The sequence below is a fragment of the Thamnophis elegans genome, chromosome 4, assembly GCF_009769535.1.
Source record: "Thamnophis elegans isolate rThaEle1 chromosome 4, rThaEle1.pri, whole genome shotgun sequence".
Lineage (NCBI taxonomy): Eukaryota > Metazoa > Chordata > Lepidosauria > Squamata > Colubridae > Thamnophis > Thamnophis elegans.
In genome coordinates, this window is record NC_045544.1 from 8,191,065 (window position 1) to 8,335,243 (window position 144,179).

Genomic DNA, 144,179 nt, shown 5'->3' on the forward strand with positions numbered 1-144,179 from the left:
AGGTGATGAGCGTGGTCACCTCATGGCTGCTGCTGTGTTGCAATATTTTCAAAGGGCTTATTTTAGCACACATGCACTCAAAAGCCCAATTGGGCTTATAATTGGGGAGGTCTTATTTTCAGGGAAACAGGGTAGTAAGCAGGGAAGCCAATTTTGTCATTATGTAATTCATACCTCTTGAAGAGTAGACTTGCTTGTATTTAATGTATATATTTCTTAAATAGCAGGATTCATTTTATAATTTTTGGGGGCTTATTTATTAAATATTATGTACAGTGTGATTTTTGCAGCAATTCAAAGCCATATTTCCCAACTTGGGCAACTTTTAAGATGTGCAGACTTTTAACTATTAGAATTCTTAGCAATGGACATGCTGGGGGAAGGAGGGGGAATTCTGGTAGTTGACTTCCACACAGGTTCCCAGTTTGGGAAATATTGGCTTAATGGATATCACAAGATTTCATGCTTGTACATCCCATTCCCTTTGAATTACCATTATATCAAAAATCACCATTTGAGAGACACCATGACTGTAGCGCTTTATTAATCTTGTTGATATTCAATTTCTAAGGAGCCACTAGATTTTGCTATTTTTGTTGCAACAGCCAGAATAACTTGCTTCTGGGCATTGTTCCAATTGAATAAACTGTATGTAGCCTATAATGGTGTGATCCGTTATGTTAAAAATATCTCTTTCTACTCATTGAAAAGAATACATATTCTAACTTGGTTTTAGGGATTCTGAAGTTTGCATAATAAAACGTTACTTCTAATCATGTACAATCTTACACTTACAAAGTTCACCAAAACTGCATTTATCATGTTCAGTACTGTAATTCCTAGAGAGGTTTACCAAACTGGTTTTTTTTTTCTTTAGAGTTACTGACCAGCATTTTATACTGGTAAACTGTAAAAGGGTTTAAATAGCAAACAGGCTTTTTTTTTTTTTTAGCACCTGGATGGTCCTATTTGAATTTTGGAGCCAACTCAAGGCAGGCCAGATTAGCCTTTGAATAACAGACCACCAGAGGATCCCATGTCTTCAAGTTGAAGCGGGAAGCCAAACTGTAACAGCAATGAACTTAGCTACTGTTACCAAGAAAACTGATTTTGTCTATGTAATCACCAGGAATAAGGCTTGGCTTGAGGACAATTATTGTTTATACAGTGCCTTAGCAACAACTGTTCACATAAACAAGTAGACCTGTCACGGGAAAAATAGGGAATCTAGCTCAAATGGCAGAACATTCTTTTAAGACCAAGGTGGGCAATTATGGTCGTTTTCCAAGCTGTGGGCTTGAACTCTCAAAATTCCTTAGCCAGCCACTTCTCTGTTTGCAGTGGCTAAGTTTTGGAATATGGTAATGAAAATTGGACTTTTTATATTTTATTTAGCATTCTCTGTATTCAAATGCACCTGCTAAGTCATCTTGAAATCAATCTACTTTTTTTTTTGTCTGTGTATGCCTGTGTTTCTTAAAGTTTGGTCCACTGAATTCTTGGAGGGATCTTCCAAGATCTTCTCAGGGGTCTGTGAAATCAAAATTATTTGCCAGATGCTGAAGATGCATTTTTGAACGTCATACTTCCATCATTTTTATTTAAAAAAGGGTTTTTTTCATGTAAAAATATATTTAACGGTTAATATTATTACCTAATTCAATAAATATAACATTCTACAAGTGTAACTCTTAATTTTTAATTTTCTTAATTTTTAATAGGATAAAAATGGATGAATATAACCCATAGAAACAATCACTTTGGGGTTCTCCATAATATTTAGGGGTCCTGACAATGAAGTTTCGGAAACACTAGTTTATGCTTTCTTTGAGGACAGCCCACATATGGTTTATGTGTGGAAATATTTTTTGTTTTTTACCTTAAGCTGTACTCGAGGGATGCTATTAATGAGAATTCCTTAGGTTTAACGATTCAGGTAATTATGAATTCACCTAACTAATGCTTTACTCATTGATGACTAGCTGATGGTTCTATTGAGGTCCAAGTATAGTGTCTGTGGCCTTCATGTGAATTATTAGAAATTCTACTGAAGGGGATATTAGTCAGGCACTTGATTTTGATAAACTGTATTGACTCCTGTTTAAATGTAACATGCCAATTCAAGCTCTCACAAACAGCTTGCTTGATATCTGTTCAAGGACTTTGCTCAGAGTGGACATGAAGTTTTCAAAGGTTACTGAGAACAGTTCTTCGATCAATTCTGCTCAATTATTGAACTATCCCAGGATATGATCCATGTGGCTCAGGAGACACATCCATTTACATTAGGTGGTTCTTTATTATTCTCTCCTTCTATGTTCTGATAAAAGAAATGTCCTTCTGGGTTCGGCTCCAAGCGGGGAAAACGATACTGGAGACATGGAGGCTGCTTGGAAAGATGGTTTATTGGTGGACAGGACCACATGGCTTGAGCCCTGAACAGAAAAGGTGATCACATGCTTCAGTGTTGGTGGAGAAGAAGAGAAGGGCTGAGGGAGGGGCTTGCTAGGCTTTTGATAACCTCTTCAGTCCCATCTCTCTGTTTCCTGTTCCTGTGTAAGAAATGCATTCTGATTGGTTGTCAGACTCCCATGGGGCCATGCAGGGGCAGCTGTGTTTTGAATCCAGGTTTGGTTGAGTTCTCAGATGCCATGTGGCCAGTCGGGGCCAATATTATCATGCTTTAATCCCATCCCCCCCTGCAGCTGAAGTGGAGAAGTCTTTATTATGTAAAGGGACTAGCGTGACCCACTTAAATGGCCCACTGACAAAGTGGGGATGAGCAGGAAGCTATTCTGTCTTTTAAAACATGTTTTATTTCTTTTCACACCCAGAGAAACATTCTGCCTTTTCAATATTTCCTAGGGTATTTCATTTTTTTTTCTGGGAGAGGGCTGGGTGATAACTTCCTACAGTTCAAAGCTGTAGCTCCTTGTTCCCTCAGTAGCATTAAAGTTGCTACCTACAGCTCCATTTTCCTTCTCAAAAAGAAAAAAAAAGGCAGCTATAAAATGGGATTTGGGAAGTCCTGCTTCTCACCATCACACACACACACAAAAGCACACAACACATAAACGGATTTCCTTCAGGAAAAAAAAAACTTCCAAATTGAAACCGAGCACATTCGCCCAGGGACGCTGAGGGAAAACGTGACCCTGCTCGCCACAAACGGTTTCCATGAGGGGGAAAGAAAACGCTCAAGGGGACGCGCATGCGCGCAGGCCCTCCGCGAACCACACGCCGAGTAAACAGCCCCGTCATGTGAAAGCGGGCCCCGCCTGCCTCCTCGCTCTCCCTTCCTTCGACCCGCCCTCCCCCCCCCCGTCCCCCCCCCTCCCGCCAAGTGAGCTTAGAAGGCAAGCGCGGGCATGCGCCCGAAGGGCCAAGCCAGCGGCGCGTGCGAGAAACGGAACGAACCACTTCCTCGCTCCGGGGAGGGGTGGGGGGAGGAAAAAAACAAAATGGGCGGAGGAGAGAGAGGGTAGAAGAAACCCGGACGTGGTTCCTGGAGCCAGCCAAGCAGTAACAGCCACCACCACCCCCACACACACGCTCTGTCTCCGCCCCCTTCCAGCCCTCCCTCGTGCCCTTCCACTTCCGCACAGGCAGCTTTCCTCCCCCTCCCCTGGCCTGGGAGGGTTGCGGAGCCAGAAGAGACAGACGTAAGCGAGGGGGGGGGGCGGGGGAGAAAAAAACCCCAGTGCAACAATCACCTGGCCGAGCGAGGGAGCGCGAGTCCTCCTGGGCCAACGCAGGTAAATATGTCGTTATTTGGGCGGGGGGGGGGCGGGGGCTGAGATTCGCGGCCTACGAAGGCGAGTCGTATCGGGGGGGGGTGCCAGTTGACGAATTGGGGGCTGCGAACGCGGCCTCTAATCCCCTCCCCCCGTCGTCGTCGTCGACTCGGGGCAACGAGCCTCGGCTCGAACGTCCAACATCCGGGGCTTCTGCTCCCCTACTGTTCGCCTCGTACCGCTATGCTTCCAATTGGCCCTCCCTCCTTTCTCCGGCCTCCTCTTCCTTGGCCACGCCCCTTCGCTTGTGCGCTGCTTACTGCTGGGCGGGGGGGGGGGCGGCTCCCAGTGGCTGTTGGTTCCCCCCCCACAAGGTGATGGGACTGGAGTGGGATGGGCCAACTGGGGACTGTGGGGGGTGTTTCTGCATCTGAAGGATGGCGTGTTATTTTGAGCGCCCTGTGGGCACTCCAGGCGTAGCCGACCCCCTTACATACGACGGTCTGTGTGTGTGCCCTGCTTAACAACCTCAACCGCCAACTTGCCATTTCTCTAGTTTTCCGCTAATCCTTCGCAGGGTCATTTTTTAAAAATTATTTTGGCAGGTAACACTGGAGCAAAACATTTGTTCTGAACCGGGTGACATACGACGGTCTGTGTGTGTGCCCTGCTTAACAACCTCAACCGCCAACTTGCCATTTCTCTAGTTTTCCGCTAATCCTTCGCAGGGTCATTTTTTAAAATTATTTTGGCAGGTAACACTGGAGCAAAACATTTGTTCTGAACCGGGTGACATACGACGGTCTGTGTGTGTGCCCTGCTTAACAACCTCAACCGCCAACTTGCCATTTCTCTAGTTTTCCGCTAATCCTTCGCAGGGTCATTTTTTAAAATTATTTTGGCAGGTAACACTGGAGCAAAACATTTGTTCTGAACCGGGTGACATACGACGGTCTGTGTGTGCCCTGCTTAACAACCTCAACCGCCAACTTGCCATTTCTCTAGTTTTCCGCTAATCCTTCGCAGGGTCATTTTTTAAAATTATTTTGGCAGGTAACACTGGAGCAAAACATTTGTTCTGAACCGGGTGACATACGACGGTCTCTGTGTGCCCTGCTTAACAACCTCAACCGCCAACTTGTCATTTCTCTAGTTTTCCGCTAATCCTTCGCAGGGTCATTTTTTAAAAATTATTTTGGCAGGTAACACTGGAGCTAAACATTTGTTCTGAACCGGGTGACAGCGGTTGGCAGGATATATATATAGCAAGCTAGCCATTTGGTAAACTGAAGCCACGCGGGTAGTCCTCCACTTACGACCCCGATTGAGCCTGTCGCAAAGTGAGGAATGGGCTAAGTGAGTTTTGTCCCCGCTTTGAGTGGCTTCTCGTGCCGCGTTTCTTAAGTGAATCGCGGTTGTTAACGTGAATACCACCGCGGTTGTTAAGCGAATCTGGCTTCCCCGTTGACTTTGCTTGTCGGAAGGCGAGCGCGTGATACTGGGACTCTGCAAGGAGTCATAAATGTGCGTCGGTTGTCAAGCGTCCGAATGTAAATCATGGGGATGCTACAACGGGGTGTAAGTGTGAAAAATGGGCATAAGTCACTTGTTTCAGTGTTGTAACTTTGGTCACTAAATGAACTGTTGCAAGTCAAGGACTTACCTGGACTTTTGGCTTGAATAAATTTCCGGAATTAGTTGGCTTCGGTCCTCGAATTAACTTGTGTGGGTAGAACTCTTAAGCTCTCAATCATTAGACTGTTTATATTCAATTGATTGAATGGGTCTAGAAGAGAGAGCCCAAATTTGGTGCCTGGGAGATGTCTTAGAATTCTCCTGACCTTCCCTGCCGTAATTGTGCAAATCTGACACTGAATATTGGGAGTTGAAGTCGGTCGTATTTAGAGGATGCCAGATATCGGGAAGAGCAGCCTATATAATGCTTTACTTCATGGGAACTGCTCTGGCTCACTTCACTTTGTCCATGAACATGTGCTCTACAGATGAGATCCTTCTGCTGCGCTTTATAATGTTTCGCGTGAGTAACAGGGTACAGCTAGTCCTCAACTTATGACCACATTCGAGCCCAGAATTGCCGCTGCTAAGCAATACTGGTGAAATGAGTTTTGCCACAGTTTACAACCTTTCTTGGCACAGTTGTAAAGTGAATCATTGCAGTTAATTTAGTAACATGGTTGTCAAGGGAATCTGGTTCCCCTATTGACTTTAGTTGTCAGAAAGTGACAAAAGGTGTTCATATGTCCCCAGAACACGTCAACCATCATAAACACATGCCAGTTGCCAAGTATCCAAATTTTGACCATGGGGGGATGCTGCAACAGTCGGAAGTGTAAAAAAGTTAGCTTTTTCAGTGACATTGTAACTTTGAACAATCAACTAAATGGATAGTTGTAAGTTGAGGACTACCTGTATTCATTTTTTTAAAATACATGTATCCATTTTTAATGTGTATATGAATCTTTCATGTTTGGTGAAAAACATAACTATGAAATGACATTGAGGCTTTGTGAAATGGCTTCAGTTCAAATTTTCCATGGAAGGCTGGGTCAACCATGGGCCAATATCAACCCTCCCTCCCCCCCCAGCTGTTACTGAATTGTTTTCACATCTTGGCAGCATGTTAATGCCATTTCTTTTCTCCATCTCGAGGGATATTCTCAGATATTGCAAAAAGCAAAGACGTATGCTTTTTACACTTTCCCTGCAAGGAATATATGTTTACTTAAATTTTGAAAATTGCTCACCCTCATAAATGTATTACAGTATAAAACCACTATAATTTTCAGACTTATTTTATAGTTTCTTAATTCTTGCTCATTATATGTTTTCATGTTTTGTATTTTCATATTTTGAGTAATGGCTATAATCTTATGGACAGCTGGTCGGCATTATCTTTCAGCCATGGTGTTATCTTGGGCCAGCTTTTGTGATTTCTAAACTATTGCAAGAACATAGCTAGAGATGATAACTTGTGTATGTCACAATGTGGTTATCTTAGGTTACATTTCTTGTAGTCTTTTATTTATACCAATGTATTACTAAATTCACTGAAATTTATTCCAAATAAGCCCAGTTGAGTTTATAAACTTGTTGTGATTTGTCTGATCTGAATTAGAAGGCAATGTTTTTTAGAAACATTGAAATTTAAGCTTAGTGTATTGAATGTATTTCAATAATAATACTATAGATGTGAGAATTACTGCTGTAGCACATTTGAGTAATCATGTTGACGGCATTTGCTGATGTTTTTTTTTTAATTGTGCCCATGCTGTAGATATTAAGGATTTGTTTTTATTAAATAATGTATTCTATGTTACATTTAGGACTGTTTAGTTGACTGTACAATGTCAATGCTTTGCTTCAAGAGAGTGGAAGTTCTAAGTATTAGAAAGGTTTAATAATATATTACAAAAGGTAGAAACAGTTTTGAAATCAAATTAATTTAAGGTACTGATATATATTTTTTTTGCTGCTATTTTTAGGATATCTATAAAAGTACTATTTTCTCTAAGAATATTTCTGTTTTTAGCTGGCTCATCTTTGGTATTATTTCTCAGTTATCAGTTCCATCTTTCTACACAGTTTAGTAACAACTAACTTCTGTTTTTCTGCTCTGCTGCACTTTTGTGGCTTTAATAGCCTCTTTCATATTTTTGAACTTTTGTCCTTTTTGCCTTGTCAGTGGAGAAGTTGGAGAGTGCCTTTCATTGCATATTATGGTTTGATTTTAAAATAGAATGAGAATACCTGCTTGCACACATTATCTATGTGCCACATCTATGGCATAAGGACATAAGCACTCAATGCATTATGTAGTTAGAGAATCCCTTTTATCCTTAAGAATCACTAGAACTCAACTTTTGGGGTCTCCTCTAATAATTAATATTTAAGCAGGTGGACTTTCATACAGTACTCCTTAAATTATGTGTATTTCATTCTGGTTTATTATGATAAGTATCCTTTTTACTTGCCTGAGATCTACAGTCAAGTAAAAAAGTAAATTGATTTATTTTTTAAAACTTTTAAAATATAGTATAACATAGATATTTTAGCTTCATTCCAACAGTATTTATTAATTAAATTTTTATGCTGCCCATCTCATTGTTCAAGCAACTCTAGATGGTGTACTTTTTCCACAGAAACAAATGGCATACCGTATCTGTTAATTTTTTATTGAATAAATAATTGCAAGGTGATTTTTTTAGATCAGTTGCATCACTTTTAATGCTGTTTGAATGAACATTGATGCAGCCGCATAGCAAAAGAAAAGCAAATCTTACACAAGACTACTTGCTTTCACAACTGTAGATTAAACAGAATTGTTAGAAGAGGATGTTTTCGTCTTAGCAATTCTCTTCTTAAATAGTCTAAAAAATACATCCTCAGTGGAAAGTTTTGAGTGTAGGTGAAGTTGTTCTTTTCCTTCAGTAGAAACTGCCCCACGGACAGAAGCATATTGTTGGAGTCTACTCAGAGTGGAATATGAATTTGTGGAAATAAGTCTGTGCTGTAGATAAAATGCTTTGCTACGAGTTTTGAGAGATCTTCACTTGGGAGATCTGTACTATTTACATATGCAACATCTTCAGCTTGGCAATCATGATAAGTATTTAGGGTGGTATATTAGCTTCTAATATGCACTGTGTTTTATTATTGGACTTCTTGGTTCATGGTTACTGTTACAATGGGAACATTGCTGCATAAACCTTTTAAGGAAATTGTGTTAGATTTCCATTCTTGTGTTATGAAAGCTATGGATTGCATTTAGCAGTAGATTTGAGGAATCTATTGACCTCTGCAGCCTAAATAAAAGGTACACATTTTCTGGTAAGGAAATGTCTGAAAAATAATTATCTTAATATGGAGGATCACCCAAATTATTTAGAAATTCTAGTACAAACAATGCATAATTTTGCTGAGCATGAACACGGGCTAAGTTTCTGTTGCCTTCAAACTGAATAATTCCATTATGTGTATATCCCCAGGAGCTCTAACGGAACGCAGCACAGTTGAGTTTGTTGGCATTTTAACCTTTGTACAAATTATAGATAAAGAAGTAAGGAGTGCAGCACAGTTTTTTTTTAAATAACTCACCTTACAACAATGGAAATTCTGCTTCCAATTATGGTTGTAAGTCAAGGACTACCTGTACTATCCCTTAAAAGGTTTATTTTTGATTCATGGAAACTTTGTTATGGTGCAGTAAAAATGATGACATAATTGAAAACTAAATTACTTCAATATTAAACTACTAGTGTAGCTTATTGTAATGCCATGATTTGGTTATTCCCTGACTCTATTCTCCATAGTGAGGGGAGGAGTATCCAGGATGGATTGACCTTACCCTCTCAATGATTGGAATGAGTCGGATAAGCTCTTGAGATACGCCCCTGGTCCATCAGGCACCGCCCAGTTATCGACTTAGTCCCTCAACTGGACGGTTTGCCCTCCTGGATCTCCAATAAATTCGAAGAAATTTAAAGAAAGAGGAAAAAATTCATTTGTCTCCCTACCACAGCAGCCGCGTGTGAGCTGGAAGCTCCCTGAGCTGCGAAAGAATTGCCAAAAGCGCCCCCCCCCCTGGGGGCAGCATGCTGCTTAGGCCTCTGAGTGAGACAAGCATCACTCAGAAAAGAAATCTGCTGGGCAAGCAGGAGACAAAGGACACAAGCCTTCCAAAGGCAAGCACTGCCGCGAAGGTATCAGCGGCACCGGAATGCTCCGCCGCTCCCCACAGGGTTAAGCGGCAAGCTGCGGCTTCCCCAAGCACCACAGGGTGCAAATTGGATTACCAGCAAGCGAGGGTGGCGCTGGATCCCTGCCCAGAAGGTGAGCCTCGCTGCAGGAACTCTGCCGGGCGCTGGAGCGCTCCGCGGCTCCCCGCTGGGTTGAGCAACAAACCGCAGCTTCCCACAGAATGCCCGCGCCATTGTCCACATGGCCCACCTCATTGGAGGGGGGTCCACGGGCAGAGCTAAGGCTCTAGTGGTGCCAGGAAGCAGAAAAAACGGCGGCAGAGGCGTGCGGCAGCTCCTCGGAGCACAAGCCACCACACCAGGAGATTTAAAAGAGGCACCCTTTGTCTCCTGGCACGGGCGCCATCTTGAAGCCGGAAGGAGCCACATGTTCCAAGATGGCGGCACCCAGCAGCAACGAGTAGACTGGCAGGACTCAAGTACCTGCAGCAACAGCCAGCAGCCCCACCAGAGGGGCAGAGGAGCAACCAAGGTTTGTGACCACCCCAAAGGCGGCCCAGAAGGGGAGGGGGGAGCAAAGGCTAGAGATAAGAAGAAGCACCTTTCCCCCAGGGCAGAGCTGGAGGCAGAGGATGGTCACAAGCCTTCCAAGCCATCTAAGTATGAAAGGCGAAGGCACAGGAAGCTGGAGCAGCTCTACAAAAAGGCAAGTGGCCTTAAGTCCATTCCAGGCCTGGGACAGAAGAGGAAGGCCCCTGGAGTCCCTGCATCAGGAGGGGCTACAGGGGAGGCACCCACATTGCAAGCAAGGATCCCTATTGACACATCAGGTCTTTGGAGTCTTCCTCAGGGATGGCAATCCCCCCCACATATGGCTTCCCTGGGATCAGCTGTGCCCGCGGGGCTACCACCTCTGGTTTTCCCCACCACATAGGTGGGCATGGGTCCCAGCAACTGCCCACAGGGGTCCCCAATTTTCAAGACCTAATGATGCGGGCCTTCCAGCAATGCATGACAGCGGCATTTCAGCAGCCACAAATGCAACCTCAGGTGGCATCCTCTCCTAGGATACCAAAGGGGCTGGAAACCCAGGGGGAAGACAGCTCCAGTTCCTCAGCCTCATCACAAGAGGACAGCGACCTGGATTGCGAGGAGGGGGAAGTTAGGGAGGATAAACTATCCGAAGATGAAGGTATGCCCCCTCCTAAGCTGGCCTTCACCAGGTTGTTCCAGCTTTCATTGTATAAGTTGCTCCTGTTCAAGGCAAAAGCAGTCGCCAAGCTCGGAAACAGAGCAGCAGAAGCACCACCTCAGCACCAGGGGTTTTCTGCAGAAACCATCTTTGATGAGCAGGCCATTGAGACCGACACGGTGCCAACTCCCAAGGCCTTTCTTGAGTCGGTCAAGCGCCAATGGGCTGCCACCACAGTGGGACCCACATCCACAGACAAGACCTTCTTCAATGTGGATCAGGTCATGGCCGGAATGCTATCTCAATCCTCCATTGATACTCCAGTATTGGCACTACATACCCCCCTACTCTACCAGGGGAACCAGAGGAGGCTCTGAAGTTGGAAGACAGGAAGGCGGACCTCACCCTCCAAAGGGGGCATCAAGCAGCAGCCTGGGCGGTGAAGGCAGCCACCACCGCCTCCTTCTTCAACAGATCTTCCCTACTCTGGCTGCAGGAACTGCAGCAACACATCCCCATTACCGAGGTCAGAGCACACCAGGACATCAATAAACTAGTGGCGGCCATCCAATTCTGGTTTGCCTCCAGGGCAATTGCTTCAACCATTGCATCTTGTAGGTTGCTGTGGCTGAGACAGTGGCAGGCGGATGTTCGCCACATTGGCGACTGGCATCTGCTCCTTTCACAGGAGCTGCTCTTTTTGGGGCAGCTCTGGACCCCTACCTGGTCGAGAATAAGGACAAGAGGAAGGTGCTTCCCACAGCCCCAAAGCAGGGACAGTTCAGGACGGTGCCTTACCCCAGACAGTCCTACTTTCCAGCGAAGGCGCAGGAGCTGTTCCCAGACCAAGGTCCTTCTCCCAGCAGAAGTTTCCTGCTCAGTGATCTGGTGGACGTCCCCGACGGTAACCAAGGGCGTCTTCAGAACGCCAGACTGGGTGACGGTAACCACGGATGCCAGCCTCCTCTCCTCACTATAGAGAAAGGGCGTTAGTACTTACCTGATACATCTCTTCTCATAGTGGGGGAGTAGTATCCAGACCCTCTCTGTCATGGTAATGTAACATGAGTTATGATGGATGTTGTACTAATATGTTCAAGTTATAATTCAATAAAAAGTTTGAAACCTTAACAAAGGCCTGGAGTGGATGGCACAACGGGTCGGATAGAGTTCTTCGCCAATAACTGGGTGGTGCCTTGTGGACAAGGGGCATATCCCAAGAGCTTATAGGACTCAGTCCAATCAACAAGAGGATAAGGTCAATCCATCCTGGATATTCCTCCCCCACTATGAGAAGAGGCGTATCAGGTACCAACACCCTTTCTCAAATTGATCCTTTGGTTAATATTAGTGTTTATATAATGCTCTTTTTGGCAGCAACTTTAATATTCCCATTCATGTTTGAAAGAATAACTGAAAGTGATGTGCATTAAATCCTTGGTGTAGCAGACCTTATATACCATAGACATATGTTTGTTCATATTTATGTCTGTTTAATCAAGGATTTGGCTATTAAATGGAAATTTTGTTGCAGATATTGTTATTAAAGACAATTATATAATTCTGCAAATGTGATACCCAAAAGAGATTGATTTGGATATAACTCACTCAAATAGTTGGTTAAATAGAATTCTTATTGTGATATATTTAAACTTTAAGGAGAATTGGCATTGAGGATTTGAAATGGTATTTTTTGCAGCTTACTCTTTTGATTATGTAAAGCTGATCCTTGCTAATTTCACAAATACATTGTGTTCTCTCTCTGTCTCTCTCACCCACTGTTTCTGATATCATGGCATATTGTTTTAAAACGTTTGCTATGTTACATAATGCCAATCATTGGGTTAATTTGATGGTCAGATCTGTTTTGTCAGTTTCATAGAAATTAATTTGTATGTATAAAAATAAGCTAGCTGATAACATGCAATAACTCTTTTATATTAGTATACTTTATTTAATTTTAGCTTTACCTGTATACGGTTTGACTATACTTAAACTGTTCTTAGAGGCGCCATTGATGAAAAATGTTGCCTTTTAGCCTGCATGTATTCTTCAAGTATGTTTTAAGGAGCAGATTTTACACTATATAATTTTGGTTGAGATACACTTAATTCCTTCTTCTTTACTGATCTTTCTCAAACATTTGTCGTTTCTGTTGTTTTAAACTACTTAATTTAAATAAATGTGTGAGGATCTAAGCAAATTCTAATACAAATAGAACTAAGCTTGAAATAAATGGTTTTGTTGATGTTCCTATAAATGTCACTTCTTGGCAGATTAGTGTTTTAAATTAGTATTGCACTGGCTGCTAAATTAACATTGCTTTGTTGTTTCTTGCGATTTTTTTTTTAATGTCTATGGGCTTATATTGTGTACATAGCTTAATTCTGATTAGTAAAACCTCAGTATCAGGTTGCTGAATTATAAAAATTACAGTGGGATTTCTGACCTGTCGTCTACTTATCCGTTGATGGCTGACTTGTCTGAATCCCAGGCTTTTAGCAATTTTATTAAAAATGACAATTTATAACAATACAGTTAAATAAAAGAATAAAAAGGAAACAGACAAAGAAGAGAAAAGAAACAAAACAAGGGAAAGAAAAGAAAATATAGTAAAGAAAAAGAAAAGGAAAATATAAACAAGTGACTTGCACCTTCATAAGCTTAAGCTAATACTTTCAGTAATTTACCACCACCTCTTCAAATACAGCAAATGATCTCTTCTTCCCATCTCTATAAATTAATGCATAAAACCTTGTAATTGCAGACCTGATGTCCATTAAGGGTTACCAGAGATAACAACATGTATTTTAACAATGAACTAATAAACTAATGTTATATTCCTTCCTTCTACTTTTAATAATCTTGATCTTTAGTCTTTTCAAATACGTAGTATCTAGCACTTGATTTCTTTTCATTTTTTTCTTTGTCCCTGCTCACAAAATTATTCAAAACTTAAAAATAAGCCTCTATTATAAATCCAATATAGGGAAATTACCCGGTTCACTCTCTTGGTTTGTGATTTGTGTATCCTTTTTAATTATTCAGACATCAGCTGGTTTCTTTTCTAAGTGTAGTATGACTTTTTTCATTAATGCATAATGCATTTCATTCTTATAGCATGTCATTTTTAAACTTTTAAATCTGAGTCATGTAAGGTAATACATGTTCCTTCTTCCATGACATTGTTTAAATACTATCAGACACTCTTAAAATTATTTTCTTGGTTTATTAGCAATAGCACTTAGACTTATATACCAATTCAGAGTGCTTTAAAGCCCTCTCTAAGTGGTTTACGAGTCAGCATATTGCCCCCAACAATCCGGGTCCCCATTTTAGTGACTTCAGAAGGATGGAAGGCTGAGTTAACCTTGAGATGGTGAGGATCGAACTACCAAATTGCTGACAATCAGCAGAAATAGCCTGAAATACTGCATTCTCCAAATATTATCCATTCTTGTGAGATCTGCTGAAAGTCCTAACTTTCTACTTTAGTCCCAGCCCTGGAATTGCCTGAACTTCGATCACATGATTGTGGGGATGTTGCAATGGCCATAACATCTGGTGCCAATCAGAAGTTCATTTTTCATTTAACATTGCAATTTCCTGCCTCCCTTTTTATCTGCTTGATCCAATAGGGCAGGTCTTTTCTAAGTTTCCTTCTCTAACAACTGCAGCTCCTCCTTTTCTTGTCTGAGTGTTTCCTATGTCCCCCCTGTCCCCCCCCCCCCGTTATTCTTGCATTCCATTGCATCACTTTCCCCTTCAGGCTCAACCTTCCCTCCCAAGTTCCCAGAGAAATAAGTTGTGGACTGTGAGAATGAAAAATTGTTATGTCACTTTCCTCTTCTCCTGGCAACTTAGTGCATACACATGATATATCCCATAAATCATCTCCAATTAAGGTGGCAGTCACCCTTGGGAATCTAGTGGAAACACCCCTCCCCCCCCCAATGTCTTATATGCCTAACAAGGAAGGAACTGAATTATTTTCCTCTGCTTAGTCTTAGATATACTTGAAGCTTCCTCCATCTCACAGATCTCCCCAGAGTTTCTCCAGTTCATTGTGGTCAGCTCCTGGCTCCTGCAAGCCCATGAGTTTCTTAGGGTGGGATTTATTGGTGTATTGATTGTGAAAACAATATATCAATATTGGTGTTTAATTGCTACTTCTCATGTTCTTTTGGAGTCTAGGTTGTCTTTCCAATGAATTTAGTACTCAGCCAGTTTCCGCTGCATCCAGAGCCTAATTCTTGTTGTTGTAGTTGGGCGACCCATTGTAACCCCATGGACAACATTCCTCCAGGCCTTCCTGTCCTCTACATCCCCCCCCCCCCCCGAGTCCATTTAAGCTCACACTGACTGATTCAGTGACTCCATCCAGCCACCTCATTCTCTCTTCTGTTCTTTTGCCCAGCATTAGGCTCTTCCCCAGTGAGTCCTTCCTTCTCATTAGGTGGCCAAAGTATTTGAGTTTCATCTTCAGGATCTGGCCTTCCAAAGAGCAGTCAGGGTTGATCTCCTCTAGGACTGACCAGTTTGAATACCTTGCAGTCCAAGGGACTCGCAGGAGTCTTCTCCAGCACCATAGTTCAAAGGTCTCAATTCTTTGGCACTCAGCCTTCCTTACGGTTCAACTTTCACAGCCATACATTGCAACTGGGAAAACCATAGCATTGACTATATGTATTTTCATTGGCATTGTAATGTCTCTGCTTCTTAGTATGTTATCTAGATTTGCTATAGCTTTTGTCTCCAGAAGCAAGTGTCTTTTAATTTCTTGGCTGTAGTCCCCATCCGCGGTGATCTTGGAGCCCAGGAAAATAAAATCTGTCACTACCTCCATTTCTTCCCCATCTGTTTTCCAGGAATTGAGAGGGCTGGAAGCTATGACCTTAGTTTTCTTAATGTTGAATTTCAAGCCAACTTTTTCACTCTCCTCCTTCACCTGCGTCAAGAGGCTCTTTAGTTCCTCTTTACTTTCTGCCATTAGAGTGGTATCATCTGCATATCCGAGGTTGTTGATATTTCTCCCAGCAATCTTAATTCCAACTTGTGATTCATCTAGCCCTGCCTTTCTCATGATGTGCTCATATAAGATAAATAGTCAAGGTGACAGTATATAGACTTGCCGAACTCCTTTTTCAATTTTGAACCAATCAGTGGTTCCGTGTCCGGTTCTCACTGTTCCTTCTTGATCCGCATATAGGTTTCTCAAGAGACAAATAAGATGATCTGGTACTACCATCTCTTTAAAAGCCTGTCACAATTTGTTGTGATCCACACAATCAAAGACTTTAGCATAGTCAATGAAGCAGAAGTAGATGTTTTTCTGGAACTCCCTAGCTTTCTCCATGAGCCAGCATATGTTGGCAATTTGATCTCTATTTCCTCTGCCTCTTTGAAATCCTGCCTGTACTTCTGGTACTTCTCGGTCCACATACTGCTGGAGCCTAGCTTGTAGGATTTTGTGAAATTAGCGCAATGGTGCTGTGGTCTAATACCACTTCCACCTCATACTCTCCCCATCTACTAGAATGGAAGACCAGAAGTGTTATCTCTGTTGAGTTCAATGGTTGGACTCTTTCACAAACAACAATGATGATGGAATTTAGGGAAAACTTTCATTGATGATGGCAACTGCAAGTGAAATATACTGGATTGATTTGATTAGTTACTGGGGAAAGACCAATAACTCTTTTGAGCCAAATTTCTTTGTAAATCTTATGGAATTTAATAATTTTGTAGAAAGCTGCATTACTTGAATTCTAGCCCCTTCTTGTGTATTTGCTGCTTTTTTGTATGGATTTTTTTACAGTTTGAGTTGCTTTTTAAAGAGGTTTTTGGCTGCAGGAAATATGTGTCATGAGATAGGGCACTTTCTTGTCCGTTGGTAAGACCTGTGAGTGAATGTCATACATTATTTCAAGTGTAGACTACCAATAGAGGAGAGTCTGCAGCATTGTTCTAAGCAAACTCAGCAAGAGATATGAGATCAGTCCGGTTATCTTGCTGATAAGAAATGCAGCATTTTAAATACTATTGCAATAGCTGTTTAATCTCAGCTCCTCTATTGGAAATCAGATGTAGAAGGGATGACATGACTTTCAGTATTTAATCATTGCTAGGGGACCTTCCAAAATTTACTTCCTCTGACTTATCACATGATTGTCTGACTAATCCTCTATATCTAAAGGCATGTTCCAAAAGAACTTAAGCCATTAGGAATCTCTTGCAAGGAATTAAATTAGTCATTTTTGGTAAATAAATCCAGTTTGGTATACCCCACGTTAAAGGATGATTGGTAATGAAATTTAGTGAAAAAGATTTCCCAAGATTTTGGGGGAGGGCATGTTCATTGATTGCAACAATCCAGCTGCTCTATCGGTGATTGGTTTTGCTCTCCCAACAAACTGATAAGAGGACACATAATCTTATCTGTGGCTGCAGGGCCACCCAAATTCTCCTGCACACTGCTTAGAGAGTCCAAGCTGTGGGTTATTTCAGTCTGGTTGCCCTGGAACTGAGGAAAAGACTTTTCCTTGGCCATGCCTCCAGGCGTGCCTTATCCCCAGAAATTTTCCAGAGTTTGGCCCGTTTGGAAGCTGTTTTGGGAGCTCCAGCTGAAATAGTGGTTTGCTTGGACTCTCTTTAATTCTTCTGACTTTTCCTACTGAGTTTATCTTTCCCCTTAGGCATTCTTGCCTTCTCTCTTATTCTACTATCACTCTCAGTTGTCTTCAAGCCTCCAGGAGGCAGGAGGTAAGCGTTTTGGCTGGGGGAAGGGCCTCCCTCTTCGATCTCCTCAGGCCGATCTCGGAGGCTTGCCGCGCCTTTAAAACGGCGCGAGCGGCAGCAGGAAGGCTCCAGGAGCCTGTTTTCCCCTCGCGATTCCATTTTATTGTTTTCTTGCGAGTTTTCTTCGCTTTTTCAAGCCCCTCGCTCATAGGAACTGCCGCGGAGGCGTGCGCACGATCGCCCAAAGGCTAGGGTGATCACCGCATGGCCCTTTCAATTCCCTCATGGCGCGGCGGCCATTTTAGGCGTGAATTATGCCATCTAGGCCCAGCTGCAGGCCGCGCAGCCATGCTACAGCAGGGACCGCTAAGAGGCAGTAGGCCAGCAAGGGCTGGGGCCCTCTGGCCTTTGCTTCTCCTCTGTCAAAGTGCATTTTTCGCCATTCCTGGGCGCCTTGGTCTAATCAAAGGCCATCGCCCGACCTTGGGAGGCCTATTGTGATCCTAGCCTTTCTCAAAGGCCCAAACCTCCACTCGTCCCTGCTAGGCCAGTCTATCACTGACTGTAGGCCTGATGACAAGAAACCTCCAGTTCAGGCACCTTTGTGACTTCTGTGGAACGAACTCCCCATGGAGATTCGTACCCTCACCACCCTCCAGGCCTTCCGCATAGCCCTTAAAACCTGGCTGTTCCGACAGGCCTGGGGCTAAAGACTTACAGCCCCACTCCGAATGGTATGATTGTTGTGGTTTTTTTTAGCTGTGTATGATCTTTATGTTCTGTAACTTTGTTTGTTTTCCCCCCTCCCTTGAATTGTGAGCCGCTCTGAGTCCCTTCAGGGAAAAGGGCGGCATACAAATAAAGTAAATTGAAATTGAAATTGAATTGTTATCTATTATGTTATGTTTTGCATTTGCATGTGTCCTGATTAATGACAACTCTCTCTTGTCCTGAGGGCTCTTTGTTGAGTTCTGAACGTTCCCCCATATCCTGGGCACAGTTATCCTACTCCTTTTCCTCCTAGAGGACTAAATGTCCATTGTGTAACAGCTTCCCTCCCACCACTGTGAAAGGTGAAACATAGCTTGTTTGGCTTCCTTGAGTTCATGCCTGGATGCATGAACTCAAGGAAGCCCCAGCAAGATACCATTTAACCTTTCACGGTGGCATACATATCCTGCAGCTGCTATGCTTAATTGGATCAAAGAGATCACTGTTCCCTTCCTGCTCCCGGCCTTTAGAGTTGATCTGGATTACAGTATGACTCAAAATTGCTTGGCTGCAGTATTATTGCTGGGAGGGGGGGGGGGGCGTGCAATGATTGACAGTTCTTTCTCTTGAATTGCAGCTTGCTCTTGGGTTGACCAGGAGAATTGCTGACCCTTTCTCAGTAACTGCTATAGTGGTTTTACAAGTCCAGCAAAATTAGAGATTTTTCTGTGGAAGTAAGCAAAACCTAGGAAGCACTGCACATCTTTTCTATTGTGTGTGTGTATCTATGTGCATGTATAGGCCCTATGATAGAACAGACTGCGCCTTTGCTGGATCCATCTATACATATCTTATTTAGATATTCTGTATTGCAGGTAGTTCAGTTGAGTCAGATCAAATATACGTTTTTCTAATTTTACAAATTTTTATAATTTTTGCAGTACATTTCTGACTTGAGTTACATCTAAATAATTGACATATTTATCTAAAATGTCTGCAAAAGTATCATTCATGAATCTAGAAAAAATTAACCATTCCACAATTAACCAGGCCAAAAGGCATTACTGTATGTTCAGATTTTCCTTATCATGTATCAAAGGCTATTATAAATATCCATGTCCTCCTCTCATTCTGATTAGCTTGTAAGCATTTCTCAATTCTAGTTTTGTAAAGATGTGTGTGCTTTTTGTAGCTGGTCTGATTGATGTGAGATAAGCGGGCGTAGACAATGGTCTCTAATTTTAGCTTGTTCACATTTTTGTAGTCATGAACTGTACAGGTCTCCATCCTTTTCCTTCAGATTGGCTGCTGTTCTTCCTTGTCAGGTGTTTAGTGGTTAGCTGGGTTCCTTGAGTATCAGAGGTGAGTCTTGAAATTCTTCTTGGGAAAAGAGTAGGAGACAAGATTGATCTCAAACCTCCAAATAAGCCAAATAACAAACATGACTAGATGAGCTAAATTTACTTTATTGTAAGGCTATATTTAAAGAATCTTGCAAGTCTGAAGTACATTGCCATTACTACTTCTAATTGTTTGATCCATTAAAGTGGGTTCTTTCTAAGTTGCTTCCTCGGATGATTAGCTATGGCGTGCTCCTGCCTCTCTTGACTGATTGTTTCTCTTCCATCTTTCTCCCAGTCATTTTCACACATCATTTTAAAAAAAAAAAAGCTTAGAAGCATACAAAAAGACAAGAACACATCTTCTCCAGCAGCCAACACACAGATAAGCAAGGATTAACACCTGGCAAACAATCAAGCAGAAAACAATACCTTAATTGAGGTATTGAGCCATGGTGTTGCAGTGGTTAGAGTGCAGTACTGCAGACTACCTCTGCTGACTGCCAGCTGACTGCAATTTGGCAGTTCAACTCTCACCAGGCTCAAGGTTGACTCACCTTCCATCCTCCAGAGGTGGGTAAAATGAGGACCCAAACTGTTGGGGGAAATATGCTGACTCTGTAAACCACTCAAAGCGGGCTGTAAAGCACTGTGAAGTGGTATATAAGTCTAAGTGCTATTGCTAATTAAGGAATTATCATGGGATAAATCATACCCCTCAATACTGGCAGGGCAAGCTATTGTACATAAACAGTGAGCAAACCACATATTCACTAGCACTGTTGACGTTACAAAGATTCCACCAAAGATTCCACGGCTCAAGTCTGCCATAATTTAGGAGGGAAGAATGACTGACTGGCTGAACAAATGAATGAAAAAAAAACCAGTTTGATTTAATGACCTCAGACTGATTTGACAACTTATTTGTGGCTTAAATGACACTATAATTTGCAATAATAAAATATAGCGTAATGTTCATAATGTGTGAATTCAGTCAACATTTTTTTTTAAAAAAAAAATCATTGTGAAGTAACCCATAACTCAGTATGTTACGTTTCCAGTAATTGGTCATTATGTAGAATCCTTCAGTGTGAAAAACATGCTGGCTTCAAGGCAAGAACTGATAGAAGATATGTATGAAACTGTCAGTTAGAAAAATGTTTATTAAATATAAGTACAAGATTCCACATTTTCTGTCATGCATTGTTTCTTGTGGTAGATGGTTGTAGGCATAAGACTGCAGTGTCAATTATCTGCTACTGATTACAGAAGTCTGGTAGTATTCCGTTATGATCAATACACAGATTTTGCAGTTGTTTCCTGAGCATAAATCATCTTAACTAATAATTTATATGATTTATTGGCAGAGGCTTTAATGTAGCTGCCTTTCATTACCGTTTCATTGGATCCTTAGAGTTTCCAGATTTAGATAATCAAACTCTTGACAACAAAGTCAATTTTTACATACTTAAATTTAAAGTGAACTGTCAGTATCTAAATAAATTTATGTAGAAAGCAGTTTAGTTTTAAAGTGATCATTTTCAAAAACTTGATAGTTACGAAGCCAGTTAAATATTTACCCTTTAAATATTTGCAAAACTGGTATCTCAGAGATTCAAAAAATTAATCCAGCAGTGGAAAAATTGAAAAAATAAAGATTGGATTTCAAAGTTCAAGATTTTTTTTTTAATTTTAAAAAAGATTTTATTGGTAAAAAGAAAATACAACATCCATAACTTGTAAAAAACAATACAACTACATTTCAAGATATTCCCATACTATCAAATCATTATAAACATCAAAGGTTAGGTATCTTATTCCTTCCCTCCCTCTTCTCTTCCCTCATTTCTTCTTTTCCATACCCTTTTCTTCCCTCCCCCCTTACTTCCTTCTCCCCTGCCTTCCCTCCTTTCTTTTCTCCTTTCCTCCTTTCCTTCCCCCTCCTTTCCCTCCCTCGATCCCCCCCTCCTTCACACATACCTTCCCTCCTTCCCTTCCTCTTTCCCTCCTCCTTTCTTTTCTCTTAACCTCCCTCCTTTCCTCCCTCCTTCCTTCCTTCCTTCCTTTCAACACTCCTTCTCTCTTTCTTTCCCTCCCTCTTTCCCTCTTTACTACCCTCTCTTCTTCCCTCCCTCCTTCCTCCCCCAGTTTCTTCTCTTTCTTCTCTCCTTCTTTCTTCCCACCTTCTTTCCCTTCTCTTCTTTCTCTTCCTCCTCCTTATCCTTCCCCCCTTCTTCTGCCTTTCGTGTTCCTCTCCTTTCTCCTCTCCATCCTGACTTCCCTACTGTCCTCCTTCCCTCCCTTCTAACCTTTGTTACATTTGCATATTTTCCTCTGCTGAGGACAACCTGGTTCTCTTTTCCTTTCCTTGCTTGAAGAGGCAAGGATTATAAGTCCTCTCGCCTCATCTAAAATGAAGTTTAATCGCTAATTTCATGCAGGTAATTATAGCGGATTTCCTATCAGCTTTTTAAAGTTTTCCCAACATTGTAGTGTAACAAAATTGCTCGACGGTGGGTTCTCGCCCCTGATACATTTCTCCTTTCGCTTATCTCTCAGTTGTTATATATTGTTCATTTGAGTTATTGGTTTAATCGTATTAGGTTAGTCAGCTATCTCTTTTTGTGTCTAAGTCTTCACTGACTCATCAAGCCATTTGTACAGCTTCTCCCAGACTGTATAAAAGTCTGTATCTTCTTTGTCATTAATTCGCATCGTCAATCTGTTCATTTCTGCTAGTTCTAAAATTTTATTCATCACCATAGTGTTGGTGGGGGCAGATTTTTTTTTAATTAAACTCATCTATTCCCTATACATTTCATTAGCTTTTACTATTGTCTGTATTTTGCCTAAATTTGTTGCATTTCAATTTTCAGATAGATTGGTCTTCTCTGTTTTAACCCCAAAAGACATTATTTAAAAATAATGTCTGGAGATTTTTTTTAAAAAAGCTATTTTTTCTATTCCTGTTAGTGTAGCATACACTAATGTTGTTCTGCGTTGGATGGGGTCTGTCCTATATTATAAATTGTATTTATATCAATATAAATTATGTCTAACACTTTTATTTTTAATACGTTTTCATTAAATGTTTTAAGGAGTACATAAAATCTATCCCAAATCAATATAAAATAGAAGAAAGAGAAGAAAAAAAAAAGAAAACACAAAAGTGCAGTGAGAAAAAATAAAAAATAGAAGAAGGTTCCAATTTCTTCTGCAGAAAATATAAGTATGATTACAAAATTATCTCTTACTATATAATTACAAAAAGCTCATTTTTTCTATTATCCTTTTTTTCCCCTAAACAAAACCACAGGTTCATTTTTTTTCTTTTTCATGAAAAAAATCAATAAGGGATTTCCAATCAGTCATAAATGTAGATACTATCTTTTTTGGATGAAATAAAGTTAATATAACCGCCTCTGCAAGTTCTATCATCTTCACCAAGCATTCCTCCATTGTGGATAGTGTCAAACCCTTCCATTTTTGTGAATATAATAATATTGCTGCAGCTGTCATCATTTATTTATTTATTTACCTGTTCAATATCTGTGGCTGCCCATCTCAGTCAATGACATATATAAAAACTAAGTTTCCTGTCCATTAGTCTTAAAATAAAATAAAAAATCTCTAGTTTCAGTTGTACTTTAATCAATTTTGTTTAACAATTGTAGAAAACTCATGGAACAATTTCCTTCCTTCTTTATTTGTTAAAAAATGGCTGATATTTTACAACGGCACCTGTTGACATGGACTATCACTTGATTCTCACTGTAGAACATTTAGCCAATCTGCATTTAAAATTAACTGAAATTCAGTTAATATTCAACTCATTCAATTTCAGTAACAATTGTAAATGATTACTTGTCTATATGGTACGGTGTAACTTTAAAGTTAATGTTCCATTTTATCACTTTTTTTAATGTGATGCATGGCTGATCATTTTTCCCATAGCAAGAATGAGTCTGGGCATCCTTGCCCAGGGATGAGAGTAGTGGATAATTTATAGTATTCTGCTTTTCCTTTATGTGCTCTTTCCCATTTTCATTCCTCATTTACTTTTCCCATTGTCACAGGAAATTCCATGTATGGGAAGTTTGCTTGGTAGAAAATAAGATGCAGAGGATGTTGCAATGCAAAAACAGTTGAGTAGAATGCATTCTGAACTCTTACATTATTTGTTCTCAGGATTATCAAATATCTTTGCAAAGTTAAGTAGTTCAAGAAAGTTCAGGTGCAATTGTATATGCACCATCTGGGATGGTGGTGATAAATATACCTCCCTGTCTCCCTTTATTTTCATTTTGCCAGCTTTGCAATTGAGAAATAGTCACTAGAGTTCCTAAATCTCTGGTTTGGCCTTTTAATTTGAAATTCATCAAATCTACAAAAAAAATGATAAACTTCTTGTTGATTTTTTTAAAATTTTAATTTAATTTAACAAATCGAGACAATTTACAGTGACTTATATAAGACAGTGATAAGCCACATCAAATTTGATATTTCTAGATAATTTCTAATCCATAGTTTATTTTTCTTATGGTATTTTTCTTGTCTTTCTATAGGGATTAAAGACACACAGGAGCCTTCATGGATATAGTTGATACATTTAATCATTTAATTCCTACTGAACACTTAGATGATGCCCTATTTCTAGGATCCAACCTGGAGAATGAAGTCTGTGAGGATTTTAGTACAAGTCAAAATGTCTTAGAGGATTCGCTGAAGAACATGCTCAGTGATAAGGACCCTATGCTAGGATCTGCAAGTGCTCAGTTCTGTTTGCCTGTTTTGGATAGCACTGATCCCAATTTCCAGATGCCTTGTTCTACAGGTAACTCTTAATATTTTCAAGTCTACACTTTTAAATAGAGCAGTATTATAGCATCCTCCCCTATTTTGGTTTGAAATTTTTTTCTCTCTGCTCTGCTTTATAGCATAGAGCAAAACGTTAAATTGCTAGTTGTCCCTAAATTCACTTGAAAATTCTATTAAGAAGCTTTGAAAGGAACAATGGAGAGACGTGTTGCTACAGACTATTTTTTCTATGAAAACATTGGTGTGGCTAATACTTTCCCCTTCATTTTAAAAGATATTCTAATAGCAATAGCACTTGGATTTATATACCGTTTTACAGCCCTCTCTAAATGGTTTACAGTCAGCATATTCCCGCCAACAATCTGAGTCCTCATTTTACTGACCTTGGAAGGATGGAAGGCTGAGTCCACCTTGAGGCTGTGAGACTTGAAGTGCCAAATTGCTGGCATATGGCTGTCAGAGGAATTAGCATGCAATACTGCATTCTAACCACTGCATCACCACGACTCAGAATAATATATTTTAATATAACTAAGGAATCTCTGGAATCTTCTTTAAAAAGCCAAGAAAAGTCTATATAATATAAACAAAGTTCCACTTCTACAATAGAAGTTTCCCTCAACCCTTCACAAATCTGTGTCTAGATAGATCTTCACTCTGCAGAGAGAGAACAGTGAATCGAAATCAGTGAATCGAAACTAGCGTGGACTAAGAGTTTGATCAGTTGTAATGACCATTCTGCAGACTTAATGGGTTGTAGTGCTGCAGAATAGGATATAACTTTGGACATACTTTTTGAGGGAATTTAATAGTTGCGTATTGTACCTTAGCACAGAAGGTTTTTTTTAAGATGACCTTTAGAACTTTGCTATAAAGTGATCCTCTTAATCGGAGTGTGTTTTTGGTTAAATAGCTATCAATATAAAATGGGTATATTGACCTGTAAGAAATGAATAGGACATTGTTTGATATGTCGTCATGTTTGCGTTTCAATATTGATCCTTAGATGCTATAAACAATTTAAATTGGCATGTGTCACAGCTCTTAAACATTCTGTATCACTTCCCCTCTGTCTTTCTAGCTATTGTGTGTGCTTCATCCCACGTCATTGCTATGGCTTGTCAAATCTTAATCCCTTTTTGTTTCTTGAAAAAATAGTAAAAATAATAATTCCATTACCAGACATATAATTTGAAATGTAGAAGAGGTTGGTTATGAAACAGTATGAACATCTGTATCTTAAGCCAATTAAAGAAAGGATTTTGAAGATGTGATAGACTAGTTCTAAAGAGAAGCTTAAGCCAATCCTTATATATGGTAATATAATTAATTACTTCAAGTTTGCTAATAGTTAAGAATGCAACCATGTATAACATATCTAGGAAGGGACTTCATTGAACATTATTATATTTATCTCTGAATAAAATTTTGTAGGATTGGGGTAATTGAATCTAGAAAAAAAAATTGTTATCCTGAATCTAGGATAGATTTTAATTATCCCTTTCTTGAAAATAGCAAGGTCTATATTTTGAATTCTCTGATGAATTCAACATTGAATAGTTTGCATTTATAATTATTTTAGTCTCAGTTATCTACAGTGACCACTGAGATGTAATATTACACTCAGTATTAAGTTAATGTAGCAGTACATAAAGTTGTGGTAAAAGCCTCTTAAAAATAAATTGTGCTGAAACAGTAGAACTTTTAGAATAATTACTGATGGAAAATAATGGCTACATTTTCTCTCCCCCCCCCCCCCCAATTAACAATGGCAATTTTGGTAAAAAAAGACTTGGATGTTGAATTGGTTGATCATCAGGAATAGACCGGTAGTGAGTTAAATTTTTGAATGTTTGGGATGAGCATAGGTGTCTGGCATGCCTTCAGCTAAAGTTCTAAGTTTTCTGCTGAATGTTGAAACTCTCTTGAGGAGGGGGAAGTGAGTGTAGATGCTCAAAGTATGCCCAATATATGTTACATATAATTTACTATGAACTATTACGTTGAAACAAACATGTCTAGATATTTGGAATTGTAACAGCATAGATTTTGTTAAAACAAGTATTTCTTAACTGTATTTTAGATTTTGTTATTCAAAGTTAATGAACAAGATAGAGAGATTAGAAGGTTATTCATGATTCAGTGCTTCTTCCAACTTGCTATGTGTTCTTAAGATCTGAATTCTCAAACGGGAGTGCCGATTTCCTCATGACACACCTCATTTTGATTGAAGAGAAATATTTTTAAAAAATTGCATCTTATATTAAATGAATACCAACTTTACTTAAGGTCCCAAACTCAGTAACCTCTGAACACCGTTAAGTCTTATGAGCATTGCAGTAATCATTGAAAATTTAACATTATCTGCAGAATTGTAAGGCTTTCCCCTTAAACTACTATTTTATAATAAATAAAGAAATAATAAAAAACAAAATATAATTGTATAGAAGACAGTGTCCCATCCAAAATAATACTGTTAATATTAATTTGAAAGGAGTATGTATGTATGTATGTATGTATGTATGTATGTATGTATGTATACATCATGAGTTTAGATGTTTACCTCATTAATGGCTCATGAGGAAGCACAATAAGGCATGCTATATATCAAGATGTAAAAGATTTCTCCCACTGACTGTTTTCTGTATTTGTTTTGAGGGAGAAATATTTTTTCTCATCTGTTAACTTGTTCCCAATTCCTTTCTTAAACTTTCTTCTCAGCTCCTGATAGTATAACTATACCCAATGAAAAGTTTTCCTTAAAAAGCTATACATTATATTGCATTTCAAAATTATTTTTGAAACTAAGGAGACTTTCCAAAAGAAATTATAATAGGTGTGGGATTTATTTTTTTAGATAAAGATGCTGAGAAGTCTTATTAAATGTGAAGGATATACCTACTGCATGGAAAAAGCTGCCTTATGTTAGATCACACCATTAGTTTAACACAGAATTAATACTGACTGCCCAAATCTCTCCAAGATTTCAAACAGAAATTAGTCCAAGCATATATTTTAGTCCTTCCTAGAATTTCAGATACCATTTGAGAAATCAGTATCTAGAGGATTGGAAGTGAATCAGTCTGAGGGAATAAATTAATGCAAATTAGATAAAGACCAAAAGGTTTTTTGGCCCTTTCTATCTAGTTCTTCCTGGCTTACCTTAATTGTTTGCATTTAATTTGATAGAGGGTGAGTTTTTTGTTTTGCTTTTCCAAGTTTTCTTTATTTGAATAGCATTTCTTTAAGTTATTTTAAATGATGTGGTTTGAGCTTTTATGTTGCAATGATTTAAAATAAGAATTTATTGAATGAATTTTAACTGAATATTATAATTTTTAACTGAACATTATAGCTTCCACTTCATAATACTTCTGTCTTTTCACTTGAAATATCATTATGTTCAGTTTTCTGGACTATGGTAATAAATTAGCGATTACCAAGTAATTTATCAGCATTATTTTGCTGTTTGTTCCCTACTAAGAATAATACTAATAAGCTAATTTAGAATCTGTGTAATGTTGATTATGAGTCATGCCTATGTTTCCTTTTCTGCAACTATTTTTCAGATAGGTGAAAATCAAACATTGTTATAGTTTTTTCATCAGTTAGTGCTTGCCCTTCATTTGACTGTTTCAAATTGTTATGTGTTTGCTTTGTTGTATTACATATTCATGCATATAATATGAACTATAAATACACATCAAATAGAATGTTTACAGTTTTTCATCCTAAAATCCTTCCAGAGTAGCTAATGCAAGGTCAATAAAAGCAAGGTGTTTATTTATTGATTCAATTTATGCCCTACCTTTTCATTTAGGAGCTTAAGGCAACATAACATTATTCTTTATTTCACAACTACAACAACTCTGTGGGACAGATTGAGCTGAAAGAGAATGTCTGGCCTAAAATCACCAGTGAATTTTCCTGGGAGAGAGCAGGTAGAATGTAGATCTTCCTGGTTCCAATCCAGCACTTGAACCACTATGCAACACTGATTCTCTGTTTATAGCAGGGGTGTCCAACTCAAGTCTTGGGGGCCAGATCCAGCCTGCAGGGTGCTTAGATCTGGCCTGTGGGGCCACCCTGGGAACATTGAAGGACTGACCCATGATGCCTCTGACAGCAAAAACGAAACTTGGGAGGGCCGTGGGTCGCCCTCCGGAGTTCTGTTTTTGCTGGCGGAGTGTTGCAAGAGGCAGCTGCAGGCAAAAACAGAGCTCAGGAGCCCAATTTCGCTGGCAGAGTGCTTGGACCATCACAGTCACCCCCAACATGAGGGACATTGAGCTGGCCATGCCCCCCCCGGCTCCCCAAGGTCAAATACAACCCCGATGCGGCCCTCAATGAAATCGAGTTTGACACCCCAGGTCTACAGCATTAAATAATAAAATTCAGAGGCAAGGAAAACAATGGCAGGCAATGTCTAACTTGTATCGTATTTAGAATTAGCAGACTAGAATGGAAGAAATTCAGGAATAGAAAAAGCAAATCGAGGTTTTTCTTTAACATGGTCAATAGATCCAATTCTTTTATCTCTACTGCAACTTGAATTTCAGATTTATCATTTACATATGCAGAAATTTATAGTTTTTTTTTAATACAGTTGGTGCCTATTTAATTTCTATTTTGCTTTGCTGCCTCAATCATTTTGTTGTTTCTTTATTGTGGCATAATAAATATATATGATATTTTAATATAACTAATTGAAGCTGAATTGGCTTAAAATGATGAAATCTGCTTTTTGGAAGATTAATTGCATTGTTTCCATTTTAAATCATTTCTATTTTAAGAAGCATTAAAATGTATATAATAATAGATGACAGCTAGTGTTATTGGTAATGCATTCTGGATAGAATGGCCTATGGTGAGAAATCAGGAGTGTCCAATTCAATCTGTTATAACTATATAAAATATATATTACATTTACTCAAAATTGTTCTAATGTACATATATTTATACAATACTGAAAAGATTAAACATTGGGCTTTGGAAGTTACCCATAGTTATCCAGAAGTATTTATCCCAGGGAAGTAACTAGCTACAGAATTTATTTCCTTTTTTCGGTGTATGTTTTTATGTGCATAAGGATGTGTACATGCCTTCAGTTCAGTTTTTAACTTCTGGTGACTGAATGGGCTAGTACCTTCAATTTTCTTGGCAATATTTTTTAAAAGTGGCTTGTCAGTTTTTACTTACGTTGGCCATATGTGAACAATTTCATCCTATTTGAGATTTTAGATTTATGTAGCTGCAGATATTAGTGTGGGATTCAAAACTTCTACCAGGAGTAAATCCCATGAACTCCAGTGGCGGGGGGGGGGGGGCGGGGGAGAGTCACGTAAAACATTGTATATGAAAAAGTGATATAATGTAACATCTATATCTTACTGTTGGACAATAAAGGGAAGTTGGACTATATGTCACATCCTTTGAACATTTGATTCCTGCTTAGCAAGCAGTGACAACTATAGCTATGAGGGCCCTTGCACAAATGTATCCAAGCACTAACTATGGATCAGTATGGTCTTACAGTCACTCATAGCCTAGTAAGCAGTTAAGGAAGGAGGTCCCTCATTTTACCATTTAACATCTCTGGCCCATAAACTGTACTGGCTACCAGAAATGTTTCAAGTACAGGCACTGGATACGCTTCAAGGCGCTAGTCGTCACTTATAAAGCCCTTCATGGTATTGGACCTGGGTACTTGAGAGACCGCCTGCTGCCAATTACCTCCAATAGACCGATCAGATCCCACAGATTAGGCCTCCTCCGAATTCCATCCGCCGGCCAATGCCGACTGGTGACTACCCGGAGGAGAGCCTTCTCTGTGGCTGCTCTGACCCTCTGGAACGATCTCCCCGTGGGGATTCGAACCCTTACCACCTTCCAGGCCTTCCGTAAAGCCCTTAAAACCTGGCTGTTCCGACAGGCCTGGGGCTAAAGAGTTTTTGCCCCCCTTCTCGAATGGTATGGTTGTTGTGTGTTTTTAAATTTTGTATTGTTATGTTCGTCTTTTTTATCCCCCTGTCTGTACCTCCTTCCCTGATTGAGTTGTGAGCCGCCCTGAGTCCCCTTCGGGGAAAAGGGCGGCATATAAATGTAATCAATCAATCAATCAATCAATCAAGCTTATGGGACCTAGGAGGTCTTCTTTGTAGTTATGTCTGCCTTATGGAACTGTGTTCTTCCAGAGATTTGAATGGTTCTGACACTGTTGGGCCTTAGTTCCAGCATGCTCTGAAATGTAACAATTAATTGTTTAGTAGTCTATCCTGATGTTTAATCTGTTTCATTGGATATCCTCTCTGATGTATAGTGACATAACGTTATGTGTTTATTATTTCTTTTGCTTTTATTATTGTTTTCACTTAGAGTTACTTTGGTAATGGAGACAACGTATAAATCAATCCTCATCCGTGTTCTTTAGCAAGGCCTTGGCAATTATTTGATTTTTAAAAAATCAAAACAATTTATAAAACAAATTTTAATTTACTCTTGTTAAACTATATTTTGTTTTGTTGTTAGCTTTTTAATCATAACTGCATCTTATTGATAGTTGTTATTGCTTTTTGTACATTTCTCTAATTTCCCTTGAAATCCATACCGTATAATGTTAGACAAGATTTGTAATTATTAGGAAACTAGTGGTAGATGCTCACTGGTATCTTTCATCAGACTAGGTGGAAGTTTGGAATGGGGTGCATTATTTTAATTTCTCATTATTGCCTCTCATAAGAAGATGGAGAGAATCCTTATATTGCCAGATGAAACAAACCGTGGGTGTGATAATTATGGTAATTGGATTTTAATAGGGTTACTATGAAAGGCTACATTTTGGCCTATCGTTAACTAAGATTTATAAGTAGCAATAGAAGTAACCCATGGCTGTTGTAACTAATAACAAGAAGAGCAAGCTACTTTTATTATAAATCTTAAAGCAGAGCCTGGACAACTATCTGCCATGAGTAGGGCTATGTAAGTTCTTTGAAAGAAATATATGCACGGCCTTCTTTGTCAGGAACAACTTACAAAGCAGCCATGGCAGCATACTTTAATAATTCAAAAAGTAAGCTTCACCTCCACTCCTGTGTACTGAGTCACCCTTTTTCAAAGTTATTGCACAGCCTTGGAAGAAAATATTCTATTTTTTTGCTAATATTTACTTTATATATTTAATAATGTACACTTTAAATTCTTCTTGATTAATATTAAAATAATTCCTGTATCAGTGACAGAGACAGTAAATCTCTAAATTGAATCAACACCCATTATCAGAAAGTTGGAATGAAAGGAAACTGAGTTTTGTAATGGAAAATCAATGTCATTCCGATTTTCTGAACATAGACATTTCTAGTAGGTTTTCATTTATTGAATGTGTTCTGCAACATCTCATAAAATAAGTAAATTAATATATAGATACATACCTGCATACACTTTTGATATACAGTAACAAATCCTAAGAAGAATGTTTGCATGGAAATAAATCTCATTGTGTTTAATGAGATGTACATCAAATTGCAACCTTATACTGTAGCCCTTAGATTTTGGCTAGATGTTTAGCAGGTGAAACATTTATTAATAGTTGCCAGACTATCATGTTCTACATTTAGCATCTACAAAGAAACTATTAAAATTATATAGATAAAGGAAATTGTCACTTTTGGATCAGCTCTTTCCATTATTAAATTCTCTTTCTCTTAGGTGGGAAGGGACAGTGAGGGGACAGCTGATCCTTTAAGGACTGAGAACTTCCTGTGGCAAATCAATAAAATGTGAGTCCACTAAAAATGGCTATGACTCTTTCTCAAGGACCATGTATGAGAAATAATACTGCTCTGGATGACCACTTGTTTTATCTGCCTTGTGGGAAACTTGTACATCTCATTTCCTACACATGCATTTAAACTTATTTATCTCTCTCTTCTCCCCTCCCCATCCCACCCCTTCCCCATTGCCATTGCTTTCTTTATGTTTCACATCTTTCATGACATTTTAGACGTAATAAAAAAATTCTTTTTAAGATTTAGGATTTTTTTTCTTCATTTTTTTTTAGCTGTCGGACTTGATGATATTATGGATGACAGAGTTAAGGAAACTGCTCAGAGTACCATTGATGAAGGTGATCTGTCACCCAACAGGAAATTGAGGGACCAAATGGATGGAACTTCAACCAAATCACCAAGAAAGTCTCCACGTTTAATGAACCAAGGTAGTTTTTTTTTAAAAAAATACACATTAATAGCTCTGCATTTTGTAGAGTTCCTGTTTCCGTGATCAAACGTAACTTAGTGTTTGCTTGAAATAAATGTGTTTACCATTTGATGAACAGAGCAATCTATAATCCACTTACCTGAATAATTGTTGAGGATAAGCTTACTAACTTTTGTGTTTATTGTGTTAAATTACATATAAATCCACCTGTTTTTAGTATATATTGTGTTTTTATTGTTATAAATAACACCCAATATAATTTTTTTAAATAGAGCCAGTCCGAAGTCTGCGGCAGAGCACACTAGCTAAACGTTCAAATCCTTCGTCTTCTGTTCCCACGAAGAAAACTGTGAAGTCTGGACCTGCCCAGAAGGGAGGACTGAAACAACACGATAAAGGACAGGCTAAACAGGATAATAATAACAGTAATGCACCAGAGCAGTTAAAAAAGATTGAGCCATGTAACGATGGTTCCAAATTGGAAGAAGCAAAAGAAATCCCACCATCATCTTCAGGCAATTCAGAATGGGTTCCGTCTTGTGCAGAATCAGAAAGCACTGAAGCAGATCACGAGCATGAAATTCCCACTGAGCCAAAAGTCAAAGTATGTCATGAAACGGGGAATTCTTCTAATTTGCCAGATTCTATGGAAAATGGAGCACAGGCTGTTACAGAAAATTATGGTGCCACCATTGGAACAGAGTCCGCATCATCTGCTTTTGTGGAGGCAGATAAAGTTACGCACAGCAATAGCTTGAAAGATGAAGGTGATGAAGTTATGAAATACACATCTGAAATATCTTCATCAGAAAAGGCAAACCATAAGACTGAGGAAGAACAGAATAGAACTGAAATAGAAGATCAAAACGAGGAAACTGGGATGAGTGATGCTCTGCTTATTTCCAAAACTTGTGAAAATGCAAGTGAAATTCAGGAAGCTCTTGCAGTTCAGTCTAATTCTGTTGCTGAATGCAACTTAGGTTTAAAGGCTAGTGACGACATGGCTCGCAATGCTAACTTGCAAAAAGAAGAGAAGCAAGAACGTTCAGATAACGTGGTAAAGGCTGATTTGAAAGACGATCTTCCTTTAAATAGCATGGAATTTGAACAGACTGATTTAAAAGAGGATGGTACAAATTCTATCAAATTAGAAACAAGTACTTTGGAAGATAATATTATTCAAGACATTCCAACTGAAACAGTATTTCAAGTGCCCGAAAATGTAAAAACGGGAGAGCTTGCATTTTCAGGATTGCGGGAAGATGGCCATTCTGGTGTTCCCTTAAAATATCTAAAAAAGACGAAGTCCAAAAATACCAAGACTAAACAAAATAAAACTATGGTCACACAACGGAGATTGGCTACTGTAGGCCAAGACACACGCAGTAAAATTCACGTTCTTCCAAGTCCTCGCAGTCAGTCTTCAGTAAGTCTGAAACGTCACATGGAGGAGCAAGGAAACATTCAGCATACTCAGAAAATATTTAAAGTTAAGAAGCAATATTCAGATAAAGATATAAGATTTCAGAGCTGTGACTCTGGAATACCTCTAAAGAAGCCAATCCATGAGGTAGGGAGAAATATTCCTCGGGGTCAAATACCAGTTCAGGTACGGAAGATAACCACAGAAAAAATAAATGACAGATCTATCAGCCATCATGCTGGTTCTAAAGAAGGTTTACATTTAGTGTTGGGAACAGCTAAACAAGGGCAGTTGCCACAACAGAGTCAGAAGCAGCCACAGAAATATCACCTTAAAGCAAATAATAGCATTAAGGAAGAAGGAGGGAGAAAAGATTCCATGACATTACTTGTGGATTATTTAAAAGATGATGAAAGGGAGAAAATGAAAGTTAGAAGGTTAGAAAAGAACCTTCAGCCTCGACAGAGAAGAAGCAGTAAAAGTCTTTCAGTTGATGAACCACCACTGTTTATCCCAGATAATATTTCTACTGTAAAACGAGAGAGCACAGAACTCCTGTCTCCCAGTGAAAACAAAAGTATCTGGATGCCTAGTAAGCAGTGTGGATTTTGCAGAAAGCCACATGGCAACAGGTGTGTGCTTTAAACACGTTGATTTTACAAACAAAAATTGTAATCGGCACCTCATATTTTAGAATAGGGGTAGGTGAATTTCTTCCGATGGGGATGGGTGGACCCCTTTAATTTTTTTAAAAAATCTGAATGTTTCACATTATTGATCGTGGCCAGGTATGTCATCATAGGACAGGATCAATATTTTTGGCTTTTTGGGGGGGGGGGCGCAGGAGAATTAGAGGTTAAGTGGTGAAGTGGGAAAAACGTGTTGTAGTAGTAGACTGTGAAAGGGTTGCTTTTGGGCTGTAGATGATTAAGAGATTTCCAGAAAGATCTTTTGCAGTCACACATTACCCATTCTGGTCCCAATTTTAGGTTTTTGACTATCTTTTTCAAATTAAAACATAAAAGATAGACTCAGATTAATCAATTTTTAACCTAAAATCTAAAATGGTTGAAGTAAGTCAGAATGTCCTTCAGCTAAACTAAGGGAGTGAAGGAAGATGAAAGAAGAAGATGATAATGAAGAAGAAGCAAAAGAAGAAATGGATACAAGAAAATAGCCATATATTCTGGTTGTTTGCAAAAAGAAAAAAAGCTTGTTTAAATGATTTGAAAATCAGAACACTTTTGGGGACGAACAATTTAATGTACCAGGCTATTCTGCATAACAGCTTTTTCAATTCGGGCTGTTCTAGATATTGAGCACAATGATTCTATTACATTTCATGCTATATGGTTAATTAGAAACATTAGGAGTTATAGTTTGAAACACCTAGGAACTAGAAATGTATAGCACCTGAAATATTATTTTCTTTGCCCTGTTGCCAATTAATACAAATATTTGATACAAATTTCACATATTGTATTATCAGACAGTATAATATAAATATAGTTTTATTTGAAAATTATAGATACGTATCCAGTATTTTCCACTAATAGAACTGTTGAAAAGAGCAGATTTTTTCAAACTATTGTAAATTAATGCATTTCATATCACTACTGGCACCTAACACCTATTGAATGTATCATACAGCTGGAACGGGCTGTCTAGACCAGGGGTCTCCAACCTTGGCAATGTTAAGACTTCCAGACTTCAACTCCCAGAATTCCTCAGCCACCAAAGCTTGATAAAGTTGGCTGAGGAATTCTGGGAGTTGAAGTCCAGAAGTCTTAACGTTGCCAAGGTTGGAGACCCCTGGTCTAGACCATTAAGTGCAACTCATCTCCATTGTATCAAACCAAATCAACATATGTGACAGGCTAGCTTCTGCTTGAAGATATCCTGTAAAAGAAAGCCTAGCCCTTGTCTTTATAATTGATTCCATTATCAAATTGCTGTTATTGTTAGAAATATTTTTTCTCTGATGTTCAGTTGGAACCTGACTCCCTGTTAACTTAAAGCCATGATTTCTGGACGCAGAAAGAACAAGTTTTGGCCTTTTGTGCACAAACCTCTCAAGTATGTGTTGAATGTTGCTATATCTTCTTTTCTCAATTTCAAACATGCCCAGCTCCTTCAATATTTTTTCCCCATAGGTTTAATTTCTAGTCACCAGGTAATTTTATTTAATCTTTCTTTGAATCCTCTGTAGAGTATAAATGCCCACAATTAGAATATTGAAGATGAAGACTTAAGCAAAGCAAGATTGATTAATTATTTCTTTTCATACGTCGGAAATTGTGTTGATGTAGGCTACAATGGTGTTAGCTTTCTATGCAGCCATATTATTCTGTTGACTGATAATTGGTTGTAAACAGTTGTTTCTATGATCTTTTTATTAAGCTAGGTTTCCACCATCCCCATCCAGATTTTGTTTTATTTCAGAAGCCACTAACATTTATTAAAACAATAAAGGCTAATTAGAATGAGTTCAATTAATATTAAAAGAAGACATTTGCAATGGTGTCTTCAGTATAGATGGAGGGCAGAGGTGGTATTCAGCAGGTTCAGACCAGTTCTGGTAGTGAAAATTCTGAATAGTTCGGAGTACCGGTAAATACCATCTCTGACTGCCCCCATTTCCATCTATTCCCTGCCTCCCTAGTCCCAGCTGATTGGGAAGGAATAGAGATTTTGTAGTATCCTTCCCCTGCCATACTCACAAGCCATGCCCACTAAGCCAAGCCATGCCCACCGAGCCACGCCTACCAAATCGGTAGTAGAAAATTTTGAATCCCACCACTGGTGGAGGGATTAATATTTTGTTATCTTGTAGAAATGGTAAATTAACAATAATATAAAGTTATAATTATTACCTATGTAATAAAAAAGATAGTGCTATTTGCATTGATAGACTCCAAATAATACACTTCTCTTGGTGGAATCTATTTTCTTGGTTTGTTTCTCCCATACACCTAGTTTCCCTACATTTCTCAGAAGGACATTATTACTCCGCAAGCCTCATACTGAGTTCTACCCACAGTTCTCGCCCTAGATGCACATATTTTAAAGTCGATATAAATGAATCTAGATTCTGATCCATTCAATAGGATAGTGGAAGTTGATCTTTCCATTTATTATGCCTTATAGTTGCTATGGAAAAAGCTTTCACAGTAATTTTGGAGACTCTTTGTGGCTATGTAACAACCATTTCAATTCTATTTGCCCACCTGTGCATGAATCTAAATTTAAATCGAATTCACACCTATTTTAAATTAAGTATGTTTCTGTATTGGACTCATTCTATATAGTTTACATATGCATGTTTAATATAGTTTAGTTATGAAAAAAAAACTGAACAGTACATATCTTCTACTGGTTTAACTGAAATTAAAGTGAAAATGACTAAGATTGCAAAGAGTTCTAGATTAGCATCTCATCTAACTTAACTATACATATATGGAATTGGGTTTTCATTTTGTTTCCATCATATACTATAGTGTGTTTCACATGTGATGTCAAGACATTATTTGGATTTATTACTTTTTATTTATCATAAACTAATCCATCATGGCATAGTGTTTATAAAATAATCAAATGTCTAGTATTCATCTCTCTATCTTTACTGATTTATTTACAGGTAGTTGTTTGTTTGTTTGTTTGTTTATTTATTTATTTATTTATTTATTAGATTTATAGGCCGCCCAATCCCGGAGGACTCCGGGCAGCTTACAAAAACAAGAAGAATAATTAATAAAAAATAAAAAAAAGAACAATTTAAAAAACATCACCTATGCACCCAATCTGATTGGGGCTGGACCTCAGAAATGAGGTCAACAGCCCCAGGCCTGCCGGAATAACCAGGTTTTAACAGCTTTTCGGAAGGCCATGAGAGTGGGCAAGGTCCGGATCTCTGGGGGTAGTTCATTCCAAAGGGTCAGAGCATCCACAGAGAAGGCCCTCCTCCGTGGAGCTGCCAGCCGACACTGTTCTTGACTTACAAACGTTCATTTAGTGACTTAGTGAAGTTACAACTGCACTGAAAAAAATGACATGACTGCTTTTCACACAATCATTGCAATTTCGCCCCAGCATGTGACCAAAATTCAGATGCTTGGCAATTGACTCATACCTATGAGGGTTGCAGTGTCCCAGGTTCATGTGATCACTATTTTGATCTTCTGACAAGCAATAGGGAAACTAGATTTCTTTAACAACCATGTTACCAACTTAACAACTGCAGTAGTTCACTTAACAATTGTGGCAAGAAAAGTTGTAAAATGGGCCAAAACATACTTAACGGTCTTGCTTAGCAAGATAAGTTTTGGGCTGAATAAATCAAGGACTACCTTTATTTACATTCATTTCCATTATGACAATTCATTTTTTATTATTTATTTGATTTCTATTCTGTAACTACAGGTGACAATAATTGTTATATCTGCATCATTCTTTAAATCATTTTAATGTATTGCTGTAAGCTATTTAACATTCTCAGAAATAAATAAAATACTAATATTTAAAGACCTCATTAAGCTGAGATCTAATAATTGCAAATTACTTTGTAGGAAAATTAAACTACATTAAAGGGTTTTTCCTATTTACTTAAGTGTTGGAAAATGCTCCTTGGTAAGAAACATTGGACTTTATTATATAGCAATGTGTGTTAATTTTCTTGATTAAAATAATGACTGTTTAACAAAAAAGCTAATGGTGTTTTGGAGAGAAAAAAACTTTCAGATGAGAGCCATGGATTTTTTGCGTACCATTTTATAAAGCACTGAAAAATTCATATTGAGTTTTTTAAGTACAATGTCTTTTGCTTGTTACTTTGCTTTGTTTTTAAACTTGGAGATGAGACATTTTAATCTACAAGCCATTCTCTAGTAAATATGAATAATAATGAAGCTGAATTCCCCTTTTGAACATTAGTTCAATAAGTATGAGTCAAAGATGGATTAGGTCAGCCAATAACATCTTTGCTATGAGATCAGGAGCAAGGTCTTGCTACTCTTTAATTACACCTTTTAATTGTAGTAAGATATGCCTGAGACATTCTTTAAAATTGTATTTCTGCTTTGGATTCAGATTTCTCTTACCTGGCCCTTGTCTTTCCTGAGTCTCTTCCTTCATCAAGATTATTCTTGCTACCTATTAAATGTAGCTCTAACTCAAACGTTTAAAAAGTTGTCATTGGTGGAATAGCTTATTTAAAGATACTTGATGCTTGTCACATTGTATGTATGTATGTATGTGTACATGTGTGTGTGTGTGTGTATTTCTTACTACATTTGAAGTGCTACATGCCTGTACAAAAAAGTAAAATGGAATGAACTGATTGACAGACACAATAGTATGTCTTGTGCTACGACTTTCCTAAACAACTGGCTTGATTGCTTTTGCAAAACAACCTTAAACTGTATTTACAATAAAGTGAATTTGGACTGGTGTATTCTTCACTGTTTTCTAATTTTGTTTGTTTTAATGCTACCTTCCAGAAGGACTCTGACTTACCCAACAGAAAGCTTTGCTTTACCTAAATTAAAGTTGTATTTTGATTTTTGTTTTTTGAAAAAGATAGTCTAAATCACATTGGAATATTTTAGTAGATTCCTCTGAGTAGTGGAATCCACTGGTAGCAGTGAGATTTCTGTGGAAATGAGTTGTCCGTATGTTAACACAATTATTATTTTAAGTATGCTTACAGCAGATGTTCCTGCTTACAGTAACTTGTTGCATACAGAACTATAAGGTAGAATTTTAGAATACAAAAATATGTAATTAGAGCTTTTATGGATTGTATAGGTTGTATTTCAAGATAGTTGAATCTGCTAAATATCACCAATTACTATCTTAAAAATATTTCTTTTCTTTCTGTTGCAGCTGTGTATCCACTCCAACCTTACAACATGGTTAATGCAATTGGACATCAATCTAAGAAGCAATCTACATCCAAAGTTTTAGTGTTAGTGGGCCAACATGTTGAATGCTACTACAAAACCTGTCATAGAAGAATTCTTTGTTACCAGCTCTTCCTGAATGACAGTTTTTTAGAAAATCTTCCTATCCACCACAGTTATCCCACACTTTATTAGCTGCTCCTTTCTATTATTAGTTCTGCTCTTATTTCAGTGTCAGTACTAAAAAGTAATAAACTAGTGGCCAAGTGTTTAGTAGTTTCTTTAAAAAATGGAACCTAAATTTATTGGAAAATGGCTACTTAATAGCTTATTAAGAATTTTTCTTCCCCACTATTACTAAAAAAAGGTTTTAATAAAAACCGTAACATGGTTTATAAATATAATCTACAAAAAATCAAATTATTAAAATTTCCATGGCATCCACCCACATTTTATTGTTGGGAAATGTACTCTTTCTTCCTGCCAATTTCTGTGATACACTTGTGAGGATTAGTGAAATCAGGATAGAATAAGCAGGAATCCTGCCTTTATTTGAAACCCTATAATATTTTGGTAAAATACTAGTAAGAACTAAATTAGCATAAATTGTTTACATAGTGAAATGTATAGTCATTATATTCTATTGAATATAGTCAATTAAATCTAATTCTAGTGCAAGTTAATACAATGTTCAATTTTTCATTATCAGTTTGGATCTTTTTGCAGTAAATTAAGCATCAACTGTTATGCTTACTGAATCATTACTCGGTCCTTATCAGTTATATCCAGATTTCATTACGCTTAAGTGAAACCTGTCATTTCCAAGACTTAAGCTAATGATAAAGTTAATATATCTATCCAAAGGACACATTAATGTTACTGGTTAATAATTTTCTACATTTTATTTTTCAGATCAATTAGTGTTATTTCAGAGAAAGGTTAACAAGCAAAAAAAAAAGTTTTATTCGTTAGCAAAATTAGTTTTTTCCTGTTAATAGGGAACAAAAGAAAAAAAAAACCTCTATATATAAAGATTTCAGTGCATTCATCTGTTCTGAAATGATTTTATTAAATAATTAAAATATTTTAATATGTCCACATAATTTATTGAACTGACTTTGAAAATTTAGATTACTGTAAACTGGACAATGTAGAAACAAATTTACTTCCATTAAAACCAGGTGTGATTCAGAGATTAATGAAATGAACTTTTAAACACCTGAAATAGAAGAAAATTCATGATTTTCTTTAAGAATCATAATACATAGTTTAAAAAACAAATAATTAAGAAGAAAACCGGTCTTTTTTCAAACGATTTTTCCTGTTTAATTTGATAAATATACAATTTATCCAAAGATATACTTAAGGGCTATATATATATATTCATAATATATGAATTGTTCTTTCTTTGCACTCCACCCTTTTATATTTCAAAAGTAGTTTGTGCAATATTTTTTTTAATGACTCAGTATTATCTTTAAAGTCAACATTGGCTTTTTTTTTTGTATTAGTCTTCCAGTTTCTTAGCCACTAGAATTTTATTAAATATATGGAATAAGTACTAATCCCTGTCTTTGTAGATTCCCAGTCATCTACATTTTTCCTTTTTTAAATTCAGTTTTGTCAAGAATGTGAACTTATTCCTAATGACAATTTTCTGGTGACAGCCAAGTTCAGGTTTCCTTGAAAGGAATATCTTTTTAACTTCATTTATTTATTTATTAAAATTATGTGCCATCCATCACCCTTACAAGGAAGCTCTGTGATATGTTTACAACTGTCTTTAAACCTTTTTTCTAATTTCTATGAACACATTAAACTATAAAGAGCCAATATTTTTACACCCATTCATAAAATATCTCTGTGGCCTATTTCACACTGTCATGTTTCAGAGTGAATCATATTAATAAACTTCATGAAATTCTCATGTATACTTAATACTGTCATTTGCTTTATTTGCAATCATTTCTGAAATATAAATTATATTCCCTAGCATGCTCTGTCTTTCTAATGAAATGTGACCACTCTCCATGATGTATGTTCATGGAAAAAATATGAGGTGGTTGCTATCTTACTTTCTAGTTATAGAGTCAAAATAAATTCAAAATATTTATCTAAAAAGTTTCTACATTTGGATAAACAGTTGGGATGTGGATACATATATGCACACACATGTAGACAAATTTACATGCAGAGCACACATACACTTCAGTCAGAAGAAAATTTACATTTTTAATTAGGTAAAATAATTGCTTTTTATCTCCTTATAAAATATATGAACTATGCATATATTCACAGATCATTTAAATTCACCAGCTTCTTAAAAAAGTTATTTAAGCTGAAACCCCTTCAAGATAATTTGGGATAATGAAGATTTTAGGCTTGACGCTGTAGGCAGAATTGTTCTCTTGAGGCAACTGAAGTTTGACCCAGTTGCCTATTCTGAAAATAGTCAAGATTTTTCTGAAATCAGTTCAAATATTTCAAGTAACTTACTTTCTAAAACTTTACAAAGGCAAACCTGAAAATAAAAACAGGTAGTATTTCCTTTCTTTCCTTCCCAGTGTCTCCATTTGGAGGGAGAGGATTGAGTTGCCTTCTAATGCATTTAAGTATGCTAAAGTATGACTAATTTATCTTACTAGAGAGTTTTATTCCTGTCAAATTTCATTGGGGAAGAAAGAATACTAGAGGTTTACACCATTTAGAAAATTATCAATTTAAGGACATCTCTTTCCTGCAATGAGTCCTTCAATGAAGTTTGCAAGTGTCCTGGATTTTATGATATTATTTGATAAATATAAAAGTGGCAGCTGTAATTCTGCTCATAAATAATCTGGAATAGGGAAGAATGATTAATCTGTTTATGAAAACTATTAGGCATTGCCTATTTGTCAAAACCAGATCCTAATTTGCAAGTGTTTTGCTGATATATGGGATCCAACAATGTATGCATTCTTTCTGAAGTTGTAAGTAGTCTTCTTTATTAGGCTGCTGAAACAAAATTCAAAAGTTAAAATTCTCTTTCACAGATGTATATTTTATTACGAATGATAGTAGACTGCTGACTAGCATAACAACATCCTCTTGACATTTTACACCATGTTGTAAGGCTGGAGAAATGGATGCACTCTTTTGCGCAAAATATTCCCAAAGAGGACCTGTTCTTATATGGAAGGCCTTTTAGGACGGTTACAAACTTTTTATGTTTAGAATAATATAAAGATTACGATAAAGGAATGATTTTATTTTTGGTTCTAGGTTCATGGTAGGCTGTGGTAGATGCGATGATTGGTTTCATGGCGATTGTGTTGGACTGAGTTTGTTTCAAGCACAGCAAATGGGAGAAGAAGACAAAGAATATGTTTGCATCAAATGCTGCGCTGAGGAAGACAAGAAACCAGATTCGGTCGATCAGAATATGTTGGATGCCAATGTGAAACTTGAAACAGCCAGAGACAATAGATCAGTGGAGTGTGAGAAACCTGGAATGTCCAAGCACACCTTCATGGGCCCTCAAAACAAGACCCCAAAGCAAGGAGAAGACTCCGTGAAACATAAGGTCAAAATCTTTAAGCGGGTAAGAAATGACCTTTCTTTTTACGGTATGGCCAGATTACAGCAAATGTGTTAACCCTTTTAAAACGTTTTATTTCAAATGTGCTGCCTTTTGTTTTAAAAGGCAAGAAATCCTTTAATTTTTTTTTAAATAACTATTTTTTATACTTAGAAATGAAATTCATTTTCCTAATATACAGTCATTTGCAGCTTTCGCCAATTAGTTGTTTTCCAAATAACGGAAGAAGAAAAGAGAGTGATTACAATTTTTATTAAATTAGTTTGATATAAAATGTGTATAATCTTTTTGGGGGATTTTCAAAATAAAAAAGTAAACTTATATTGCTTTCATGTCATTAATGCATGATTAATGAAGAATTATGTAACTGAATAGATATTTGGCTTCCTGACTTAATCTCAAGCCCTGAAAAATGTCACTTGTTAAGAAATAATATGATTATATTTATTATATACTATACTATACTATACTATACTATACTATACTATACTATACTATACTATACTATACTATACTATACTATACTATACTATACTATACTATACTATACTATTATATAAATATATATATATAAATAAAATAATGACAATAATTTAATAATTAAATTATTTAATTAAAACAAATAAATGGTTAGAATGCAGTATTGTAGGCTAACTTTATCCATTGCCAGGAATTCGATCTTGAACAGCTCAAGGTTGATTTACCCTTCCATCCTTCCAAGATCTATAAAATGAGGATCCAGATTTTTGGGAGCAAGATGTTGACATTTGTAAAGAATTTAGAAAGTGCTGGAAAGTTCTATGAAGTGGTATATAAGTCTAAGTGCTATTAAATATGGATTAGATTCCCAGAGTAATTGCTAATTTAAAACAATGTACTCTGTTGCAATTTGTGCTTCCTTCAGAAGTTCCCATAACCCTAATTATTCTTATTTATATTACATTTCTGAAGCTGAATGCTCAGATTCAGCTAAAAATGCCTCTGAGAAACAAATCAGTGCTAGTATTCCTTGAACTGTTGTTTTAAAAGTGCAATTCAGCAAAGGAATGTTGACCAAGATTGTAAACTGCAAAGGAGCATTTTAATGTGTATTAAATGTGAACAGTTGATTCCTTAGAAGATTTATGATCTCTCCTTTTATTAGTTATATAGTTACAATGTCTAGATGAAATCTAATTTTTCACCAGACAATGAGAGCCTTTATCACTGGGTTGAAGAAGGGAAGGGAACCTATTTTTTTCCCATATACCTATACTTCTCCTCTACTCTGGGGAAAGGTGTTCTGATCAGATCCTTAGAGGAAGAAAATTGAAAAGAATGAATATGTAGTTGTACGAGAGGAAATCCATTATTTTACATGATATTTTTCCCCTTCAATAATAATCCTTACTACTGAGAGATGTACAACCATTATACTATTCATCTAATGACATGTTCGTGTTTGGGTAGATTCTAAGTGAAGATAGCATGATTGGGTTTCTTCCCCCCCCCCCGCCCCCCCGTTCCTCTGTAATATTTACAGTCAATAGTTAAAGTCAATGCAATCAGGATAGCAAAAAAAAGGTCATTTGGAATAGAGTCCAAATCAAACTTCTCCAATCTGTTTGAATAAAATGTTCTGTACAATTTTGTTCATTTTATATATTTTTATTTTTCCAAGGTATTTGATTTTTCTTCTTCTTTTTACGTAGTTAGCCCTCTTGGGAACAATTTAGGTTGAAGTTGGCATAGTTTATATAAATGCATATTTTTCAATAGATGCTTTGATCCTGAGAGTAAAGAAAAATTGAACAGAAAAAAGGCTTATAATTAGTGTTGTAACTGTTTCAGGAATCTAGTGAAGGAAAAGCAATACTAGAATGCAAAGATTCTGAAAGTAAAAAGGGGCAACAGAATCCCCTTAAGAAAACAGGGCAAATGGGTTCAATACCCCGACGATCTTCTGAAGACAAATATGAAAAATCGAATAAAGATAATGCTTCGTGTTCAAGTGAAAGCACACCAAAGCAAGGTAACTGAAACCAAAATAGCTGATAATGATTTCCAAAATTTGTAAGTCATATTCAAAAGCTGCTGGAAATAAAACAATCAGATTGAATATATATTTTTTGCATTTGATACCGATGTCATAAATATTAATAAATCTGAAAAATGATTCGTTGAATGAAATAATTTTTAAATATTGACTTTTTTCTGTTTGTTTTTTTTTTAAATTAAGCATTGATAAACCTTACATTCCTCTAAAGCTTATAGTTCTGTACAAGCTAACAATTTCTAAGATACCTTATGCCTTTTATTGGAAATTCATTTGAGGAATAGCCCTCTGCAGTGGGAATATGCTACACTGTAAACAACTTCTTTGTTTAAAGAAAAAGCCTCACACTGAATATAATTTAATCTGGTTTAATTTACATAATTATAATTTTGCCACACAGACTTGACTACATCTAAAAGGTGTGCTTCTGATAATATAAGTGGGTTTAAATATTAAATTTTGCCTGATTGCTTATAATGGTAGTGTTTCTGAGATTAGAGAGAAATTCATATTATTATTTTTTAATTGATTAGTTTTATTCATATTACATTTGAGCAATAAAATAGAAAGGCTCTGTGCAATTTAATAATGGGTGAAAGAAGCTCAGATTAAATCTTAAAAATAAGAAGTATGTTCCTTTTGAACAAATCTGAAGCTGGAGTTTTTTGAAACGGGGCATTTGAGTAATATTGGCCTCCCTGTAATGACTACGAAATCACCCTAGACCAGTGATGGCGAACATTTTTTGCCTCGGGTGCCAGAAGCACACGCTATCGCACGACATCTGTGCCCACCCCCATAATTTAATGCCGCAACGCTCCTTGCGCATGCGGGCATGGCTTTCTTGGAGCCTGGGGAGGCAAAATCCCCCCCACCCTCTGGAGGCTGGAAATGGCCCATTTTCTGACTTCCGATGGTCCTGGTAAGTCCGTTTTTCGCCCTCCCCAGACTCCAGAGTCTTTTTAGGAACCTGGGGAGAGCGAAAATGGCTCCCCACCTTGGAGGCCAGAAATGGCCCATTTTCCAACTTCTGGTGGTCCCAGTAGGTCTGTTTTTTGCCCTTCCCAGGCTCCACAAGCTTTCTAGGAGCCTGGGGAAGGTGAAAAATGGCCCAACAAGCAAACCGGAAGTTTGGGAACGGATTTCCGGTTGCACATTGGGTCGTTTTTCTCCCTCCAAAGGTGAAAAACCGCCCAACGTGCAAACCGGAAGTCCGTTCCTGAACTTCTGGTTTGCACGTTGGGCGCTTTTTGCCTTCAGGAAGCCGAAAAACGGCCAAAAATAAAACCCAAAAATTTGGAGCTGACAGGGAAACGTCTTGCATGACCTCAGAAATGGCTCCGTTTGCTACCTGTGGCACAAGTGCCATGGGCTCGCCCTCATGGTCCTAGACTCTCTTGCTTACAGCAGGAAAAGTTATAATCTGGGACCTTGATCCAAATCTGGTTGGTATGCTAGTTAAAAGTTGACCTGGATCAGGATGTTTTTGGCCCTGATCCACATCCGTTTAGATTACTGTAATTTTGGAAGTGAGCCAGAGGGTGTAGCTGCTATAAAACATGGTGGCCAGGTTACTAGTGAGAAACCTTGCCATTGCAGAATAAAACCAATTTAAAGACTGGTGTTCTGGGCTCAAGTCAAAATGTTTGTGGTCTCTTTAAATACTTGGATACATTGATCAATTATTTGCCAGAATGGAAACTTCGTGTGGTGCTGTGAACTTTGAGAGAGGGCCTGCTAAGAACTCCATCCCATCATAAGACAGGCCGCCTTTCTGGTTACTCCCACACTTTCAATCACACTTTCCCCAGGGGCATGTTGGCCCACTATCCCTTCTTTGATTTTGCAAGCAGATAAAACATTATCCCAATGTACATAACCACTCTAGATACAGATGCCTATCATAGAACTTCTTTGTGATTTCTATTGGTTGTTTTTATTGTTGTTATACTTATGATTTTGTGTTTTTTTTTCCACAGTGCCTGTCAGATTAGGGCAGTATGCAAATAGTATTAAAATAAATTCAGTCAATTCATTTTATCTTTTCAACAGTAAAACCTCTTGTTCTCATTATATGGTCATTTGGAGAAATGTAGCTTTTATCTCTCTATATCTCTCTAAAACAAGTTAATTTGGCTATATTTCAAAAGGTATTCAGGATAAGCAGGAAATGAAGAAAAAGAGAACTGAGAAGGGAACTTCAAGTAGTGTACACTCACCTCCTGCTTCTACAGCCAAACCTTCTGCTGATCAGATAAGACAAAGTGTTAAACAGTCATTGAAAGAAATTCTAGAAAAAAGGTATGGGTCCTGCGGTAAAGCTATTCCTACTACTCCACTTTTGCTTCAAATAAAATAAAATAAAATCTGTATATATATTTTTTCAGGCTTTCAGACTCCACACTGAAGATTCCTGAAGAAAGAGCAGCAAAAGTTGCAAATAAAATTGAAAAAGAGCTCTTTTCCTTTTTCCGGGATACCGATTCCAAGTACAAAAATAAGTACAGAAGCTTGATATTTAATCTGAAAGATCCAAAAAATAAAGTATGTCATGACATTTCTTAAGTATTTGGGAACTCTTCAAAAAATAATTCTGGTTCAATTGAAATTGGAATTTTTGTATGTTATAAAATAAAATAAAAACTTAGTACAAAAGTAATAATAATAATAATAATAATTCTGGTTTCTTTGTGGAGGCCTAGAATAATTTTAAATGCTCATAATTTCTTCTTCCGTCATGATTATTAACATTTTAGAAGTCTCAGACCTAGAGTTAAATTTTCTAACTTTTATTCCATATCCACATTGATACAACCACTTTTTTCTATCTATATTTAATGAAAACACTGTCATTTTCTTTTTGTATGCTATAATATCTTCCTTGTTAATTTTTTTCAAAGGCGTTTTGCTTCCCAAAATAGGGGTTCACATTTCTTTACCTAAAAAATAGATTAAATAGAGAACTATAACAGTATATGTGAATAGAGCTGTGCCCACAAACTTCTTGCTGATGAAAAGATGAAGACATTTTTACTAGTGTGTCATCTTTTTTTTAACCTTTGGATAGTTCTCCAGAATAAAATTTCAATGGATAGGATGCTGAACGAGCAAAGATGAATTAATGAAAATTGCACACTGTCCCTACCATCAGCATAATTGCTGTACAGGTATTGGGATAGAACTTTCATTGTTAACTCATGCAGATGTTAAGTGAATCATGTAGTTTTATGACCTTTGTTTTGCTGCAGTTGTTAAGCGAATCACTACAGTCATTAAGTGAATCTGGCTTCCCCCCCCCTTTGACTTTGCATCTTGGTAGCCCCTTGGGGAGGTTGCAAATGGCAATCACATGACTCTAGGATGCTGCAAACATTGTAACTGCATGCCAGTTCCAAGTGGCTGAATTTTGATCATGTGACTGCAGGGACACTACAATAGTAGTAAGTGCGAGGACTGGTTTAAGTTGCTTTTTAATTTTATTATAACTTTGAACAGTCATTGAACAAATAGTTGTAAGTCAAGGACTAGCTTTACTGAAGCAAAACATTTTCAATAAATTGCTACATCCAAGGAAAGCAAATTTAGGAATTAATGTAACAATTTCTTTCCTAAATCTGTCTACTAATAATTAACACTTTTATATATTTTATTTATATTCCGCTTTTATTATTTTTATAAAAAACTCAAGACAGCAAACTTATCTAATACTTTTTCCCTCCTCCTATTTTCTCTGCAACAACAACACTGTGTTAGGTTGAGAGGGAGAGTGACTGGCTGACTTTCCTGCCTAAAGTGGGAGTCTTCTGATGTCTTAACTTCTAGATCTTTCTGATTTGGTTTTAACTTTCCTATCTCACTGCTGGCCTCTGAGGTTTGCCACAAGCCTTATGTTTGTTCTTCAGTATATATGTACAAAGACTGTTATCAGGCTGCATCAGTGGTGGGTTTCAAAAATTGTTCGAACCTACTCTGTGGGTGTGGCCTCCTTTGTGGGAGTGGCTTGCTTCCCATGTGACCGGATGGGAGTGGCTTGCTTCCCATTTGACCGGATATGAAGATGCCGACGACACTTGTCAGAACCACCTTAAATTACCACACACAGAGCACTGGCATGCATAAGAATATGATCTAAACTTGTTTTTTAAAAGGCATCTTTGGTTTGCGTTAAAACAACTTCAATACACGCAATGTTCTGATTGCACCACAAACGCAGTAGTCATCCTTACCTTTCACAGAGGCACTGAGTTTTATAAATATGAGCATGATAGTGTAGAATAATCATATCCAAGGACCAGTGGTGGGTTTCAAAAAATGTTTGGAACCTCTTCTGTAGGTGTGGCCTGCTTTCTGGGTCCACTGGTGGAACCTCTTCTAACCGGTTCGGTAGATTTGACGAACCGGTTCTACCGAATAGGTGCGAACTGGTAGGAACCCACCTCTGGGCTGCATATACCTAACATTGGGTTTATGTTATAGATCTAGTACATGATTGGCATAGGAGCCATGTCTCTATTCAAGCTAGATAGTCAGGAAAAACATAAACTAAATTTTTGTGGGGATTTCTTTTTAAGGCAGATTTGAAATGCCCCCATTAAAAAAACTACATTGAATCTAATTATTGTGTTTTAGATAACATAGCCATTATTTTTAGAAACATGAGAGGCGAATCCTGTTCTTTTGCATATATCCTAAGTCCTGCAGATACAGGTTAGCAGAGTAGAAATAGATATCGGATAAAGTCTGTGTTTGTGTCCCCTCTGCTTTCAACAATAAAATTCATACTCACCTACATTTATAGGCTCTTAAATATATAGGTTTCTTTTCTTGTTGTAGAGAAATGGTCATGCAAGGGAAATTAACTGAATTTCACATAAGTATAGTTGGTTTGCAGTTGTTAATACTTTTCTCGCTGAATATGCAGGTTTTGGTTGATTATATGTAACTAATTATTGATTTCTCTTCCAGATACTTTTTAAGAGAGTATTGAAAGGGGAAGTTACTCCGGACCATCTCATAAGAATGAGCCCTGAAGAATTAGCTTCCAAAGAGCTAGCAGCATGGAGGAAAAGAGAAAATAGACATGTATGGCTTATCCACCAGTATTGAATTGGTCCCCTGATTCCTGATTATAAGTTATTTCATTTCAAAAAGTCATTGTCCCTGCCCATCCTCTCATTCCTAAATAATAAAATGATCAGTGCTTCCCTCAGCTCACATTAAGCTAGCTAACAAGGATAAATTCAGCCCCTTCACAGCATGCATTTAGCAAGTGGGAGATTATTTAGTATTTTCTTCTGGTTTCAATTGACTATTTTATTTTATATAGACTTGCAACTGTTCTCCTAATATAAGATTTGGGTGTGGAGTAAATTTGGTTCTCTCTTGCCCCAATTCATTTTACATCATTTTTTTTTTTGTTCTCTTGCCACAATTGTTTTCTGACCAAACTATCTTAGAAATCTTTTTTCAAGATGACATCCTTCAGCATTATGACTATACTTTTATTCTTCTCTGGTAAAATGGGCTTGATTGAATCATTTTCTCAATATCCCTGGAATTTTGAACCTTAAAATGTTTTATTTGAAAATAAACCATAGCTTCCAGTACAGGGGTCCCCAATCCCACGTCAGCCTGTGACCTATTTAGAAATGGACCACATGAGCGGCAGGCCGGCACGCTTTTGCAGGCACATAGCTCAACTTGCATGAGCCGTGGGCCAGCATGCATGCACATGTGCTGGCATGCCACTTGCACAAATCGCGCTACATGCATGTGTACCAGCCCGCCACTCACACGACCTGGTTCCTTCCCCCCCCCCCCCCAGGTTGCAAAAGTTGCGGACCACTGTTCTAATAAGTAAAATTATTGTCAGGTTTTCTACGTGTATACAAACTAATTCACTAGTATTTGTTTTTAAAGGTATTCTAATTTTTTAAAAAAGGAATCCAGTTTCCATCTCTTAATAATGGTTTCATGTGCTGGAGGCTCTTGCTTGTGTAGGTAATCTGTTTTTTTTTGTTGTTGTTGTTTATTGATAGACAATTGAAATGATTGAAAAAGAGCAGAGGGAAGTTGAAATACGTCCAATCACAAAAATTACTCATAAAGGAGAAATAGAAATTGAAAGTGAAGCTCCAGTAAAAGAGCAAGAAGCAACTATTATGGAAATTCAGGTATAACTTCAATGTGTTATTATAACAATAAAACATTTTTTCACCGGCAGGTCTCATGCACTTGAATATAATATGTAGGTTGTCTAATCTTTGATTTATTCAGCCTAGTTTAGAGATCTGTGAGTACCTTTCATGGGATGCATGTATCCTTGTTTTACAAGAGAAACTTAGCAGTATGTAAATGAAAACGTGTGTAAAATTTGTTTTCTTCTCATAGGAACCTGCTCCAATTAAAATTGTAGAAAAGGTGGAGGAAACTGAAAAAGATAAAGAAGATAATGAATCTTCCAGCTCTGATACAACAAATCAACATAAAAACCACCTATTTGATCTTAATTGTAAAATTTGCACAGGTAATATTCACAAGCGTGTTTAAAAATTATGTGTGCTATTTGTATTGTATTGTATTTAGTTTATTTGCATGCCGCCCTTCTCCAGGAGGGACTCAGGGCGGCGAACAACTCAGGGGGGAAAGGAGACATAAACACAATACACATGATTAAAATACACGAAAATCACACAGCCATACCAGTCGAGAGGGGAGGGGAACTCATCAACCCCAGGCCTGCCGGCACAGCCAGGTTTTGACGGCTTTCCGGAAGGCCTGGAGAGAGGTGCGGGTCCGGATCTCCACGGGGAGTTCATTCCAAAGGGCCGGAGCTGCTACAGAGAAGGCCCTCCCCTGGGTAGTAGCCAGATGGCATTGGCTGGTGGACAGAACCTGAAGGAGGCCGACCCTGTGAGATCTAACGGGTCTTTGGGAGGTAATTTGAACTTCTTGGTCCTTAGCATTTCTTCAGTTTAAGACCTGGAATAATGGCAGTTTCTCAGAGGAATTAATTGTAAAATGATATCCAGTTGTACTTTCGGGAAGTAAGGTAGACCAAGAAAGAATGAATGTCTCAAGTCATAAAGTGAGTTTCTGGACAAATGATTATTTGAATTTGTGTCAGTGGCTCCAGCCAATACTGCATTCTATGATGCAGTTCCTTCTAACAGTCTAATCAGGGTAACTGTTTCTTCCTTTACTTCCAAACTCATTCAGAATCTCTCCAAACCACAGCTTAAAATTAGAGGTCTTTCATGTGCCCTAAATTTTGAAGAAGCAAAGTGGATTTCAGAGACACTCTGCAAGTCAGAGGAATGTAATGATTAAGTGCTTCATCTGGTACTCTGGAGTCCTAGATTTTCATCCATCCTCAGCCAGGGAAGCTCACTGGATGACTTTTTGCAAATACTTCTGCTCAGACCAACCTACAACAGGATGGATTGTGCAAACTCACCCCACCCCCAAAGTATTGTCCTATCCATACTGTTTTGACCTGAATGAACAATGGGATATCAATCGAATAAGTCAGAAATGGGATTCTGCTGTCTTGTCTACATTCAGAGGTTGCTGCATACCATAAGTAATGCTAAACTCAACAAGCTTAATATCAAAGACCAAATTAAAAAAATATGTTTTCTAACTGTTGGATTGGCTGATGGCTTAGAGGGCTGCAGAACCTGCAGGTAACCCAATGTTACTGAGTACAAATCCAGCATTTCTCTTTATTGATCACGTTTGTCATGGCTATTAGGAATTCAGCAATATTTTTTGCCACTGGCTGTTTTTCTAAAACGAGGCTTCAAAGCTGCTGTGCATCTGGCCTGATTGTTAGAAGGTGGTTGAAACCTCTCTCTCTCTCAGAAGTTTCAGAACAAGAATATAGTTCTTTCTTTAGTTCAAATGAGCCCATCTCAAACTAGTTTGAAGTATTAACAAACCAGTGAATAGATGAAGCTCAAAACAGGAATTTAAACCTGGCATAAAGGCTTCAGACTGCACCTCACAGCAGTTTACTACAGAGAAACATGAAAATAGCAAGATTGTTCTTTATATGTATGTATGCTTTTATTTTGGATTTGGTGGTTTTTTCCAGATAGGTGGTGGGGTCTGTGTTTAGAGGTTAGACCCCGCTTACAAACTTCTAAACACAGACCCCACCACCTACCTGGAAAAAACCACCAAATCCAATGAAATCCTCTCCCATCAGTGAAGAGATCCAGCAAAGAATCATCCCCAGAGAAAAATCATCCAGATGCCCCAAGCTCTATGGCCTCCCCAAGATACACAAAGAAGGAACACCACTCAGACCCATAGTTAGCTCCATAGGCTCACCTCTACAGAATCTTGCCAAATTCCTCACCAAACAACTCCAACCCTACACAGAATCCATCACTTCACACGTACAAAACTCACTCCACTTCATAGAAACAATAAAGAAACAAAACCTACAGCCCCGCGACCTACTCGTGAGCTTCGATGTCATATCCCTCTTCACCCAAGTGCCTATAAAAGAAGCCTTGGCAGCTATCCAAAACAAATACAATCCCCCAAGCACATCCTAGATCTGACCAACCACTGCCTAACCAACACATACTTCATCCACAATGGACAAAGATACAAACAGATAGAAGGAGCACCTATGGGATCACCCCTCTCACCCGTCATCACAAACCTATACATGGAACACTTTGAAACCAACGCCTTAGATAGATCTGAACACAAACTCAAACTCTGGCTTAGATATGTAGATGACACTTTTGTAATTTGGCCACATGGGAAAGAAAAACTGGACAACTTCCTCACACATCTCAGCAGCCTACACCCCAAAATACAATTCACTATGGAAATAGAAGCTAACAATCAACTTCCCTTTCTGGACGTCCTAATCTACAAAAAAACCCAATGGCTCCCTAGGACACACTATCTACCACAAAGAAAGAAAAAACCACACCAACCGCTACTTAAACACACAATCCCATCACCACCCTGCACAGATCAACTCTGTAGCCAAGACCCTCATCTCCTGAACCAAACGCCTAGCCGACAAAGACTATCTGAAAATTGAATTACACACCCTCACAAACATATTAATTTCCAACGGATTTCAAAAAAACACAATTACCAACCTAATCCAAAGGGAGACACTCCCCAAGAACCGAGATACAGAACAGGACAACGGCATCGCCCTCCTCCCTTACATCAAAGGCACCACAGATAAAATCAGCAAAATTCTCCACAAACACAATAACAAGACAGCCTTTGGCACTGACCAACAAATAACCAGCCTCTTAAGAAACCCCAAAGACAAGATCCAGCTAGAAAACCAAGGAGTCTATGAAATACCATGCAAAATCTGCCCAGCCACATAGATTGGGCAAACTAATAGGAGAATAAATGCACGCATTGCAGAACACAAGAACAGAGGCAGAAAAGAAGAAAAAACTTCCTCCCTTTTCCAGCACCTTAAAGCAACAGGACTTGAAATTGATTTTGAAGGAACCGAATTACTCTCCAAAACTGAACGTTCAACAAGAGAATAATTATGGAAGCTATTGAAATAGAGAAACATTCCCACAACATGAATAAACGTGATGATACCTCCCACCTACCAGACATCTGGAAACTAGCCCTAGTCAATAAACTAGCCCCAGCCACAAAAAACAACACAGGACCCAGAACAACACAGGACACCATCACCAATCACCCTCACCAAACATCATTTCCATCAACCAATCAAGATGTGACAACACAGCCAACTAATCCGTTTAAAGCAACAAAGCCAACATTCCACACCCACCCACCTATATTTATAGAAAAACGGCAGCTCCGATCACGCTTTGCTCGCACAAGCACGAAGCCAAAGGCATCAGCCTGAAGATGACGAGTGTGACCTCGTCGAAACATCGCCAAGATACTGTCAATCTTACACAGGAATACGCCAAGACCTGCACACACACACACACACACACACACACACACACACCTATATATCTCACTGCATATATATAAACTTCATCATCATCATGTTTGGGTAAAGCCTTTATTTTTCTATGATAAATTAAAACCAATCTACATTTCTTTGATAATTATCTAAGCTTCTTTTAACTGCTTGAGTCAAATTCTAGATATATACTCCTGTGCTTTTAATTTCAACCAGCAAGATTTTTTAGCATTATGGTCACAAGCAGTAATTGTTACTATATATAATAATCATTTTAAACTGGCTTAATATGATAAATACTCAGTAAAGCTTTTTAATTTTCTTCTCAAGGTCGAATGGCACCACCCAGTGATGATCTTGCTGGGAAAAAAGTGAAAGTATCCGTTGGAGTTGCTCGGAAGCCATCAGATAATGAAGCTGACAATATCGCAAATGCGCTTACTTCAACCAACAACATTTTAGCTTTGGAATTATTAGAGGAGGATAAAGAGTTATCAAATCCAGGGTTTGCGTCCACTTCCAGCTCTAGGTAATCATTTGTGATTGCTACTCAAGTGTATAAGAAAATAGAAGCTGCCACAGGGACTAATGTTAAAAATGTCCTGCTTTCTTGGCTGAAAGCCATTTCCCATAAATGAAGATAGGCAGCAAAACATTTCAAATAGAAGTGAATTTTTTTTAAAAAAAAAATGTCAGGTTTCAGACTGAATTGTAATATATGAAACTTTCAGAAGTTTGTTTGCCAAAAGCGAACATTATTTTGTTGCTTCTATCTTCTTTTTTCTCCTACTCTTTAACAGACTGAAATGCCTTGGTACTGCAACACATTTATGCTTTTCATTTCAAGATGACATCAATCAGTATAATACAATTATAATATAATAACAAGGCCATGCCATGCAATATAAGAATATTGTGAAAATAGTAAGAAAATTTGCAGTACACAAATTATAAATGATGAGAATTTTTAACATCATTCCTTTTACCACTCACCCTACTATTTTGCAAATTATTTAATCAGTGAATTGCAAAAGTCCTTTATAAAATGATGTGGGGAGTTTCCATAGGAGAAAATGTTCTGGAAATGCTAAATGCTGTGTCTTAGATCTTACTCTGTATACTTTAAATCAGTGGTCTCCAACCTTGGCCACTTTAAGACCTGTGGACTTCAACTCCCAGAGTTCCTCAGCCAGCTTTGCTGGCTGAGGAACTCTGGGAGTTGAAGTCCACAAGTCTTAAAGTGGCCAAGGTTGGAGACTACTGCTTTAAATCACCCCATAAGGGAAGTAATTCTATAACCTGCATTCATGTTATTTAATATAATTTGCTTTTAAATAAAACTTCATTTGATTTAACTGCTCTCCTTAGTTCCTCTCTTATTAGATAAGGAAAACAAAGAGCAATCAAATTCTTTTAACCCTGATTGAACACAGCAATCTTATAAACCTTCCCTTATATTATCCTAAAAATTAGGATACATTTTGACTTTTTAAAAAAATTGTCCCTGTCCCCTGCCAAATTTGCTGTTCATCTGTGATTCAAGACAAAAATCCTTCAGAACTTTAATAGATTTCTCTATTTCAGGGGTGTCAAACTGGGCTGGATGCGAAATGTGCAAGCCACACCCATCCTAGCTCCGCAAATGGGAAAAACGTGAAAGTCACATGATGGCAACGTTATACCGCAAGTTTGACACCCGTGCTCTACTTTATCCTTTTCTTTGTCACTTCTAAAAAAGTCCTTCCAAATGTTAGCAGAGCTCTTTTGTATAACCAGAGGGGGGAAAAATATCCAAATTAACTTTCTGATTTAATGTCAGAATAAGTCATCCATCAGATCCATTTGTATAAGTGTTTAAATCCCCCTTCAAATTAATTTCATAAACATCAATAGCATTCTTGTTTTATAATTTTATATAAACATGCTCTATTAATTTTATGAAGCATCTAATCCATTCTATCCATAGGTTTAGCTGAAAGGTAATTATAATTTTCACTAAGGATTTTTGCTCCATTTTCTTTATCCTCTGGCTCTCTTGTACAGTCCTCAAGATGTTCCAATGAATACAATACGATGTTTCCCCAAAAATAAGACAAGCACTTGGCCTTATTTTGGGGGGTCTTATTATTTTTATTATTTTTGAGGTGCAGGAGGCAGTGCGTGTGGTCACCTCATGACTGCTGCTGTGTTGCAGTATTTTCAAGGAGGGCTTTTTTGGGGGGAAGGCTTATTTTAGCGCATGCGCTCCAAAGCCCAATTGAGCTTATTATCCAGGGAGGTCTTATTTTTGGAGAAACAGGGTAGAACCTTGCTAATCTGAAGACTCTTAATCTTTCCAATATGCAAGAATAAAGAAAATAATTGAAAAAAGGATAGAAGGATTGAAACTAGGATAGAAGATTCAATCAAGCGCAGTGTCCATAAAGTGCAAATTGGAATTTGATGTAAATTCCAACTCTCCGCCACTCCACTCATGAGTTGACCATAGAAAAAGACAATTTTTCTGGCTATCCCGTCAGGCCTGGGGATAAGATTCTAATTCGCCCCACCCGAATGTTGAATGAAAGTTGTGTTTTATTGTTTTATTTTTATTTATGCACTGTCTTGTGTTTTTGTTTTGCACCCCCCTTCCCATGTATTGTAAGCCGCCCTGAGTCCCCTTAGGGAAAAGGGCGGCCTATAAATCATAAATAAAATCCTAAAATCCTAAATTTACACAATCTATGAAGAATAGCTCTCCAGAATCTCTTGGACAATCTCACTTGTATTCCTGAAATATTATGCCGACTTAGATCAGGCGACCAGGGTCAATTTCACTTTGAAAATTCTCTTGCTAACTAAGAAATGCCAGCAAGGCCTCTGGCTCACCATGGCACATATAGGAAATGTTTTCCTTCTCTTTACTTCTCACCCATCCATATTTAATGCAGTCGGTTGCTTACTACACTAAATTGCTTTGTTTTCCTTAATTTCTATGTTTCAGATCAGAAACACCTGGAACTGTTGAAAGTGAAACATTATTTCTAGCTCGCCTGAACTTCATTTGGAAAGGCTTAATCAACATGCCATCTGTGGCAAAGTTTGTTATCAAGGCTTACCCAATCTCTGGCTCCTTTGAAAGTTTAACAGAGGTAATGCATGGCATACTCAACAATTCTACCATTTTCTTGGGGAATTCCTGCATTTCCTTTTACTGCGGATAATGAAATGTTGCCGTGTAAAAATCACCAAGGAGGGCATTAGACCAATGTACTTTTGCATGTAGATTATGAAAGTTATATTTATTTTATTGTGGAAAATCTATTGTCTTGTGGTAAAAATGTGCATCCTCTTCCATAGGATTTGCCAGATAGCATCCAAGTAGGTGGCAGGATATCACCTCAGACTGTTTGGGAATATGTTGATAAAATAAAGGCTTCGGGCACAAAGGTAAAAATGTATTCTTGTAATATAATGTGGCATTAGATGCTCAATGCTCTTTGATTTTTTTAAAAGAATAGGATTTCATGCTGGTGCTGTTATTACCTGAAATAAATTCATCAGTACTGTTTGTATGAAATCCAATGCAGAAAAGAAATAAACTCCACTGCCCCTTGTTCAGTAATGAATCCAGTAGCTAGATAATATGCTCATTTTCAATATATGGGAAGCCTAGATAAACTCAGGAACAGAAAGACCAAAGGGAAGAAGAGTATTATAAATGAAGAAAAAAACTTGTAATTATGATGCTTGTACATATTCCCATTTCAAAAATATTGTTAAGGACTACAGTTCTTTTTGATACAGCTTGCGTGCCATTTCTCTGTACACTTACACTGGTGGCATCTAAGACCTCCTTTAATTTATGAAAAGTGATTTTATTTTGATTCATGTTAATGTTTGATATATTCCAAATACATAATATGGTTTAGTGCACAACTTTCAGTACAATTTTTTTGAGAGAATCATTTACTACATTGCATACATTTTAAAGATTGCCTTTCTTAGTAGCAAAGCGATAGGCTTACAAATTAGATCCATTTAAATCTCATTGCTTTGAGATAGCTTCAAACTGCATGTGTCTTCCTGGCCTGCAACAGCAATATGAGAAGCAGTAGAGCATTCTCTCTTATTTATTGATTTAATTATGAAATTTGCATGCCACTCATTTTACTATCAAGCAGCTCTGGATGACTCTTACTTGTTCGCTATGTATGATCATCTTGAGTGAATTTCCTGGCATCTAAAATCAGTGAAGTACAAAGTTTTTGATACTCCGAGGAACAAAAATAGATGTGCGTGTGTGTTTATTTTAAGAACATGGTGATAATTAATAAATGTTTCCCTTTTTTTCCTAATAGGAAATATGTGTGGTTCGTTTTACTCCTGTTACAGAAGAGGATCAGATTTCATACGCTTTGCTTTTTGCATACTTCAGCAGCAGGAAACGTTATGGTGTAGCAGCGAATAACATGAAGCAAATCAAGGATTTATATATTATCCCTTTAGGTGCTTCTGATAAAATTCCACATCAGTTGGTTCCCTTTGATGGTCCTGGTAAGTAACAAAGATAGGCTGAACTGTCCTTTGCATTAAAGTATTAATGATTTTAAAAAGCCAAGAACAAACCCTTTTTATTTTCTGAGATATATTTTTAACTATGCTAGGAGCCAAATGGTTTGATGATTTATCGCAGAGCACTATATTGGAAATGAAGCTTTGCAGGAAATCCATGTCTGTTTCAAAGAACAGACATGGATTTCTTTCTCTGGTTAGCTCATGAATAGAATTGGTATTCTTGATTTAACAGATGATAAGTATTTTATAGTGTAAAATGTACTTTTACATAGCAATTATTTGGAGAGTGAAATTTTGTAAGTGCTTCTTAGAGTCCACCATATTTTTTGGAGTATAAGACACACTCCCCCCCCCCCCCCCACGCACACATAAAGTGGCTAGAAATGTCTGTGTGTCTTATACAGCGAATGTTGCCGAAGGAGTTTGCTCCCAGCAATTTGCCTCTTGCAGCAAACAGCATGGTCAGCTTCAGCACATCCTGATTTAGCACGAGCAGCTGATTGACAATTGGATATGGCTACTGGAATACCTCCTATCAGCTGTTCCAGGCTGCAGGGATCACCACCGCCCATTGGCAACGGGCACCGCCCATCGCCACTGCCACCTATCGCCGCCTCCGTGCACCCCATTTTCGCTCTCCGTACATCCCATTTTTGGCCCGTTCCAAGAGGGGATAGGCAGTGGTGGCAGCAATCCCTGCTGCCTAGGAACAGGCCAAAATTAGGACGTGCGGAGGCAGCAATAGGTGGCAGCAGCAATGGGCGGTGGTGATCCCCGCAGTCTGGAGCAGCTGTTAGGAGGTATTCCAGGAGGCAGATCCAACTGCCAATCACCTGCTCATGCTAAATTAGACTGTGCTGTTTGCTGCAAGGAGGCAAATTGCTGGAAGGCAGAGGCAGATTATTTTTTTCTTGTTTTCCTCCCCAAAAGCTAGGTGCGTCTTATACTTCGGAGTGTCTTATAGTCCAAAAACTGCAGTACATTTTGTAAGATCATGGAACCATTTAAACTATTTGGCATTGTAGATACTCAGTAGCTTGTTTTAATTGAAAAAATAACCCAAGATACATGTTTTCAATTATTACATTGTTCCTTTTTTAATATACTATATATATATGTGTGTGTGTGTGTGTGTGTAGGAATTGAAGTCCACCGACCCAACTTGCTGCTGGGATTGATAATTCGCCAGAAGCTGAAAAGGCAGATTAGTGCTGTGGCTAATTCAACCGTGACCCATGCTGAAGAAGGTCCTGAAAATTTGCAACCAGAGAAAAAAAGTAAACTGAACAAACCGGAAGTCCTTCATTCTGAGGTAAATGAAAGAGAAGAAGAAAATGATTTCTTTAATTCATTTACCACAGTGCTGCACAAGCAGAGGATCAAATCCCAACAATGTAGCACAGAAGAAGTCACAGCCAATGAACCCGCTGTGGAGACCATCAAACTTGAACCCACCAAACCTCTACGGTTCCTTCCTGGGGTTTTGGTTGGATGGGAAAATCAGTCATCTGCTCTTGAACTAGCAAGTAAGCCTCTGCCAGTAGATGACATTCTTCAAAGCCTTTTGGATACCACAGGGCAGATGCCTGAACATATCCAATCAACAGCCGACAAGTTGATTAATAAAGATCTTCCTTTATTAGAGAAACGGACAAAAGTTAAGGAAGAAAACATAGACATTCCAGTGGGTGTTGAAGGTACAAGGCATAAAAAGGACAATGCAAAAGAAACCATCAACAATACCTTAGCAGTGGACGTATCAGTAGATCTCCCTTGCTCTTCAGGAACTCTTACAAGTCTGAGTCTTAAGGAGAAACCACCGGATGTTTCCACTGAGGTATTTTTAGCAAACTTAACTATTCTATCACAGAATAAGGAAACCCAAGAGACTCCGGAAAACAGTTTAAAGTTGGGTGATACAGATAATGTTCCTCAGGAAAGTAAAAGAACCATAGATTTTCCTGTTACTTCCAACGCTGGAAAAGGAGTTGGGAGCAATAATGTTGGAACAGCATCTGTTGATACTATGACCATTCATAGTTCCAAATCTCCACCATTCATTAATCTTAAGAGAGACCCAAGGCAAGCAGCTGGACGAGGCCAACAGAACAATAGTTCAGAAAGTGAAGGCGATAGTACGAGAAGTGAAGATATGCAACAGTTTGATACTTCAGAATCTGAACCGTCAAAGGTCGATAACAAGCAGACTTCAGGAAATGAATTCGCCTCAGATCAGACCGATAACCAGGCCTGCAAGACAACATTGGTTTCAAATGCATCTAATGGAGAAAGAGCACGTACCTCACAACTTAAAGACACCTTGACGCAAAACATTGAGACTGGAAATTCTGAGAGAGAATTATTGCCACCCCCTCCGCCACCACCCCCACCCTCTTCAACATCATTATCATCTCAGTTTGAAGCAGAAAATACAAGTCATCAATCTGACTTCAGTACCAAATTACCTGCCCCAAGTGGAAATTTCTCACCAATTAGGACTCCTCAACCCAATTTCCCACCCACTAAAACAACTCCCCCAGGTTTTCAGTTTCAAGGGGCCATTGCCCCTAATTTCTCCCCAACGAACACTCCTGTATTTGGGTTCCCCCATCATCTGCCCCCACCGCTCCTTCCACCTCCGGGCTTTGGTTTTGCTCAAAGCCCTCTCATGCCTTGGCCCCCCGTACTTCACCTGCCAGGTCAGCTACCCCACTTTGTTGGACCAGTCACACCAGCCCCTCCCGCCCCCCAGAAACCATCAAGATTCTCAGGGCCTGAACACTTTTATCAAAATAAAAACGCTAGGAGACATGAAAGGCGTCACAGTGACCCCTGGGCAGGCCGTCAGGGTCCTCACATGGAGAGGGCCTTCAACAGGAGGAAGAATGATCAACACAGGCAAAGGTTTTATAGCGAATCTCACCACCCCAAGAAGGGCAGGCACGACTGGGATGTGGATCCTGAAAGAAGTCGACACCGAGACCGAAGCTCCGAGAAAGAGAGGGAAAGAAAAAACAGGGAGGAAGGGCATCGAGACAAAGAGAGGTTGCGACTTTCCCATAGCGATAAGGACTCTGAAAGCAAAACCTCTCAAGAAAGTAGAAATCCGGAAAAGAAGGATGTTTCTAGAAGTGAAGAGCGCTTTCACGAAAAAGAGAAAGAGAGAGAGAAGAGTAGGGAACGGTCAAAGGAGCAAGACAATGAAAAGAGCCGAGAAAGGCATCACAGAGAGAGGGACCAGAGCGATCGCGGTAAAAGCAAAAGGTGAAAGGGAAAAAAGAAAACGAGAGAGAAAGAAGGCACAGTCTGTCTTCTAGTTTTAAACAAATAGAACATAATATGTTTTAAATATGTCCTAAAGCTGTCTGTATAATATATGCTTGGGTATAATTGTGCCATCAATACTTTCTTTTTATATTCAATGTTTAGTGTTTTGTAGGACTTAAGTCTGTTCTGGTACCATTCTGCGTACCGCACATTCGCTTTCTTTTACAACCTCTTGACAGAGTAGAGTTGGATAGTTGGAAGATTTTACTCTGCTTGTATAGAAAAATAACCGGAAGGGGCTTCTTTTTAATATGCAATAAAAAGACACGTACAGATTCTTTTGTCAAATTGGGCGTCAGTCAAGCTATTTGTAGCCTTTGGCGATTTGTATTTTGCGTTTGGAGCTGCTCCAGCAACCATGAAGATGGATTTGTGGTGTGAAATATGACGACACAATGCTGACTTTGAAAACGAGAGAGATTGTAATGCAGCCCCTATTCCAATGCATATGGATTCAAAAGATTCATATATTCAAACAGATTCCAAAGAATAAGGAAATGGTGGTGGCAGAGGGAATCCCACCCGTATTTATTATTGGGCATTTCTGATAGAATGAAGTGGACGGTGAGCAGGAGGAGTCCAGGTTTTACGGCTTCGGGGGCCACACTTTTTAGTGGGGTATTTTACGGCTTTAGCCTGTCCGTTGTCGATGGCTCACCTCCTCTAAATGAATAAAACTTAATGACGTTCAATAGTGTTAGGACTGGAATTAAATCCCTTTTTCCACTTTTAATCATTAAACGCCATCTAGGAGAATTCGCAGGAGTTCTCAAGCTTTGCTCATTTGGGGTTTTTATTGGCAACAACAAAGCCTAGACTTGTGTTTCCGCTTCATCTGCACAACAGCTTTTTTAAAATAATAATAATAATAATAATAATAAATACGACCACGCCTGATGGCAATTTGAGAACCCTGGCTTTCAGCTGAAATTAATATTTTAGCTATTTCTCATGCTTTGAAAACTTGAAATACCTAAGCTTGTACATGAGACTTGTGTTTTCCTATTCTTTATATTATAAAAATGTAAATATTTTAAGGGGTATTTTGATTCTACAAATGGATAACCTTCTCACAGTTGCTTGCTTGATTTTAATAGATGTGGAGCAATAGGCTATACCGGTATAACAGAAAGATGTATAAATATGGCTTGCCTTTGCAGTTCATGACTGGTAATTTTTAATAACCCACAGGGTTTTTAATAAATAGATCAGTAAAATGTGATTTTTCTGTGAAACGTAGTTTATTGGTTCTTTTCTGTTAGATATTATTGCACTACTCTGTTCAACATCCTATTTTGAAGTATTTAGTAAAATTAAGAGCATTCTGCATTAAAAAAAAAAAAGGAAACCCTTAATTAAATCGCCTTACCTATGAAACATAGATTTTGCACTTTGGTATAAGAAAGAAACTATCTCTCAATAATATGTGATTAAAATAAATTGTTAGGCTATTTTAAAATCCTATTTACATATAATAGCCAGTTTGCAAACCTTGCACATGGCTTTATTTAGTCAAATTAAAAATGCTATATCATAAATTGCTTTGATGGTACCTTTTTTTTTTTAAAAAAAATGATTATCCAAAATGTTGACTCATTCATACATATAATTAGTCTACATTTTCAACAGAAATGCAACCATATGCTAGGTTTATGTTGTCTGTGTGTGTGTGTGTATGTGCAGGCACTGAGGACTGGAATTTTCTCTTAAGAGTGAGTAGAGTGACATCTGGCACAGGACAACTTCACCACCCATAATTACTTTCAACCTTTCTTGTGAAACCTTTAATTAGTGTTCATTTTCAGCTATATAACTCTCCCAAGGGCTCTTACTATATGTCTGCCATGGAAAGAAGATAACAAGCTTATTATTCATAATACTTTTTGCTGCAATTTTTTAAAAAAAAAACTACTGGGAAGATGAAATTGAAAAATTTTGGAAAATGAACAGCCTGAGATGTTACGGGAATTAAAAATTTAAACAGCCGGACCTCTTGTTCATGATATGTCTGATAAAACAGTTATTGAAAATAAGAAAATCTACCAGGACTTACAGATCACATTGGGATGCTTATGGAAAAATAAATATGCTGTTACACCAATTGTCACTCCTTGGGGCAAAGGATTCCATCCATATTTGGAAAATGTTTTAATTCGCCAGAACTGAACCCTAATTTTACAAAAATAATCACTTGCTTGGAATTGCCTGTATGCTTAGTTGCTACCTTAATTGATAGGTCCTTGGTTAGGTCTTGAATTATTAAGTATTCACCAAGCTTAGTCTGAATCTAATAGTAGATTACTCGTAATAAGAAAGTATGCAACTACTTTTATCCCAGCTTTATTATTTTTATAAATAACTCAGTAGTGAATATATCTAGTATTCCTTCCATCTCCTGTTTTCCATCAACAACTATGAGGTGAGTTGGGTTCAAGAAAAGTGTCACCCAAGATACCCAGCATTCATGCCTCCGCTGGGACTTGAACTCAGTCACTCAGTTTCTAGCCTGATGCCTTATCCATTAGACCATTAAACTGGCATAGCAACAATAATATCATCTGCCTATCATTGTCTTTGGGAAGAACTCGGTATGTGGACAAAAATGTCAAATCCAGTCTAAACATGGCTGACGGTGTGACCTGCCATAATAATAAATGGTGGTTGGATTGGTGTCACTTTGATAATGAAATTGGAATTTCTTGTGAATTTCAAATATTCATACTTCCCAATTTGTGCTATTTTATTCATATTTATTTGGATATTTATGTAGAAGTATAAGATGTTCTCCGACTAATCTCATACTCAGTGGTAGAATCCTGCATGTAAGTTTATGAGCAGACTAGAAGAGTGCTTCAAAGACTGAAATCCTAAGTGCACTTTGATACTTCCGCATAAATATAACTAGGAATAGGGTGTTAATCTTACTATTAAAAAAAGTTTTAAAATGCTAAATATTTGCTATGTATGCCCCCGTTCCTCCAAAATAATAAATTATGTCAAAATTTGTAATAAATAAAAGCCTTTTAAAAAAATCCGATACAATTAGAAATCTGACATCAGGTATTGTAAAAAAACTACAATGTGTTACGATTTTCTTTCATATTTTGGCTCTTCCTGAGATGCTACTTCATATAATAGTGATGGCAGCTTGTTAAGTAATCACTTTAGAATAATTTTGTCCTGAAAGGTAAGGTATGAGTATAGTAAATCCAAATTTATAGTTTAATTAATTGTAGAATGAACGAAGGGCTGTGAAGAATAATATTAGTTCAACATTTTCCATACCTCAAGGTCCTTACAAATAAAAATATAGACTAACCAAGTTAAATTAACGTATTTCTTCTATTTTGTTATTGCAGATTTCAAATAAAAGATGAGAAGTCCTTATCCTAAAATAGAGAAGTACGTAGGAAGAAATGGTGTTGCTAAAATAGTAGGGACACAAAAAATGGGCGAAGGTTTTCCAAAATATTTCAAGAAAATAAAGTTAAGAGGTGATGTGTGTTATCACACAGATGTGTTGTGAGGCATAATTTGAGACAGGAGGGACAACAACAAAACATGGGTAATCCAATGAATTTCAATTCAACTAGTAGAAAAGAAGCATTAACCCCGTGTTTCTCAACCTTGGGGACTTTAAGTCCTGTGGATTTCAACTCCCAGAATCCCCCAGCCAGCATAGCTGGCTGGGGAATTCTGGGAGTTGAAGTCCACAAGACTTAAAAGTCCCCACGGTTGAGAAACACTGCATTAACGTGATTTCCTTATGTGTAAATTAAACTAGGCTATGTTACATGTAGTTCATTTCACCAATTAATAAAATTGAGAACCGTAATCTAATAAATTAATAACAGCAACCTCAGGAAAGGAAGAGATGGCAATAAAGGAGAATAATTTGTAGCAAAAGTGCTTTTTCAAAAGGCAACTGAACTCTGTGTTTTTCCTTAAAGACATTTCACTTCTCATCTAAGAAGCAAAACATCTTCAAGAAAAAACACAGAAAGTCATCTTTTGAAAAAACACCCGTTGGACAATGATGACTGGAAGACTGAGAATCTCCATACACATTGAAAATACTTGTAGTTCAGGGTTGAAATGCAGGGTCCTCGGTGCTCTGTGAGCCTTGGTAGTTTTCTTGCAGAACTTTCATTACCCAAATTAAGTCATATCAGTGCTAGCATGGATTACACTTTGCTGAGTAAGGGATGGTTTTGTAAAAATAGCAGTAGCAGTTAGACTTATATACCGCTTCATAGGGCTTTCAGCCCTCTCTAAGCGGTTTACAGAGTCAGCATATTGCCCCCAACAACAATCTGGGTCCTCATTTTACCCACCTCGGAAGGATGGAAGGCTGAGTCAACCCTGAGCCGGTGAGATTTGAACCGCTGAACTGCAGAACTGCAATCAGCTGAAGTAGCCTGCAGTGCTGCACTCTAACCACTGCGCCACCTTGGCTTTTTGGATTAGCTTTTTGTACCTTGCAAGATGAAAGACGTGTAATACAGCGATTAAAATGATTATTTTCTAACAAAATAATGCTCCTTTAATTGTCCATCACTCTTCCAAACTCCATAGCTTCTTTATTTAATACTTAACATTTTTGCATTTTAGCAAGAACATTCCTGCTTCCAACAAGTTTATTGCTTTCAGTGTTAATGGATCTCCCCAAGTACTACCAGCTTATTTTCCCGAAAATAAGACCCGGTGCTATTTTCCTTTGAGCTTGAAAATAAGCATTCGGGCTTATTTTTGGGGGGGGGGGGAGTCTTTAAGTGCAGGAGGTGGCGAGCGCAGGCGCTTACTGGATTGGGGGTACAGCTACTGCTGGCCCCGCCCTCTCCGTTCCACTGTTTGCTTGCACGCGGCTGCAACGGGCCAATTTCTGAGCATACCTGGGGCTCCACCCTCCCTGCCTGCTGGCCCAGCTGCTCCTGGGACACTTCTCGACTGCAGCGGCACTGCTAACCACCAAGCAGCTGCCCATGCCACTGTTGGCTTCGCGGGGCTCTTTGCCCTCCTGGCAAGGCGGGTGGAGGCTGGGGCATGCTGAGAGCTTGGCTCCAATTGTGGCAGCTGGCAAGCAGACAGTGGGACGGAAAGGGCTGGGCTGGCGGTAGCTGCCCAAACACTTTTTGCCCAGAGGGAGACAGCTTTGTCTACTTGCAAAGGGGATGCTTTGAAATGGAGCTGTCTCTTTTGCAAGCACATAAAGCTTTGAGTCTCCTATGTTTGGTCGATTTGTTCCATTCCCAAGGACCCCATAGGTGACCAAACACTTTTCATCCAGACGGAGAAATGACAGAGACTCAAAAGCTTTGTGTGCTTGCAAATGGGATGGTTTGAAATGGGGCATTAGTTTCGTTTCAAAGTGTTCCCTTTGCAAGCAAACAAAGCTTTGTCTCCCTCTGGGCAAAAAGTGCGCAGCAGAGCCAGGCGGAGGCAGAGGGGATCCCAATGCGCTGCCCACTCTGTCCCACCTCCCACCATTTCTCTGCTTGCCTGTGGCCCCCGCCAACCAAACACCCATGTGGGCCAACGGGATTGCATGCCTCCCCCATGCTTCTGCCTGCTGCACAAGCCTCCCAAGAACCTCCCATGAATCAGGTAGCTGCACAGCACATCTGGATCATCTGTCTTCTCCCTCTGCCTGCATGCTTGGACTTATCAGTATTTACGCTGCACCAAGGGGCCAATGGGTTGCTGCTGTTGGACACTGTCATTCCCCCCCCATGTTTGCCCCCTTTTTTCTGGCCACGCCTATTCCTCTGGGCTTATTTTTGGGGTAGGGCTTATATTAGGCCCACTCCAAAAATCAAGCTAGGACTTGTTTTTGGGGTGGGTCTTATTTTCGGGTATCTTGTTTCTTTCCCTGGGGGAAAAAAAGGATTTTGTAAGAGGATTGCTGGTGTACTTGGTTTTCCATTGTACTAGGCATTTATTTTTGGAATACGTTCTAAAGCCGAGGAAAGATCTCTCTGAAATTTATGAACCATTGTTTAACATTTTGATATGATTTAATTGCTCCCTAAGAAAAAAAAAGCTACCGCTCACAAAAATAAACATAGAAAATATAAGCTCTGCCACTTTCAAAATAATATTTGATATTACGGGTGGTCTTTGACTTACAACCATCCGGTTAGCCGCCATTCAGTTACAACAGAATTGGAAAAAACATTTTTCACTCGCACCCATTTCATCAGCTGTATGGTCATGTGATCAGAATTCAGAGGCTTGGCAACTGGCTCATATTTAGGATGGTTGCGGGGTCTCAGGGTCATGGGATCAACTTGTGCAATCTTCTGAAAAGCAAAGTCAATGGGCAATCCAGATTCACTTACCTGTTGGATTAACTTAATAACTGAGAAGAATGGAGCAAAATGTACTTAATAACTATTTCCCTTAGCAACAGAAATTTGGGAGTTAATTGTGATCATAAGTCAAGGATTACCCATATTTGCATTGACAAATTATTTGATTCATCCTCTATCTATTAGCTGATATATACTTTTCTTATTTCAATATACTGTATTACTCATCGTAATATATATATAGTAGTAGTATGACTACTCCTGGAAACACCAAACCTGAAGTAGTCTGAAGCAGCCTGAAGATGACGAATGAGACTTCGTCGAAACGTCGCCAAGACAGCTCCAATTCTATGCGGGAGAAAACCCAAACAACTAGAGACCTACACATATATATATATATATATATATATATATATGTATGTATGTATGTATGTATGTATGTATGTATGTATGTATGTATATGTATGTGTGTGTGTATATATATATATGTATGTATATATATATATATATATATATATATATATATATATATATATATATATATATATATAAAACGATGAGTAATACAGTATATTGAAATAAGAAAAGTGTAATAGATACAAGAAAAAATAACTTTATTTTTGAATAGCCACCCTCATCTTGTGGATTTGTCACAGGAAACCATTTGACCCTGGTTGACTTGAATTCTGGATATTCAGTTTCTTGAATATTAAAAATTTTGCAATTCAATTTGACAAGAGAAGGAAATATTTATGTCAGATTAAAATCACGTGTAGATAGCTGAGGATAGGAAAGAAGAGAAGGAAGTCGAGTTGAAAGAGAAAAGAGGCAAACACATTGATTTGATTTGAGAGGTTTCTTTCACAATTAAATGCAGGTGGGTGATTATGGTGATGGCGGTGAGGAATATTAGGAAGAAATCATGAAAAGTAACTAAAAGACAAAGTCAGTAATTGTTAAGCATAAAGGAAACATGGGAAGGAAGAGTCAAAATCAAACTAGGATTAGAGCCGAGGTGGCGCAGTGGTTAGGGTGCAGTACTGCAGGCCACTTCAGCTGACTGTTATCTGCAGTTCAGCGGTTCTAATCTCACCGGCTCAAGGTTGACTCAGCCTTCCATCCTTCCGAGGTGGGTAAAATGAGGACCCAGACTGTGGGGGCAATATGCTGACTCTGTAAACCGCTTAGAGGGGGCTGAAAGCCCTATGAAGCGGTATATAAGTCTAGCTGCTATTGCTATTGAGATAAATGAATGACCTATAAGTCAAACTGCATGATTGGAAGGATTGAGTAGGCAATCAAAGAGCATAGAAACAATCCATGAAAGCAACTGTGTTGAGTTTAATATTTTATAAAAAATAAATCAGACAAGCAATAGGCTACAGTTTACAAATGTTCTATTATGGACCTTCTATAATGGATGTCAAACTCAAGACCCAGGGGCTGGATCTGGCCCACGGGGCTTCCCTGAAAACAGCGAAGGACTGGCCTGCCAGCGAAAATGGAGTTCGCAAGCTTTATTTTTGCTGGTCGAAGGTTGCAGGAGGACACCCCAGCCAAAAATCAAGCTTGGGAGCCTGTTTTCACAGGCAGGGCGCTTGGGCCACCACATGTGCCCCCAACACAAGTAACGTTGAGCTGGCCATGCCCGGTTCCACCACAAAACTGCGCTCGACTAAACCGCGTCCGACTAAACCGCGTAGCTGACGTCATCAACAGGGCGACAACAGCACGGAGACCGAAGCACGCTGTAAACCCTAAACCTAAAATTAACCCCTAAACCTAAACCTAACCCCCCTAAACCTAATCCTAAACCTAACCCTAAACCTAACCCTTAACCTAACCCTAAACCTAAACCTAATCCTAACCCTTAACCTAACCCTAAACCTAACCCTAAACCTAACCCTAACCCTAACCCTAAAGCTAACCCTAAAGCTAACCCTAAAGCTAACCCTTACCTTAAGTTGAATCGGCTTGCTTTCAAAGCGCTATTTAAAGCGCCCTTCTTTCTCCGCGCTGGCTGTTGTCGCCCTGTTGATGACGTCAGCGACGCGGTTTAATCGGGCGCGGCTTAGTCGAGCGTGGTTTTGACGGGTCACGGCCATGCCCACCCCGGCCCCACGAAGTCAAACAGAAGATGCAGCCCTCAATGAAATTGAGTTCAATACCCCGATCTATAACTATGCCTGCCCCAGAGTCTACCAGAGTGAGCTACTATAACAAATTTAAATAAATAATACATCCTTGTCTCTCTTACTTGGTTAGTCCTTATCTCCGCTATATATATTATACCCTTCTCCCTTAGTTAGATTTATTTTTTTTGAATCCTGGAAAAGGGCAACATCCTTTATTTTACCAAATAGTTCTTGCTTAAACAGTCCTGAGGTGACCGCGCTTACTCTCCTGTCAAGTCCAAACCCTCCAAAGTAGCAAATGCCTCCATAATTTAGAACCATATACTTTCTCTCTGGATCCAGATCTTCAAAAAGAACCAGTTCCTCATCAAGATACACTTCGACGAGGGTCTGGTTTTGCACAACGTCAACAAAATACCATTTTTTGCAGCACGCCATCTTTCCTCGGTGAATAAGAGGGATGGCAATTCTTTCTCCTAGGTTAACTACAACTTTCAGCATCCCGTTTTCAAGTCCTACTCCAAGGAAGTCATTATCTTCGTCTTCAGCCTTTCCTAACCATACGAGCAAACCATCCATTTGACTGGTGGTAAAATTGAAGGAGACCCTAGTAAATCTGAGATCTCTCTCCCCGATCCCTTCATAATTGGGATCAGTGTACTTGATGTATGAATTGCCCGTGAACTTTGCAATCAAAAACGAGAGCTGTTTTTCACACCACGGGCCTGTCCAGCCAAGTTTACAGGCACATGTATATGAAAATAAAACTGGGTTGGGTATACAAACACTTCCATGGAGACACTTACTATGCGAACAATAAATAGACTGCTCACATGTCTTCCCCATCCATTGCTTGGGGCACAAGCAAGAGAAATTAGACTCTACAACTTTACATTTCCCATTGTTTTTACACACTCTATAGCCGCAGGGTGTTCCATCGCAATCTCCTATATTGGAACCACCTTTCGCTCCTTTCTCAGTGAGTTTTAATTCCTTGCCGTTGACAAAGACCTCCCTAATGCAGCCAGTGAAGCCAGTGGGCTCATTCTTCATTCCCCTGGGATTAACCAAGTTTAAGGAAGGTAGTCCTCCTACATAGAAATCAGTCTGGGTGTCTAAGGAAGTCATGCCACTGGTAGCTTTCTGAGTTACGTTGATTCCATCAAGATCCAAGTAGCCTTCATTACCAACTCTTCCTGCTTTAATTAAAAGCCAGGTTTTATTTGTGCTATGGACAGGTTGGAATGTCTGTAAAACTACTGTTCTGTCCCCAAGGTTGTAACGTAGTTGTATATATCCTCTTGCCAAGGTGATACTTAGGAAGTCACCTAAAGAGAAGGAGATGCAACACATTAGTATCTCCGAGCAAGTCAAAAATTAACTAAACGTTAAGTTAGCTTTTAACAATCTGGTCTCTTCCATATATGTCAACATTACAACATCCAGAATGCCAAGCCTGCATTGGATATCACTCTGCCATTATTTAGCAATCTGAAGATACTTAGATGAATCTCATGGTGCTTGTTTGTTAAGGTTTACATAACTACCAAATAGGAGTTGCATTGCTAAGCTTTACATAATAGCAGTTGAAGAAAAGAGTTTTTTTTTTTTTTTTTACATAATGTGCTTTGCGAACCAAGCAACAGCATCCCCTCTGTTTTGGCTGAAACTAAACAATATTCTCCTGGGCCTTTCCTCATTCTAAATAAGTTTGCTTTGGCAGGCTCCTTGGAAGGCAAACATGACAAATCACAAACTCTCTTGCTTTTAAGAGCTAAAGGACTCAGTGGTTTGAAATATACATTTGTGACACCAAGTAAATTTCCTACCAAGGCTTCCTCTTCTATCCTTTTACGCACACTCCTCTTAAAGACAGTAAAACAAGCCCCATTGGATTTAAATATAAATCATTTTCAAGAAACCATATTGAAAACTTCAGTTGAGTATTGAGCACTGGTTTCCCCCCCCCCCCAAAGAAAACATTAGGAGCCCGGTTTTTTCTTTTCTTTTAAATGATGTCCTGGTTTGGATTTGGGTTTGAAGCCAGCTGGGGAATTTGAGAGAGAGAAGGAGAGAAAGTTTTACTAAGATACAGTGTGTGTGCTTCGTACAATTGGGCTTGATGTGGCTCAGGATTGAGTGGAGAGTGGCAGATGTATTAAAAAACCACCACATTTTCCCATCAGTGAAGCTGGAAGGAACGTTTATAAGTTGCAATTTGTCACTGAAAGAACACAATTCTTTGGATTTGAAATATTGCATCCTGTTTTAGTCTTTAAGTAGTATTTTTTTAAAAAAAAACAACAGTTACCCACCTTCAGTAGAACATGTATTCAAGCAAAAAAATAAATTGATGTAAGATGATATGTTTTGCTGCAAACAGACTTTTCTTTGGAATAGCCACCCTTGTTTGCAGTCTAGCATATACCTTGTATTATCTTCACCACCTCAAATAAATCTAATTGTTTTTCTTAACAGTTCAAAGAGAGGAGATGCACAACACTTGTGACTTTTTTGGAGAGGCATAGTTTAATCCTAGATAATAACTTAGCAGAGGCTTTAACCTGTTCCTATTTGAAGGGGCCAAGAAAGAAAGCACTTTCATTTTGTTGTTATGTTATCTTTACAATACACAAAGAATCAAAAGAGAAATAAAATGTGATAGCAAGATACTCTTTACTTTATTTGCTAGTCTTTCTAAAAGGCAGAAGAACAAGACAATCTACCCTGGGTGGGTTGTCAAGATGGGCTCAAACGTTTGAAAACTCAAAGGCAACTTTTAGTTCTTTTATAGACTTCTTCATAAACCAGTTCCATCACGGGCACAAATCTTTTTTTTTAATTGCTTTTTTGTTTACGTCAACACAGCAGTTTAAAGCAGGGTCACCAAACTTGACAACTTTAAGCCTTGTGGACTTCAACTCCCAGAATTCCCAGCGAGCAAAGTTACCAAGTTTGGAGACCCCCTAGTTTAGAGCTTGGAAAGATGTTTATGAGAAAGGGCACCTCACTGATCAAAAGCCCCTGTTCCTGGTTTTTTTACTCAGACAAAACTTCATGTTTTTAAAATCTTCTTTTCCCTTGTGCAATGTCCTATATATTCCTTGCAGAGTTCAAAAGCAAAGAGAATAAATACATTCCATGATCTCACCTTTAAACCTAACCTATTTTATCCTGATGAAAAACCTCAAATATTATTTTATTTCAGAAACCTAGAAGCATTTGCGCACATTTTTTAAAAAAATAGCAAGCCAAAATGGTACAAAAATGGCAACAGGGGCTGAGATGAATAGTATGACAAAAATGCCAATAGAATTGAACTTGAGAAAATGTTTCAGTGTTGAGAACAAGGGACTGGCTGGGATATTTTGTCCATCCAAGCATGGGGCATGAGTAAAGCTTGATGGGGTTGTTAAGCCAAAAGAGGCAGTGGCTTTGTTGCTCCACTGGCTGCCTCAATTCGCCTGAAAAACTGGAATAGGCCTGGACACTGGAGGTTCCCCTTCCCTGCTGTAGCTCTTTGAAGCAGTATTAGGAAGCATCATTGAAAGCAAAAGTTTCTACAATGAGCAGATTATGGAAGCAGATGACTCAGAAAATATGGCAGCATCACATTCTTTGTATGGAGTGATTGATGCTAATTGTCCAGAAAACATGATTTTTCCCCCCCTGAAATGTAGAAAATCTGCATGCTTCTCAGAGTTACTCAGACTATGTTAGGAATGGCCTGCCTAGAAGCACCTTTGGTTTCCTGCTGAATGACCCTCCTGGGTTATTCTGACCCAGCTCCCCAAACGCATCAAACCCTCTGAAGTTTAACTCAAAGAGTCCTTTATTGGGGCTGCTGGCAGTCCCAGCAAAAAAAGTTTCTCTCTCCCTGCAGGCTGATAAATCCAGCTGGCTGGAAGATGAAGAGTTGTTTGCCACATCGATTCGTCTATGCGCCCTGCCTTTTATCCCCAGAGCTAGGGTGGGACTTTGCTAGCAGCGGTGGTTCTTCCTTCCCAAGGATCCGCCCACGGATTTCCACTGCTCTCCTCTCCTCTGCCTTACGCTCATCCGTGTGCCAGGCACTGGACCCAGCTGTTCCTCTTCTTCCTCATCAGCTGTCTCCAGACCTGGGGGCTGTTGACCCTCCATCTGAGGGCTGATGGATGGCCCAGGCTCCACCTCTGTCTGTCTCTCTGCCAACTCTATTCCCTCTGTCCCTCTCGGGGGGACAGAGCCTTGATGCTGACCCTGGCTCCCATGCCTCTTCCTCCTTTCATCTGGCTGCTGGAGGGGCCAGTCACCGGCACGGCACAACAACTGTCTTAACTCTAATGGTTGCAGCTGACTTGAGTGCATTCTCTTTTTAGTGTAAAGTGGTCAAGTTAATCATACACGCCATCATTATGATTTGTCATGAAATCAGCCAGATCTTTAGATTGGATTTGGCATTTTTGTTCATCGAGTCCAGTGGTGGGATTCAGCCAGTTCGCACCAGTCCGGGAGAACCGGTTATTAAGTTTCTGAGAAGTTTGTTGAACTGGTTGTTGGAAGAAATCATTAGGGCAGAGAACCGGTTGTTAAATTATTTGAATCCCACCACTGATCGAATCCATCCCAAGGACCTGGGATGGTCAGGTGTTGTTGAAAGGTACTATTGCAGGATGTTTATTATCAATTCGTTCATGTCAAGGAACTGCGCAGCAGCTGTTCAAATGAAGTCGGAGACACTGACGCAAACCTCTTGTCTGTTCTATAAATATAAACATGTAATATTCAAATTTATTTTCATCATCCAGAAAAGGAAGAACGTAAGATCATCAGGAACACAGGAATGTCTTGAGGTAAATCTAAAACAGATTACAGAACGCACCAAAGAAAAAAGGAGAGGGGGAGGGAAACACCCCCCTTATAATCACAGCAACCAATGGCAAGCGTAGATTACATCATGCATGAGTCAGCACTCTGTAATCCACTACAACTGTGTGTTCTGTCCTATTGTACACTTTGCTCTTCCAACTACTAAATTCAATATCCTAACAATTCGTCTCTTGCAAAATCATGGCACGGTAATCAAATCAGATAATGTTTCATTTGGCCTCTAACCCCTTCCCCTTATCACAGGATAGTAAAATGAAAGACTTACCTGATCGTGAACTCAGATGCTGAGCTGCGTAAAAGAGGATGCCATTTCCTGAAAAGGTCTGGAATTGCATCCGGATATGAACCTTGTGTCGAATGTTGAAGGGCTCAAATGACATCCAGGAAGATTTGCGGTTGCTGAATGATGCATCGCTTATGGTTAAGGCTACGGAACGTAACAGGAAAGAGATTAGATCTCCACTAACAACAGAATCCTTTAAGATTTCTTTTGTTCTTAAATACAGATTTGATTTGATTTGATTTGATTATATTTATATGCCGCCCTTTTCCCCCGAAGGGGACTCACAATTCAAATCAGGGAAGGGGGGTACAAACAGAAAATAAAAAAGATGAAACATAACAATACATAATTTAAAAACACACAACAGTCATACCATTCGAGGCGGGGGGCAACAGCTCTTTAGCCCCAGGCCTGTCGGAACAGCCAGGTTTTAAGGGCTTTGCGGAAGGCCTGGAGGGTGGTGAGGGTACGAATCTCCACGGGGGGTTTGTTCCAGAGGGTCGGAGCAGCCACAGAGAAGGCTCTCCTCCGGGTAGTCACCAGTCGGCACTGGCCGGCGGATGGAATTCGGAGGAGGCCTAATCTGTGGGATCTAATCGGTCTAGTGGAGGTGATTGGCAGCAGGCGGTCTCTCAAGTACCCAGATCCAATACCATGAAGGGCTTTATAAGTGACGACTAGCGCCTTGAAGCATATCCGGAGACCAATAGGCAGCCAGTGCAGCTCGCGGAGGATAGGTGTTACGTGGGTGAGCCAAGGTGCACCCACGATCGCTCGCGCGGCTGCATTCTGGACAAGCTGAATCTTGTACATTAATGTACAGATACATTAATCTCACCCTAAATTCCTCTCCCTAATTTGCGTTTAATTTACTTTGTTTTATAATAGAAACAAGGAATGATGAGCAGGGGTGCCTAGTTGTAGGCAATGTCTAATGGACCCAAACAGAGATGCAATCAAGTCTCAGATTATGTGACTTCTTTACATTAAGGAAAGCTTCTATTCAGAGAAGAGTTCTGAAAAAGGGAAAACAGAGGCCACAGAACATATTCTCATGGCAAATTGGGGAATGCAGCTAAGGTGGACTCTTCTGTGAATTTTCTGAACCATACTGATTATGCATGGACTGATGACATTGTATTGAACTGCATCATCATGCTGCATTGGTTTATTCACTTGGTGGCTCAGTGGCTAAGATGCTGAGCTTGTCAATCAGAAAGGTCGGCAGTTCGCCGGTTTGAATCCCTAGTGCCACATAATGGCGTGAGCTCCTGTTACTTGTCCCAGCTTCTGCCAACCTAGCAGTTCGATAGCATGTAAAAAATGCAAGTAGAAAAATGGGGACCACCTTTGGTGGGAAGGTAACACCATTCCGTGCGCCTTTGATGTTTAATCATGCTGGCCACATGACCATGGAGACAGTGCTGGCCCTTCGGGTTTGAAACGGAGATGAACATCGCCCCCTAGAGTCAGAAATGACTAGCACATATGTGCAAGGGGAACCTTTACCTTTAAATGAATCATGATAATCCAATCTGCCAATTCTGCTTGAGAGCAGTCTCCAAAGCACTGATTAGTAACTTTAAAAAGTCATTTTTTATAAAATGTATATATTTACTTCCTGTTTCACTAATTAAACCAAGCAGGATGCTTGAAAACTGCTTAGAAGAGTACTGAGATCCTTTATCAAGAGATCTGCAAAATTGTGCTGATCCTAGACTGGGCAACAAAATATACTATACTTAGAAGATATCGTACTAGTAGTCCTTATGAGCAGAATTGAGCCCAGAATTATGATCATAAGTCATGCCGGTCATGAAACAGGCCACCGTTTGACTGCACCAAATATTTCAACCTATTTTCCAGCGGTCAATAAGTGAATGTCACAATGACTCAGGGAATGCCATGGTCATCAGTCATATGTGATGGCCATTAAATAAAGACTTTGTACCCAATGAACACTTGAACGTTGGTTTCCAGCAAACAAAAAACCCTTCATACATTGACCATGTGACCACAGGATACTGCAAACTGCAGTAAATACAGGCCACTTGCCAAACTCCTAAAATACAATCACGTGACCACAGTGTGTATGTATGTGTCAGTTGTGGGTTTCAAAAATTGTTCGAACCTGCTCTGTGGGTGTGGCCTCCTTTGTGGGAGTGGCTTGCCACACCCATGTGACCGGATGGGAGTGGCTTGCAGCCCATGTGACCGGATATGAAGATGCCGACAACACTTGTCAGAACCACTTTAAATCACCTCACACACAGCACTGGCACGCATAAGAATAGGATGTAAATTTCTTTTTTAAAAGGCATCTTTGGTTTGCGTTAAAACAACTTCAACACACGCAATGTTCTGATTGCACCACAAACGCAGTAGTCATCCTTACCTTTCACAGAGGCACTGAGTTTTATACATATGAGCATGATAGTATAGAATAATCATATCCAAGGACCAGTGGTGGGTTTCAAAAAATTTTGGGAGCTCTTCTGTAGGTGTGGCCTGCTTTCCCGGTCCACTGGTGGAACCTCTTCTAACCAGTTCGGTAGATTTGATGAACCGGTTCTACCGAATAGGTGCGAACTGGTAGGAACCCACCTCTGGTGTGTGTGTGGCCGTCAGAAAACTTGAAACTGAGTCACGGAGGACTGTTATAATTTCTAATGGTCACTAAGCAACTGATTGCAAATCAAGGACTACCTGAATAACATTTCATGTATTGTGATAAGGCCTGGAAAGTAACCGTTCTTCTTTATCCCTTTATAGAATAACAAGTGTGTTCAAAGGCAAAACTCTGATACCAACCTGTTCCTCAGTGTTGGTACACACAAATCCCATTTGACCAATTAGAATCATGGGACTTTGTTGATTTTACAAGCACCGTTGCTACGGTGTATTCCTCTTTCCCTCTTGCACTCGTTATTCTCCCCAAGGTGCCTTATCATGCACCCCAGCTCACCAATCACATATTTGTCTTCTAGGTTTATCTGTTGTCATGGTTGCTCCTCTCTCTCTCTAGATAACAACTTGCATTCCAGCTTTGTTAAACCCTCCACCCTCCCATTTCATTACAGGAGAGTCTTTTTGTAACACTTGATCTTAGGAAGATCCATGAATCTTGAAATGAACAGCAATGGCATTGTCGCACATGGCAGGTTCTTATTGCTCCCCAGAATTTCAAAACAGAAAATAATCTGTGTGTAAAGAAGGAGTTACTGAACCTCTTCTGTTCCTATTTAAGGTGTTATAACTGAGGGGGGGTGTCTTTTCCCCTTAAGGGAATAGCAGAGGATGATCTGAGCCAGGGGTGGGATTCAGGCAGTTTGGACCGGTTCAGGTGAACGGTTCCACCACAAAACCGCGTTCGACTAAACCGCGCTCGACGAAACCGTGTAGCTGATGTCATCAACAGCGCGACAACAGCGCGGAGACAGAAGCATGCTGTAAACGCTAAACCTAAAATTAACCCCTAAACCTAAACCTAACCCCCCTAAACCTAATCCTAAACCTAACCCTAAATCTAACCCTTAACCTAACCCTAAACCTAACCCTAAACCTAACCCTTAACCTAACCCTAAACCTAATCCTAACCCTTAACCTAACCCTAAACCTAACCCTAACCCTTAACTTAACCCTAAACCTAACCCTAACTCTTAACATAACCCTAAAGCTAACCCTAAACCTAACCTTTACCTTAAGTTGAATAGGCTTGTTTTCAAAGCCCTATTTAAAGCGCCCTTCTTTCTCCACGCTCACTGTTGTCACCCTGTTGATGACGTCGGCGACGCGGTTTAATCGGGTGCGGCTTAGTCGAGCACGGTTTTGTCGTGCCACGCAGGTGAACCGGTAATTCCAGTAAGCATTTGGCCCCGCCCACCTGCCCCTGCGTTTTCCTGACCTATATTTCCCTGTTTTTAGCTCAACTGATTCACGCAGCCCAGCGGACTGCCGCACATCCACTGTTTTATTCACAGGCACTGACATAGAAGGTAAGTTTTGAAGTGTAAAAAAGTCATTTTTTCAATGCTGCACATGGGCGCAAAGCTCGCACTCATTGAACCGGTTGTTAAATTGGTTGTATCCCACCACTGATCTGAGCTCGGTTAATTGTGAAAAGCCTCTTGTTTACTTCATTTAAAAAAAAAATAGCTAGGGAGCCTACTAATGGATTTCTTATGTTCTATATAATCTAGTTCCAACAAGAATTGAATACAATATGTATAATGTAAAACAGCTTCTAGAAATAGCATGTAACTGAATTAGGCTGCATGGCTTAACAGCTGGGAACTTGGATGTGTGGATCAGTATAATAAATGAAATGTATTTTTTATTGCTCTACAACAATTTCATTCTCTGATTTTAATTTCTTCCCTTATTAATAGTGTCATTACTATGACACTATGTTCTGTGAATTGCAGCAATGAAGCAAATTTTGGAACTCTTAGATGTTTATTCATTTGTCTAAGCTGCTTTATATGCAATTGCTTAGATTAGGAGTAAAGTAAAAAAAAGCTGCTATTGATATTCCCATTATAATGTTAAGAATATTACAAATGGAAATTTATAGAAGAAATCTCAACTCTGTTGGTTTATATTGGATGTTTGTTGTCTCATAAACTGTTAAACTAATCTCAGCAATCGAGAAAACTTTTGATGGGAATGACATAAGCCTTTATTAGCCAGAGGATATATTAAGAAATCTCTGTCTGCTTTATTCATTATACCCACTGGAGTTTAATGTATTGCAAAAGTGAAATCTGGAAGGCCCAGCTGGTTTCTTTAAACAAAGCAGAGATTTAGTGGATCACAGTTCAGGGTTTATCATTTACTTATTTATTTATTAAATGTATATGCCATCCACCTCACGGTCACACAACTTTGGACAGCACACAAGCTGATAAAACAATATTATAAAAGTTGAAAGCAGTAAGACAATAAAAATAATATTACTATAATAGAGAAATACAGTAACTAAGATAGATATGTTGGTGTGTGTGTATCAGAGGTGGGTTCCTACCGGTTCACACCAGTTCGGTAGAACCGGTTCGTCAAATCTACCGAACCGGTTAGAAGAGGTTCCACCAGTGGACCCGGAAAGCAGGCCACACCTACAGAAGAGGTTCCAAAAAATTTTAAAACCCACCACTGGTGTGTATGTACAATGAAGTGGAGGTGGCATCTTTTATTAATCCCGTTACCACTTCCAGGATCACAAGGCCCCATCATGGTCCCAGGCCAACAGCCAGAGCCAGGTTTTAAGGTCCCTCCTTAAGGCCAAGAGAATGGGTGGGGATCTCAATGTTCCAGAGGGTAGGAGCTACAGAAGAAAAGGCTCTTCTCCTGGATCCTGCTGGGCATAATTCCTTGTTTGACGGCGTACGGAGTGTGCCCTTTCTGCTGGCACAAGGCCAATCCCATTCTCAGGTAACCTGGATCTATGTCACAAAGGGATTTATAGGTAATATATTGGACCTGGATCAGTGATGGGTTTCCATTTTTTTTTACTATTGGACACGTGTGTGTGCACGTGTTTTTACTATTGTGCATGCATGTGTGACGCTTCTGTGCATGCGCAGAAGCATGCGGGTGGGTGGGAAGAGTCTCCCTCTGACGCCACTACGGGTTCGCCCAATCTGGGCCAAACCAGCAGAAACCCATCTCTTACCTGGACTTGCACAATTCATAGCTGTATGGACAATTTGTAATCTGCTGTATAAGAAGATTAAGGACACCTTTGAACTTTGGTGTTGAAGAACCCCATGGCCACCAAAAAAAACCCCAAACCTATGGCTCATTGAACAAATCAAAGAATTCTCACTTGAGGCACAAAAGACCAGGCTCAACTTACCCCAATTTAGGCACATTATATGAAGACCTAACACCCTGCAGAAGGCCTTAATGCTGGAGGAAGTGGAAGGGAAAATGAAGAAGATGATGATAACCAGCATCAAAATTGATGGACTCAGGTATAATCACTGTGATTGCACCATTGGAAGACCTGAAAGGATAGGTTAGGGATAGATAGCAATAGCAATAGCAGTTAGACTTATATACCGCTTCATAGGGCTTTCAGCCCTCTCTAAGCGGTTTACAGAGTCAGCATATCGCCCCCAACAATCCGGGTCCTCATTTCACCCACCTCGGAAGGATGGAAGGCTGAGTCAACCTTGAGCCGGTGAGATTTGAACCGCTGAACTGCAGATAACAGTCAGCTGAAGTGCCTGCAGTACTGCACCCTAACCACTGCGCCACCTCAGCTCTAGATTGTCATGGTGGGGGGAGGGGATCTGTGTAATTGCTAAGAGTTCAAGAAGAAGCTAAGATCAATGTAGAGATGTTATTAATTTCTTTATTTCTTTTTTCTCAATAGATTTTAGACTGTGTTTGTTAAAAATCTATACCGTGTACGGGTTCTGGGAAGTCGGGGGGGGGGGGAGAGGAGGAGGGGATCGGGGGGGAGGGTGGAGGGAGGGAGGGATATATATTAGGCTAGACACGATGTGTTAGAACTCAATGCAATGTGACTTCACATGTATACTGTTTTTCTCTAATTTTTCTTTAAAAAATAGGATAAGCCAAATACATGAACATATAGTGGAAATACACCGAGGGGAGGAGGAGTAGGAAAGAAGAAAGATGGGTAGAGAGGGATGGGAGAGAGGGTGGGGGGGGGAGGAGAAAAGGAAGGGGGGAGTGGATCTGGAGAGAGGAGTGGTAGAGGGTGAGGGGAAGTAGGGTAGAGGGGGATGATGGAGGGAAGATAGAAAGTTGGAGGATGGTGGAAGAAAGAGGTGTATGGAGAATGGAAGAGGTATATTGGGCTTTTATTTTCTGGGGCATTGTCGACAAGAGGAATTGATGCAATTATTGTTTAATACTGTATGGTGTATACATATGAGCGTATGAAAATGAAAATAAAATATACTAAAAAAAAAAGCTAAGAGTTGAAAATGACTTGATGGCAAATAAATCAATAGATCAGTTTGTTAAGATACTAGCATAAAACCAAGAGGGTAAATATGAAAATGGATTTTCTGTCCTGCGGTAAAGGGATGAGTTTATACTTGACTTCACCAGTGATGTGGCTGCCTTGATAATTAGCCTGCAATCTTGTTATCTAAGATATATTTGTTATTCACAAGATCAATCTGTAATATTACTTCTACCACCATGTTGAGCTCCGTTCACTGGATGTATTATTCTGAACAGAAATATATATTTTTTCTCATTATTTATTTTTATAAGCATGAGGCAGAATCACCATCGCTACCAAGATTTATTAGTAACATTTCTTGGTGGGAAAAAAAATACCTCATGCAATTTGAGCTTTATTTATTTACCTATTTATATCTCTCCTTTATTATTTTTACAAATATTTCAAGGTGGCAAACACAATAGTCTTTCCTCCTCATATTTTCCCCACAACAACAGTCTTGTGGGGTGGGGTGGCCTGAGTGAGAGTGACTGGCCCAAGGTCACCCAGCTGGCTTTCATGCCTAAAGTGGGATTAGAACTCAAGAGTCTCCCAGTTTCTAGCTGGCGTCTTAACCACTAGGCAAAACTGCCTGTTTTGTACTTGTACACAATACTACCTAGAATTAAGCAGAGACCCAAAGGGATGTACATATAGACAGGCTGATTTTGAGTTAACAACCATTTGTTCAGCGAGCATCCAAAGTTATGGCAGCTGATGTAGCACCTTCACATTCATATGACCAAAATTTGGGGCATTTCAACTCTCTCCCTCACTATTTGCCACTCCCTGTAGATCTCGGCCTTTCTGGTTGGCTTGCACAGGGACATTTCTCAGTAGTGGTAGTGGAGCTGGGGCCAGATTTATGGCACCTGAGATAGGTAACTGTTGTGGCCCAGCAGGAGCCATTGGAGCTACCACCAGACTCCAACAATGAGGGGCCCTATGAGTCGGCTCTGGAGGATGTGGAGGACCCTGGACAGGGTTCCAACTTCGAGCAGGGCACAGAGAGGCTGGTTGGCCACCAGGAGGTGCCTGAGCCTTGGACCAGTGGGGAGGAGACAAGGGAGTATGATCCTGAAGTCATGCATTGGAACAGTGGGGAGGAGCCAAGGGAATTGTTCCTGGATGCCCGGCAACGCTGGGCAGATCGACGTAGAGAGCAGCTACGCAGTTACCAAAGATAATTGGACCCAGGTGATTGTAATTAGGCTCCTCTCAAGATAGTATTTAAGGAGAGACTGGGAGGAGACTGGTTTTGCAGGATTCAACGTCATTCCTAACGCTGGAGAAGCTGTTATCTGTTCAAGTCTGAGTTGCTGCCAAGGTTCTTATCTGTTTGTTATGCTTGGCTTTAAGCCACCGAGGTTTTGGTTTATTGCCAATAAAGTGCTGCAACATTCCAGTTAAGCTTGTCTCGGCATTCGTTACTGGACGGAAGAGGGGGTCAGAACAGGTAACCCTTCTTCAGCCCTTCTTAAAAATGAAGCTGAGTCAGTCCACCTCTTTGCAATGCCGTCTGTGTAACACCAAACAGCTCAGACTCTCAAAACATTTAGAGTTTTTTCCATTAACCCCCAAACTGCAGTCCTGTGTATGCTAACCCTGTTGGAATAAATTTGTTGATTTGGATGGGACCTGTTGCTGGATAAACACCCATAGGTGTAGGTCACTAATTGCTAAATTAGGTTTAGGCAGCCTAGCTGCCACCTCCTAACATCCCATTTGTTGCATCCTGAATCCTGAAATTCCATTGCCAATCTCTATGGAAATACTGTAGGGTTTTGTAGTTTGTTCTACCGGTATGTTTGGAGATGTTAGGTATTGGAATGGCAATACTGGATTGTATTAAATATCTAAGTCTGTGGTTTTCTGAATAAAGTTCAATATCCTGTTACTGCAATTTTGTGAGACCCAAAATTGCATCCTTTCCCTATGCATATCTAATAAAGAATATTTTATTTTATAATGTATTGGGAAATTGGCAGTAAGAAAGTTAAGTGATCTCAAACAACGTTTTAACATCCAGAGTAATAAAATGGTGTGTATGTGTGTGTGTAAGCATGCAGAATTCTACATTAATCTCTCAGACCACTTGTGGTGACTGCGGTAGAGAAAACCTTGTGCCACAATAAAACTACCAATTTCTTAAAGTGCCAGAAGATTGTCAGAATAGAGCTGGAAGGGATTTTGGAGGTCTTCTAGCCCAAACCCCTACTCTGGCAGGAGACCCTAAACCATTTCAAACAAGTGGATGTCCAGTCTCTTCTTAAAGACCTCCAGTGATGAAGCAACCACAACTTCTGAAGGCAAGCTGTTTCATTGGTTAATTGTTCTCACTTTTAGGAACTTTTTCCTTAATTCCAGGTTTCAGAAACAGAACGGTTCTTCTTTGTTTCGCTGCAAGAGACTTACAGAAGTATTTCTAGCAGACCTGCTTCTCCATGGCTCCTTGTCATGGTGGAGGTATGCTATTTTCAAGGTCACTTCTGTATCGAGTAAAAGTGGATATGCCTATCAGCCAGTGGTGGGTTTCAAAATTTTTTGAACCTCTTCTGTAGGTGTGGCCTGCTTTCCGGGTCCACTGGTGGAACCTCTTCTAACCGGTTCGGTAGATTTGACGAACCGGTTCTACCAAACCAGTGCGAACCGGTAGGAACCCACCTCTGATATGAGCCCTCCTTCCTTAGCAAAATTCAGCCCTTGTTAAAATGAGAGCTTATCGATGCCTCATTCTGACTCTCCTTAATATCCTGGGCATTTAGAGCCCACTGAAAGTTTTGCCAACATAAACAGCAGCTTAAGGCTCAGAACACCCTGACCTAGAGATGACAAATACGAGCATAGTTGGGACTGGATAACTTGGGAATTCCCAGCCATGAGAGTGACATAGCAGATAGTAAAGAAATCCTGCTGGCGGGTTTCTCATGAGCCAGGAACGCGCAAGCTATGCGCCCTCCCTCCCAACCTTTGGTACAAATGAAGCATCATTTGCAATGTAATAAAATGTAATATTATTACATCACATAATAAATGTAATGTTATCACAGTCATCACAGCATAATTTCAGCATTACAGTAATATATAGCAATGGTATTTTTTAATCTTGCTTCCTCCATTCTTACCCCACTTTTTGGAATGTACTGTTCCTCTGCCATGCCAGTCATGGCGGGTACCAGAATGTGGATTAGATAATAAAAGATGCCTTTTTTTATTAACATTTCTCCACTTATCTCTAGTGCCTGAGCAATCATTTCCCACCTTCGCTGTTTATAAGCACAGAGCCAGTAAAAGTAAAATTCAATCAACGCCGTTGGTAAAACAAATTGCTGTCCTATGCTGCCATCTACAGATTATCCTTCATTATAGTAGTCTAATATATCTTCTATGTACAAGACTGTTAAATCGCCTTTCTTTTTGTCAGTTTATTTTAGATTCCTATACACTTTACTTGTTATACTTCTATTTCCCAAACACATGATGTCAACAGTTATTCCATTTGAATCAGCTGACGGTGCCTTATTTACGGCCTTGAAGGGCCACTAATTTAATTTAACTTCATGATGAATAAACTTGGTGTTGCAACTTCTCAATTATTTTTCAGCTGCCAGGCTTATAATACTTCCTTCATTTTACATGACAATTATACTTGTCTGAGTCTTAATTTGAGTTGCAGAAAGCTGATTTTTCCAGTTTCTCTCCATCTCTTTTCATTTATCAGACCTGATAATGGACAAGGGGGCCAAGACTGTTTTCTTTCCTTACATGCCTTAAGTGCAGTTGTATCAAGCATAATCAAGCCTGGGAAATACATCAGTCCTGGGTGTGTGTGAGAGAGAGATCTTTTTTTTTGCAATCTGTTTTTTTTATTTTTAAACATAAAAAAAAATATAAAAAATGATCTCATCCATTACATACAGCATGTCGTTTGGTTACAAGTGTTTCTGCGTCCATATTCTCAATTACATTTAGAATCACAGATTTTTCATCTAATATAACTAAATACCTCACTTTCATTGTACAATGTATATTCAATCACAATTAATATTTTTTTTCAACAAACCTAATTCCCTTACATTCTTGATTGCCTGTTTAATAACAACATACCTTTATATAATCACAGATCCCGAGATGAAAGAGATTTACCAACCATTTATATTCGTATATCACTGTTTTCAATTATGTATAATCCCGCCAATCAACTATCGAGTATGCTTATGTTCATTATTGTCCTTGTACATCATACATTCAAACAAAGATGTTATTCCTTCACTTTTCAGAGAGAGAGAGATATCTTTGAATATGATCAGGTAACCACAGATCCCGATATTAAAGAGATTTACCAACCATTTACATTCGTATACTACTGTTTTCATTATGTATAATCCCACCAATCAACTATCGAGTATACTTATGTTCATTATTGTCCTTGTACATCATACATTCAAACAAAAATGTTATTCCTTCATTTTTCAGAGAGAGAGAGAGAGATCTTTGAATACGATCAGGTAACCAGTTAAAGTCCATGATGTGTGGGAAGCCGCCCATTCTGCATACAGAATTCCTAATGAGGCTTTTATTGTTGTTGTTACATCAATAGGACAGAGAACAGTGACAGCAGTAAAAGCAGCAAGTACAGGGGTGGGTTGCTCCTGGCGTTACGGTGGTTTTGCTATGTGTGTCTGCGTAGTTGCCAAAAAATTGTTCTGCGCATGCGCAGAACATTTAAAAAAGGAGTAAAAAACATGCTGGCAACGGCATAGGTGACGGGTGAACCGGTTCGTGGCCGTGGTCAGCCAGCCATCCCTATTGGTTTGGTGACCCAATCCCAATTTCTGCTACCAGTTTACCAGGGCCGGTGCGAACCGGTAGCAACCCACCTCTGAGTGGTTCATTGACAAAAGCGCACCGACAAAACCGGGGTGAGAAAACCGCGATGTTGAAATCGCACCCACATAGGTGCGCCAACAAAAGAGCGCCGACAGAAGCGCACCATCAACAAACAATGTGAAAACAACGTAAGAAGCCTAACCCTAACCCTAACCCTTACACTTACCTTAACCCTTACTTTAACCCTAATCACGCTTCTGTCGGCACTCTTTTGTCGGCGCGCCTTTGTGGGCGCGCTGTTGACGTCGTGGTTTTATCGCCGCGGTTTTGTCAGCAAGCTGTTGTCGGGCGCGCATTTGTCGGGTCACGCCTCTGAGCAAGTCTCTACAGAAAGCTAATACACATAGTCCTTGGTGCATTACCATTCATTCAGCTTTGCAATTCACGGTTCTCCTGTGATTAAAATTTGGGTGCTTGGCAACCAGCCTACTTTTACAACTGTCGCAGCATCCCTGGGCACCACAATCTTCTGCCCTGTGCAAATTGCTTCTGAAGTTTGTCAAGTGCCCTGAGCCTTGACCCCATTGGTTAGGACATGAGTTGACTGACCAGCTTGTTGCCTGAGCCTAATGTTGTGAGCTGTTGGAATGGGGGGGAATAGAGGTAGTCCTTGACTTACGACCCCTAATGGAGCTCCACATTTTCATTGCTAAGCAAGATGGTTGTTAAGTGAGTTTTGTCCCATTTTGCGACCTTTCCTGCCACAATTGTTAAGGGAATCACTGCAGTTTGTTAAGTTAATATCATGATCATTAAATGAATCGGCCTCCCCCGTTGACTTTGCTTGTCGTCAAGAGGATCACATGATCTCGGGGCACAGCAACCGTCACATAAATTTACATGCCAGTTGCCAAGCTTCCAAATTTTCACCACGTGGCCACTGGGGATGCTGCGATGGTAATGTGCAAAGTGGTCAGGAGTCACTTTTTTCTGTGCTGCTGTAACTTTGAATGATGACTAAACAAATAGTTGTAAGTTGAGGACTACCTTTAACTGGCTCAAAGTCACTTAACCAGCCTTCGTACATAAGGCCAGACTAGAAGTCCCTATCTCCTGGTTTCTAGCCAGGTGCCTTAATCTCTAGACCTTTTTGACTCTTCATGATAAATGGATGAATCATATCTGTAAATAACAAAGTAATTGGCTTTTATGCATCTGTCTTCTGATAAAGCTCAGAGCACTAATCGCATTTCCACTGGTGAGTAAAAGAGTCAGGCTTAGTTCACACCAGATGCTCCTCGTGTTCATTTTTCCAAGAATGGAGAATTGCCATACAAGTATGTTACTATGTATAGTGGTGCACTTTAATTGTATGGCTTTTGTATCCAACTCAAAGGTGGTATTCAGCCGGTAGTGGAAATTTTGAGTAGTTGGGGGAACCGGCAAATACCACCTCTGGCTGGCTCCGCTCCCATCTTTTTTTGCGGCCTCCAGAGAACCCGGCTGATCAGAGTCCCAGCTGATCGGCTGGATCTTCTTGTGTTGCCCCACACAGGAGAATAGAGCTGGAAAGCAGGTTAGTGTGATGGGGATGGAATGGGGATTTTACAGGATCCTTGCCCTGGAATGAGGTGAAATGGAGATTTTACAGTATCCTTTCCCCACAGTGGGGTGGAAATGGAGATTTTACAGTATCCTTGCCCTGGAGTGAGATGGAAATGGAGATTTTACAGGATTCTTGCCCTGGAGTGAGGTGGAAATGGAGATTTTACAGGATTCTTGCCCTGGAGTGAGATGGAAATGGAGATTTTATAGTATCCTTGCCCTGGAGTGAGGTGGAAATGGAGATTTTATAGTATCCTTGCCCTGGAGTGAGGTGGAAATGGAGATTTTACAGTATCGTTGCCCTGGAGTGAGGTGGAAATGGAGATTTTACAGTATCCTTGCCCTGGAGTGAGGTGGAAATGGAGATTTTACAGTATCCTTGCCCTGGAGTGAGGTGGAAATGGAGATTTTACAGTATCCTTGCCCTGGAGTGAGGTGGAAATGGAGATTTTACAGTATCCTTGCCCTGGAGTGAGGTGGAAATGGAGATTTTACAGTATCCTTGCCCTGGAGTGAGGTGGAAATGGAGATTTTACAGTATCCTTGCCCTGGAGTGAGGTGGAAATGGAGATTTTATAGTATCCTTGCCCTGGAGTGAGGTGGCAATGGAGATTTTACAGTATTCTTGCCCTGGAGTGAGATGGAAATGGAGATTTTACAGTATCCTTGCCCTGGAGTGAGGTGGAAATGGAGATTTTACAGTATCCTTGCCCTGGAGTGAGGTGGAAATGGAGATTTTACAGTATCCTTGCCCTGGAGTGAGGTGGAAATGGAGATTTTATAGTATCCTTGCCCTGGAGTGAGGTGGAAATGGAGATTTTACAGTATCCTTGCCCTGGAGTGAGGTGGAAATGGAGATTTTACAGTATCCTTGCCCTGGAGTGAGGTGGAAATGGAGATTTTACAGTATCCTTGCCCTGGAGTGAGATGGAAATGGAGATTTTACAGGATCCTTGCCCCAGCTCTGTCCTCCTGTTCAGGGCAACAAAAGAAGATCAGCTGGGAGGCTGGGAGGCTGGGAGGCTTGGAGGCAGCAGGGGCGGGGCCAGCCTATTTGCTGGTTCTGCAAACTACTAAAACTTTCCCCTACGGGTTCTCCAGAACCTGTCAGAACTGGCTGAATTTCAATTTACATTTCTCACCCAGCCACAGAATAAAAAGAAACCGGTGGTACCATGTGATACATTTTTGATGAAGGTTTGTCCCCTACCTTGTTCGCAAAGGGTGCCAGTGGTTCCCAAGGCACAGTGGCACCTGTATCCACCAGGCACCGAGACGCAGGTGGAACCTCGCTTGCACTGATGGGGGGGCTTGTGCTCAGGATCACACGCTGACATTTTTTCTGTGCAGAAAGCCCCTGTCCAACCAGAAGAGCAACGGCAGCTGGAAGGTGCAAAAGACGAAACCAGAGGAAACTTCAGAAAATGATTTGGTTACATTCTGTGTCAACATGGAAGGTAGCTCCTCATAGAGCAGTGGTTCTCAACCTGTGGGTCGTGACCCTTTTGGGGGTTGACGACCCTTTAACAGGGGTCACCTAAGACCATCAGAAAACACATATTCTTGGGGAAAAAAATATGGAAAACTTAAAATAATCTTCCACAACATGAGGAACTGTATTAAAGGGTCGCGGCATTAGGAAGGTTGAGACCCACTGTTATAGAGCATTTTGAGCCGAAAAACCAGGAGGTCTCACTTGGAACATTTTGAAGTGAGATATATAGAACAGTTATACTTTAACATTTGATATTGGCTTGATGCACATTTCTAAATAAAGCAAATCTTGGCTGCTTCCCAAACCCATCCTTAACCAACTCATATTTTTGATAGAGCCTTACTCATTCCGGGTGATTGCCAGGGCATTGAAATCCTCGCCACCCCCAAAATCATTTACCAAAAAGAAAGGCATATGAAGCCTTCAGTCACCAAAATATTGTCCTTTTGTTAGGTGTCCTTTCCCACCTAATTTTAGAAACGGCATAATAGGGTGTTCTGACCCCCCTCGTCCTACACCAAAGGACGCCGAGACAAAGATATTTCAAGGATTTAATACACTGATAGGCCCTTGGCAGCAATCCAGCACAATCCAGGCCTTGGCAGCAATCCAGCACAGACAAGACGTTGGCAGCAATCCAGCACAGACTAACCTTGGCAGCAATCCAGCCAGCCAAGCTAGCCACAAAACTTCTCCAGCTTTAGTGAATACATTGACTCCTGCAAAAGGGCGTGTGCACAATCATTCCTTTTATAGTCTTGAGAGGAGCCTAATTACCACCAGCTGAGTGCAATTACCTCCTGTAACTGCGCAACTGTTCCTTACACCTATTAGTTCTTCATTGCCGGGCATCCAGGAACAACTCCCTTGGCTCCTCCCCACTGCTCCAATGCATGATGTCACGATCACGCTCCCTTGTCTCCTCCCCACTGGTCCAAGGCTCAGGTGCCTCTTGGTGGACAACCAGCCTCTCTGCACCCTGCTCGGAGTCGGAACCCTGTCCAGGGTCCTCCACTTGCTCCAGAGCCAACTCATAGGGCCCCTCGCTGTCGGAGTCTGGTGGCAGCTCCAATGGCTCCTGCTGGGCCACAACAATAGGGTATCCCTTAAAGTTCATACCTTGCAAGATTAATGTCAGCCTCACATGTGGCACAAACAGGAAACAGAACCAGATGAGATAATTCTACTTAATTGTAAGGCTACATTAATGGGCAATGCCCTCTCTTATCTGACTGTTCCCTAAGCAACACTTGTCTATGGAGGTTCTCAGTCATCCAGGTACTGGTTGTTCCAAAGTTGCATTTTCAAGAGGCAACTGGACTTCCTGGTTTTTCTTTGAAGACATTTCACTTCTCATCTAAGAAGCTTCTTCAGCTCTGACTGGATGGTGGGGAATGGAAGGGTTTATACTCCTTGCAGACAGCTGGTCATTTGCATCCTTTTAGAGAGCTGTTGATGCCACCTGAGGGTTTATTTGTATAGTCAGGGTTGAGACAGCAGAGAGGGAGGGATACGACATCATCTATCTCCAGTTTGCAACACAGTCCTTTCAACAGTTCCAAGAAGTCTCCACACCCTACTTAGTAGTTTGCACTGCTCAGGTGACCCTGACGACACAGATAAACTGCCTGGTGGCCTCAATGGACTCTCTAAAATAATGCAGAATACAGAATAACAGAGTTGGAAGGGACCTTGGAGGTCTTCTAGTCCAACCCCCTGCTTAGGCATGATGCCCTACGCCACTTCAGACAAAAGGTTATCCAATCTCTTCTTAAAAACTTCCAGTGTTGGGGCATTCACAACTTCTGGAGGCAACTTCTGTTCCACTGATTAATTGTTCTCACTGTCAGGAAATTTCTCCTCAGTTCTAAGTTGCTTCTCTCCTTGATTAGTTTCCACCCATTGCTTCTTATTCTGCCCTCAGGTGCTTTGGAGCATAGCTTGAATCCCTCTTCTTTGCAATTCAAATAACCAGCTATGTGCAAAGAGTATAAATCCTCCCATTCCTCACCATCCTGTCAGAGCTGAAGAAGCTTCTTGGATGGGAAGGAAAATGTCTTCAAAGAAAAACCAGAAGGTCCAGTTGCCTCTTGAAAAATGCACCTTTGGGACGGAGAAAGACTTTTCCTCTTACCTCCCAAAATGCCATTACAGATCTTGAATTGTCACTTTTAATTTGATAGAAGAGGAAATATATGGGAAGTAATTGAACAAAACTGTCAGCATGCCAGAGAAAAAACAGGTGTAAGCCTCAACCTGCAAATAATTTCTCGCCTTGGGGGTAGATATTACTGAATGAGGCAGATTTCACTGTTCCATTTGCCACCCCAGTATGATATTCACTTCAGGTGGTTCCTGAAATGGGCATTTATGCTAATAAGGAGAGAGGAAGTATGTGTATGAAAACTACTACATGGAAAGGAGACTGCAGGTGCATCTTGCAAGATAATTCTAAAGAACATTATACCCCTGCTCTTAAGCAAAGGTATTTAAGCTCCGATAGAACCATATGACAATCTGCATAGTCTCAATGGCGTTCTTCTGCAATAGTTCATCAAAAGCATCACACTTTACTTACTATAGCGCAGAGCCGCTTTCCATACATGTCCCCCCATTTCTGCATGTTATCAGTTGGCACGGAGACACTTCACATTGTCCTACATTGCGGCCAGTGTTAGGATGGCCTTCTGGAATTCCTGGGGCTTTAAACTCCCGATCCTTTCCAGCACGGAGTTGGAGGTCAAAAATGCAACCTGAAAGAAGGAAAGATGACCCAGTTTTCTGCTTTAAAACAATTAAAAAAATATTTATAAACATTTATCACTGTGGTCAGGTCAAGTCCAACAGCACATTTTTTCATGGTGATTGAGAGCAGGGATGTCAAACTCAATTTCATTGAGGGCCACATCAGGGCTGTGGCTGACCTTGGGGGATCGGGCCGGCAGGCCTGCTGGGTGGGCTTGACCAGCTTGATGCCACTCACTGGGCATGACTGAATGGGTAGGTGTTGTGGCCCGGCAGGAGCCGTTGGAGCTGCCACCAGACTCCGACAGTGAGGGACCCTATGAGTCAGCCCTGGAGGATATGGAGGACCCTGGACAGGGTTCAGACTCCAAGCAGGGTGCAGAGAGACTGGTTGGCCACCAGGTGGTGCCTGAACCTTGGATCAGTGGGGAGGAGACAAGAGTGAGTGATCCAGAAACCACCTGTGAGTTGTTCCGGGATGCACGCCATCGAAGGGCTACTCGGCGTCAAGAACAACTACATAATTACAGGAGGGAATTACGCTCAGCTGATGGTCATTAAGCTCCTGTCCAGACTATAAAAGAGACTGCTTGTGCCATGCCCTTCTTGCAGAAGTCAATGTTTGGGACTAAAGAGAAACAAACTTGGCAGGCTGGATTGCTGCCAGAATTTGTCTGAATTGCTGCCAAGGTTTGTCGGACTTGCTGCCAAGGTCCTTATCTGTTTGTTTATTTGGCTTTCAGCCACTGAGAGTCTGGTCTTGTTATTAAAGGACATTCCATTTTACGCTTGTCTCGGCTTTCGTTACTGGACGGAGGAGGGGGTCAGAACAGGTAGGTGTGGCCGACTGGGTGGGCATGGCCAGATTGACACCACTCCCTAAACTGCTGGCATATTTCCTCTTCACATTGGGAAGACCGGGCCGAAGCGACACTGGCTTAATGTTTCCTCTTCGCATTGGGTAGACCGGGCCGAAGCGACACTGGCTTAATGTTTCCTCTTCGCATTGGGTAGACCGGGCCGAAGCGACACTGGCTTAATGTTTCCTCTTCGCATTGGGTAGACCGGGCCGAAGTGATGTGGACTGGCCCCTTGCATTTTCCAGGACAGCTCCGCAAGCCAGATCTGGCCCACAGGGCTTGAGTTTGACATCCCTGAATTAGAGTTTACTTGCTTTCTTATTTTACAGTTACAAAAAATCTATTTGGTTGCTAGCAGCTGATTAAAGTCCCTACAACACATTAACTTAAAAGTTCATTGCTGCCAAAATGGCAATCCTCATCCTGTCTGCCCTCACTTTTTTTTTAAATATACTTTTTTATTTTCCATTTTCATAACATACAATCACATGTATACTATTACATAGCCAATATCCTATTGTATTAATAGCAATAGCAATAGCAATAGCAGTTAGACTTATATACCACTTCATAGGGCTTTCAGCCCTCTCTAAGCGGTTTACAGAGTCAGCATATCGCCCCCACAGTCTGGGTCCTCATTTCACCCACCTCGGAAGGATGGAAGGCTGAGTCAACCTTGAGCCAGTGAGATTTGAACAGCCGAACTGCAGATAGCAGTCAGCTGAAGTGGCCTGCAGTACTGCACCCTAACCACTGCGCCACCTCGGCTCTATATAAGTAGTAATTACATCAGTTCCTCTTGCCATCAACGCCCAGAAAGATAAAAACCCATTATTGGCTCTTCTGCTCTCCATACACTTCTTTCTTCTGCCTCTTTCCTACCTCCTTTCTTCCCTTCATCATCCTTTCCTACTCTACTTCCCCTTCCTTTCTCCTTCTCCTCTCTCTACATTCCACTCCTCCTTATCCTCCGCATCTTCCCCCCTTACCCTCTCTCCTATCCCTCTCTTCCCATCTTTCTTCTCTCCTCTGTTTCCCACTCTTCCTCTCATTGGTGTATTTCTGCTTCTGAGCAAACTCCATTCTATGTTGATGGTATTTATGCTTCCATATCAATATACTTAACATATCTTAGTTTTTTTAAAAAAATAAAATAAGAGAAGACGGTGTACAAATGCAATCATATTACATTAAAATCTAACACCCCCCATCAAGCCTAATATACATCCCTCCCTCCCCCATCCCCCCAACCCCCCCCCCCCCGTAGCCTTCCTTCCCCCGACTTCCCAGCACCCATACATGGTATAAATCTTTAACAAAAACAGTCTAAAATATATTGGAAAAAAGAATAGAAAATTGATAACATCTTTACATTGAACTTAGCTCCTCCTTGCTAGGCTAACTTTAAACAATTTATATCATTCCTGATCTTAATCATAAGCTATCTGGACTGTCTGCTCTCACTTTAATCCCTAAGTAATTGTAAGCGTGCATTTTAATTGAGGGGGTGGTGGAAGGAGTCATGGTTTAAACAAACACACCCTTTAGAATGAAGGCACATGAAGTGTCCGTCCTTGAATTCAAAACATCTTTTATGAAGCTTTATCTCCAATCTGTCATAACTTAGAAAATATATAAAGTGAGTGCATCACCGAAGCTTTGTTTTTTTGCTTTTTGTAAACAAAGCTAAGACATAATAGGATACTCAGGGCAAGAGCTTCCAGAAGGCAAGAACAATTAAGACAAAAAGGGGCAACTTGGGAGTAAGGCTTGGAGATGATAGGTCTCCCATAAGACATAAAGGAGAAGCAAACGGATGTGAGCCTTTGCAGGAAGCAACTCTATTCATTCTGGTCGGTTCAAATTCTGAGAAGCGCCATTTGATTCTGTGCTCCGTTTAGTCTTGCAAAACTAATTGGCAATTAGGTCTCTAGCAGCGTTTCAAGGGAGATAAAGGTGGGTGCTTATCAGCCTTATCCTGAAAGACTGTGGCAGACTTCTGTCGGACTCTTTACAAACTATTTGTGACTCATTACGGGCTGTGAAAGAACATAATTCACAGCCGTTTCAGTAAAAAGAGGGTTTTGGGGATTAAGCATGTGATTTATGCTTTATCAGGATGCCTAGGTCAGAACATGATGCTAATATAAATGCAAATGAACTGTGTATGTCTCTGTATCAGTGGTGGGATTCAAATAATTTAACAACCAGTTCTCTACCCTAAAGACCAGATAGGTAGGCGTGGCTCTGTGGTCATGTGACCGTGTGGGTGTGGCCAAGTCTATATCACTCACATCGATGGGCACTTCACTTTAGCTGTTACAATGTACTAAGGGTTAACCGGAGAGGCAGTTTCTGTAAGCAGGTCAATAAAGATTAGGCTAGAAACAACACCAGAATGTTTCCTTCCTGCCTTCCTTACAGGATTAGCCCTGTGAAGTGGAGAAAAACAAAAGGAGATTTCTTCCAACAATCGGTTCTCCCAACTGCTTAGAAAGTTACCAACTGGTTCTCCCGAATAGGTGCGAACTGGCTGAATCCCACCACTGAAATGAACTGTGTATGTCTCTGTATCCATACATGTGCATCAACAAACAGAAAGGGAAGGTGTTCAATGGGAGGACATGGGACCTCTTGGTCTGGATTTGACATTTTTGCGAGCAGTTGACAAGGTGTCTCAATCTGGAGAGGATTTTCTTAAATTCGAAATAAACCCTTCCTGAGCGTAGGACAAAATCAGCTTAAATGGCAAGCGTGGGAAAGATTTGTTTTTTAAAATGGCAGGGAAGAGGTATTAAGTCACAGCTTTTAATTTCTGAGCAAACTTCTTAACATAAATAAATATAAGGCCTCAATTCCATATCCTCTTCCTTGAGAGTATGATTGCTTGAACTCTAAGGCATTTCAAGTGGAGGGGTTTGGGCTGTTGGCCTTGAGTATTCTGTACATGTAGAAAACATTTTTTTTTGTTTGTATTTATGTGCTATATTGTTCGCGTAGCTCCTGGGGAGCCCTGTTTTCCCCCCACACAGTAGCTACTGCAAGTGTTGAAGAAGCGAATTCCACAGGGAGCCTCTGCAGTTTCCCAAAAATTCTCTCCAATTCACTATAAAGATGCCTGCTGTCAACCAGCAGGAGGACTTTCTGAAGGATGGCTTCGCCTTTCCCTGCACAAATCAAATGAGGAAAATATAAACCTCTAAAGACCAGGAACAGATTTACTTTACTTCTTACATTCCGAACCCATAACCCACACAGATTCTAGTGCAGTGCACTGGCGACATTACACAGGCACGCAGATACAAGAACCACTTTAAAGGGGAGGAAGGGGAAGGAGAGAAGGGAAAGGAGAGGAGGAAGGAAGGAGAGAAGAAAGAAAAGAAAGGGGGGTAGGAAGGAGGGAGGGAAGGAGGGAGGGAAGCAAGGAGGGAAGCAAGGAGGGAAGGAAGGAGAGAAGGAGAGAAGAAAGGAGGGAAGGAAGGAGGGAAGGAAGGAGAGAAGGAGAGAAGAAAGGAGGGAAGGAAGGAGGGAATGTAGGAGAGAAGGAAGGGGGGAAGGAAGGAGGAAAGGAAGGGGGAAAGGAAGGAGGGAAGGAGAAAAGAAAGGAGGGAAGGAAGGAAGGAGGGAAGGAAGAAGAGAAGGGGAAGGAGGGAGGGAAGGAAGGGGAGTAGGAGAGAAGAAACAAGGGAAGGAAAGAGGGAGGGAGGGAAGAAGTAGGACCGTTGTAAGATAAGATGGATCTATGGGATGTTAAAAAAGCAATCTTCAAGTATATTGTCAAGAGTAGGGAAAAATTGTTATAAATACATATTATTAATAACATTTATGAGATCATATAATTGTGAATGTATATATGAAATTGATAAAATTAAAATAATTAAAATAAATTTTAAAAAAAGAACCACTTTAAAGAACATTAGATCTCGGTTTGAATAAATCCCTCAATCCTAAGAGGCTGGCTCAGAGATCTGAGCAGTCTCCCTCCCTCCCTCACCCAACAGCCAAGAAAGGGCTGTTCAGTTCAAAAGCCCAGGAGCTCCGCTCTCCTTCGCCCTCTTCATAAGCTCTTTCTGCCTTGCAAAAGTCTTCCTTTGGGGTTTTCCATCCTTCCTGACCTTCCTCGTGGCTCAGTCAACCACTATCCCCCTTCCAGGTAACCTGCATCGAGTGCAGCTCTTCCTGTCAGGTCTTCTCCTTGTTGACACCTACGAGACACTTTTCATCCTTGAGTTGTCCTGCTCCTCGCAATCCACGCTAGCCTTGTGCCTTCTCCTCTTCCCTTTGGCGTCTCCCTCACTGTAAATCTTGCCCTTAGACCAGTGATGGCTAAGCTGAACCAGGAGTCCAGATGATCCTTTTCGGCACCGGAAACCGGAAAAGCAGATGATAATTCTGGTTTCTGGTGCACGCATGAGTGCCGGCCACCTGTTCTCCAGTGCGCAGGCACTGGCTCTTCCTGGCCTTTCGAGGGTCCTCGTGCCTTCCTGCCTGCCCCCCTGCCCTGCCCCCTGACTCCCTTTGGGGTGACAGGATATCCCCACCGATGACCCAGTTCCACAGCCCCAGACAGGGAGAGATAGTTGGGCTTCTCCCTCCGCTGGAAAGCTGGGAGCCCTTTTCCTGGCCTCGGAGGTAAGGGGTGTCGGCATTCCCGGGGTTTGGGTTCTGGGGCCAGCAGGTGGGAGAGCTTTGCCCCAACTCTGGCTGGGAGGAAGCACCCCCTCAGCCTGTCACCAAGAAGAAGCCAGCACAGCCCCTCTCCTTCCCGGTCACTTCCTGGCTGACACACTTCTTACCCCTCGGCGGCATCTCCATGCATGCGCATTGTGTGACTTCTCTTTCAATTTCTGGCACTGTCATGCACGTGAATATCAGGTGGGGCCGGCACACTGGAACCCGGAAGAGCAACAGGCTACGGCTCCATGTGTCAGGAGAGATGGCTCTGTGTGCCACTTCCGGCACGCGTGCCATAGTTTCGCCATCATGGAGAGCCGAGGTGGCACAGCGGTTAAATGCAGCTACTGCAGGCTACTTCAACTGACTGCAGTTCTGCAGTTCAGCTGTTCAAATCTCACCGGCTCAGGGTTGACTCAGCCTTCCATCCTTCCAAGGTGGGTAAAATGAGGACCCAGACTGTGGGGGCAATATGCTGACTCTGTAAACCGCTTAGAGAGGGCTGAAAGCCCTATGAAGCGGTATATAAGTCTAACTGCTATTGCTATTGCTATGGCCTTAGAATCAAGCAATCTGCTTTTCCTACTTAAAATGCCTGCCTGCTTGCCTCTCTCTCTCACTCTCTCTCTCTCTCTCTCGCCCATTTCTTTTTCCTTTTCTTATCCCTCACTTCCAGCAGACTTCTGCTTCTCCTCTTCCTTCCTTCCTTCTTTATCTTTGTATATCTTTGGAGCCCTGGGTGCTCTCTGACCATGGTTGTTTGCTGCCTTGCAGATGTTTTATTACCCAGCTAGGCAATATCATCAGTGCAAGCATAATGAAATGTCTTCAAGCAAACAACCAAGCTTTGAAAGCACCAAGAAGTCCAACCCTGATTCAGATACTCACTTTGGCTTATATCCTTTCCCTGACTGTAAGTTTGGTTCTTCCAAATTCTCTGGAGAATTGCTATCTCCTTCCCTCCCCTCCTTCCAGGCGTTCTGATTTCCTTGCAAGGCACCACACTTGTCTCCTGCTCAATGCTATTTTTAATTCTATCTTTGCAGCAGTAACCTTATTTTATTTTATTCCAGAGAGCATTTATTTGGGCCCCTCAGAGTGGTTTTGAGATTTATGTGTTCTGCTATAGTGCCATTCAGCCATATTTACAAATCTTTTTTTATTGTTTCGGATGTCTACGTGATAGTCTTTCCCCCCCCCCTTTTTTTCACCAATTGACACCTGTGAGAAATTTTGGTATGCCTGTTGTAGGCTTAGCTAATGAGGTTTGAGGTTTGAGGTTTATTTTATTTATATGCCGCCCTATTCTCACAAACCCTCACCACCCTCCAGGCTTTCCGCAAAGCCCTTAAAACCTGGCTGTTCCGACAGGCCTGGGGCTAAAGAGCTGTTGCCCCCGTCTCAAATGGTATGACTGTTGTGTGTTTTTAAATTATGTATTGTGATGTTTCATCTTTTTATTTTCTGTCTGTACCCCCCTTCCCTGATTTGAATTGTGAGCCGCCCTGAGTCCCCTTCGGGGGAAAGGGCGGCATATAAATATAATCAAATCAAATCAAATCAATCAAATCAAACCCAAAGGGGGGGAGGTAAACACAAGAAACTACAACAGAAAAGGTACAAGGGAATTTCAAACAACCAACAGCCACACGATTCGAGAGGGGAGGGGAACTCATCAACCCCAGGCCTGCCGACACAGCCAGGTTTTAACGGCTTTTCGGAAGGCCTGGAGAGAGGTGAGGGTCCGAATCTCTGCGGGGAGCTCGTTCCAAAGGGCCGGAGCAGCCACAGAGAAGGCCCTCCCCCGGGTAGTAGCCAGATGACATTGGCCAGTAGATGGAACCCGGAGGAGGCCTAATCTGTGGGATCTAATGGGCCTTTTAGGGATGTGGTGGCTTAGTGGCTAAGACGTTGAGCTTGTCGATCACAAAGGTTAGCAGTTCAGTGGCTCGAATCCCTAACTCCTGGAAGCGAGGGGGAAGAAAAAGAGAAAGAAAGAAAGAAAGAAACATGTGGAACCTAAAAAAAGAAGAAGAGAGTGTCAGGCATTTTAAGTAGGAAAAGCAGTAGGTGAGCTTCTGCCAACCTAGCAGTTCGAAAGCACATTAAAAAAATGCAAGTAGAAAAATAGGGACCACTTTGGTGGGAAGATAACAGCACTCTGTGAGTCTTCAGCAATTAGTCATACCGACCACATGACCACGGAGATGTCTTTGGACAGTGCTAGCTCTTCGGCTTAGAAATGGAGATGAGCACTGCCCCTAGAGCCAGAAATGACTAGCACACGTGTACAGGGGAACCTTTACCTTAATGTCCATATACTGTAAACTTGAACCCTCTATGTTTAGTAGTGTAGGAAGTTATCACCCAGCCCTCTCCCAGAAAAAATGAAATATCCTAGGAAATATTGAAAAGGCAGAATATTTCTCCCAGAAAAATGAAATATCCTAGGAAATATTGAAAAGGCAGAATATTTCTCTGGATGTGAAAAGAAAGAAACATATTTTAAAAGACAGAATAGCTGCCTGTAGCTTCCTGCCCATCCCCACTTTGTCAATGGGTCATTAAGAAGGCCAAGCTAGTCCACTTTACATAATAAAGACTTCTCCACTTCAGCTACAGGAAAACATTATAATATTGGCCCCAACTGACCACATGGCATCTGAGAATTCAACCAAACCTGGATTCAAAACACAGCCCAGAGAGTTGCCCCTGCATGGCCCCATGGGAGTCTGACAACCAATCAGAATACATTTCTTATACAGGAACAGGAAACAGAGAGGTGGGACTGAACAGGTTATTAAAAAGCATAGCAAGCCCCTCCCTCAGCCCCCCTTCTCTTCTTCTCCACCAACATTGAAGCATGTCATCACCTTTTCTGTTCAGGGCTCAAGCCATGTGGCCCTGTCCAACAATAAACCATCTTTCCAAGCAGCCTCCATGTCTCCAGTGTCTTTTTCCCCACTTGGAGCCGAACCCAGAAGGACATTTCTTTCATCAGTAGAAAACCAGCTTCTTCCATTAAAACATATTACTACAAATACAATGACTTGACATACAAAGACAATAATGTTATTTACCTTGAAAGCCATTCTTAAAACTGGATCCTTTTGGTAAGAATTCTGGAATATATTCAATATACCCTCCTACATAAAACTGACTAAAAACATTGAGTCCCGTCAACTTTCCTGGAGACATAATAGTTTTGTTCTTTTGATCGTCCACCTTTCAAACAAACAAAAATATGCTATTTATGAGCAACTAAAGTATATTGTTTCTCATCACAATACTAAAAAAATGTAATTAAAGCATTCACATACATTAACAGAGGAGGAAATTTCTTTGCCTTGCAACTCATTTGAAATAATTGGGATTTTTTTTAATTTCCTGGTTTGTGATTAAAGGGGCAGATGGTCTGACTTTTTGCTTGTGTTTCTGTATTTTGCAGAAACCTCCTCATCCATTATTTCTCTGTCTTCCCTAAAATTTTGGGGGCAATTTGTAAAAGTGGGATGGAAGTTGTGATGGTAAGGCAGGTGGGAAGTGAAAAATGAAATAGGGTTTTGGAAAGGGAAACTTTTGTATCGTATAGGTGCAAATCTTTGCACAAAAGTTTTCATAGACTTTCATTACTATTTTTTGCAACACAATAAGTCACCGTTCAGTTTAACCATAATTTATTGAAAAATGCAATGCAGTATATAAGATATTATATCATAACCAAGCAAACCTCACTATGATTGATTTAGCTCTTAAAACTGGGCACCTGCTATGCATTTCTGTGCATATCTAAGTCAAGCTCATTCTTATGTATTTTTCCGCATTCTCCAAAGGAATTCAGGTGGAATATAGAAGTCTTTATTTAATTATTATATTTATACCCCATGTTCCATACAGGAACTCAAGCCAATATCTATAACACTCTCTCCTCTGATTCCCCCATAACAGCTGTGCGAAATGTGTTAGGCTACAAGAGAACCGTAGATGCCTACAGATAAGAATATGGATCTTCCTGGTGCAAATCTAACCCTTAACCACTACACTATACTGCCTCTCAGATAAATTAAAAGGACATCAATGTCAGATTAAGGGTACATTTTTCTTCTTGCCATTTAATCCTGATGGCAGCACTCTGCATGATAGTGTCATAACCAAAGCCATAATTCTAATCCTTGCTACAATAGGAAGTAGAGTTAAGTAGTGAGATGAAGCTTTTCTAAAGTGAGGCTTACCTTCATCCAGCTGCTTCTAAGAAATCTGCCAAGGCTGACTGTGTGAATGCGACGTGTCAGATCAAGTGGCTCGCTAGTAATAGTTGCGATTCCAGATCCCAGGTTGTAACTGTACACCAAGCTACCATTTTGCAGTCCCAGCACTAGGAAATCATCCCCAGTAAGACCTGGAATGAGAATAATCACATCACTGCCAAAAAAATACCTGTTACAGAGACTTCACTTTAGGTCAGTGTTTCTCAACCTTGGACACTTGAAGATGTCCAGACTTCAACTCTCAGAATTCCCCAGCCAGCGAATGCTGGCTGGGGAATTCTGGGAGTTGAAGTCCGGACATCTTCAAGTGGCCAAGGTTGAGAAACACTGCTTTAGGTAATTGTGATAAAGTTAGCTTGACGGAATTACCTCATTGTGGGTAATTTATTTGCATGGCATAAAAGTGAATCGTTATGTTGGAATTCCTGTCCATCAGAAAAATCAAATCCCTCTTGCCAGCCTCCCCAAAAGCCTCCAAGACATGGATGTGCCCCTAAGCATATGGATCAAGATGTTAGTTAAAACCCATTGGATGTTGTTTAGTTTATTATTACAGAATGTAAAAATAAGAGGGTTGAAAGGGACCTTGGAGATTTTCTAGTCCATCCCCTTGCTTGAGCAGGAGAGCTTATGCCATTCCAGACAAATGGTTGACCGGTTAGTTTCCTTTTGAAACCCCCCCAGTGATGGAGCACTCAGAACTTCTGAAGGCAAGCCGATCCATTGATTAATTATTCTCACTGACAGGAAATTTCTCCTCAGTTCTAGACTGAATTGAATTCTGTTAAATTTATTGTTTTTACCTCAGTGGGCATTATCGGTTTTATATTTTGGCTGTAATTTTCTATGGTGTTTTTATTTGTTGTAACCGGCCCAGAGTCACTATAGTAAAATGTGTGGCCATATAAATCCAATTAAATACATAAAAAAAACCAAAACCCATGAGTATTTCTTTTTGGCTTTCCCATTTCTCTCACTATACTATCTATACAGAACTTTAATGACTGAAAAACCCAAGAATTTACATTATCTTGTAGTGTCTTCAATAATGATTGTCTTAGCATATCAGAAAACAGCCTTCCAAATGACAACTTGGCCATAATTGACAAAGCTAAATTGGAGAAGGGGAACTCATTTACATTATAAAAATGAGGAGGAATAAATTTCTGAAGACTTCGTGGATAGATAAAGCCATGTAGTTTTTGTGGCCAGCAGAATAAAAGTCGGTTTCTACTGGTTTGTTTTTTTTTAATCTTAGTTTAATCTACAGCCTTGGTTGACTGCTATCAAAGTACAGTACCAAACAGGTCCAACCCTCCTCAGTTTTTGAAGATCCTCTAAGCTCATCTTAATTCTGCCACTTGTAAGCAACAGAGAATACATTAGAAAGTAAATGGTGGAATAAATATGAACGAGGTCTACATTCCCTCAACTATGGTGGCATGACAAGATGGTTGGATGGTTCTAATAATATTGAATCTCAGCCTGGCTAGCTGGTTGACGGCTAATTTTTTTTTTTTTAATAATGCAGAGGAAATCTGGTGGATGTTGCTTAGGAGGCAAAAAAGATATGACAAGACTCTCCCTTCTGTGGAGTCTTTTGGATTTTGGCATAGGAAATTTGAAGGAAGAACAGCTGAAGAAGAGTTCTGAGACCTGCAAGGACATCCAAGATCCCAAACAACCTACAGCAGAGGATCCACCACAACACAATAATTCAGTGAGTCATATCTTCATAGCAAAAACAAATATGTGATGCTCAATGGGGAGAGTGAGGTGCTGACAACTCTCAAAGAGAAAGAGCAGTAAGGAACTGAGAAAGCGGGGTGTTAGTGAGGTAGTGTGGGGTAGTGCAGACAAGAAGCACAACCAGGAGTAGTATCTGTATGTTAATTGTAAAGATACATTAATAGAATCTTGCAAGGCTGGAAGTATTTCTGTTGTAGGAAAGAACAGGACATACAAACCAGCCCTTCAGAGAAGGAAGAGTTTATTTGCGCAGGTTCATAGCAAAGAATAAATGGCCTGAACACTGAGTGAAATTCAGGAACTTCCTTATATAGTTTATCACTTTCAGCTAAAGCCATCTGTTAGTTTTGGAAACACCCCTCATGATTTGCCCTTGAGTTACAGCAATATTATGTCTAAACCTTGCAATTTCTATATGAACAGTTAAAGCTTTAATATCATGAAACCCTAGTTTGGTTCAGGCTTGAGGCCTACTTTGGTTCAGCCTGCCACTTTATTTCCCTTCTCCATTCATTTTTGCTCTTGGGAAAATTAGTGAGAAGCCCTTTTGAAATGTTTCCCACAGTCTTTCTCCTTCTGTAAACTATCTTCTACATACTGGATGTCCAGTCTGACAATCTCCCTCCCGTCTCCCAAGGCCATTCTCACGTACCATTGCACTGAAACTTGAAGATCCTTACTTTGAGTTTAAATGCACATGCTCATATAGTCATCTGAGATCAGCTACTGGGCGATAATAACATTCCATCATAATCTCCTAGCTTCTATAAGGAAACACTTTCCGAATCCTTACCTTGGCCCTTCTGACCAGTGAAAAAGAGGAGATTGTCTTGTAGCGATGAGTTGTGGTTGGCCAGCTGAAATTTCAGGCGGAATTCATAGCACAGGCTGATGTTTGGAATTGCTGAATATGCTAGGAATGAGGTATAGCCAAAAGCATCTGTTCCACTGAAGCTAGGATAGGTTATATTAATGGCTGTGAAAAAAAGAATTAAAAATTGTTTGCAGAAAACTAGCATTTTTTTAAAAAATGACCTTATTCAAACATACCTTTGCTTCCTTCTTAAACCATAGAAGTTGGGAAGGAGAATTGGGATTTCTTGAGCCCTCCTTAACTCTTTTTGCACTATAGTTCGGAGGAATAAATATGTCTGTTTTCAATATAATGGAGTATGACAACCAAATCTTGCCTACAAAATTCTGGATGACCAGTAGATGACAGGAAAGGAATACATCTTTGCTGTCATCTAGTGATTTTTCCAGATTTTTTTTCCACTCCAAATGTGATAGCTTTACAATTGTAATTTATGGTAATTTCCAGCTGCAGCTTCTCTGGAATCATTATCCTTCCATATTCATTGATTCACAACATTGTACAAGGTTCAAACCTCAACGTGTTTATCTTAAATTCCAAAAGATGTTTTCCTAGCAATTATTCCTCTTCATTTTTTCACCTTTTCACAGAAAACCTGTTAAGGAAGATTGATCTGTTAGGGAAGAGGGATTTTTGATTAGAAGCACAGTATGCTCCCTGCCTGGGAACACTGTAAGATGTCTTGTATTGAGGAAGGTAGAAAACAAGAACATTATAAGAGCTGCATGGGATCAGGGCAATGTTTCAGATAGTAGGGAAGTACCAAAAAGTTCATTTCTTATAATTCCACCTTAGTTTTTTTGAACTTGTCTGTCTGTCTGTCTGTCTGTCTGTCCGTCCGTCCATCCTTCCATCCGTCCGTCTGTCCATCATCCATCCATCCATCCATCCATCCATCCATCCATCCATCCATCCATCCATCCATCCATCCATCCATCTATCTATCTATCTATCTATCTATCTATCTATCTATCTATCTATCTATATCTGTATTCAAAGTGACAATAAAGTTATCTATTCTATTCTATTCTATTCTATTCTATTCTTTTTCTATATTCTACTCTACTCTACTCCTATTTTTCTATTTTTTACTCTACTCTACCCTATCTATCATCTATCTATCTATCTATCTATCTATCTATCTATCTATCTATCTATCTATCTATCTATCATTTATCTATCTATCATCTATCATCTATCATCTATCATCTATCATCTATCATCTATCATCTATCTATCTATCTATCTATCTATCTATCTATCTATCTATCTATCTATCTATCTATCTATCTATCTATCTATCATCTATCTATAGCTACCTACCTACCTACCTATAATCTATCTATCATCCAGCTTAAATAGCCACTGATTTAATGACTCTAGGTGGCTCACAACAATCCCTAAAAACATGGTTAAAAACAAAGTTATCCTCCCCCCCCCCCCAAATGCCAGATTAACATCCTTGCAGCCCAATCCCCATCCTAGCCCACTGCTTGGGGGAAGAGTCAGATCTTCACAGCCCTCTGGAAGGCTAAAAGGGTAGGGATCCCTCAAATTTCAGATAGAAGGTGTTCCAAATGGCTGAGGCAACCACTAGGAAGGTGTGTCTCCAAGGTTCCATCAAATGGCATCTTTTAAGAGAGGAGATCTGGAGTGTGCCCAGCCTATCAAATCTAATAGGATGGGCTGAAACGGCATCTGAAAGCATTTAGGATAAAGCAGTCTGAGATTTCTCAATATGTTGGCAATGTGTGGGAACAAAAACAAAGTTTCTCTCTTCAAATTTTTTAAATGGCCATATCTTTTGCAATGTTGGTAACTTTCAAAACTGTTCCTGACAGCCATCACTTCTATGTGCACACTTGGTCCAGGGGTGGTATTAAGGAAATTGACCACTTCTAGAGAACCGGTAGTGGAAATTTTGAGTAGTTCAGAGAACTGGTAAATACCACCTCAGACTGGCTCCTCCCGCATCTACTCTCTGCCTCCTGAGTCCCAGCTGATCGGGAGGGAATGAGGATTTTGCAGTAAACTTCCCCTGGAGTGGGGAGGGAATGGAAATTTTACAATATCTTTCCCCTGCCATGCCCACCAAGCTACGCCAATAGAACCGGTAGTAAAAAAAATAATGAATCCCACCACTGGCTTGATCACTTTGCTGCTTCTTCTTTCCAAAGAAACAATCTTAAAGTAGGACGTAAAGTGAGATTTGGACATTAAGTGTGAAACCTACTGGGTCAGGCTGGACAGCCTCTCGGGGGCCCTTTACTTCTATACTAAAAAGCCACATAGGTAGAATTGCAGCTTGCAAAAGAAGAGGAAGCAAGTGCCTAACCACAAGATGTTCTAGCCAACGTCCCTATGTCAAAACCTATGTCAAAAGTCCAAACCACAAGGTTCAATTAAAGTTCGTTAACGACACGTACTCCATAACAAAAGGAGAAGTAAGACCCCCATTTCCTTATAAGGCTTTCTCCTCAAGGTAACCACTAAGAAATGAGTTAAGTGTTTCCGTGTTATGCTGCCTTTGAGAATGTATAAGAACGGGTGCTTCGATAATGAAGGTTGTTCAGAACTTGCAATGCTAAGCCATGAGCTAGCTTTCTGAACCTGGCTGCCAAATAAACTTTTCCTGTATCCTGAGAAGTCTAAGCCTGTCATTTTCTGCAACAATTCGGCTCTGCCAGATTTACACACCATGAAAAGACAAGCAGGAGCAGCTTCCCAAGTAGCTGCAAGAACTTTGTAAAACATGAGCCGAGGTGGCGCAGTGGTTAAATGCAGCACTGCAGGCTACTTCAGCTGACTGCAGTTCTGCAGTTCGGCTGTTCAAATCTCACCGGCTCAGGGTTGACTCAGCCTTCCATCCTTCCGAGGTGGGTAAAATGAGGACCCGGATTGTTGTTGGGGGCGATATGCTGACTCTGTAAACCGCTTAGAGAGGGCTGAAAGCCCTATGAAGCGGTATATAAGTCTAACTGCTATTGCTATTGCTATATAGCTGCTTTATTGAGAGGGGGGGAAAAAGGTTATTTGTGTAAAAGAGCAGAACCTGACCAACTCAATTTTTACACTTTAGATAATACCAGAAGCAGCAGTTTCATAACACGTAACTTTTGTAACACATTCAGCTCAAGACCATATATAGAGGAATACCAGAACTGTAAGGTTACTCGAGGAAGAAAAGGCCAGATCAAACTGAGGCCTAAAGGGAAAGTGCTGGTGTCAGTTTCAAGAGGTTGACATAAGGGGTTTGATTGTACTTATTAATTCCTAATATGGTGGGAAGCGATTCCGCAAGGAGATTTTTGGACTGGATAATCCTCAATTTACAACCAGGATTAGGACCAGAATTTTCCTTGCACAGCAAGCCGTTCGTTAAATGAGTCGTGCCCAATTTTACGATGCTATGGTTGTTAAGCGAATCTCTGCAATAGTTAAGCGGAACATTCCGTTACTAACCAAATCCGTCCTCCCTCACTGACTTTGCTTGTCAGAAGCTGGCTTGCAAATAGAGATCACATGACCCCGGGGACATTGCAACCAGCATAAATACATGGTGGTTGCCAAGCGCCAGAATTTTGATCATGTGACCATGCGGCTTCTGTGACATTCATAAGTCTGAGGACTGGGTTTTTTTAAGTCACTTTTTTCAGTACCATTATATCTTCGAACAGTTGATAAACAAGTGGCTGACAGTCAAGGACTATCTGCATTTCAGGATTTACACAATCTAATGTTTGTTTGTGTGTAATACTAAACTAATGAACAGAAAACATGTATACATGCACTGCCCTTTATTTGAAAATGAAATATTCCAGATAACTCCAGAATGTTCTATTCCTCTGCTGGACCGTGGGAAAACTCCTATAGGCCATGGCATTCCAGTGGCAATTTGGTTGTTTCCCAAAGTAAGTACCCTATTTTTCGGAGTATAAGATGCACCGGAGTATAAGACGCACCAAGGTTTTGAAGAGGCAATTTTTTTAAAAAAAGTAGGTAGGTAGAGGGCTAGAGAGATAGAGAAATACGGTAGGTAGGGAGAGAGAGAGTGTGTGTAGGTATGTTGGTAGGTAGAGGGAAAGAGAGAAAGAAATAGAAAGAGAGATAGAGAGATAGAGAGATAGAGAGATAGAAAGATAGAGAGATAGAGAGATAGAGAGATAGAGAGATAGAGAGATGATAGATAGATGATATATATATATATATATATATATATATATATATATATATATATATAGATAGATAGATAGATAGATAGATAGATAGATAGATAGATAGATAGATAGATAGATAGATAGATAGATAGAGAAATGCAGTAGATAGGTAGGTGTTTCTGCTGGCACAACATTTGATTAATGTAATTCTCATCAATCAGTTAAAGAATTTTCCAAAAGGGGGAAAAAGTTTTTGCACTGTGCTGTTTTTCGTGAAAACAGGCCCATTTTTTTTCAAATAAAAGGTATGAATAGCCTTGGGGGGGGGGGCTTGCAGAGTGCTCCTGGGGAGTGGGGGGCCAGAAACAAGCAAAAAAACCAGCCAATTTTTCACAAAAACGGGCCTGTGCTTTTGTCAAAAAAAAATTGCATGCCTAGCCTTATAGAGGCTTATAGAGTGCTGCTGGGGATTAGGGGGGCAAAAAATGGCCCGTTTGTTGCTCATTTCTGCCTCCCCCAGAACCCAGGAGCTCTCTGAAAGCCTCCATTAAGGGTATGCATTTTGGTGAAGGGGCGGGGCTTCGGGAGGCAAAAAAATGCTGTATTCGGTGCATAAGACGCACCCAGATTTTCAGCCTCTTTTTTTGAGGGAAAAAGGTGCGTCTTATACTCCAAAAAATAGGGTAATGCAAACTGGAAAGAAATTGAATTGTTTCAGAGGAAAGATTTAGATTACATCCAGTTCAGAGGCTTTATTTTGGAAATGGCCTACTGCCACCAGAACGGCATGATATAGGGCAGGGGTGTTGGCACAATGTGGGGAGAGAACAAAACATTTTGGAGCTTTGTACATCCCATTATTAACAATATTGATGACTTTAATCTCAAATGGGGGCATAATAAGATGCATCCAGATCATTCAGGTTAATGTCCCAACGTTGAAATTGGCTTTTGAATGACAATTTCATCCCTTTCACTTTCCTTTTTTTTAAAAAGGGGGAGGAATTCTGGCTTAGGACTCATAATTAGCAATAGCAATAGCAGTTAGACTTATATACCGCTTCATAGGGCTTTCCAGCCCTCTCTAAGCAGTTTACAGAGTCAGCATATTGCCCCCAACAACAATCCGGGTCCTCATTTTACCCACCTCGGAAGGATGGAAGGCTGAGTCAACCTTGAGCCAGTGAGATTTGAACCGCTGAACTGCAGAACTGCAGTCAGCTGAAGTAGCCTGCAGTGCTGCACTCTAACCACTGTGCCACCTCGGCTTGTTCTTACCATCGTTACAAAGAATCCCAGTCCTTCCATATGGACAGAGGCACACAGCATCCTGTCTGGATTTCGGAAAACAAGTTGCTCCGTTCCCACATGGGTTTTGCTCGCAGTTTGAAAGCTGACATAATTTTCCAGAGTAGCTAGGAGGACATTCACAGAACCAGTTCTCTGTGTCACTGTAGAAAGAAAGATGGAAAAAAAAGAACGAAAGAAAGAAAATGTATAAACACACATATATTGTAGAGTACATCCACATGCACAGTGTTGCAGCCTGTCCGTGGCCAGCAGAATTGGCAGCGGAGTCGGACAGTGAGGAGGTTGGGGAGGAACCTGGGCCAGTCCTGGAGTCTGGGGAAGGCTCGGACGAGGGCTCTGTGTTGGAGGCAGAGATGGGGCCAAGGCCGTCTGGCAGTTCTCATCTGCCTTTGGAGCTAGACAGCAGTGAGGCAGAGGAACAGCTGGAGCCTGTTCCCTGGGTGCGCATGTGCAGAGCCGCCAGAAGAAAAGAACAGCTAAGAAATCAGGGCTGACTTGGGAGTAAAGGCACAGGTGGATGGTGAATGGCCCCTCCCATAGGAAACAAAAGAGGTGCGAAAGTTGAGTGGACTTTTGCAGGAAACAACTCGTTCATTTCAGGAGTGTGAAGATCTGTCTGTGAATCTCAGATACTCTGTGCCAAGTCTTTCTTCGCTGGCTGAGGAATTCTGGGAGTTGAAGTCCAGACATCTTCAAGTTGACAAGGTTGAGAAACACTGATCTAGATTCTAAAGATGTTTTTAAGTGAGGCATTTACTGTACTGTTTTCTTTTTCCTCAGAATTTTGCCAAGGAAGGAAAGAGAAGGGCAGAGGGACTCAATCGATATCATCTTCAATTTCTTCCTGCTCATCTCTTCCATTAAAAACAAAAAAAAAGAGGCCAATTGCCACAGTGACCTTTTATTGGAAGCTCTGGGACCAGAAGCCTCTGGACTGAACAAAAAGATGGCAGTTTCAGACAAAAGAACAAGGATGAAGGCCATCATTACCTTTTGGAAAGATTAAAACTTAGTAACCTTTTCAACGACTCCGAGAAACAGACTAATAGAGTTGTCTGCTTTTGACGAAAAGGACAGAAGACTAAATGACTGGGATGGTGCCTCCCTCTGATGATACTAGATGTGTTGTCTACACCACAAAGCTCTCCTTATTTGAGAGAGGTTTGAGATTTGTTTTATTTATATGCCGCCTTATTCCCAGAGGGACTCAGGGCGGCGAACAACTCAAGGGGGAAGGGACCACAAAAGTACAATGCGAGCATTTAAAATAACCAACAGCCACATAGCCACACAGGTCGAGAGGGGAAGGGAGCTCATCGACCCCAGGCCTGCCGACACAGCCAGGTTTTAACGGCTTTTTCGGAAGGCCTGGAGAGAGGTGAGGGTCCGAATCCCTGCGGGGAGTTCGTTCCAAAGGGCCGGAGCTGCCACAGAGAAGGCCCTCCCCCGGGTAGTAGCCAGATGGCATTGGCTGGTAGACGGAACCCGGAGGAGGCCAACCCTGTGCGATCTAATGGGTCTTTGGGAGGTAATTGGCAGCAGGCGGTCTCTCAAGTAATAAGTAATTATTAATCAATTAAACAATATTGGTAGCTGACTCTAAACTTATGGTACAGCAAAATTTAAAAAACCCATTAAAACACATGTAAATAATAGAAATCATTTAATCAATGGAATAACTTGCCTCCCGGAGTTGTTCCATGCGCCATCCCTGGATTGAAAAGATTGGACAACTTTGCCAGGAGTGATATAATGTCTCCTACCTTTGATAGAGGGTTGGACTAGAAGGCCTTTGAGGTTCCTTCCAGTCCTATGATTCTATGATACATGTATTTACACTAGCACTGTAATATTATTCATTCATTTTCATTTCATTTATTAAATTTATAGGCCGCCCAATCCCGGAGGACTCCATGCGGCTTACAACGAAGAAGAAAAAAAAAGAAAAGCAAAATAAGTAAAAAATAGTTTAAAATTCACAACACACATACGTTCTAATCGGGGCTGGACCTTAACACTAAGGTCAACAGCCCCAGGCCTGCCGGAAAAGCCAGGTTTTAACGGCTTTCCTGAAGGCCATGAGAGTGGGTAAGGTCTGGACCTCTGGGGGTAGCTGATTCCACAGGGTCGGAGCAGCCACAGAGAAGGCTCTCCTCCGGGGGCCCGCCAGCCGACACTGTCCGGCTCACGGTATCTGAAGGAGGCCCACCCTGTGGGATCTTATCGGCCGTTGGGCGGTGTATGGCAGTAGGTGGTCTCGCAGATAGGCTGGTCCTAAGCCATGTAGGGCTTTAAATTAAATTATTAAATTATTTCCTCAAAAATATAAAAACAAAATGGGATTTTGAAAAAAGGTCTCTCCGTCATGGGCACAGTGGCTCAGTGGCTAAGACATTGGGGCTTGTCAATCAGAAAGGTGGACAGTTCAGCGGTTCAAATCCCTAATGTCATGTAATGGAGTGAGCTCCCATTACTTGTCCCAGCTTCTGCCAGCCTAGCAGTTCAAAAGCATGCAAAAATGCAAGTAGAAAAATAGGAACCACCTTGGGTGAGAAGGTAACAGCATTCTGTGCCCCTTTGGCTTTTAGTCATGCCTGCCACTTGACCACAGAGATGTCTTCGGACAGCGCTGGCTCTTTGGTTTTGAAATGGAGATGAGCACTGCCCCCTAGAGACGGGAATGACTGGCACATATGTGCAAGGGGAACCTTTATCTTTACCTTATCGTGGGAAAGTGATGGAGGGGGGGGGGGAAACAGGGGTCTGCTATGACCTGACAAATTGCACTCTTGCTGAGCATGAGAGTTATAACGTGACTGAGTGCCAAACACTACAATTCAGTGTAAACCATCCCAGGTTATTGTTAAGTATTGCTAAGAGCCGAGGTGGCGCAGTGGTTAGGGTGCAGTACTGCAGGCCACTTCAGCTGACTGTGATCTGCAGTTCGGCTGTTCAAATCTCACCGGCTCAAGGTTGACTCAGCCTTCCATCCTTCCGAGGTGGGTGAAATGAGGACCCAGATTGTTGGGGCAATATGCTGACTCTGTAAACCGCTTAGAGAGGGCTGAAAGCCCTATGAAGCGGTATATAAGTCTAACTGCTATTGCTATTGCTAAGTACAGAATAGGGATGGGATTTAGGTCACCTCCATAGAGAAAGAAGGAAAAATTAAACTCACCCCCCCCCAAAAAATAAATCCCAACCATTTTAGGGAGCATGATTAGTCTAATGGTTGAAACATGGATGCTTTGCATATACTAATGTGGTTAGTGAAACACTAAGTTTGCAATTCTTTGTATGGAATGCTAAAGAATGCTTTGTCCATATCACCCAAGTTCTAAAGATACTTACATTTGTTTTTATCCTAAATTGACTGATTGAGTATAATTTTTTTTAAAAACCACATTGTCCTAGAAATTTTGCATTATATTTCCCTGGTTGAAGAAGACATGTTTATATAATTTGGCAAGGCTACTGAACAGTATATATTTGGGCTGGTGGATATTTCTACATTTTTTATAAATGCCTTAATGAGATTTCTAGGGAAGCAGCTGTATTTGTTTGCTAAATGTCTGATAGATACAATGGGGATAATTGTTTATCAGACTTTATTAATTTGATTGCCTTCCTAGCAACTGACAATGTGTGCTCTGATAGCTTTTTGTAAGCAGAAACAATTAATATCCTGCACTGCATTCTGAACAGATGCTTGCAGCTTTATCATTGCAGATGCTAGCTAGTTTTTTAGTTCCACAATTTATCCCTTTAGCTTTTATTGGCAACTCTTCAAAGAATCGGCTGTTGGCATAAAAAAAACCTTATGTTGGTGGAAAGAGGTAAGAACATTGCATTAAATGCCTACAAGACAAGGAGCTGTAAAGCATCACTGAGCAATGCAGGTGATTTTAGCTTTGTACAAGTAATAGACACCATTTACAGTTACGACAATGATGAAAAAGTAATTTTGGTACTAGGCAGTGATGAAATGTAAAAGAAATTGCCACCAGTTCTCTGGGCGTGGCTTGGTGGTGGTGTCATGTGACTGGGTGGGCGTGGCCAACTTCTTTTAATTTTTAAAGTATTTTTTACTACTTATTCACCCGAACCGGTAGTAAAAAGTGCTTTAAGAAGTGAAAAAAAGGTTCAGCGGTGCCATGCGATCGTCGGAACCTCTTTTCCCACTTTTTAAAGCATTTTTTTAACTCGCGAATAGGTAGCAAAAAAATTCATTTAAAAAGTGAAAAAAATGCTTCTGATGATCACGCGGCTCACAGCTGAATCGCACGATCCTCGGAAGCTTTTTTTTTTTTTTTTTTTTTTTACTACTGGCTTGCAGAACTAACAACAATTGTCCCTACCAGTTCGTGCAAAATGGTGTGAACCGATAGCATTTCACCCCTGGTACTAGGCTTTACATTTACGAATTTCACGTCTATACCGCAAATCAAATCAAAGCTGAAGTAAGAACATAAGCAGGGTCATGGCATCGGACCTGGGTACCTGAGAGACCGCCTCCTGCCGATCACCTCCCTCAGACCGATAAGATCTCACAGGTTAGGTCTCCTCCGGATTCCATCTGCCAGCCAATGTCGGCTGGCGACTCCCCAGGGGAGAGCCTTCTCTGTCGCAGCCCCAGCCCTTTGGAACGACCTCCCCGTGGAGATCCGGACCCTTACTACCCTCCCGGCCTTCCGCAAAGCCACCAAGTCCTGGCTGCTCCAGCAGGCCGGGGGGGGGGGGGGCTTGTGAAACATCCAGCCCCACGGAAATTGTGAATGTTGCGTCTATTTTAAAGTGTTGTCTTTGTCTATTTATCCCCCTTCCCTTGTCTATTGTGAGCCGCCATTTTTGGCTGAAGGTAAGAAAAAACATGGCCTTACTATGAATGTTTGGTTCATGCATAATTTTCCTATAGTAAGTGGAAGATTTCAAACAATATTATTATTGTTATTAATATGAATCTGCCTTCCAAGCAAGAGGTTTCATAGATACTGAGCAGATAGAAATTACAAATCATGTCTGATCTTGTTTTATGTCGGGGGTGTCAAAATTGATTTCATTGAGGCAGAAGTGGGTTCCTACCAGTTCGCACCTATTCGGTAGAACCGGTTCGTCAAATCTACCGAACCGGTTAGAAGAGGTTCCACCAGTGGACCCGGAAAGCAGGCCACACCTACAGAAGAGGTTCCAAAATGTTTTGAAACCCACCACTGGTCCTTGGATATGATTATTCTACACTATCATGCTCATATTTATAAAACTCAGTGCCTCTGTGAAAGGTAAGGATGACTACTGCGTTTGTGGTGCAATCAGAACATTGCGTGTGTTGAGGTTGTTTTAACGCAAACCAAAGATGTCCTTTAAAAAACAAGTTTACATCCTATTCTTATGCATGCCAGTGCTGTGTGTGAGGTAATTTAAGGTGGTTCTGACAAGTGTCGTTGGCATCTTCATATCCGGTCACATGGGTGGCAAGCCACTCCCATCCGGTCACATGGGCGGCAAGCCACTCCCACAAAGGAGGCCACACCCACAGAGTAGGTTCGAACAATGTTTGAAACTCACCACTCAATTGGGGGGGAATAGGATGTGAAGGCTGGCATTGTTTAAATGATACAGAAAGGGCATTTGCATGATGTTTACATTGATCAGTATCGGGACCTTTCAATCTGATTTGGCAGGAATCTCCTTACAGTGACTTCTTTAGTTGTCCTTTACTTTTCTATAATTTTTGGATGGTAAGTACTATTTCTTTCACTGCCATTTATTTTTAAAAAACCAAACCAGTGTTTCTGCTTGGGTTTATTTGCAGATAGCACTGCTGTAGATATTCTCCCCAGGAATTAACTTATTCATATCCATTAGGAGCTGATTAAGGTGAGACACATCTAAGAGTCTTCCTGTTATTTTCTCTTTTAAGCATCAATAGCAAATCAGAGCTTCAGCTTCAGCGTGAGGAATCGAGGTGTAAATTGCTGCTGCTTTCAAGTCAGTGAAGAATATTATCCTCTGAGATAAATATCTGCCATTACCTTCCTAAATAATAAAGGTGAATGATAAACAAGCCACATACTAAAGGCAGAAAAGCTTAGCATTGTGTGTTTATCTTTATGTTCGGTACAAATTTTGGATCATTTTAGTTAGCTAAAATTCATGGTGAATATTATTTTGTTCTTCCTTCAATAAAATGCAATATAATTTAGTGTGGATATGAAAACCACATTGTGTCCCAGCCAGCCTATATTTTTTTTCTTGCTGAATTAATAAATTTTGTATTTGTGTGGATCTATGCATGATAATTATACCCGAGCTTTGAAAAAGCAAGCAATTCTTCTCAAGCTTGTAAACTACAGTAGGTAGTTTGAAACCCCATGTATAGCTAACAGATTATAAAATTGAACAATGTAACCTATTTCCTGAAAGACAGGCTTTATTTAAATCAAATTTTAAATTATTAGGAAGGAGGCTTAAATTTTAGTTAGTTCCAGAGGTGGGTTCCTACCAGTTCGCACCTATTCGGTAGAACCGGTTCGTCAAATCTACCGAACCGGTTAGAAGAGGTTCCACCAGTGGACCCGGAAAGCAGGCCACACCTACAGAAGAGGTTCCAAATTTTTTTGAAACCCACCACTGGCAAGGATCTTGTAACTTGACAGCTTTAAGACTTGCATGCTTCAATGCCAGAGTTTCTGAATAGCTACTTGGACCAACCTAAGTACTAATTCATAATTTCATATCCGGTCACATGGGCGACAAGCCACTCCCATCTGGTCACATGGGTGGCAAGCCACTCCCACAAAGGAGGCCACACCCACAGAGTAGGTTCCAACAATTTTTGAAACCCACCACTGGTTAGCTCCTATAATAATTATTACTAATAAAAGGCATTTTTGTTATTTGATATGACCTGGATAACATTTTACAATACACAGAGAGAAAGGTATAGATTTCATTTGGCAGGTTTTTATGTTTGTGTAGTGTGTGTGTGTGTGTATCTTCAAGATAATGTTGACTGCTAAGCTCCATTAGAAACATAGACAGCTAATACACTATTCTTTTTCAGCCAGAGTAAATCATAGCATGTAGAACAAAAAAAAAAAAAAAAGGAACAAGAAATAGTACGTCAAAAGCATTAAAGCATGAGATAATAAAGAGAAATAAACTAACTCAACTTTCCATATGCCATGGTCATTAGCCGACAAGACCAAAGATATTGCTCTGATCAATTATGGATTTCACATAACGTTTTTATTAGGATAGAAATGGTAGAGACTATTGTAGGTTACTGATTAATAAAGGTGGTGTAGGCTTGGCTAATTCTGGCCCATTATACCACAAAATAAGCAAACCCAGGTTTATCCCTAGTATAAAAACATTATTCTACACAAACTGGGATTGATAATTTACAGACTGATTTGCGAATTAATTTTGAACTAACAGTTCAACATTAATAGTTCAAAATAATAACACTTTTTAAGAAAGAGTATTTTAGATGAGTCATCGCAAGAAACTTAAAATGACAGCTGAATGACAAGTAAAACCATCATCTCTATGTTCTTTTACATCTAGAATCTGGAAATAAAAACAGGATAACTCCAACAGGATAGGGTCCATGTTCTTTGTATGTATGTTTGTATGAACATTAAAAATGACAAGTGGAGTGAATGCATTAAATCATTTTTTTTTGCAACCATCTTTATAACCAATTGGCTCTGCCAATGGTAGGCAATTATTTTTAAAATTTCAAAAATCAGGATACATAGCCAGAACATTTCTAATAGCACATGATGAAGCTCATGCTTTTTGATATCTGAGAAGGATTGCTGGTTGCCCTTCTCCCATAATGAAGCACAGGTGATGCAGTGCACCTTAAGATACACATTGATAAGTTGTTTGTCCTTTTACCATCATCTTCTGCAGTTTCAAGAGTATGGTTTATTTTGTGAACTTAGCTGGTTTTTAAGGTAAGTATGCTAAATTATGTAGGAAAAGAAGTGGCAGAACCTGGGGGCGGAGTTAAAAGAGGGGATTAGCCTAGAATCCTTACATAGCCATAAGCTGAGTAAATTCAACCCCTCTCTTATATTCCACTGACCCTTATCTAACTCCAAGCAGGTGCTAAGCATTAGTTGAGATGATTCCCGTGCACGTGACCCATCAAAACCGCGGTCCACAAAAGCGCGCTCGACGAAAGCGCGCATTTGACGTCATCACAGCGCGACGAAAAAAATTAAAAATTGAAATAAAAATAAAATTAAAGCAAGCCAATTCACATAAAGGTAAGGGTTAGGTTTAGGGTTAGGGTTAGGGTTAGGTTAAGGGTTAGGGTTAGGTTTAGAGCGTTAGGGTTACGTTTAGCGTTAGGTTAAGGGTTAGCGTTAGGTTTAGCGTTAGGTTAAGGGTTATGTTTAGGGTTAGATTTAGGGTTAGGTTAAGGGTTAGGTTTAGGTTTAGGTGTAGGGTTAGGTTTGGGGGGGTTAGGGTAAGGTTTTCGCTTTATTTTTACATTTATCGATCACAGCGCGATGTTTTTGTCGCGCTGTGATGACATCACGTACGCGCTTTCGTCCAGCGCGATTTTGTCATCCGCGGTTTTGTGGTGGAACCCCTGTGCATAGGCTTTTTTGCAATAATTTCATTTAATTGGCTATCACTGTGGGCATTTGGTCTTTTTTTCCCCTTTGAACATATCCCTTAAACTTATGAATGGTATTGGGGGAAAAATGGCATAGCAAGCCTAAAAAAAGATGGGACTAATGCAAGAAAATAAATTCATGAGAAACAACGGAGAGTGAGAACAATGAAAGAATTATAACAGTTAAGTAACAAAACAGGCTTTGATTGTTTTAAAGGTTTTTCTCCTGCAAAAAGAAAAGGATACGTAAAGCTAATTTGGTTTTAATTAACGAAAGATTAAAGAGGCTTTAATTAATGAAAGAGGCAAGAAGACCAAACTAGATCGATTAATTACAAAACTAGAAAAACAGTACCCATCTTATTAATTCAAGAACTTTCTTGTTTTCTCAGCATCTCAGTTCCATATCTGCAAATTGAAAATAAGAATTTCCAACCTTCATGGTTGGAGCATGAAAGGTAAGCATACCACAAAGGCAATGTACTTTTGGTTGAACCTCAAAAATGTGCTCCAAGAAGCATCACTGATAAAACTTTCCTTTGAAAGAACAGATACCCTTCTATCCAGGATTAAAATGGTACACATAACGATCTGCATTCCATGAAAGCTGTTTGTGGGTGGAGGGCTTAATCTGGAAAGAAATTAAACAGTACTTTAATTCAAGGGTGGGCTACCTTTTGTGGGGCAAAACCCCATTTAGTTTTTTTGGGGGGGAAACTGCATTATTGTGCAGTGTAGAGCTGCAGTGGATCCAAAATTGTCTTTCCATTTTTTCCAGGGCGTTTCCTAAATTTTCTTTTCAAAATACATAGTTTTCCACTTCCAAGAGGTAAGAAATAGTCTTTCAGCAACTATCTCATTAAAATGTGGTGGCTGATCAGAGGTAGCAAAGGGTTGGTAGCAGTGGTGGGATTCAGCCGGTTCGCACCTATTCGGGAGAACCGGTTGGTAACTTTCTAAGTAATTCAGAGAACTGATTGTTGGAAGAAATCTCCTTTTGTTTTTTTCCGCTTTACAGGGCTAATCCTGTAAGGAAAGCAGGAAGGAAACATTCTGGTGTTGTTTCTAGCCTAATCTTTACTGCCCTGCTTACAGAAACTGCCTCTCCAGTTAACCCTTATTACATTGTAACAGCTAAGGCGAAGCGCCCATCGACCTGAGTAATGTTGAGTTGGCCATGCCCACACGGTCACATGACCACCAAGCCCCACCTACCCATCTGGTCATTAGGACAGAGATCCGGTTGTTAAATTATTTGAATCCCACCACTGGTTGGTAGACCACAAAGATATCTGGGGCTCCAACTCACTTTCTACTTTCCTGACCTTTATAAGAAGTTTACGTGACGTTGGAAAAAAATCTCTTAAAATATCCTTTGTGCAATAGACATTTGGTGTATTTTCTGAACAAATAGCTGCTTTTTACATTCAGGAACCAATTTTGGGACAAGTAGGAGGAATCCATGTAATTGATCCATACATTAACCTGTAGTTCAGGGGTGTCAAACTCAATGCCCAGGCGCCGCCCTGGAAACAGCAAATAACTGGCCTGCGGTGCCTCTGCCAGAAAAAATGGAGCTCGGAAGGCCCGTGGATGGCCCTCCCGAGCCGTGACCTGACAAATGCGCGCCCGACAAATGCGCACCGACAAAACCGCAACGACGAAACCGTGCCCGCCATCAACAAACAACAAAATGGGATGCAAAAACAACTTTATAAAGGGTTAGGGTTATAACGTTGTTTTTGTGTCCCATTATGTTGTTTGTTGATGGTGGGCGCCGTTTTGTCGGTGCAGTTTTGTCAGCGCAGTTTTGTTGGCGTACATTTGTTGGGCGCGCATTTTTCGGTGAACCCTCCTGAGCTCCATTTTTGCTGGCAGAGGATTGCAGGAGTCTGTCATAGCCGAAAACGCATCTCAGGAGCCCATTTTCACTGGCAGAGTGCTCGAGACACCACAGGCAACCCTGACACGAATGATGTCAAGCTGGCCACATCCACTCTGCCCCCCCCCCCCCCGAGGTCAAAAATACAATCTTGATGTGGCCTTCCGTGAAATCAAGTTTGACACCCCTGCTGCAGTTAGTCCACTTTAACATTTCCCCACCTGGGAGATGTTTACGGAAAACTCTCCTTCTTAATGCAGGTAATGGTCTTTATTTGAGGCTTTCCAGAATGCCAACATATTAAATAGTTGCTAGGCTAAGTTCTGAAACCTGAAAACTGTTTCTTAAAATGTATTCATAGACCATAGTAGGAAGTTTAAGCCTGCAGGTTGTATATTATAAAGCTCTAATGGTTGCTGTCTGTTGTAGGAATGCAAGAGCTACTTCAAAGTTTGCTATTGCTAGAAAAAGCAAATATTAAAGTTCTAGGTAGCCCAGACAAGTGGGTTCATCCATCAGGTTTCAGAATTGCTTTATGAGAATCTGTAAGGTTTATGAGTCCGGCAAGTGCCTCTAATGTAAATGCTGGAGCCATAAGGATAAAATAAAGCTCTCCTACTAATACAGTAAATCAAAACTGTACTCAGAGTTTATCACTTGCATTTCAGCTCCTTTTATTTAAAGAAATCTCAATGGACTCTAGTATAATAAGCCGCTGCATATTTACAGTAATGTTCTTATTTATTTTCTTATGAAAATAAATTCATAACCAAAATTTACAAATATTTATTAGAAGTAACATTAGAAGAAGAAAAAGTTAAAGGTTGCTTGATAGCATGAGGTTTTTTCTCACGACCGTCGCAGCACGTGCAGCCCCTTGGTCACGTGATCAAAATTTGGATGGTTAGCTATTGGTTCATTCTTATGACAGTTGCAGTGTCCTCGGATCATGTGATTAGCTTTTGTGACCTTTTGATCCACAAAATCAAAGGGGAAGCCCGATTCACTCAACAACCATGTTGCTAACTTAACAAATGCAATGATTCACTTAACAACTGTGACAATAAAATCAGGCAAAACTCAATAACTGTCTTGCTTAGCAATGGAAATTGTGGCTGTAAGTCAAGGACTGCCTGAACAGCCTCCCAAAAATAGGAAGGAAGGAAGCTTGCAGGATGTTGCAGTACTGTAAACATTTGTGCTTTTAGCTTATTCATTACATGAGCAATCATCAGCTTCATCAGCTTTGTTTTTAATCCCACCCCCTCACACCATTTGCTGCACATTTGCTGAAAAATGAAATGCGTGCAACTTCTGAGGTGAGCATGTGCCATACTACCAGGTGGCGCAGTGGTTAGAGTGCAGTACTGCAGCCACTTCAGCTGACTGTTAGCTGCAGTTCGGCGGTTCAAATCTCACCGGCTCAGGGTTCGCTCAGCCTTCCATCCTTCCGAGATGGGTAAAATGAGGACCCGGACTGTGGGGGCGATATGCTGACTCTGTAAACCGCTTGGAGAGGGCTGAAAGTCCTATGAAGCGGTATATAAGTCTAACTGCTATTTCTATTGCTACAAAACTGGAATACTGTTTTTATCACTGAAAACGCGGAGTTGCTACTGTTTGATTCCTGACTCTTGTCTCTGTGAAACACTGGTGCAGAGGTGGGTTCCTACCAGTTTGCACCTATCCGGTAGAACCGGTTTGTCAAATCTACCGAACCGGTTAGAAGAGGTTCCACCAGTGGACCCGGAAAGCAGGCCACACCTACAGAAGAGGTTCCAAAATTTTTTGAAACCCATCACTGGACTGGTGAATGTAAGTACCTCTTTCTATACAAGGGGTGTCAAACTCACGTCGTCATGGCAGCGTCACGTGACACATTGGGACTTTGCCCCCCTTCGCTAAACCGGGCATGGGAGTGGCCAGTGCATGACACATCCGCCCCATGGACTGTGAGTTTAACAGCCCTGTTCTATACTCTATACTTATATTTTAAGTATAAATCTAACACATGTGAGGAACACGACTAAAAATATAAGCTGCAAAAAGTCTACTGTAAATCCAGACCCACATTTATGTACTTCATTTAAGAAACATAAAATCATTCCCCAGTCTAAAAATAAACACTGGCAATTATTGCAGGAACCAATCATATGCATGTTTAACTAAGATTATGCATCACTGTCCCAGCAGGGGTTTACTTTTGAATAAAGATGGACATGCTTCCTGTACATTATTTAAATGAGCGTTGTTATCTGGAAACCTGCCTGATTTTTGAAAGATGAAGATGAATTACAATGGGGGGAAAAAACTCTTATTTATGTGTGTCTAGGCATAGGAAGCATATATTTGTTCAGCATAAGTTCCGTTTTAAGGAAACTCATTTCCAAATAAAGCTGCAATTCCACAGTCAGTCAGTTTAGAGGCTGTGGAAATGTTGCTCCCTGCCATTTGAAAAGTCTCCTGAAAGATGATTGAGCTTTTAATTATCAGTGGAATAAATGCCAGGGACATTGGGCCAAGGGTGGCATTCAATTCAAAATTTTAGCAAGCGGTTCTCTGCCTGGTTGCTGGGTGGGTGTGGCCAGGATGGGCGTGGCCTACCCAGATTCCTGCACCATGGTAAGGGGGACGTTTTCGCCATCCCCAGGCTCCGAAGGCTTTCCTCAAGCCTCTGGGAGGGCGAAAATGGCGTCCCCCTGGCTCCGGAGGCCTTCCAGACTTCAGGAATTTCCAGGAGGCCTGTTTCTTCACCTGCCCAGAGCCTCCACACAGGCCCTGAACTTACTTGGCATCCAAAACAGGCCACGTGGTGACTCATGGGAGAGGATGGGCAGAACAGTCCTTGCAACTTCCAGTTTGGCGAACCAAATGTAAAATTAGCATCCGGTTTCACCCGAACCAGTCTGAACCGGCTGAATCCCACCCCTGCATTGGGCACAATGCGAGTGGTTCCAGAAAGTCTTGGAAGTCCTCTTGTTGTCCCAAATGCCCTCATGGGGGGGAGGAAGAATATGACACCGCAGATCTCCCACCTGTTTGTGTTAGTGGTGGAGGAGAAAGAAGACCATGAAAATCTATGGAGATTCTCAGTCATCCAGGTCATGGTTGCCCCAAAGATGCTTTTTCAAGAGGCAACTGGATTTCCTTTGTGTTTTTTTTTTCTTGAAAGTGCCTTGCTTCTCATCCAAGAAGCTTCTTCAGTTCTAAAGCTCCTTGGATGAGAAATGAAAGAAAGTTCTTGGATGAGAAGCAAAATATCTTCAAGGAGCAACAAAGAAAATCCAGTTGCCTCTTGAAAAAGCATCTTCGTGACAAGACAATGAAAGGGAAAGATGGGGAAAAGATCCTGATGGACAACAGAATCTATAACAGCTGTAGTTAATTCAAGAGTGCAGAATCTTCTCCCAGGAATCATCACAAGATGATATTTCGTATAAACAGTTAACAAAAGAAGGTCTCTTAATATGTTTCATACCATATTCATATTGGAAAGTAAAATACATGAGTATAACTATGACAAGGATGATTTGTGTGTTATTTCAAATTAACTATATTAAGGCATGCTTAGAAAAAAAATTGGATACAAATACGGACATTAAATTTAAGATTAAAATACAACTGAAACCAGACACATTTCTTATGGGGCTAATGGACAGGCAACTAGCAAAACATGATGGTGCTTTGTTTTTATATATGATAACCACAGCAAAACTATTATATGCTCAAAACTGGAAAGGCTTGATACTACCCACAATGGAGGAATGGTTAGTGACCATGATGGAGCATGCAGAAATGCCTAATTAACTTCATTGACAGTTTGACTTATATTAGTTATTGACTTATGGTTGTTTGGAAACCACTTTTTGCATGAAATGGGAAAAAATGCTCTTATGACTTATGGTTTTGATGACTGGAAAAGAATGGATAATTTGAAAACAAAAGCTTTTTTGGTAACCATAAAATAAGAGACAATTTTGTAATTATATTTGCTGCAAACAAAATCATATTTTCCTTTCCTTCCTTCCTTCCTTCCTTCCTTCCTTCCTTCCTTCCTTCCTTCCTTCCTTCCTTCCTTTCTTCTTATATTAGTTTGTATTTGTTCTCTTTAAAACTTTCAATAAAATTTATATAAAAAATCCCAATATGCTTGATGCAAAAGCAGCATTATGTATAATTGTAAATTCCCCCCAAAATATGTGTATATGCATATATGTGTGTGTGTCTATCTCTATATCTATCTATCTATCTATCTATCTATCTATCTATCTATCATCTATCTATTATCCTTCCATTATCTATCTAACTGTCTGTCTGTCTGTCTGTCTCTCTCTCTCTCTCTCTCTCTCTCTCTATCTATCTATCTATCTATCTATCTGTATCTATATCTATATCTATATCTATATCTATATCTATATCTATATCTATATCTATATCATCTATATCTGCCTGCCTGCCTGCCCCCCCATCTATCTATCTATCTATCTATCTATCTATCTATCTATCTATCTATCTATCTATCTATCTATCTATCTATCTATCTATATATACACACACACACACACACACACTGTGTATGTGTGTATGTATGTATACATACATACGTCTGTATAGTGTACACACACACACACACACACACAAACACACACACACACACACACACAGCGTATAAATATACGTACATACAACTTTTGATCCTCTAACTACAGTATAGGGCAGGAAAGAAATGATGCTATCCTGTGAATTTTGTAAGCCAGAATTTCGTTTCTTTAATCCTGTCTCTCTGCCTTATCAAACTGGATTCCCACAGTGATAGTTATGTCTGCCCAAATGCACTAGAGGGCAGCAAAAACCATCTGTATGTTTAACAATCCTAGCTGAAAATTTTATATGATAGAACCACAGACACACCTGGCAGCATTATCTGTTCCCTTTCTGTTACTGCTGTGAAAAATGTGCCTCTAAGCATACATACATTACATGATCCCCTTTCAGTGTGGGGCGAGGTGCATAAAAGGAATAAGCAAAAAGAAACTAAGGAGAAAGATCAGAAAATATAGTCGCTTACAAAGCTAAACCTTGTTGGCATAATTACTGATTATATGCTAAGTAGACATTACTGTAAGTCTTCAGGCTTCTCTGTCCTTGCAAACCATATTTGGTTCTAACCCTGATCAGTGATACGGCTTCATTCGGTGAGGTTTGGTCTCTTGTCTTCTCACTTCTGTCTTTCAGAGGAACTCATCAATAGCAACCAACCCTGATTTTCTCAGTCTGTCTCTTCTTCTGGACCTATTGATTCTCCTTTCACATGTTTGTTTTAAGATCTCATCCTTGTCCATTAGGGTAGTATGAGCAAAACATCCCAATGAAACTCACGGTGGAATTCTATCCATATTTATTCATCACCTACTTATTCTTGACTATATGTTTTCTTGTTTTATCACACACAGAGACACAGACACAGAAACAGACATGAATACGGAAGACCCAATTCTGACCCTGGTCTTTGCAGATGCAAGAAACCAAAAATCCCTTCTTTACTTACACATTGGGAATTATTTGCATTCACCCATTCACCCAGGCAATAGTCCTGGAAGAAGTTAACTGAAACAATAGTCCTTATCAGCTCGTTATGATAAATGCAACGTTGTGAGCTCCCAGCTAGGAGGCTTCAAATTAGTTCAAATGGAGAAGTAGACAAACCTCAGTTCTGGCAAGGCAGTCTTTGTCACACAAAACATACAAGGAACAAACTTTCTCCAGATATGAAAAACAGTTGTCTGTAATAACCAAACCACTCTCCTTTCCTCCTATTTTATTCCACAGCCAGGGAGGGGCCAGTCAGCGTCCATGTTTGTTTTGCTTCCCGAGCTGGCTCATCTCATTGTCTTTCATTGTTCACCTCTCCTATCTGCTCTGCGCATACGCACATCTGGAACAGGCCCCAGCTGTTCCTCCTCCTCAGTCGTCTCTGATTCATAAGGCAGCTGCCTCTCTGGCTGGGGAATGGACGGCCCTGGCTCTATCTCTGTATCTGACACCGGGCATCCATCAGAGCCTTCCCCAGGCTCCAGAACTATAGCAATAGCAATTAGACTTATATACCGCTTCATAGGGCTTTCAGCCCTCTCTAAGCGGTTTACAGAGTCAACATATATTGCCCCCACAGTCTGGGTCCTCATTTCACCCACCTCGGAAGGATGGAAGGCTGAGTCAACCTTGAGCCGGTGAGATTTGAACCGCTGAACTGCAGATAGCAGTCAGCTGAAGTGGCCTGCAGTACTGCACCCCTAACCACTGCGCCACCTCGGCCCAAGTTCTTCCCCAACCTCCTCATCGTCCGTGTCTGCCAACAGCTCTCCTGGCAGCCACAACAGGCACCCACAGAAGAGACACACAGACATACACTGGGAACCAAATTTCCAGTGCATTTCAACTTACTCTTATATTTCTCTTGACATATTCAGTTCTTACTTGCATATACCCGTGTAAGAATATGTATTCCCTTGTTTGCTTTTCTTCAAACCTTCTTTCTTTCCAGGGGAGCACCATTGGTGGGTTTCCATTTTTGTTTACTACTGGTTTGCTCATGCATGTGACGCTTCTGTGCATGCGCAGAAGCATCCGGGTGGGTGGGCGGAGCCTCCTACCACTGCTACTAGCAGTTTTCCCAATTTGGGCTGAACCGGGACCAACCCACCTCTGGAGAGCACTTATGATCTACTATTTCTCTCAGCATTTGTACATCCTAAACTTTCTCCATCGATTTTTTTCCCTTTTTTTAATTAGACACACTATCAAGATTCATGCTTTCATTTACTTGTTGTATGCTTTTTGTGTTCTTTGGCCTTTTAATTATAACCAGAAATTGTTCATTGCATTTAATCTTTCATATATTAATTTTCATATCCATTTTTTTTATTTCATCATAAAATCTCCTATTTGCTGCAATAATACAAATTCTCAGCCAACAGCAGGACAACATCTGCATACAAAATTACATGTATATTCACATCCCTAACAAACACACATCCTAATGTCCCCAGAAGCATGCCTTATACGGTTACCCATAAATCAGTTAAACAAACAAGAGGACATTAGCATGCCATTTTTTTCCCCTGAATAAATGCTAATAATCATATAATAATAAAAGCATGACTAAATAAGCTACTGAAGATTTTAAATTATTTGACATATCGCAGGAGAAAAATGGATGATATAAAGCTGGTATAGCAGAATATTTTGGTCCTATCTTTATCGTCATCTAAAACACCATTGATGTAGAAATGTGTTCTGAATGATTCCAAATCTATGGGAGATTTTGTTGTTGATAAACAGACAGACTATGTGATAAAAAATAAGTATTAGTTATTTGCAAGAACTCTGAAGTAAAGAGTTGGAATATTCCATTGTAAGAATAATAAAAATCAATGCTTAGAGTTTTTAAAGAATAGTAGGTATATTTTTATGAATTTAAGATTAATTTCCCAAATGGTTTTTTTTATGTTAACTGAGTATCCAATAGGATGTTTAAAAAAGGATTGGAGGTGTAAAATAAGGGAAGGATTGATTATACATATAATATTACATATAATATTGGCTCCCCAAATTTCATCCCACTTAAGTTTAGGATGCATTATCTATATCCTAAATATTGCTTTGGGAAGAATAATACGGTTTAAGTATGTGATTGTGAATTATATAGCCAAACATTTGGACTCTATCATCATTTGAAGAATTAGGGACATATGGAGCATAAATTATTTTACAATATCCTCTTAGATTAATTACATGTGTTCACTTTCTTTTATGAGCCGGCTCTATTGATGTAATAGGATGTTTTTTTTGGCTTAGTCTCATATTGAACTCCATGAAATTTTTATGGAACACAATTTGAAAATCTTTGTCTTATTCTATAGACCACTAGTCCATTTGGATGGGAGACATGTACAGGAAGTAGAGACAAAGAGAGGAAGAGGAAGAGCCTCTTACATGGAAAACTTAGGCTGAGTCATTCATCCTGTTTGTTAAGGAATTGTTTGTGTAATATATAGATGCAATTTATTTAATGAACTTTGTTTTTTGGGGGATGCCCCAAAGGTGCTTTTATTTTAAAGGCAAGTGGACTTTCTGGTTTTTCTTTTAAGACGTTTCGCTTCTGTTTTTTTTCCCTTTAAGATATTTTGCTTCTCATCCAAGAAGCTTCTTCAGTTCCATCTGACTGGTGGGGAATGGAAGGGATTTCCCCACCAATTAGTTAGAACTAAAGAAGTGTCTTGGATTAAATGCTTACATACTATAGGATGGAATCTAAAATAATTGTGGCTCATAATGGTAGCAGTACAACTTTACTGAGCAGAGAAAAATCGAATTACTTAAATGTGCTAATAACTAACATGGCGTACTATTGATAAAAGGACAATATTCTCTCTTTGATGCTTAAATGTGAAAGTTACAAACCATCATTTAGCCATCATTTGATGTGAAATCTTGTGATTTCATCAAACTGGGTGTCATAGCCTGTGCATGCCAGTAAAAATTTCCATGCGGCTTAAAAATCTTCCATTCCATTCATGTGCCCTATTTTTTTTTAAAGTATAAATGGAACTAATGGATTAAAGACAGAGCTAATGAAGAGATGAACTGCTCTTATTAAGCTAGACAGAGAGGTAAGGGCACTAGAAATGAAGCTGTAATACCCATTTTCCTGGATTTCCTAGGGCTCCTTTTGAATGACCTTTAACAAGAACATTAAAAAAAAAAAGTCAAATGGAAAAAAATTGAATGTTAGACAAGCAATGGGATATAATGAGCCCTCAGAATACAAGCCGGTTTTTACTCAAATTTCCCAAGTGACGTAGAATTACTCAAAGAGACAAAGATTTATCATTACCTCTTAAACACTAATAAAAATACTCGAGCCTTAGAGAACTGATTCCCAAAGAAAAGGCTTTGCCTTTTGAAGAATCTAATTTGCCTTTTTTTCCTGAACATTAGACACACAGCTGAATCTGAGATGTAGAAGACGCAGGGGTATGTAGGGTTTTGTTTTAGTGTACAGGTGCAGTCATTGCAGTGGTGGGCATACCAGAGACTGCCCGGAGCACTGGATACTGTTCCGGTACAATGCTCTAGACTCTAGAGGGCCCACCCGCCCTCCTTACGGACCGCTCCTTACCGGTCTTTTAAGTCTTTGGCGCTTATGTGCACGCACATGGCACGTACAGCACCTGCGTGATACTCCGCTGAGCAGATGGAGCATCGCGGAGGCTCACGGAGGCGCTAAGATGCATGCGCATGTTGCGTGGGATCTGGAACCCACCACTGGGTCATTGCTATAAGAGAACAGCAGAATTAACTACAACCAGACAGTTCCAAGACCGATAGAATTAAGCCAACATGGAAAGCTGTTCTGACCCCTACCTTGCCCGTTCAAAAACTGAAGCCAAACAATACATGCCAAGGAATGTTTTTATCAGTCCCAACTCTTGCTGGTTGCGAGCCCAAAGTAAACGCAGATAAAGCTCTGGCAAAAGTCCTCACTCATAAACGGCTACAAAACAAGATTATATAAATCAAGTCACTTATCCAAGTGCTTTTTCTCGATGGTTGCACACGAACGGAGAGCTTGACTAGAACAGAAACAAAATGGAATGGAACGTTGACTTCTGCAACCAGGGCATGGCACTATCTGTCTTTTATCCGCAGGAGGAGATCCTAATGAGCCACAGCTGCTCGTTATCCTCTCCTGTGAGTCGGTCAGCCCTTCTCCTGCGTGCATCCCGCAACAACTCACAGGAGGTTTCTGCCGAGTCACAACAGAAAGCTATGAGCTTGCCTTTTGCAATTTGTCCCATCTCCTGGATGTAGTAAATAGAAGAAATGTTTTTCCATTACAAATCACCAGTGGATCCCATTTTTCCATGGATCTACTTATTGCCCTCTGTTAAAAGCCCTGTTTCTTTTGAGACCTTTCCTTCTTTTCCGATCTTATCAAATTGTGAGCAGGAGGAAACAGAATAATGACAAGAATTGTGAAATGTAGGTCTTTCTCTATTTTTTATTCCGTGTAATAATCTTGTGTGGTAAGTTGTCCTGAGAGAGTAATTGGCCTGAAGTCATCCAATTCTCAGTTATACTCTAGAACTTTAATTATTGCCTTGTAGGGCAGTGGTGGGATTCAATTTTTTTTACTACCGGTTCAGTGGGCGTGGCATGGTGGACATGGCATGGAAAGGATTCTGTAAAATCTCCATTCCCTCCCCACTCCAGGGGAAGGTTACTGAAAAATCCCCATTTCCTCCCGATCAGCTGGGACTCGGGAGGCAGAGAGTAGATGGGGGGCGGGGCTAGTCAGAGGTGGTATTTATCGGTTCTCCAAACTATTCAAAATTTCCGCTACCGGTTCTGCAGAACTGGTCAGAACCTGCTGAATACCACCTCTGTTGGCGGGGTTCGCCCCATCTTAATCTGCCTAATACTGTCAATGAATTTACTGCATGAAGCCCAAACATGTTTTCCAGAGGAGTACCCCACATGTCTAAATGGGGATTCACTTGTTTGGGTAACTGCTTTGCGCCACCATGTCCAGAATGGGACAACTAGTTGCATCCATCCAGGCATGGCCATCTCACCACGGCTAACTCGCCATGGCAATTTTATGATTCAGTGACCAAGGAACTTTTGGATATAATAGAAATTAAGCCATGTCAGTCCTGGTTTAGACCGACAGGATATATCAGGATGACAGGCTAGAGTGGAAAATCATATATTCTCTTTTCTGTTGTTGTTCTTCCTTCCCTTCTCCTCCCCCGTTACTACTCAGAAGATAATGGCAAGCTACTTCTGTATTGTTATTGAGATAGCTAGGTCGAAGCTACTATGAATCAAGTTTAATTTGAAAAGAAAAAAACCTTCGAAAAACAAACATCAGTTGAAAATCTGAAGAGCTTTGCCTTAGTTGAAATAAGTAAGCAGAAAACTGTATTTACTAAAGGTTGAATAAGCAGAAAGACAAGGATGAGTAAATACATACGTAAATAGAAAAACCAACAGAACCTGTGTCATTTATTTATTCTCTTCTCTCCAATGATTTGCCTACCTGTTCATGCCAGATTGATGTCTTGGGTAGTTGTAAACTAGCAAATAATATCTCATTTGCTGGGAAAGAGGTTGCTAATATGCCCACAACTATGAAATATAGACGATCTACATGAACAGACGTTTCTGCATTATTTGAGCCAAGGTGGCGCAGTGGTTAAATGCAGCACTGCAGGCTACTGCTAGATCAGCAGGTCAGAGGTTCAAATCTCACCGGCTCAGGGTTGACTCAGCCTTCCATCCTTCCAAGGTGGGTAAAATGAGGACCCAGATTGTTGGGGGCAATATGCTGACTCTCTGTAAACCGCTTAGAGAGGCCTGAAAGGCCTATGAAGCGGTATATAAGTCTACTGCTATTGCTATTGCTATTTGTGTCATTCAGGCATCACCCCAGACCACTCCAATATGTCAATGAATAAACAACCTAAATGCTGGCAGTGGAAAATTTAGGAGGCTTTCACTCTGGACGAATCTGCTGAACTACATTTTATGGGTAGTGTTGAAGTTATATTTGGTGACTGTTGTGGTCCAGCAGGAGCCATTGGAGCTGCCACCAGACTCCGACAGCGAGGGGCCCTATGAGTCGGCTCTGGAGGACCCTGGACAGGATTCCTACTCCGAGCAGGGCTCAGAGAGGATGGTTGGCCACCAGGAGCCACCTAAGCCTTGGACCAGTGGGGAGGAGACAAGGGAGTGTGAGCCTGAGGCCAGCAGTGAGTTGTTCCTGGATGCCCGGCACCGAAGAGCTAATAGGCGTAAGGAACAGTTGCGCAGTTACAGGAGGTAATTGCACTCAGCTGGTGGTCATTAGGCTCCTCTCCAGACTACAAAAGGACTGCTTGTGCACATGCCCCTCTTTGCAGAAGTCAACACAGGAACTAATGTTGGAGAACATGATTGTGAGCTTGGCAGGCTGGATTGCTGCCAGGGCTTATCTGTGCTGGATTGCTGCCCCGGCTTATCTATGCCAGTTTGCTGCCAAGGACCTGTCTGTCTGTTAATTAAATGCCCTAACTTATCTTTGGCTCAGAGTGTATTGGTGTGGGACGAGGAGGGTCAGAACAGGTGACTATATTTTCTTGGACCAACCTGAAAAAAGAGCAAATCTGAAAGAAGTTCATACAATTTTTTTTTAAATGTTCACGTTAATAACTTTGCTTTAAAAATAAAAATTAAAAAGCAAAATCAAGGAAGCCTTTACAGAGAGATATATCCGAATAAAAATATCTAAAATCCAACTCTGTATATAAATCTATTTTTAAATCTATTTTAAAAAGACAATTCAGTTTCCATATTTTTCACATGGTTGTGGAAGACTGCATTCAGCAGTATCATTTATACGGCAAAAGTTGAATAATCAATGTAAAGGACAAAACTGAGTTTTTGAAAAATAAATCTAAAGGACGGCTTCCTGAAATAAAGGATTGTCCTTTATAATAAGGGACGTATGTTCACTGTAAGGATAGAGAGCATTCAGTTAGGAAACCTTTTGAACTTTCTGTAGTTACACAGTAATATAATGTTTAAAGGGTGCCCAATGTCCAATTATTTGGACAAAGCCACTGAATGCCATTTAACTACATTTGAAATAAAAATCACAAAGCCTACATTCAACCCTAAGTGGATGGAAGTACAATTGATTATGTCTCTTTAAAAGACACCATTATTAGCAATAAAACTTTTAAAACAATTTTGAAAACCCTAAAGTTTTAAACTCTTGTGAAAATATTTTTTATTTGTTTTAATCCAAGGACAAATGTGAAATGCTTCATCCAGTGGAATAATTTATATATTTTTTTATCTTACATTATGTTCAAGCTGTTACATGTAATGCTTGTATTCTGTAATATCCATGTGTCTTTTTCCCCCTCCCCTCTGTCCCCCCCTTTTATATCTTTCAAAACATGTATACTGTAAATTAAAATGTAGGGAGGAGAGAAGAAAATAATGGGTGCATCCTTAATCCTTCTCCAACTTTTGCCTGCTCTGTGTTCAAGATTTTGCTTCCGTCCATAGCGCTAAAATTAAGTCCACCCATGCTTAACAGAAATAGCAATAGCAATAGCAGTTAGACTTATATACCGCTTCATAGGGCTTTCAGCCCTCTCTAAGCGGTTTACAGAGTCAGCATATTGCCCCCAACAACAATCCGGGTCCTCATTTTACCCACCTCAGAAGGATGGAAGGCTGAGTCAACCTTGAGCCGGTGAGATTTGAACAGCCGAACTGCAGAACTGCAGTCAGCTGAAGTGGCCTGCAGTACTGCACTCTAACCACTGCGCCACCTCGTCTCGAAATAAAGATGAAAGAGAGTGAGGGAACTGGGAAATAGGAATTGATGAGAATTCCCACTAATGAGAATCCAGTCCACCCCAAACCTGGTGAATGGCGCATTCCCCGACCTGCCCGAGGTGAACAGCAAGTGGGTGGCAGCTCTGGGACAAGGCCAGAACTGGGAAATGGCACATCCCCAATCTGGCTGATGTGGGCAGCAAGCGGCAATGGCTCCGGGGCAAGGCTGGAGCCAGGGAATATTGCATTTTCCAACCTGGCCGAGACGGGCAGCAGCTCTGGGGGTTCGGGGAATGGCGCATCCCTGGGCCCCTGGCCAGTGGTGGGATGCAAAGTTTTGTACTACTAGTTCTGTAGACATGGCTTGGTGGGTGTAGCATGGCTTGTGAGCATGGCAGGGGAAGGACACTGTAAAATCTCCATTCCCACCCCACTCCAGGGGAAGTTTACTGCAAAATCCCCATTTTCTCCCAATCAGTTGGGATTCAGGAGGCAGAGAATAGATGGGGATGGGGCCAGTCAGAGGTGGTATTTACCAGTTCTCTGAACTACTCAAAATTTCCATTATTTCTCTGAACTATTCAAAATTTCAGTTATTTCTCCAGAACCTGCTGAATACCACCTCTGGCCCTGGCCCCCAACCGAAGGTGAAGGGCGAGCGGGTGCCATGCTTATTTATCTTTGGTGAAATGAGCAGAGCGGGTGAGGCATGGAGGCGACTGGTGAGGTGAGTAGCTGGACCATGTGGGGAAGCAAAGGCAATACATATAAGGCTGGGAGAGCACTGAGTGGGCAGGCAGGGCGAGCAAGCATAGAGCGGGCATTGAGTAGGCGGGCTGCGTGGGCGAGAGGCAACTGGGTGAATGGGTGACCAGGTTGGGGGGGGCGGGGTGAGTCAGAGATCGCTACTGTTTCGGCGAACCCGGCCAAATTTCCCGTACCAGTTTGCCCGAACTGGTGCAAACCGGCTGAATACCCCCTCTGCTGGTGATACTGTGTGATCAGAATAGCCATCTTGGAAGCAACACAAAAACCCTAATCTCAAAATGTCTCTGTTAACAAAGGAATCCTGCAATTGCCAAATCGAAATCAAGTATTCATGATTTCAGGAAGACCAACTAGTAGATGATTCATGTTACTTCGTTGTAGATAGTACACATAAATGTTTCATGAGAATATGTGGATGTTCCAAAGTTAAGAACCTGATCAGAGCAAGAGTTAGTAAAGTAGATTTTTATAACTATAGCAGAAAGAAAAACCCATTTATAGGAAACACACTATAGGGATGGGCAAAGATTAACACCTGAAGAAATGTTATGAATTAAATCTTGAGTTAAATCTTGAGGGTCCGTGGCCATAGTCCATGGTCACAAAAGGTATTTATCTATTTCCATTGGAATTAGATTATATATTACTCCATTATTGCTGGCCTGGATCTAATGTCCTGTATCCGCATGACATATTTTCTGCACATAGAAGCCTCTCTCAAGACCTTAATTTCTATTGCTGACCAGTATTAAAACAACATCACTTTCTCAAGATGATAAAACCTTTAAAGATCTACTAATAGCTTTCACTATCAACTGCTTTTCGCACACATCCACTTTTAGAAAGACTATTTATTCCCAGGATAATAAAACAAGAGAAAGCATTAAAAGTGGTGAAATGATTGAGAATGCATTACGCTGAGCTGCGTATTAAGGAAATACTCATTCTAATTCTTATGTAAATGTAATGACATCGCAGCACAGATCAATACATAAGACAAATATGCTTGCTAAATATATCTTAACTGTTCTCAGTTCACCATGCCATCATTAAATTCTTGGTAATGAACTAGGTGCACATATATTAGTGCTTAATTAGATTGTGGTCTAATTAACACCCCTAGTCTGCCTAGAGAAATTCTAATCTGGATAGATGGAAAAAGAAATGAAAATTTCCTTTTCTTTTTGCTTCCTCTATAACCTCAGGTGAAGAGCCAATAGTGTCTAACATCAAAGCTGCTTCAGGTAAGTTAAAAATGGCCTTGTATCTTCCAGCAATTGCTGTTACTCATTTAAATCAGTACCAGTGGCATCATTATCTCGGGCAAGGTGAAAATCCAGAATGATTAAATGATGGCAAACACAAGATATGCACCAGTTTGAGAGAAAAAAGTCATGTACCATCATCCCACTTGATATTCCAATTATAATAATGCAGGTAAGGGTGGAAAATGAATAACATTATGATTGTAAGTCGTCCAGGGTTATCCTGTGAGAAAGTGAGCAGCAAATAAATGTTATAAACAAAAACATTTCTTATGAATTAATATAGAACATCTTGTTACATCTGTCCAATCCATTGTGTTTCCAGTCTAGGAATCCAGAGCGTCTTTTTCTACCTTTGAAATTGTGCTTTGATTTCGTTCATTCTATCTCCTACTTCCTTGCTATCCATTCAAGATTTTACTTCCTTCTGTAATGCTGAAATTGAATCCATTCACGGTGACCTTTCTTTTCTGCCTTTCTTCTCCACCTCTACTTTACCTATGATCTTTTTTATCCTTTCTTCTTTCCACTATCACTTTCCATCGGGGGGGGGAGGGTTTCCTGCCAGTTCTAACCTCTTCTATAGAAGAGGTTTCACAAATCTACAGTGCCTTTTAGAACCGGTTCCAGCCCGCTCCCCCCGCCTGTCCACACATAATCAAGATGAAGAGCGAGTGGAGGAATCTGGGAGTTGAAGTCCACAAGTCTTAAAGCTGTCAAGTTTGAACACCCCTGAGTTTTTTTTCCTAAAGGGTTAGGGGTGCAAGAGTCTTGTAACTTGACAGCTTCAAGACTTGCGTGTTTCAAATGCCAGAGTTCCTGAGCCAACATGACTGGAGGAGGAATTCTGGGAGTTGAAGTCCACAAGTCTTAAAGCTGTCAAGTTTGAACACCCCTGGGGTTTTTTTCTAAAGGGTTAGGGGTGCAAATGCCAGAGTTTCTGAGCCAACATTTTGGTTGCTAAGCAAGAGTGTTGTTAACTGAGTTTCACCACATTTAAACAAGTTGGCCACGCCCACCCAGTCATATTGCTGGCAAGCCATTCTGACCTGGTCACATGGCCGGCAAGCCACTCCCACAAAGCAGGTTACACCTACAGAAGAGGTTCTAATTTTTTTTGAAACCCACTACTGCTTTCCATGAAGCAATTTAACATCTCTACATATCCCTTTGGCCCCATCTTCTGCCCTCTATCTACCGTAGCAGTCACCCTACTTGTCATTGTCCACTCTCCCCATCACATTGTGGATCTCACTCTGCTTCTCTTCCCATCACACCATTGACCACTAGCTACTCTTCTTCTCCCTTAATTTAATTCAAACCCATTATTGTTTCCTCTGATTCCAAGTCAATTTTCCTTGAAAGAACTCTCACCATTTTTACCTGCTTGCCCTTAAGCCTGACACCGATCCACCTTAGTTGCCCTACAAACATGCTTCATTTAATCAACTGGACTTCATCCAAAAGAGCTCTAGGGATTGTTCTTCTGTAAGCTTTTCATTTCTTTTGGGATAACTTCTTTGTTTTCACCAATGAAGAAGAGGGGATGGTGCCTTCATATTTGCAATTGATTTCATGGATCGGCTTCCATAATCATGAAAGGGTAGGTGGGCACTGAAAACCAAATCCTGTTTTAAAATATTTATTTTTAGCATTTAATAATTCCTTTCTAAAATATTTCATTATTTATAAAAATTAATACGTGTTATTTAATTTATGATCAAATCTAATGAAGAGTTTATGGTTCCCAACGAGGAAGAAAAGTTCAGAGCTGTATCTACAACAATAAAAAGTAGAACCAGACTCACTGGTAAATCCTGTTATCATTTCATATTCTTTGAAGAGCCATGATGGAGCTAAGGAGCTGTGGTGACGCAGTGGTTAGAATGGAAAATTGTAGACTAATTCTGCCCAAAGTCAGGAGTTTGATTCTGACTGGCTCAATGTTGACTCAGCCTTCGATCCTTCCAGGATCGTTACAATAAGGACCCAAATTGTTGGGGGCAATACACTGACTGTTGTGGCCCAGCAGGAGCCGTTGGAGCTGCCACCAGACTCCGAGAGCAAGGGGCCCTATGAGTCAGCTCTGGAGGATGTGGAGGATCCTGGACAGGGTTCCGACTCCAAGCAGGGCACAGAGAGGCTGGTTGGCCACCAGGAGGCACCTGAGCCTTGGACCAGTGGGGATGAGACAAGGGAGAGTGAGCCAGACACCAGCAGTGAGTTGTTCCTGCATGCACACCATCGAAAAGCTAATAGGCATCAGGAATTGTTGTGCAGTTACAGGAGGTAATTGCACTCAGCTGGTGGTCATTAGGCTCCTCTCCAGACTATAAAAAGACTACTTGTGCACACACCCCTCTTTGCAGAAGTCAACACAGGATTGAATGTCGGAGAACATTGTTAGAAGCTTGGCAGGCTGGATTGCTGCCAAGCCTTATCTGTGTTTATTGCTGCCCAAGTTGTCTGTGCCGGTTTGCTGCCAAGGACCTGTCTGTCTGTTAATTAAATGCCATAACTTATCTTTGACTCGGAGTGTGGGTTGGTGTGGGACGAGGGGGGTCAGAACAACTGACTCTGTAAACCACTTAAAAAGAGCTGTAAAGCACATTAAAGCAGCATATAAGTCTAAGTGCTATTGCTAGTGTTATTGTTTTTTTTTTAATGTTGGAGTTAATCAGTGGGAAATAGTATGTCATTCTATGGATGCTCCTATATAGCCCACTTACTTCATGGCTATCAGTTTCATGACTGATTGGAAATTCACAGTGTGAAAATGACAATGCCAAGATACAATTTGAACAATTTATCATTAGTAAATTACTAAAATTTATATTACTAATTGTGAGTCTGGCTTGACCTTTTAAATGAATTTTAAATAAAGCTGGTTTTTATCTTTTCATAATTGGCTTAATTAAAGAGTATCTTTTTTTTAATTTTATAATGCTTATTTTTGCCTGAAAACTGACTCAACTATTTCCCCACAAATAAGATGCTGACTGAAATAAAGAAAGTCATATTACGGAGCAGCCAGAGCTTGTAGTAGTGCTAAAAGCATGGTTGCTGCATTGATGGTTAGATTTATATCCCATATTCTTCCTTGGAATAGGACGATGCGACACTGCTGGCTTGGTGCAGTCCGCTGGGGGCAGCTTTCTTGCCACCGCCAAGTCCCCTCTGCCAACTCGATAGGATAGTTTAACACTGGAAATTTATAGCAATAGCAATAACAGTTAGACTTATATACCGCTTCATAGGGCTTTCAGCCCTCTCTAAGCGGTTTACAGAGTTAGTATATTGCCCCAACAGTCTGGGTCCTCATTTCACCCATCTCGGAAGGATGGAAGACTGAGTCAACCTTGAGCCGGTGAGATTAGAACCGCTGAACTGCAGATAACAGTCAGCTGAAGTGGCTGCAGTACTACACCCTAACCACTGTGCCACCTCGGCTTTACTGTAAGGATAACTTGCTGAGTGTGCTATATGGAGAGCTAGGTGCGTGAGCAGGTACGTGAATGGACCGTCAGAGGGGAGCAGCGATGGGTGGGGTGCTGAATGGAGAGTTGGATGGGAGGGTGAGTAAATGGGATGCTCACTTGGTGGCGATAGATTGGATTTGCCCTGAACACCAAATCAACAGTTTGGCTGCAGCAGGAGATAGGGCAGAGGTTGGGGAATCAGTGGCAGGAGGGGGCTTTTTGGTTTGACACCCCCTGCCGTTGCCCCCATGCCTTGCACTGCTCTGGATGAGAAGTGAGTGAGCAGGCTGTTAGAGGTCCAAGCATTGGGGGCAACGGGCGTGGTCCCATTTTGACCTCCTCACCTCTAAGTCTTGGCTCTGGCCCAAGCTCTGGCAGTTTGGCTGTGGCAGTGTACAGGCAGCAGGCAGGGGTTCCATCTCTCTTCAAGTTTTTTTTAAAGCTGCTCTGCAAGTTTTGTGTCTTAAAGTGCCACCACACTGCATCTTTTTGTTTTTAAAGCCCCACCACAGCTTTACAAGGGGAAAAACACCTTGCAATGCTGCAGTGGTGATTAAAAAAACTGCAGAACCATGGCACAGAAAAAAAAATACTGGCAGAGCTGTTGCACTTAAAAAAAAAAACTTGCCAAGCAGCGAAAGCTCCACCTGCTACCCACACTGCAGAGGTGGGTTTCTACCAGTTCGCACCTATTCGGTAGAACCGGTTCGTCAAATCTACCGAACCGGTTAGAAGAGGTTCCACCAGTGGACCCGGAAAGTCGAGTTGGCCATGGCAAGTTGTTCATAGACCACTAAGGGCTTTCCTCTGCTGTTCTTTTCTATTTAAAATCTACATGAATCTGCTGAGAGAATAAGTAGAATCATCAATAAGTTGATGATATCTACTTTTACGTTACCACCCTAGATAGAGTTGATGATGCTGTGGAAATCTTGTTCCATTAATTGAGGCTGTCAAGATTTGGATAGAAGTAAAAAGATTCTTGGCTGGTTTTATTGTTTCCCATTGAAGGGGAGGACAATTCCCAAAGAAGCTTGATTTCTGAATTGTCCAGAGAGTCTTTGGTCTGCTAAAGTTATTATTTTGCCAGAGTTGCTCGATTTTTCATTGTGTGGAGATAGATGTAGCAATGGATCTTGATTATAATTTAATCTGATGGTTTGGGATTGGCGTTTGCTTTCATTGTGAATGCTTTAATTTGTTGTTGTTGACTGCTGTTAAATTTATTATGCATTTTTCATAATACATTTATGCTACAAAATGAACGCTTTTAATTTTGCAGTAACCAGCATGAGTCTGTATGGATATGGTTGCATAGGCATTCATTTGCTCAGTCAATTGCTATGCTTCTATTTTCAAATTGTATGGCTATAATTTTAGCAATAGCAGTCAGACTTATATACCGCTTTATAGGGCTTTCAGCCCTCTCTAAGCGGTTTACAGAGTCAGCATATTGCCCCCAACAACAATCCGGGTTCTCATTTTACCCACCTCGGAAGGATGGAAGGCTGAGTCAACCCTGAGCCTGTGAGATTTGAACAGCCGAACTGCAGAACTGCAGTCAGCTGAAGTAGCCTGCAGTGCTGCATTTAACCACTGCGCCACCTCGGCTCTCTTTGAGAGAATACCATGTGATTTTATGAAAGTAGAGTCAAGTAGAGCCAACGGATGTGGGTTGATAAGTCTTTTTTTCCTACAGAGGCCCCTAAGTGGTTACTAACAACACACTGTCCTACAGTTTCTGTATACTGCTCTCTGTTCCTAATGTTTGGAAGTAGCAGGAAAAGAGCTTGTACATATGGCCAGAACCCTGGTCTACTTGAATGTTTGAAGGCAACCGTTCCTAAAACCCAGAAACCTGCTTTAGATCTGCTGAGTGTATTCATTGTACACCTCTTTATAGTTGCTGCAACTTGTTGCCACTGAAAGCTTCTTACAAGTTTCTTTCTTAAATGGGAAACAAATACTATAGATTTTTAAAAAACATTTAGAATGCCAGTATTGATGACACCAGTATCAAGGGGATACCTGCTGTTAGGCACAAGACAACATCACCATGAGAATTTTCCACCAGCAAAAGGCATTGATTGAACCGCTTGAATGGATAGAACAGTAAACTTACTGTTCTATTTAAATAAACAAAGGGGGGAAAAAGCTATTCTTGGACTTCTCAGGCATCCTTAGTTCTATTCAACCTGAAATTGGACTCTTTCTGACTGAGTAGATATATTGCAATAAACCTAACAGATTGGTGGGGGCAAACAATGTCCCTGAAAGCAACATGCCTCCAAATTCTAACCAGGGTATCACATGGATAACATGGCAAATAAGATTGCATGTGTGCATACTTTACTCTTGTTACATATGTGTTCTGACCCACCTCATCCCAC

The 144,179-nt window shown here is 40.2% G+C and overlaps 1 protein-coding gene across 6 annotated transcripts; it reads left to right on the forward strand.

Moving 5' to 3' along the window:
- The first annotated feature begins 3,359 nt into the window (after nt 1-3,359).
- PHF3 (PHD finger protein 3) lies at nt 3,360-65,120 on the forward strand. 6 transcript variants are annotated; one of them, XM_032215016.1, is made up of 17 exons: nt 3,360-3,755; nt 23,509-23,576; nt 23,998-24,266; nt 32,307-32,462; nt 32,737-34,519; nt 43,046-43,364; nt 45,192-45,372; nt 47,547-47,697; nt 47,784-47,940; nt 50,362-50,478; nt 51,435-51,569; nt 51,787-51,922; nt 55,670-55,868; nt 58,323-58,470; nt 58,679-58,768; nt 59,680-59,875; nt 61,036-65,120. In XM_032215016.1, the coding sequence occupies exons 3-17, from the start codon at nt 24,023-24,025 to the stop codon at nt 63,162-63,164; spliced, it is 6,141 nt and encodes a 2,046-aa protein (XP_032070907.1). In that variant the 5' UTR covers nt 3,360-3,755; nt 23,509-23,576; nt 23,998-24,022; the 3' UTR covers nt 63,165-65,120. The 6 variants fall into 6 exon arrangements, with proteins under 6 accessions (XP_032070907.1, XP_032070909.1, XP_032070908.1 ...); XM_032215018.1 differs by having other exon boundaries at nt 3,360-3,662; XM_032215017.1 differs by lacking the exon at nt 23,509-23,576.
- Nucleotides 65,121-144,179: the final 79,059 nt, after the last annotated feature.

Bases quoted from the DNA above. Each gene is read 5' to 3' on its own strand.
- PHF3 (XM_032215016.1), top strand. From the start codon at position 24,023: ATGGATATAGTTGATACATTTAATCATTTAATTCCTACTGAACACTTA. The intron at 47,941-50,361 runs GTATGTCATGAC...TTTCTCTTCCAG, and splicing joins TGAAAGATCCAAAAAATAAA to ATACTTTTTAAGAGAGTATT. The intron at 58,471-58,678 runs GTAATGCATGGC...CCTCTTCCATAG, and splicing joins CCTTTGAAAGTTTAACAGAG to GATTTGCCAGATAGCATCCA.